At 50.0% G+C, this 139,083-nt stretch overlaps 4 protein-coding genes across 8 annotated transcripts in view; 3 read left to right on the plus strand and 1 right to left on the minus strand.

Moving 5' to 3' along the window:
- LOC308232298 (purine nucleoside phosphorylase-like) overlaps nt 1–7,358 on the minus strand; it is a gene marked incomplete at both ends in the record, with an annotated part of 10,102 nt that extends 2,744 nt beyond the window's left edge. The window contains 5 exon segments of the mRNA XM_080638373.1: nt 2,484–2,659; nt 3,850–3,927; nt 3,929–3,954; nt 4,238–4,407; nt 7,336–7,358. Of these exon segments, the coding sequence (XP_080494499.1) occupies nt 2,484–2,659; nt 3,850–3,927; nt 3,929–3,954; nt 4,238–4,407; nt 7,336–7,358 (473 nt within the window).
- Nucleotides 7,359–14,890: 7,532 nt separating this feature from the next.
- On the plus strand, nt 14,891–20,252 carry CMTR2 (cap methyltransferase 2). The gene is made up of 2 exons (XM_080638415.1): nt 14,891–15,017; nt 17,484–20,252. The coding sequence occupies exon 2, from the start codon at nt 17,503–17,505 to the stop codon at nt 19,810–19,812; it is 2,310 nt and encodes a 769-aa protein (XP_080494541.1). The 5' UTR covers nt 14,891–15,017; nt 17,484–17,502; the 3' UTR covers nt 19,813–20,252.
- A 2,823-nt stretch (nt 20,253–23,075) lies between these two features.
- Nucleotides 23,076–78,377, plus strand: LOC308231346 (hydrocephalus-inducing protein homolog). 5 transcript variants are annotated; one of them, XM_080636633.1, is made up of 29 exons: nt 23,076–24,769; nt 25,249–25,827; nt 34,155–34,214; nt 34,301–34,737; nt 34,841–34,980; nt 37,367–37,531; nt 38,147–38,208; nt 38,693–38,771; nt 41,948–42,008; nt 42,140–42,200; nt 44,354–44,488; nt 45,039–45,238; nt 47,035–47,159; nt 48,646–48,847; nt 51,237–51,408; nt 55,752–55,851; nt 56,959–57,077; nt 57,443–57,666; nt 59,097–59,164; nt 60,563–60,798; nt 61,381–61,481; nt 62,756–62,891; nt 63,354–63,518; nt 66,285–66,437; nt 69,206–69,444; nt 70,982–71,222; nt 73,325–73,468; nt 77,319–77,461; nt 78,252–78,377. In XM_080636633.1, exons 11-28 carry the CDS (start codon nt 44,444–44,446, stop codon nt 77,403–77,405), a joined length of 2,757 nt encoding a protein of 918 aa, XP_080492759.1. In that variant the 5' UTR covers nt 23,076–24,769; nt 25,249–25,827; nt 34,155–34,214; nt 34,301–34,737; nt 34,841–34,980; nt 37,367–37,531; nt 38,147–38,208; nt 38,693–38,771; nt 41,948–42,008; nt 42,140–42,200; nt 44,354–44,443; the 3' UTR covers nt 77,406–77,461; nt 78,252–78,377. The 5 variants fall into 5 exon arrangements, with proteins under 5 accessions (XP_080492759.1, XP_080492762.1, XP_080492760.1 ...); XM_080636635.1 differs by lacking the exons at nt 23,076–24,769; nt 25,249–25,827 and adding exons at nt 32,249–32,352; nt 33,887–33,943 and having other exon boundaries at nt 34,155–34,737; XM_080636636.1 differs by lacking the exon at nt 73,325–73,468 and having other exon boundaries at nt 34,155–34,737.
- Nucleotides 78,378–78,447: 70 nt separating this feature from the next.
- LOC308231348 (hydrocephalus-inducing protein-like) lies at nt 78,448–86,798 on the plus strand. The gene is made up of 7 exons (XM_080636638.1): nt 78,448–78,565; nt 81,198–81,237; nt 81,884–82,093; nt 82,973–83,110; nt 83,959–84,136; nt 84,620–84,750; nt 85,292–86,798. The coding sequence occupies exons 1-7, from the start codon at nt 78,486–78,488 to the stop codon at nt 85,469–85,471; spliced, it is 957 nt and encodes a 318-aa protein (XP_080492764.1). The 5' UTR covers nt 78,448–78,485; the 3' UTR covers nt 85,472–86,798.
- The last annotated feature ends 52,285 nt before the right edge of the window (nt 86,799–139,083 follow it).

Here is a 139,083-nt window from a genome sequence, read left to right on the forward strand (position 1 = left end):
AGAGAATGGGTATGAGATACTCAGCAGAATGTCAGATGGTTTTAGATGTCTGTGTTTAGACTACAGCATCCCATTTGGAGTGTCATCCCTTGTAAGGAAATGGAAAGAGAAGCACATGTTGGAGCTCCAAGGCCACATTTTAGGTAGCCTCCATCCTGTGCTTCAAGGCTGGGTCTTTTGCTTCCTTTGGGTCTTAAGATGACAGCTCAGTCCTGCTCCTGACTGAGTGAATCCTATAGTTGACGCAAGGAGAGCAGAAGTAGATGGCAAAGACTGACATGCTGCTGCTGAGGAAATATAGAAAATAAGCTGCTAGCCATGTTCACCACCCCAGTTCCATAGGAGTGGACCAGTCACTCATTTCGGCTATTAAATCTCCTGCTTGTTTCCATATTTTTCCAGCTGAATGTTTAGGGCAGTAGGTGGCTTGTTTTATATGAATTAAGTATTGCATAAACAAAATAAAACTTTCCCGTTTGGTCTGAAGTAGTAACTACTTATAACCATGAAAATAGCTTCTCTTTCCTGAAGGGAGGCCAGCAATGCAGAAGCCAATCTCCAATTCATTAAAGTCAGTCCTCAGATTCTTGCAGGACATTCCCTTTCCACTTCATATTGTGTCTGGTTTTACCTTGTTGTGCTTGAGCCCTTCCTGGTAGCTGAGCTGGACTGGATTTTAGGAGAAGTTTGCTCTGCTAAAGCTCTGCAGTACTTTGAAAGCTGATTCACAAAGACCTTTAGCCTATTTTGGTCAGCAGGACAAAAGTCACCTTACAGAGCACTGCAGTCTTCACCAGGAAGCTGCTTTGGAGGGGCAACACCACAGCTATGCTTCCTTTGAATGCTGTCCAGGTGCAATTGATTAGTATTTCTCCCCCTGTTCCACAGCAATTACGCAAGTCCAGATAGCTTTAAAAACTCCTCCATGTGGCCTCTGTGCTTTTCATCATTCTTTCCTTCAAACCACACCGATACCTATGAAGATGTAAAGATGATCCTCTTCAGATGGTTACTGGTCTCCTGACATCTGAACATTAGATAGAACAATAGAACATTATCTCTGAGGCAGTTGCTAGCACCTTTCCTATTTCTTCAGAAATAGGAACCAGCTCTGGCATTACATCCAGAAGGAACTGATTGTAAAAGGAAGCCAGGCAGACCACCTTGTCCTTGGACAGAACTTTTTGGAAAGATCCCAGGAAGGTCCAGATGCCTGTCCTGTAAATATGTTCTTTTTACAAAGGCAGCAACCCAATAACAGATTTAACCATCTTGTTATTTAAGCTCACTATTTTCTCATAAACTACCACCTCCTTCACCCATTCTCTGACTTCACACACCTGGCTTTCATCTGGCTTCTCTCCTGCCAGCTTGTTAGGAAATAATTCTTGCTATTCTTACCACCTTTTCACAGTCCAGCCTCTTTCCTTCCATAAAGCTCTTGACAGCCTTGGATCATTACTGCTTACATTTTGAGTCCCATGACATTTGATGTGCTCTCCTTTCCTCAGCCTGAGTCTCCAGCGGATGTATCCTCATGCTCTTTTTAGCCCCATAAGAGTGCCAAGGGGCTTCTTGTAAACACTGGTCCATCTGTTCCTCCTCACTGCTATGACCTTGAGGGTACTGGTTGCCTTCCACCCTACCAGTCTGAAAGGTACCTTTGAAAGTGATTTTAGGATAATGGATTAATTCTGGCAAAGACCTCAAGGTCATCTAGTCCAACCTTCTGCTCTAAGCAACTTATGTCTGGTGGCAACAGCAGTCCAGGGGTGAGGATGTGTCACAAGACCCTCTGTGCCCCATCCATAGGGTAAAGATCCTACTACACAGCTACTATAGGAAACCTGATTTCCCAGCTGAACCAGCAGCAGGTCAATCTCAGATCTAGAGGTCTCTTACGAAGCTGACAATACAACGGCCTCTCAGACTGCTGCCTTCAGTGAATACATGTTAACAAAGGCACCCCAGTTTAATGACCTGGCTACGAAGGTGGTTATCAGAAGTTTAGAATTTTTATTTTTGCTCTGAGATCAGCTTACTGCCTGGCCTTTCTTGTATCAGTTCCATCACACCAGAAATGGCTGTTGATAAATGCAGGCTGGAGACTGCAGTTCAGACTGCTCAATTATGAGGAATTAGCACAGAGAGGGACTGACAAGAAGAGACAGAAGCAGGTCTCTACAGCAGATGGTACGGCTGGCCATGTCAGGAGAGGGATCAAAAGCCTTCTTTCATAAAACAAAACCTTCTGGAAGCTTGCTTATAAATTCCTTAGAGGCTTGCAAGAGTAAGAAACAGCAAGGAAGGGTGCTTGGGGCAGGCAGGGCAGGTGACACAGCACACAAACCTACTGCTTTTGCTTTAACTTTTCTCTTGTGTGTACCTGGAGCCGCACTCTACCTCTCAGTAAACACTTGCCAGCAGGCAGAGCTGGCAGTCCTAGCCTGCAGCCAGAGGTAGCAGAGCTGATGTCTTCTTACCTGTCATCATTTGGCCCACGCAGTGGATTCTGCCCTCCCAAGCCAAACATGCTGATGTGATCTCTAATGAACATGATGTCCCCCACTTGGAAGTCGGGATTCAGTCCCCCAGCAGCATTTGTGACAATCAAGATCTCCACCCCGAAGAGAAACAAGACCCTGATGGGAAAAGTAACCTGCAAGAGCCAGAGGCATATATGCCATGAGTATCAAAATTAGTAGATAGCTACTGCTACATCAGAATTATCACAACTTGTGGATAGCATTCATAATGCAAAGAAGGCTCTACATAAGGCTACAAGAAGACAAAACTTTCTCCAATTTTAAATATTCCTCTAATTTTAATAGAAAGAATTTTAGTGTTTTTTTAAACATAGTAAAACCTGTTTTTTAAATTAAAACCATTAAAATTAAAGCCTATATTTCCTACAGTTTCATTAAGGTCAAATAAACATCACACAAAAAACCAAACCAAACCAAAACCCTAACATGCAGATAGTTTTTCCTTGCTGCCAAGGTCTTGCAGAAATCAATCCACTGTGCTGACTGAAGTACCTAGTTATGCACATGGACTTGTGCATAAGTAGTTAGACTCAACACTACAGCTCAATATTTGAGTGTAATTGATAAACCAGCTTTTTACAGCACTGATGCCATTTTACAGGACCATAAAGTTTTTATTAATTTCATTTTATTCACATGAGTTCACTTTACTGACCTGCTTATCCAAAATTAAGAAACAATTGGGAACTGGAAGAAAAAAGAGAAGTTTGATTTCAAGGAATCAAGAAGGAATCAAGGTATCTGCTACCTCTGAAATGCTAAAGGAGCTGTGAGCAGAAATATTTCCTAACTATGGATATCCCTTCTTTAAGAAATGAGTTAATTTTAATAGACAAACCTAGTTTTGTGTCAAGTGCATTTAAAACAGTTTCTCCCCCCCCACCAAGAAGCTGAGTGGTGCCAAGTATTACAGTTTATATCTGAATGCAAACTGACCTCAGCCACAGGTAAAATCTCAAAGCTACCAAAATAAAACAACAAACAAAACTATCAGCCAGTAAAACAAGATTATTGTGTATATTAATCTGCCTTGTCTGATATACCATTTTCCCCTAAAGTATAGCAGGGCTAGCCACTCTGCATGGCTGCACATCAGCTTCACCTAGCAGAAGCTGCCTACCTCTTGGTTTGAGCTCCCAGTTTTATTTTTTGGGGAGGAATCTCAAATCTAAGCACAATTACAAGACCAATGTAAGTTCATTGCAAGAGGTAACCTCCTGCAGCTAGATATCAAAGCAAGCTGTCACTTTGCATCTTTTACAGCACACCTCCCCCTGAGTGGATGATTTCAAGGAGAACTCACCATGCTGACAGAGTACCCTTCATAATAGTGGAAACGTCCCTGCATACACACACAGGGCTGTCCATTCAGCTCCCCAAAACACCAATCTGCCAAGATGCCCTGCAACTGGAAATTAATATTGCCATTTCAGTTACAGGTCTCAAGGTCTTTGACTTTAGAAGCATTTGTCAGTTGATGATTATGCATTACAGCAGGGCTAAGAGCTGAAAGTCAACTAAATATCATAGCACAGAAATACATATTTTAATTTATTTTTTTACTGTGAACACACATTTCACCAGAGACTGGTTTGCAGACCAATGCCAAGTGGTGCACGTTGACTAATCTTTCTGTAAGGCTGTTGCAGGCTGCCGATGCATGGGATTCTGATGCCCTGGAATGTACTAACCTGTGCTCCGTGGGAAGTGAGGGATGTCCTCATATAGAAAGACTGTCTTGTTATCCAACACATCAGCCAGGCCTCCCAGTCCAGATCCACAGATGATGGCAGTCTTTGGGCACTGGGCAGTGTGGGCACGCAACCAATCTGCTGTTTCCTTACACATCTCATAGCTATTTCTGCAGAAGGAGAACAGGTCAGTGAGGCTATCAACCCATCCAAAGAACAAGCTTCAAAGGATAAGAGTCCTAGAAAGGTGCAAAGAAAAAGAAGTTTCCCTACGACTAAAATAATAGGGGCTTCATTGCTATCACTGAAGAGGTTTTACTTTTAATCTCACATTTTACTCCTGGCCACAGGCAACCATTTGAATCCTCTTTATTAATTTCATTCTACAGTGCTTCCTTTTCGGGCTGGTACCACATATCAAACATTCACCTTCTCAAACCCTTGTGGTTTCAGTCCAGAAGGCTGAACAGATTTTATTCATCCTCTCCCACAGGGTGGGTGGTGGGCCACACCCACAGTCTGATCTTTGTCAAGAGGCTCAATGAGATCAGCTTATGTCAACACAAGTGAAAACCAGGAATTTGTGCTCCTGGGTTTATGTTGTCTGATTTAAGACGGGGACTGCTCAAACACCTTGGCAAAAAAATTGTCTTCCCCAGCACTGAAGCACATTGCTAGAAAGCAGGACAGAAGTTGGCATTGCACAGTCAAGGGAGACGACTTCAATATTTAGGCCTGTCTGTCCAGTATGCATCAGATGCATTAACCAGTTTTGAAACATGGTCAATAGCAGAATAATCCCATAATCCTGTTTCCAACAGAAAAACATAGATACTTTCCAAAAGGCAACACCAAGCCTGATTGCAAACTCTCCTCAAAAGCAAGGGCAGCGATAGCGTTTCTTGTTAGTCACTCAGTCATTACAACTGATGAGTAGAATTCATGACTCTGTAATGTCAGAGTGAACCAGCACAGGTAGGGGCAGCATTTTCTCTGTACAAAAACCTGATCTGCTTATTAAGGGGTGAAAGAATCGGATACTTCAAGGCTGAAGGTAATGTAAAATTGACTGGAAATGCTGACAAGCTGTCACTTCATGAATGTTTCTTATTTTTGGAATCAAGTTTGTTTCCAGAGATGCAAACCTTGGTCATGTTGCGATTCTGCTGTCTGCAGCCTTACAGCACCTACAGGAAAGCTGTCAAAGTGCAGCTCCACACCTTAGGAGGTCTCAGATCACTGATGGAGAGGATCTGACTGTCAATGTGCTGCTGGTTCCTCTGATGATGTATCAGCTATTCAAATAAAGGACCTCAATTCTACTCTTGTTTTAATTTCTTTATACTGACAAGGCAGGTAGTTATAGCACAGGCATCTGCCAGCTAAGTATTTTTTCATCTCCTAGCTGTCTATCTCCTGTTGTAAGGCCTTTCCAATGCCTGATACATCAAACTTGTGCTCTTTGTTACAAACTACAATATTAAAAATACCTGAGTATGTCATAAACCTGCAATCCAGTGAGAAGAAATAACTTCCATAGGCATCACAAAATGAAGAGTCACATTTAGCTGAAATACTTGTCAAAAGAAAAGCCTGGAAATGAGGAAGTTTATTTAGCATAACGTTGTTGAATTTGCCAAGTGTATGAGCACCTCTTGAAATAAGCAAAAGCTACGGAAGTGACATTAATACAGCCTGCACTTAACTGACTATATTATCCCTTCCTCCCAGATAAAAGCTCTAAAAGAGCTTTACATACATTAATGAATGATTCCCACCAATTTCACTGCTGAATCACTGTCAGCCTTACTTAGAAATTAGAGGGAACCAAGAGAATTTAAATGTAACATCTGAGCTTTTGATGTACCTGCAGCAGGCATGCGAACTGAACGAGGTCACAAGGATCTGCTGTTCCTCTTGATCAGTATTTTTTAAGGTGCATCACCTTTGGAAAATAACATGAAAGAAGAGATATTATTCCTGTATCCCCAGAAATTTTAGAAGTGTGAGATGAATCCCATTCAATGCCTGCTGAAGACATTGGGATTGACTGAGCTGTGCCAGGTTTCAGGGAAATATCTTTCCTTTCTGAACAGATGATGTTAAAATATTTCTTAACCAAAGCAGTAGAACTGCAGCTCTCTGTCACTCTCCCTGCCTGAAAGGAGCTTCAGCAGGCTGGCAGGGGCCTTGCAGAGCCCTCTCCATTCCAAAAACTTTGGATACATCAGTGCTGAGAGCACAGTGATGTAAAAATTCATCTGCAGTGCCCTGCTTGCACTGTTTAGTTTTCAGAAATCTTCCACATGCACAGCATCAAAGGGAACTGGCAGGCACAGACAATTCCTGAATGTGAAGGAGATACCTGCTGCTCTAGAGGAACAGAGTGGGAGTTCGACCTGTGGGTCATCAAATGCAATGTTTAGCCTGGAACTGCAAGAACTTTAAGTTTATGCAAGCTTTTTGGCAGCCTGAATTAATACATGTAGCACAAAGTCCCCTATAGCTCCTCCATCTCCAACAATGCACACCTAATAAACAGTGCTCAGTTTGGATTAAATCACAGGATGAGCTGAAAACACAATCCCCTTTATTGTGATTGCCGTCATCCACTGCAGAAACACATCTGCTGCAAAACACAGGACTGTCACCAATGACAGATCTTTTATGGCATATAAAACCCCACCCTCATTATACTTCCAAGATGGCTGAAAGCAAATCCACGTAAAAAGCAGACATATCCAAACAAAGCAAGCAAGCATTATGTTTCAGAGAGGCACATCACCATACATATGTGCAGTGTATGTCTTTCCACACCACCACATTTACCTCTTCTGGGCCATAACTTCTCCCAGGCCATAACCTCTCCCAAGATCACCTGCTCTGCCTTGTACTGCATAATACCAGCACCTGACACAGGCAGACAGCCAGGCTCCTCCTCAATAATAAGATGTTTACCTCTGAGCAGCCTTGTCTGACATTTATTGAGAGCCCAGTAGGAAGAAGACGAAAATAAGGCGAGAAAAAGCGATGCAATTTCACCAGCCCCTTCCAGCTCGGATGTCTGTGCATCCATCCTCTGTTTCACAGCACCTTACCTGTCTTCCTCAGCATAGGCCATCCTACTCCTCCCTAGTTAACCAAAAGAAGGGGATGGTTGCTGGAACTAGAGCTGCGGGGGTTTATTTGACCAAAGAGTAGAAGCCCATTGAACCTGCAGGAACTGCTGCTGTCTCTGGTGGTGAGGCGGGCAGGTGTATCCCAGCTTCTCTCTGCTTTACCCTGAGAATCTCTAATCCCCAGGTAGGAGGGGCATGTTCAGGACCATCTGCTTTTCTGGTTTCACCGCTCATGACACATATGTTCCAGAGCTCTGCAGAAAGCTTACACGCACACACATGCTTTATAATGCAGATTAAGACTGGAAAGTTCACATGTGCGCACACACAACTTTCCAGCAGCCACCCAGAGAGGAGCAGCTGACAGTGGGTCTGCATAGATTTGAACATGCTTGCATCAACTAGGAACCAGACTGCAACAGGAGTCACCTGCTCCTTTGCAAGTCAAACCTCTGGAAGCTCAGCGAGAGCTCTGCCTGATAACCTGTACCTGCTACTACTGCACTGAGACACTTCCATAGCTCACATCTTCCCATTCTTTCATGGTAATGAGAAGTAATGTTCTATTAGCTCCCCCCATTTGGTTCCCCCTCCCTCACATATAATTGCCTCACCCATCGCAAAAGAAAATACTGTAATGAGATATGCTAAACCTTTGTTCAGCTGATTGCATTATGGAAGACAGGAAAAAAAATATCAGGGGCCCCACTATCTGCCTCTCTAGTTCTCACATTATTTCCTATGGAAACAAAGCTTAAACCACCCTTGTCATATAGGTCTGTCTGTGCAACAGCAACTGATCCTGTCAGCTGATGTGAAGCACATTTTACACAGCCACAGATGTTTCCAAAACAATCAATGCCAAAATAATTTCAAGAAAATCAGTGACGAGTAAAGAGACCTTACATGCCCCAGGTAAAAGGCTACAGCTGCAATATGCACTCACTGCTTACTAGATGCAGAAGGGACACACGTGGCCAGAATTTATAGATATCCCAAGCAGCAAGAAAACCTCAATTAGAACTTGACAATTCTTAGGGCAAATCAGCCAGATATTGGAAAAAAAAAAAAATAATTACAAAATCACGCAGCACTAGTTTCACATCTCAATATTTCTTATTACTTTCATTCATGCTTGCTTGTTAGTCTTTAAGACCACATCAAACATCCCCTTGGCTGCCCCAGAAAACTCTCAGAGAACTTAAAATATAAACAAGGCAATAAATGCAGTAAGAAAAACCTGGGTATTTTGAGAGATATACTTCATATTGGAAAGCAAAAATCCACACATCAGGGAACCTCTCAATGCCAGCACTGGTGGTAACCAGCAGGATTTAAACATCAAATTCTGCTCACCACAGGTATTTGCTGAAAGATACAACCAGCAAAAATTGGATTTAAATAGAAACCTTAAGTGCACTTTCCCATCAAGTTCTTGAGCTTCTCCCTTTCCCTCTCATGTTTGCATTTCCACTTCTTATTTACTTTCTCTTGGAAAACTTACAATGCCTTTTCCACAAAGATCAGCAGGTAGGAGTGCTGCCACTGCAGGAATCAGTGGTACATCGCTGCTCTGGCACGGTGCATTTTGCTTTCAGTTTGCTCGGGGCAGTGAAAATCAGAGGGTCTACTATTGCTCTATGAATCATTTTCCCTTCTATGCTCTCTCTCTCATTCTGTTTCTACCATGTTTCCTCTTCTTTTTCAGATATACCCCTTTTTTATCATCTCTCATTCCTGTCTTTCTGAACCTTACTCATCTCCATCTCTGCCTGCTGCTACATGAACACTCTCCTTTCCCTTCAGCATCGTTTCTCTATACAAAACACAGCAGGCTGAGAGATGTTTAGGGCAGATTTAACTGCATCAAACCCTGTGTCCAAAGATGTCCCACACTTCTTACCTTTCTACATGAGCCAATGTGCCAAAGTTGCTTTCACCCCAAGCAACACCTGCTTAAAGCCAGGGCCTCAGAATCACTTTCCAGTTCCCTCAAGGCTTTCTGCCCTCTGGAAAAGCATGTCCCTCTTGCCAGCACTCAGGACTTCTTTGAAAGCCATTAAATTAAATGATAGAGCAATGTTAGGCCCTTAACACTGATTTTTGCATACAGTTCTTCGGTATCAGCAGAATTCTGATGCCCCCCAGATATGTTCTCTTGTTTAGCCTTAATCTGATTACATTTAATCTGATTCTTTTTTTGCAAAGCAGACAGGAAAGATCAGACAGCCTGAAAGCTCTTCCCAATTTGTTCTCATCTCAGACAATTTCCTTCCTAGTTTGGATTTACACGGAAAACAGGATTACCAAAAAGGGACCATTTTATCTATCTTTCTGCAGTGTCTGTTATTTATCAGCAACAAAAGTTACTTGAGTTTTAAACTGCAATGCTGCACTGGCTGGACAAGTACTAGATGAAGGTTCCTACTAGAAAGATTCATTTGAGCACTGAGGGCATTTTTGCCAATAATACTGTGGAGAGTACTCCATAAAGCAGATCTAGCGAAACAGGTAAGTTACCAAATAGATTGCGTAATCCTTAAGAAACAGTACTGACAGTCTTCCATCTTGAAACAAACTCAGTCACCTCTTACAGTCTGTACATCTGCAGCAAACTTACCTATAAACCTGATCTTATTGACTTGGGTGTCATTCAAATCCTGATTCTGCAGCTAGAATTTCAACTGCTACAGGATGCAGATACAGTCACTTGAAAGACTTTTATAACAACACTTTACATTCTTACAGCTATTTCTGTCTCAAGTGTTATGAAGTATTTTGCAAGCACTTCATCAACACAATTAATTATTTAGGGTAAGCCTTCCACTTCCCTGTGTGCTCACATTATCACAGTGTCAAATTATCTTGTAGTCTTTTCACATGTACTGCACTCTGTTGGGAAAGGGAGCAGCTGCAGAGAGATTTACAGGATGTCTACACAGCTTAATTCAGCCTAGTACAGGAGAAAGCATGCCCCCAAACTCCTACAGGCATCACCATGCCCTCATGGGTGCAGTGCTCACCACCTCTGTCTGGGGGGCATCCCCCCGAATTCTTTCATACTTAGACAAGCCAGGATTCTGCCTCTGTTTTGGAGGAAGGTTCTGCTTTTCTGCTGATTGCCTGAAGTGAAGGTTCAAGGTTTGATTTAATTACTGAACACACTCTAAGGACACATCAGGATTTTCACAGTGATTTGGAAACTTATCTTTAATAGCCACAGGAGTGTTACTAGGTAAATAAAATCAAATTATACACCAGAAGTTATTTCCCAGAGACTACTTTAATAGGTATCTTTAGGAATATCTGCCTGAAGTGATGTGAGTGCTGCTCGGAACACAGCTGCAGGAAAGAGACCTCTGACCATAGTGAATGCAGAGAAAAGATGACCAAGAAACAGAAAACAAGACATTCAAAGAACTTGTCATGGTTAGATGAGGAAAATGAAAACTAAGCAATGCTCCAAAGACAGCCTGAAAATGTTGCCATGGAGGCAGGAGAAATACAGAAACTTAAGACGGGCACCAGAGAGTTGGGTAGATGGGTTCTCATGTAAGCTAGACACCATAAAAAAGCTTCTAATTACCCAAAATGTGCAATCCTGAAAAGCACTCCCATAAATGCAGTGGGGAGAAAGGCTTTTAGGGTGGAGATCAGTTCAAGTAAAGGGAAGCCTCATGTTCACTGGCAGGGAAGTAGACTTAGCATTCACAAATTGTATGCCAGCTCTGTAACAACTCCCCACCTTTGTAAGACTTGGGCAGAAAGACAAAGCAACCTGACTACATCTGTGAACAAATGATACCACAGCGATTAGGAAAAGAGCAGAGACATTCTAAGATATCTTTCACGCAGTGGAGCTTGAGGCCAGACCTTTCACCTGTCTCCAGGACCATGTCCCATATCCCCAGATCCCCTCTTTGCAAAGCACTGCCTTCTGAAGGTGAACAAACTATCACTTGTAGCCATGGTCCATCATGGTGTATTTATGCTGTTCCAATAGGATCAATACTGCCTCATTATCCCATTTCTGGTGCAATAATGCTCCAGTACTGAATAGCCTATAGGGTTTCCTTTTCATTTCCATTTCAGTGATTTTGCTTTGAGAAGCAACAATTAGACACCTGCAGATCATTGTACTAGTTGCCTACATTAGAAATTGTTTACTGAAGTCCCACAACTCACTTTCACTGTAACAGACTAGCTTCAGTTCCTCCAGTGAGGAAAGAGAAAGGCAAGCGTGCCTAACTTTGGACAGTAAGCCAGAAGCAGAATAACAGCCCTTATGGACTTGTCCCTAGAGTCACACAAAGCCACTGCATTAAGGACAGCCGGCCCTCCCAGTGTCATGCACCACATACACATTTCTTGATACAGCTGAGATACATATAAAATGTGAGACAAAGCCCCTGACGGGGGTCAAAGGATGTGAGATACCAATGGCTCCAAAATAGTACTCCCTCTCCACTGCAGGAGAGGACTCAGCTATCTGTGCAACTTGTTCCAGGCAAACCAGCAGCATCAACTTCACTGTCCCATTAGAATGGCTGCATCCTCCTGGCACAGGCTCAGGTTACCCAGATCATAACTCCAACATAGAAGCTCCTTGGTGGCCTTTCAGTTTTAATACAGAGTATTCTTCTACAGCTGTCTCTAATGAGCTTTAAAAACATGCTGGCATAGCCAGTCTGATAGGTAAGTGTGCAGCAAAACCCTCTAGACATCTCAAGAAGGCTGAAGCAAGGTGGGACTTGTGATGGGCCTTTGCAAATTCCTGTAGAGAAGCTATAAGCTAAGAGAACTTCTGTAAATCTCTAAATGTCTCCTTTACACTTAGCACTCTAGCTGCACTTTCACAAAAAATAAAAAAGGCTGTTACCTGCCTGTCTTTAGGAGACCAATGTTACTTCTTGCAACCTGCACAATGATAACAAAAATTATGGTGAGATCTGATGCAAAATTACACATTTCTGGGGCTTATCTTTAGAAGCAGGGTAAGAAGCACAGATTCTATCCTTGTAGAATCTACTAATTCTACACAGAATTCTTCCAGGGCTCAGCATAGTCCTCCCAGCAGATTTCCTGCATAGCCAGTATGATGAAAAGAGCTCCTGAATACATCAGCAACTCCACAGCTCCATCACACAGCATGCTTATACTACATACGCATTTTGCTATTTTCACTACAAAAAAAGTCAGAGGCCTGAATGAGATTACTTTGCTCTTAATTAGGTGTTTAGCTTCCAATGTTTACTTGCACAATATTCCTTTAAAGACAGATGCTTCTGTTTGAGGCTTATAATGCCACAGCTGTGCACACATCCCATGATCTGCAAGAGAAAAGATCAGCTATCTATCAACTGAAAGGTTAGTTCCACAAAAGCAGGACTAATCCAGGAAGCAAGTGCTGTGTTCCCATTTTGAGTGTCTCACACTGACAGAAAAGACAGTAACTAGCATTTTGATATATCTACTTGGACTTCTGCTTTAACTTGAAGATTTAGGAAAATCAAGGAGGAAACTGAAGCTCACAAGCTGAGTTAAAGGTTTAATTTCACAAAAAATATTATGTTTTTCTGAAGCCTGCTATTAGATTACATTTCTTTTAGCTAGGAATCTTGTAGTGTTGCGTGCCCAGTGATAGGTTGTTCTCCCCTGTATTTTGGGAAAGCCTTATCTTCAGTAACACAGAAGATTGTGACACTGAGAAGCTATAAGCTATAGTAAAAGCCTAGCAGAGTAATGCTAAAAGGTAAGAGTATTCCTTACATATAGCTTTCCCCTACATGCTTAATTGTCGCTGCTCCCTTACTGATAATAACCAAACACTTAAGAACCCAACAGCACATAAAAAGGTGAGTTATGTGTTTAAGAGGAGATTACAAAAATCCAGCTCTTAAACTCAATGATTTAAATAACCTGTTTCCCACTGGACTCAGTACAAGTTTTGCGATCGCTGTGTAGCAGGAATAACAAAAGAAAAGTAATTGAAACACCAGGGCATGACTGGAGATATCAGAGAGCCAGAAGTAAAGGAAAGCTGTGGCCACGCTTTTACTACAAAGACGAAAAGGAAGCATTACAGAATAAAATACATATTAACTTCAAATCCTCTTAAGCTAAACATTTTAGCAATACCACTACTGTACACCCAGTACAATCAAAGAGACCATATCATGCACTGGAAAACCCTCAGCTAGCCACAGGCTGCTCTGCTGCTTTAACTATTTGTCCCTACTCTGCCTCCCACCTTTAAGTAGCAAAAGATGTTGATTGATTGGGAGGTGATTTTCAAACAGGCCAATCCAAGGCTGAAGAGGCATTGCAGACCTACATGTAAAACTTCCCTTTGCAGGTAAATCTTGCCATGAGATAGCCAGTATCTTTTTGTAATGTTGTTGAAAGGGGTGAGTATGGCAATTTTAACTTTAAAAATATCACCCCCTAAAGGATTTAAAAAGTTTTAGTCCTGTATTCATTCATAGGTTCTTTCTGTTTAAGGCTCTTTCTATTTTGTAGCAGTTATTGCTTCATTTTAGAAAACAAGCAAGTAGCTTAAAAGTGTGTGTGTGGGACCTTGTCCGTTTCCAGTTTTATACTCTCAGTTAAGACTTTAAATTATGAAGTTTCTACCTACAGCAGGAGAAAAGATCAGTTATCTACCTGTTATTGTTATTATGTCCTTAAGATGGAAAAGATTTCTTTACCAATTACTGAGCTTCTAGAAAAAAATTCCCTTGTTATGTCAGTTTGCGGCTCCCTTGTACTCACGGCAATGAATCTTTGTGCTAAGGCTACTCTGGACTTAGGGCTGGATTGAGCTTCATCAAGAAGAAATATGTGAGAGTACAGAAGTCAATAGCAGCAAGCCTGGCATTGAACTTAAAGGATTTATGCTAACTCATGCTATATTGCTGGCCATCTCTTTCCAAAGGTGCTGTCAAGTACCTCATTCCCTAACCTATGCAAAGGAAAATCCCTGCAATTTTCAAAATCTCAATAGCAGCTCACACTCTCTGTTTGCTGTAATAACTAATCTGCTTTGACGTTCCTGCCCCTGCTTGCAGATTAGATACTGTTTTGCTGTCTAGAAAGTGTGTTTCTAGTGATGCTGCAATGCCCACTCAATTCCACTCATTACTGCTCTGTTAGTATTTCAAGGCTCTTGTCTCCCTCCAAGCCAAGCTGGGTGTAATGAGTCTCCCGGGGATTTAGAAAGGGTTATCACGTGCAAGAGACTTCTGAAGTGTCTGCTTGTGGGTTAGAGAGACCAAAGCAAACTCTGGAGGAGCATCACTGATGCCTTCAGAGATGAAGGCTGGCCTGGGGAGTATGTATGAGATGTGGCATCTGCAGTGCTGGGCGAAGATGGCGCTTTGCCCTGGCCCTGCTCTAGGTCAGCTGTGTCTGGCTTTGCAGGGCTCATGTCCCACGTCTGCAGGCAAAAGGATGCAAGTCCTGAGGCCCAGCCCTTCCTCTCCAAGGGGCTGCAGCACGACACTGCTCCTCCTGTTTTTTCTCTGAGCAACCTAATCACGTATGTACATATGATCATGTGGTAAGCGCTAGCTGAATAACTTCTATGAATGTTTATTGTCCCTACTGGGCTACACTACTGCTGGAGTCAGCTCCTCTGCTCCCTTCTCGCATAACCAGCTCAGGTGAGTGGGGTTTCCTGGCGAAAACCACCCTCCTTGCTCCTGCGAATAAAACGGCTGCCGTGCCTCCTGCCCGGCCTTCGCGGCCTTCGCTTGGTGCGTTAAGGCTCCAGGCCTTCTCTGCGGAACCCTCTCCCTACCTACTGGACAAACTCGGCAGCACACCTCCCACCACGCGGTACCTCCCCCGGCGCCCCGCTAAGGCGGGGGTCCGGACGTGGGGCAGGGCGAGGGGGCCGGGCCTGCCTCGCTTTCCGCCGTGCCGCAGCAGCGCGCCTGGTAAGGGTCGGGGATTATCTGGGCCACGCGGGAGCCGCGGTCTCGCGTAGAGAGCGGGCGGTGAGGGGAGGCGCCTCGGTCGGCCGCGGCTGTGCGACAGGCCGGGGCGGAGGGAGGCGGCTGGGCCGCGGCAGCTGGCTAGGAGGGCGTGTTTCTCCGGGGCCCTGCGAGCCCAGCGTGTGCTGGGTCTGGCTGCGGGGCAGCTCCGAGCGGGAGCTGGTGTGTGCTGCCCGGGGATGCGTGAGGAGCTGCGGGGCGGGAGGAGCCCGGAGGCGTCCTTCAGCGGCCCGAGTCAGGCGGTGGGGACTGAAATAACTGTAAACCAGAAAAATCAGGCGATTGTTTTTCCCTTGTCGTGCTTTGGGTGATGGCTTGTTCAGGGGTTTGCTGGTGTGAGCTCTTGGATCGTGTTTAAAAACGAAGTAAAACTGGTTTAGGGCACAGCAGTCTTACGTGTTTCCCTCAGCTTTCCTCTTCTCCCCAGCACAGTTTGTGAGAAAGGACGAGATTAAAGCTGCAGAATATCTCTGTAAAGGAAAGTGAAACTAAGTATGCTCATTGAAAGGCAGTGGAATTGTGGAAATTGGAGGTGAAATCTCAGCCCTCAGAGAGCTGATGCTTATGAGAAGAGCTGTTGTGGCCCTGTGACTGCTGCCTGAGATGCTACATAGGTTGAAGGGGAAAAGTGTTTCGGTTGACTATTGTTTGTTCTGTTTGCTTCCAAAGTTTCTCCACTGTTTCAATTTTAATCCAGTATTTTATCACACTGAACTGTAACACTGAAGATTGTTATTTGCTTCTGAGGGAGAGGGGTGGTTAAAATGATATGCTGAGGAATTTCCCAGTGTCAGCCCCACTAAGGAGGAGGTTGTTGTATTTTCTGTTGTGGGAGGCTTACACCTTTGTAACTTGTAAAATGATGTAGAAGTAAACACAATCAGCTCTGTTAAGTCCTGACAAGCAGTTCTCTGTCATTGTGTCTCTGGTGATGAGGATGATTCGTGAGTTTCAGTGGTGTCTGAGCACCCTGTAATGACATGTGAGAGAAGTTGGTGTCTGTAGAAAGTTGCTCAGTTATTGTGTGGCTTCTCTTGAGTGTTTGCTTTCTGTTAAGACCATTTGAAGCGGCTTGAAAAGTCCATAATAAAAATCTCAGAAAGCAAAGAATTCCAGTGTAATTGTTGGACTCTGTGGTCTCAAAGGTCTTAATCCTAAACAATTCCATGATCCCCGTCTCTTGTGGTAATTTTGATTAAATTGTTTTGCTTAAATGAGTGTCTTTGTTTTGGATGGATTGCGGGCAGATTTCTGGTTAGTGAACCTGACTTCTGCTTGTGTGCTGGAGCAGATGGCTACAGAGCTCCTTAGCTTTGCGCAGAGTATGCGTCTGATACCTGCGTGTATCCACTCAAAGCACAACACTTCACACTACTTCCTCCTTTAACATAAAGCATGATTTAAGATTGACTTTGGATGCAACAAAGTCTCTTCTTGCTTTGGATTTATTGCTGGTTTTCCAGTAGGGAAAGTAAGGCATAAGGATTTGCTGTACTGCTGAGCACAGAAACAGGGGTTTGCATGCAGGCTGGGATTCAGCCTTTCACCATGGTCTCCTAAGCAAAGGGCCTGGGTGCTGGTGAGGGGCTCGCCCTGCATCATGTTGGGCTTCGTGGAAGAAGTATGAGGGATAGCTTTTGGTAAAGAGGAGGAGAAGCTGGGCTCCCTTTCCAAGCTCCCTTGTCTTGTGGCTCTCCGGTCTCCTTACTTTGAACTCCTGGATAAATACTGCCGTAATCAGATGAAAAGTTTTTTTTGGCACTTGTTTAATTTGTATGGCTTGTGGTACGGTCTCTTTTGTGACTGAGATACTTGGATTTAACTGTTCAGACCTACAGAGTGAGCAGAGCATTCAGAGGTCAGTGAAGAGCCAAAGCAGCAGCTAACTCTTCTTCACTTGCTATGTAAATAGCATGAAGGGTGATTGAACCCGGGAATCTCCTGATCTCTAGATAGCCTCATTCAGGAGAGTCCTCATTTATTTCCCTCACCGGTACATGATTCTTTGAAGAGTTTCTCATATTCTGCAATACAGAAATTAAGCAGGAGAGATCTGTTGTTTAAGAACAGCTTTGCCTCTTTACATACATGTGACTGGTGTGACATTGTTTATTCTTCTGTGCTGTTCTCCAGGTCGTGAGTCAATCCAAGAATGAACAAATGCAAGAAGTCTTATGTTAACCCGACTACAAACCTTGACAAGTTCAGTCCTGAAATTCTGTCTGAAATTGAGAAGCTCTTTGCAAAGAAGTTTACTTACACTAAGCCAGTGAATAATGAGTGGCAGCTTCCAGATCCCAGCAATGCTTTTACATGTGATCACAAGGAATTCGACTCACTCCTGGCTCTGAAGGACTCTATGAATGACGTGAAGAATCAACTCAGTGATAAGAACCTGGATGAATGGCATCAGCACACCTCATTTACCAATAAAGCAGGGAAAATAATTCCTCATGTGAAGAAATGGGTGAATGCTGAGCTGTGTACCCAGGCGTGGTGCAAGTTCCATGAGATCCTGTGCAGTTTTCCTCTTCTCCCTGAAGAAGCTCTTCAGGACAGAGAACTGAATACTGTCCACCTCTGTGAAGCACCTGGAGCTTTCATAGCCAGCCTCAACCACTACTTAAAATCCCACCATGTCCCATGCGACTGGAATTGGGTAGCGAACACTCTAAACCCGTATCATGAAGCCAATGACACCCTCATGATGATCATGGATGACCGTCTCATAGCAAATACCTTGCCTTGGTGGTACTTTGGCCCAGATAACACTGGTGATGTGATGACACTGAAGCACCTAACAGGACTTCAGAACTTTGTAAGTAACATGGCTGCAGTTCACTTGGTGACTGCTGATGGTAGCTTTGATTGCCAGGGGAATCCAGGAGAACAGGAGGCTCTTGTCTCACCCCTTCATTACTGTGAAACAGTCAGTGCTTTAATGATCCTGGGCACTGGAGGGTCCTTTGTTTTGAAGATGTTCACGCTGTTTGAACACTGTTCTACCAATCTGCTCTTTCTGCTAAACTGCTCTTTTGAGGAGGTTCATGTCTTTAAGCCAGCCACTAGCAAAGCTGGCAACTCAGAGGCCTATGTGATTTGTCTTCGTTACATGGGCAGAGAGAGCATCCATCCGCTGCTTTCTAAGATGATACAGAACTTTGGAACAGAAATGGTCAACAAAGCACTTTTTCCCCAGCACGTGCTACCACAATCTTTTCTTAAACTACACGAAGAGTGTTGCATGTTCTTCCATAAGTGCCAGGTAGAAACTATCTCTCAGAACATCCGTCTCTTTGAGTGCATAGGAGAAGCGGAGCAGACAAAACTGAACAAGTTAAGAGATTGTGCAGTGGAGTTCTTCATGCAGAGACTTCGTCTGAAACCCATTGCCAGAAAGAACTGGCTTGTCAAGAAATCTCGGACTGGTTGCAGCATGAATACAAAATGGTTTGGGCAAAGAAGAAAATATTTTAGTACATACAATGAAAGGAAGATGCTGGAAACTCTCACGTGGAATGATAAAGTGGCAAAGGGCTATTTTAATCAATGGGCTGAAGAGCATAGTTTAAATAATGCTTGGAAAATGTGTGTCTTGGAAGGATTGTCTTCTGACCTTGAGTGTAGCTTGTGGTATGTTTTGGAAGGAAAAAGATTACCAGTGGTAAAATGTTCCCCATTCTGTGATGGTCAAGTCTTGGAAAATCTGAATGAAGCACTGAATGCATTGATGGGGGGGAGTCTGAAGAGCAGACAGATACTGCAGACGTGTCGGTCGTGTGAAGTGCTTCCTGGGGAACTGATACTGGCAGAAGTGTCTGATCTCTCCAGATGTCACCAGGAAGTCCTAAATGGAAGATGTGGTGACCAGTTCACGTGCCTTGTGGTAGACTTCCCATTCCTCTGTGATATTGAAAGACAGCCCAGTATGGAAACAAAGCTCCTGGACTCATCCACACTGCTGACATCCACACTGCTGACATTCAGCCTCTCTTTGCTTTATGATGGAGAACCAAAGTACCAGCAGCAGCTTTTGGAGTGCATTCTGCATTCGTTGGATCAGCTGACAGTGGGAGATGCATTGATTTTGCCTATTCTCTCTTGTTTTACACGCTTCACAGCTGGCCTGGTGTTTATATTGCACTGCTGCTTCAGATGCATCACATTCACTTGTCCAGCCTGCCCTGAGCCCCTGAGGAGCAGCGCTGCTTTGCTGTGCATTGGTTACCGAGGCCTCCCAACTCCAGTTGTCCTATACCTGCAGCATCTGAAGGAACTAATGAGCTCTTTGCTTGACACAGACTCTCCCCAGCAAGTTTTGCAGTTTGTGCCCATGGAGGTTCTCCTCCAGGGCAAGCTGTTGGAGTTCTTATGGGATTTAAACACAGCCATTGCCAAGAGACAGCTCCACTTGATTGTGGAAGCTAAGCAGCAGCAAATGAATAGTGATGTTTCACTTTAAAATAGCTCTAGGATTGAGCAAGTTGCTGCTGCTAGACCTTCTTTCACAGGCAGGTAGAAGGTGGTAAAAACATTGTGAATGTGAAGGTGGTGTTACTGCAAAAACCTCTGGTGTGATGTTGTTAGTGCTGGGGGGATGTTTTGAGCCATCAGTCCCACTTGCACCACATTGGCCTGTTGTACAGAAGCCTGAGGCTTAATCTCAGATGTAGGGGACATGGGGGGGACAATGCGTGAAGTGGAGAAACTGTTTCTTTTCTGTCCCAGCTCTCCCTGAGCAAGTTTCTTTGTGTGCCACCTAATTCAGAACTGACTGTAGCGATAAGGAGTAATGAGTTCAAACTAAAAGAGAAATTCAGGTAAGATAGAAGGAAGCAGTTCTTCCCTGTGAGGGTGGTGATGCCCTGGAACAGGTTGCCCAGAGAAGTAGTAAATGCTCCATCCCTGACAGTGTTCAAGGCCAGGCTGGACAGAGCCTTGGGTGACATGGTCTAGTGTGAGGCATCCCTGTCCATGTCAGTGGCGTTGGAACTGGATGATCTTAAGGTCCTTTCCAACCATAACCATTCTATAATTCTATAATTCATGATTCTGTGATTCTATGATGGTAGGTGTGATGGTGCCTTATACCTGTTGCATCAGGCCAGATGATGGGGGACCCTGTTTTGTGACATTAGCCCTCTACTGTGGATCCAGCAAACCATGGGGGTTTTGACATATGTACTTTTCCAGGGTTTGCTGGATCTGAAACATGAGGTTTGGGCCAGAATGCTCAGTGGTGTGTTTCTGTGTGGCTTTTCAGAATAATCAAAGTTATTCTAATAATTTTAGACTCCTTAGAATAATTTGAGATGCCTGAGCAAAGAAGACTTCCATCTGTCTATTAACAAGGAGCTGCAAATGTTTTTCAGGCTGAAAACTTGATCATGCGTGTGTTTGTGTATCAAGAAATGGTTTGGGTACCACTGGAGGAGCAATAAGCTGAAGGAATTTGTCATAACTGTCTTTGGGAAAGTATGGTTAAGACTTCATGGAATTGTAGAATTGTAGAATCATAGAATAGTTAGGGTTGGAAAGGACCTTAAGATCATCCAGTTCCAACCCCCCTGCCATGGGCAGAGACGCCTCAGAGCAGACCGTGTCGCCAACGGCTCTGTCCAGCTTGGCCTTGAACAACGCCAGGGATGGAGCATTTACCACCCTTCAGGCAACCTGTTTCAGTGCCTCACCATCCTCACAGTAGAGAACTTCTTCTTTTTATCTAACCTAAAGTTTCCCTGTTTCTGTTTAAACTCATTACCCCTTGTCCTATCACTGCAGTTCCTGATGAAGAGTCCCTCTCCAGCATCCTGGTAAGCCCCCTTCAGATACTGGAAGGCTGCTATGAGGTGTCCACGCAGCCTTCTCTTTTCCAGGCTGAGCAGCCCCAGCTTTCTCAGCCTGTCTTCATACAGGAGGTGCTCCATCCCCCTTAGCATCCTCGTGGCCCTCCTCTGGACTTGCTCCAACAGCTCTATGTCCTTCTGTTGAGGACACCAGAACTGTACACAGTATGCGAAGTGGGGTCTCATGAGAGCAGAGTAGAGGGGCAGGATCACCTCCTTAAGCTGCTGGTTACGCTTCTGTTGCTGCAGCCAGGATGCGGTTGGGTTTCTGGGCTGTGAGTGCACAGTGAAGCCACCTCATGTTGCGTTTATTGTTGACCAGCACCCGCAGGACCTTCTCAGTCTGCTCCGAATTACTTCTCTGCCGAACCTATAGCTGTGCCTGGGATTGCCATGCCCCAAGTGTAGGACCTTGCACTTGGCTTTGTTGAACTTTGTGAGGCTGGCACTGGCCCAGCTCTCAAGTGTGTCAAGGTCCCTCTGGATGCCATCCCTTCCGTCCAGTCTGTCAACCAAACCACACAGCTTGGTGTTGTCAGCAAACTTGCAAAAGGCACACTTGATCCCACTGTCCATATTGCTGGCAGTTGGTTCCCCTTAAAGATAAAAATGATGAAATTGGTAACTGACTGTTGCTTTAAGGGGATCCAATTTTATTTTCCACATTGCTCCTTTGAGAGCTAAATTTTGAGGCGTAAGTCATGTGTCTGAACCATTTTGAGTTTGTAGCATACATGGAAAAAACCTGCTCAGAGGGAGAAGTGCTGTTTAAAGGAGACAGGGCTTTGCTGTCATTATGTGCATGATCCCGTAGAGAACCGTTAAAAGAAGGAAAATGTCATCTCCTGATGAATTACCAGCCACCTTCTGGAAGCACTTGTCATTATAGAATGTGGGAGCTTGAAGGATAGTTGATCACTGGTAAGGGATTAAAGGCAGTGCTGAAAACATGCTTTGTCTGGAGGTGCTGCCCGTTGAATTGCCTTTCTTGGCCCTTTGGTTGGGGCAGAGTTTAATGCCTTTAACAGTTCATTTTTGATTGAAGAACTCGAGAGGTGAATGAGTTGGTGGCTCAGGTCTGACTCATTCATAACTTTGTCTGAAAATCTTGCTTGTTACACTTGCCTGTAAGTAGAAGCTGCCCTAAGTAAAAGCTTCTGGGGTTGGTCATGGTCCATTTTAATTAATTGAAATGACCTTGCTTTTTTTGCTGTGAGCTGAGTCGTGCTTTCTCTGTCCGAGCAGGCAGGCAGGGAACAGAGGCTACGGACTGGGAGATGCATGCAGTAAGAGCTTCTCCTATGAATCAGTTTTCGAACCTGTACAGGGAAGAGTGCAAGCAGTGCCGCAGGTGCATTTCACTGAAGAACAAAAAAGAGAGGCTGACAAACAAACTAAGGGGGAAGAAACTGCAGAAGAATGGATGATGAGACAGTGTCAAAGATGGCCTGTAAAAGCCTGCTTTATCTGAAACAGAAAGCACAGTAAGGGGATTGTTCACCACAGACACCCCTATGTCTCTGCCATTGTTCAGAGCTGATGAACGCTTCTTAAAGTCCCACTGAGCGTGAACCTTTGAAAAGCCATCTCTTAAAGCTGGGGAGATGAGGTGTTTTGGGTGCATTGGCATCGTTTTCTGTAGACACCATCTGCTCTTAGAGCAACTTGTACACTTATTTTCCCTCCCTGAAGACAGATGAGGTTTTAAGGACTCTGCTTCTGTGGCTTTTCACCACAGAGATTAAACTGAAGATGGGATTAAGATACAGGAACTGAGACAACCTTTGTGGCAGGTGTATCGTGCAGAGACTGGGAGGGCAAGGTTTGGGCACAGTAGGCAGCAAGGTCTCAGAGAGGTGTTGGGATACGGGAGGAACTGGGGAAAACAGGGACAGAACCTCCTCTGTAGTTTGCAGAGGGTTTTTGTCTTGTTTCCAGAGGGAGTACAGATTGAGGCTGTTCTCTCTGTATTCTCTTCCCTCCCCTTCCCACCCCAAGCCCTTCTGGGCTGTGTCTGGAAGGTGCCAAGTTCTTACCAATACTGGGATAATGGAAGGCAAGGATTGCTGAGTAATTCTCTGAGCTGAAGGTACCAGTGGGTTACCAGCAGTAGGCAAACCCCAGAGCCAGAGGCCAGTAACTCTCTGCTGGAAGAGGATGCCTGTGGTGGTGGTGGTGGTGGTGGTAGTGCACGGCGGCGAAGCTGCTTTGTCCCCAGACCTGTTGTGGTGCTTCGCTTTACCGGTCACGTGCTGGTTGATGCCTTGCTGAGCGCTGGAAGGGCAGCTGAGGTCAGAAGCCGAACTCCATCAGCACTCCTTGCTCTCGTGAAGAAGAGCCTGAGAGATGGTCAGGTCATGAAAACAAACGGCCAAAGAGCATCTGCCTTCCCCTCAGCCCCACCGTGTTCCTCATGGATGGCAGGAGCCGGGAGCGAGTCGGGAGAGTCAGGTTGGGCCGAATTCTGTCTTGTTTTCAGCTATAGAAATGCCCTGTGGATTTGAACAGAGCAAAACACTTTTCAAGCAGCAAAGGTAAGAAAATGGGACATGAGAATTTCGGGAGGTGTCAGTGCAATTTTAGGCGTCACTGGTTTCCACTGAAGGGTTGTATTAAGGATTCTTTTTTGTCTTGTGTAAATCAGTTTTCATTAATAGATGTACCAAAATGCATCTGGCGATGAAATGGGGGAGAAAAGAGGCAGCAGGTGCTAGTGGACATAAATACTGTCTTTTGGGGAAGTGAAGCTCTGCAGAAACTTCAGAGGCTCCCTTTTGACTTCAGGAGCCTGTTTCTTTTGCCTGAGGAGATACAGGGAGCAGAAAAAATGAACTGAACCATAGTGCTTTGTTGGATTCCGCTGCATGTGAGGTAGGAAGCACAAGGTTCTGGAGTGGGGCCAACACGTGAAGTCTTGGCTCTACTGAAATGTTAAGGCCTAGCCTGTGTTGATGCAAGATGGATTAATTCCAGAGGAGCTCTGTCTGTACCAGGAAACCTTCCCAGGTCCCTGCAGTATAGAATGGGCTTATAAACATGGACAGATGAGTTGGGTAACGTCTGACCCAGTGTAGCAGAGTAGCGTGGAGTGACGCTGCTTACCCAGGGCCTTGCTGGCAAACCAAGTGGACGAGGTGCACGTGTCTGAAAGCTGCTGGTGAGGAGGTGTGGTGGGTGTGGAGATGGACTCTGATCTTCCTGTGAAGCTGGGGGTTAAAAAGAAGCAAGGCATGAATTAGGGTTTTGCATGTTCCCTTGGGACCCTCCACAGTTGTGCTGTGTTATTTCTGAGGAACCTGCCTGCATTGCAGAAGAGCAGTCTTTGAAATCTTCCTTCACTTGTTTTCAGCATTGCACTTTTCCTGGCTGTTTGTGTTACCATTAAAGGACCCGTTTGGTTTTTTGGTTTTTTTTTCCTTCACTTAGTGCCTGTAAGTGCTGGGAAGAATTTGAAAACACCAGCCTAAAAGCAGGGAGTACCACAGCAAGTAGAGAATGTAAAAAGTAAAACAACAAGTGCTGGCTGGAGAGAAAAGATGTCCAACCTGGACCTGGCAGTGCTGGAGAAGGAAGGTAATAAGGAGGGGTTGTTGCAGGGCAGGTGTTTTCTTAGTGAGCCAGACAGTGGGGATGGGAAGGATTCCTCTGAGCAGGGAAAGTGGCAGCACAGCTGTTCTTAATGCTTATTGGAAGCTCTCTGAGGGTAAGACAGACTTTCTTGCTCTGCAGCTTTGATGGAATAGTAGGTCTGGACGCCCTGCACCCAAGCTTGCGTGCGTAGGTGTGGTCTCGGTTTTTGTGCCTCGATACTGAGACTGCTCCGTAGCAGAGAGAACAGCTGAACACGGCAGTGCAGCTCCTGGGTGGGCTGGGGCTGGATCAGGGTGGAGCTCCTCTGCCCTTAAAACTTAGGGAAGGAAGCTTGGAGTGTGAGCAGCGCTGCTCCTGCAGAGGGGATTGGGCTTCCCAGACCTGGAAGCAGATTATTGCCCTGTGTGCAGTGCATTTGCAGTGTGAAAGCTTGTGCCCAGTAATGCCTCTCTGTCTGTCAGTTCTGTTCCAGAGCTCTGCTGTCAGCTGTTTAATACCCTGCTCTGGTTGCTGTTGTCCTGTTTTCCTTCATCCTTAATTGAGCTTGGTGAGCAGCAGGCATCTGAAGGTGATGATGACAATGTAATGGATTGGAGGAGGCAGCAGGAGCACTGGCAGTGAAGGATTTATCAGGTGTTGAGTCTCGCAGGTAAGGCAGCTGAGGTCTCTCAGAATCATGGTGATCTGTTTGCAGGTGGGTCAGACAGGGCCACCGTGGCGTCAGGAAGCTGAATTTTGCTTTATAAAGGGATTTTCCACTCTAAACTTCAGGCAAGTGAGCGGGTATTTCTTGGTATTTTAAAAGTAGTTAGAATTCCCTTTACTACTTTTGTCATTCCCAGGTGTTGAATTGGCAGCTGACAAGCCCAGAGACAGCTTCTGTCTCTCCATCTGCCATGTGTCCGCGCTGTGCTATCCTTGTGCATTTGGGTTGTGTGCATTTCTGGAGGGCCTGCACACATTCCTCTCCATCCTGTTGTTTCTTAGCGGGCAAAGCTGAAGTGTGAACAGTCGAACTGTTAGGATCGCACCCTCAGCAGGTAATGGGATATGCCTGACACTGCAGTTTGACACTGTGGGCGGTTATTGCAGGAGCAGAGTTTAGGGCTGGGGAGTCAAAATGTTTGAGCAGCAATGAAGAGAGAGGGATGCAAGGCTTTCAGCTACGAGCGTGGCCACGCTGAGTGTGCAGATACTCCAGTGTGCAGCTGCATTGCCCCAAGCGGCAGAAGTAATTGTGTAGAAAAGCCTTTGGTTAGTGAAATAATTACCGGCTGTTGAGGATTTCTGGAAACTGAATGGAAGAGGTGTTATGCTGTTGACTATATTTTCCTTCCCTCACTACAGCCAGGGCCACTCCTTAGGGTGCTCCTTTCTAGTCTCGGCCTTTTGTCTGCAGTTGGTCTGCTCAACTTTTGTGCTCCTTACTGGTAACGTAGTTGATGATGTCTTCACCTGAGTTCCTGCTGGGGCATGGAATGGTCTCTTTTATGGTATTATGATGCTTGTTGTCTGGTACCTGCTCAGGGCAACCGCAGCTCTGGAAATGGGGCATAGCCTCTGCTGCTCACCTGCCTGTGTGCCCAGGTGGGACATCCCGTGCCGTAAACCCGGTTTTAACTGTGCAGTCCTTGCACAAGGAGTTACTGAGGCAGGACATGAAAAGCAAGTGGATCTTACCCGGCTCTGGTGTTTCTGACCCAGGAAATCTGTTCCCGGCATGATTTGGCAGCAAGTGCTGGGAAGCGAGTGAAGTGTAGGCCCCTGGTCTGCTGCAGTGAGCTGTCTGGAAAACGTTGTGTAAAACACACTGCTCCTTGCTAAGAAGAAATGGGAAATGTGCTTATGGGAGAGTTGTCTGTTATTACCGTGTGCTGGGGGTACTGACTGGGGCCTAGACACCCGGTGGGTTAGTGTGGTACAGACACCTAGTTCTGGACTGTCACAGCACAGCTGGTCTTGGGTAAAGGAGTGGGGTCATGCCTGCATCTGAGGTGCAGCTTCCTTCCAGAAGAAAATGGTCAAAGCTGTGTGCTTTTGCCTGAGCTCTGTTCTGTAGGGGAGCTAGAAGAGTGGCTGTAGCGAGCTGGGGGAAAGGAGAAGGCTCTAAACCAGATGTGGGCCCAGTGCCCAACAGTTCCTTAATTTGAGTGGATAATGACAGTTTCAGGTGCTGGGAGCTGCCAAGTGCCTGGGCACGCGGATGTCTGGAGAAAGGGGAGAATGGAACTTCTGGAGCTTGGGGCTTGGAGGGCAGTGAAAAGTGTGCCTTCAGGCTCAGTGGGCTGTGTGTGGGGAGCTGTGGCAGGTGGGAGGAGGCTGTGCTGGAGAAGGGATTTGTCTAAAGGCACACCTACCTGAATTGGAGCCACCAGCTTCCAGCAGCACCAGAAACTGTGCAGGGCTTGATCTGTACCTTAGCCTCAGGGAAACGCAGAATCGTGGAGTGCCAGACTGGTTTGGGCTGGAAGGGACCTCAAAGCTCATCCAGTTCCAACCCCCTGCCACGGGCAGGGACACCTTCCACTAGAGCAGGTTGCTCCAAGCCCCTGTGTCCCACCTGGCCTTGAACGCTGCCAGGGATGGGGCATCCACAGCTTCTCTGGGCTACCTGTGCCGGGGCCTCGCCGCCCTCCCAGGGAAGAACTTCTTCCTAATGTCTAATGATGTTGCCTGATGCTTAAAGGCTGGGCTGGCCTTGCTGTGTCGGGGAACTGGGCAGCTTTGGAGGCAATACTGGGACAACAGGAGCGCTGCAAAGCAAGGAGAGGGAGCAGTTTGTTGACTGACACCATCGGATATCTCAGACCTTTGTGGTGAAGGGAATTGCTGAGCACAGGGCAGAGGGCCTGGAAATCTGTGTCCTGGGTGGCTTGTCAGGGAAGAGGGACGTTTCGTCAAGGCTTTGATGTGCCCGCTGCCTGCTGAGCTTTGGGCTGCAGATCTCAAAGCTGGCTCTGTTGAGATGGAGCTCTGCCTCCGAGCTCACTGCAGACCTTGTGGAGAATGTACCCGCAGCGGGGGCTGTAACTGTCGTGTCCCTGGACCATAATGATACGGGGGAAAGAAGAGTGGCAGCTGTAAGGAGTACATGAGATGTTACGGCTGGTGGCTCCCAGATCTTCTTTCTCCTAGGTGTTAGGTCTGCTGTGGTTAGGTCTGCAGGAAGAGGGACTGGGAGCCTTGGTCTCCCCAGCTGGCGGGTGCCCCTTGTTGGACTCCTGGCTCAGCGATGGGGTGCTTGTTAGAAAGCAGGAATCAAGAGGGAGCCCTGGGCCAAGCTGTCTGCTGGCAGAACCGTGCTGAGCTCTGTGCCTTTGCACCAGAGGATAATTTGCCTTCCAGTGCTGGAGGGCTGAGCAAATGCTCCCCACGGAAGGGAAACGGTTTGCTCAGTCTCCCCCCTGCCCTTTCCTTGTTTCTTAAGGAAAGAGCAAACCCCACTGAGGATGGGATCAGTGGCGCAGAGGTGGAGTCGTGTGGAGTTATTTGCAGAGCTCGGAATACTTCTGTGACACCAGAGCAGGAGAGGAAGGTGGGCACGACTGAGTTTTGGATTTCCCTTCTGCTGTGACTCTGACAAGCCCATGAGCAACTGCCATCCCAGCATACACAAGTGTGAGCTGGAAAAGAGATGATGGTGTCCCACCCTCAGCCTGCCTCAGGGTCGAGACAGTCTCCTTGGGGAAGGAGTGCTCTTGGTCTGGCTCTGGGCAGCAGGATGGGATACTTGCCTGTGACGCAGAGGTACCTCTGGGGCAGAGCGAAACGCCACGTTTTTCTTCTGACAAAGGTTAATTTTCAGCCTGTTTTCCAGCTGTCTGAACTGTTTTGTCGAATCCTGACTGTTCTCCCCAGCTGGCCATCACCGACTGTCGTGTTTTGATGGCTCTTGTCACAAATAGCGTGCTATAAAGGTCTTGGTTATCTTCTCTTTCCTTTTCTCCCCTTTGAGACATCTCACTGGCTTTTTGCAGCTGTCCTGACTCTCTCCCCCTGTCATTCCTGGGAAGCAATGTGGCAATTAGAGCTGTCCAGCCCCGGGAGGAGGTGTGCTCTGCTGGCCCTGAAGAGTTTGCTCCAAAGCTTCTCTGTTCTCCGTGTGCCATGGATTTGCCTGTTCTGCCATTCCAAGTACAGTCACATCTGTATAAATGTCTACAACATGGACGGGGCTTCGTGAAGCCTTTATTCTTTTACTCTTCTTCGGAAGATATATTGTCCCACATTTTCTCTCTTTCTCCTTGTTTCCCCTCAAAGGAGAGGTGTCATCTTAACTGCCTGTCTTAGAGGTGATGGGAAGGCATCTGTCGCTTCAGTATTGATGTGCCAAGCAAGGGTAGAGGAAATAGGCTGTCTGTTTCTCGCAGCATTAGTGCATAGGGACTGCTAGTTGTAGTGCCAGCGGAGGCCACCTCTTCTGAAGGGATGGTGGGGGTTCAGATCCCAGTGCTGCCAAGCCTTGATCATGTCCTAGCTCTGTCACTCTGTGTCAGAGCTGCCCTTCTCCCCAGGCTTTGCCTCCTGCCCTGGTGGGACTCTGGAGCTGTTGAGTTGTAGCACCCGCGTGGCTCTGGTGGGAATGGAGCTGGTCAGACAGAGCCGAGCTCCACCTGGTAAGGAAGGAAGCTTTTGTGGTCCAACTGATGTTGCTGAAGCTGCTTTCGTTACCACTTCAGAAGACCAGCCTCATGTGAGGGTCGAACGGGACTTGGAGGTTTGCTGTAGGTACCAAGGAAATGAGTTTCAGAAGGCAGTGCCTCCTCCTATGGTCAGCCTCGATGCTGTTTCTTGGTTCCCTTGTAGGAGGCATTTTATTTGAGGTCTGTGTAAGGTGGCACAAAGCAAACCCATGCAGCTGGCAGCTAGAGGCAAGGCTGTTTGTTCCAGGGCTTTGAAGACCTCTACTCCAGTGAGAGCTGTCTCGCTGCTGCAGCGGCTGGTTTTATTTTGCTTCAGAACAACTAAACCAAACGTCCCTTTCATTTCCTTCTCCCTATGGTGGGAAGCCTCCCGATGGAGTTAAGGGATGTCTTTATCTTTTTTTCCTGGAAGGGACTGAGTGCTGCTTCCAGAGAGACGGGGTTTGGAAGCCTGGAGAGCTGGGCTGGCCGTGCTGAGAGGACTCCTGGCAGCAGGGCTGGGCTGCAGATGCTGCAGGTACTGGAGGGAGATGCTGGATGTCTTAGTGGGATGAGCTTTCTCTTTTGAGGGTTCTGTATTTTGTGTATCACGTGCTCACAAGCTGGTTTCTGTTGGCAGGGTGATGGCCCATCAGTCTGTGTTCTCAGAAATGAGCCCACAGGAGCCCCTTGCCGGGGCTTCGCTGCAGAGCTTTGTCATACCTTGACAGGGTAGACACTTCCCAGGGAATGCTTAAATCTGCCAGCTGATGCCATGAACACTCTGTGAGAGCCTTCCCGTGGTTGTACGTGGGAGCTTTACATTTTCCTTCAAAGAATCGTTACCAAAAGCTTCTGTGTGTTTGTCACTTGCTGAATGCCACCAATGAATCTTGACCTGTGTTGCTTTGAGCTTTTACGTCTTTTGCCTTTAATTAGGATTTGTGCTTTTATGACCAGGGCTGATGGGCAGCTCTCTGGTGACCAAATCCAGAAGAAAAGCAGAGGCTTCACTATATTACTTGTTGCACTGGAAGGAACAATCATTTAGCCCAGGTGTCTTTGGATCTTTCTTTTGGGAGTGGGATTCCAGGCTTCAAAATCCAGTAGTTTATGCCAGTTTAGGAACTGTTCCGCTTTTGTCTTGCTTCTGGCCCTTGGTTTGCAGACAGATTAAGGCTGCCTGATGAACGGAGGCTCAGGGCAGGGTTCCCTGTTCCTTCAAGACAGGATCTGCTGATTCTGCACAGTGTTTTAAGCAGGCTTGTCATGCAAGATGAAGCTGAGTAGCTCTTCCTTCTAGCAAAAGCCGGTAGGAAGGATGGATGAAGAGTTCATTCCCAGCCACTTACACATGAAGGCAGTTAAATTGGTACATTTAAAATGGCTTTCTTAACCGGTGTTTAGCATCCTTTGGTCTCAAGTGTTAAAATACTTCTGGTGACGTGGATCAATATATGGGGATTTAGAAGTGCTTTAGATTAAGCAGGGAAAAGAGTTAAACTGCATTCACCTAATTCCCTGGCTGGAAATGATTCAGCCAGCCTTGTGGCAAAGGCATCTGAGTCTTGTTAGGGGTTCTTTTGGAGGTGTCAGACTCTTTCTCATTGGCAAAGTGCTTGCAAGTTAAGCTTTAGTGTCCAGGAGGTAGGAGGCTCTCTGAAAGGAGCCCCTTTTGATGGAGGCCAGAGACTTCTGTCCTCGACTGCAGACAGTGGCTTTCAGTGCCCCCTGGTGGTCCTTAGGATGCAGCTTTGTTTTGCCAAGGCTGAGTGAATTAAGACATCCTCTGCTGCAGGTCTGTAGGAGAATTAGCCCTCTAGAAAGAAGAAGGGCAAGGTTAAAACCCCTCTCACTAGTGACTTGATGGGATTGCAACACGTAGAGCATTTTGTGTAGATTGCATCCGTTCTGCTATTAGCTTCAGGAACCTAGGACTTCCAGCGTTGCATCTTCCTCCCTGTTCTTCCCCATGTCATTGGCAGATCTTTGTTTTGGGTTTGGGCCCTGCTGTTTCCTGAGTTGCACCCTCCTAGGCTTGGTTGTCAAGTGCTAGGATAGACTTTTGGTTTTGCACTAAGTTACTGCAGTGGTGTGTCACAAGTCCTAAATGCAGATGTGTGGAGGTGACAAGTCCTCATTTTTTGCCTTGACTCCAGAAAGAAATTAAAACCTTATATCTTTTAAATTTAGATGGAAACACATGATGAAAAGGTGTTGGATGCTTTTGATTTTAAGGGATCATTGAAAGAATGATCCTTTGCTTTGTTCCCTAAACTAAAATGCTCTGCAGCTGTATGAATAGACAAGCAACTGCTCTGTTTTTGCCTTGGTTTGTGCAGTGAATACCTGTATTGAATCTGCTGGGTGGTTATAAGCAATCTCCCCGTAAGTAAGGAACTTGTGATTGACTGAGCTGAGCTTCCAGGTTTCTCATCAGAGGAAGGGCTGTCCCGGTCAGATTGTAGCTGGGCTTCTGATACTGCATCCTGGTAGAGAAGAGTATTCATCCAGTGGGAACAAAATACTGGAGCTGCTGTTGTATTGAGTGTTTGGCTATATTAGCTGAACAGATGGTACTCAGTATGTGCTGCAGCTCTGCTTTGCAGAGCCCATGAGCTGGGTTTATGTAGTGGAAGGTTACCTGCTTTGTGACTTTGCTTCCCTTGTGGCGCTTGAGTGCTTTGGGGACCCTTTTCCTTCTTCACTTTTCATCAGCCCATTTATCACAGGCTCTATCAGGTTGTTTGGGCTTCTGGCCTCTTTCTGCTGTTTTCTGGCTCAAACACTTGGGTTTGTGTGTCTGGATGTCCATCTCTGACTGGCTGTGTGTGTATTCAGCTGAGAAACCAGGAGGTGGAACAGACATCAGTGCTTCACAACTACCACTGCAGGAAGCTCTGGGTGGCTCTGGGAGACCGGACTTCACCATTCCTGTAGCAGGTAACCAGGACTGAGTCTGGCATATGCCCTTTTGGTGTTAGTGCTCCAGCCTGTAGTTTTTCCAGGAAGGGGAAGAAGCACAAAGAGATGTAGCATAAGGTACCAAAAAAAAAAAAACAAACTTTTCCACCTGACTTTGTTACAAGAGCCGCTTCAGCAAGAGCCACTGAAATGCTGCATCTTTCTGTACTTCTTCCTGCAAAGGTCCCAGGACAGATGTGAGCACTTAAGAGTACCTTATTTACCTGGAGCAGATTGATCTGCACCAGTTAGTTGCAGTCACCATTACTTAGAGGCTTGCAGTGGCAACAGTGCTGAACCAAGTACCCTTTCAGAAATGATGTTGGTGTAAGGGTTTAGGGCATGGTATATACGTGCTCACTCCCCATATTGGCCACAGGGATGACCCTTAAACCACCGTCACCTGCTTCCCCACCCCAAGGAACACTGAGGTGCCAGGCTGGATGGTGGGAGAAGCACATCAACCCATGTGCTGGATACCAGCGTTTTCAGAGCAAGGTACAAAGGCTTGTCATGGGACTGTGCTGGATAATCCAGCCCATCCTATGTCTGCTGCTGCTGGTTGAAGATCTAGCAGCTCCTTGAAACAGTGGCACTTACTCTTCTTTTACTGAGTCGCTGTTGTTCTTCATTTTGAGAGCCTTGGTGGTTCTTCCGTCTTAACAGTCAGCTTCTCTGACAGGTATGTCACCAGGGGCTTTTCTGCCCACCATTCCCTGGCAGCACCCCATGTACAGAGACATACACAAGTGTTTCTAGCATGGCCTTGATGACTGGCCTTCTTGGTGTGGTTGGATTGCAAGAGACCATGAAGGAAGAAGTAGGTTTCTTACTACGTTTGCAGGAGCAAAGATAAAGGCTGCTAAAAAAGGTCACTTTTATTTCTGTGGGATTCTTGGTCCATCGCACATCCTCAGGCATTTGTTTGTGCAAGGCAAAGCGCCTCAGGGCCTTTCTGCTGTACCCTGGCTTTCCTCTTTGGCACAAAGCAGCTGGCATTTTGATCTCAGACAGTAGTTCAGCAGATGGCTCCTTAAAACTAAAACCACCCAAACCAGGAGACTTGTTCTTTTCAGGGAGCCAAGGACTTTGAAGGCGTGTGCTGAGGTTAACTCCCAGAAGAAGGCTGCAGGATCACAACACACAGTATCTCTTGGAGCCTGTGCTAAGGTTGAGGACAAACGTGACTGTCTGGTATCTCTAAAGGCAGATGAAAGGTCTATGTGATTCAGGGAAGTAGGGAATGTCCATGCTAGGAGAGATTTCACATTGCTGGACACATCCCTGCACAATCTGTTTGTGAGGAGGGGTTGGGCCAGAGACATCCGAAGTCTCTTTCACCTGATTTTTTCCATGGTTCTGTGCCTGATCCTGCTGATGACCCATGTGGTCTGCTTTGAGGAGTGAAAGGAAGAGGAAAGAAGCATTATAAAGCATGTAGAAATGTGGCAGTATTCCTCTCTGCTGCAAGCTCTGCTGGGAGAGAAGATGCTGACTGCCTTTTCTCTTCTAGATGAATGAATGTCACTGGAAAGACAACTGCTGTGCTGTGAAGCTGCCAGATGGACCTGTATGTAGACTTGGGGCAGCGGAGGTGTCACTGGGGGAATTTGGGAAGGCAGAGGGAGCCCATGCTGGCAGCAGGGACCAAGCAGGGCTTTGGAGGGATGTGCGGGGAGGTCCTTGTGTTGCTTCTCTCTTCAGGAGCAGCTGTTTCAGGCTTACCTGGATTATTTCCTAGTCATAGGAAAATGAAACCAAAGCTATCTTTCTGCATTCAGCTCAGCATGTTCCTGTGAACCTGTCTGGGAGAAATGAGCATCCGGTTCCTAGTTAAAAAGGTGGGAGAAGCAGCCAGGGAAAGACTGAAAGAAGGTGTCTGCCTTGAGGCTGTGCTAAAGAGAAACTGCAGATACTTGTTTCTCAGTTTGAAGCAGGGCTGATGGATGCCTCTAGAAGGTCCTGGTGCCTGGCCATGATTTTCCTTGCCCTGTTCTGGTTTTCTTCATCAATAGAGGACACTGAAGGCACCAGCTGGATGCTCAGTGCCCTTCCACATCCCTCTTCAAGGTGTTCAGGTGGGTGACCGAGGCAGGTGGCAGCAGCTGTGACCTGACTGCAGATGTGATGGGCATCGAAGCCCACGGCAAACGTGGACTGTGAGACCTTGTGTCCCCCATGGGACAAGACCTTGCTTGTAGGCAGTTGCTGGAGAAAAGCTGATGTGTCATAAACTTAGACCTTAGTTTTCCTGCACATTATCATCTGTTCTACCCACAGAGCTGAGATGCTTTTCTGTCTGCCTTCAGGACTGCTGCAGGCGCACGTTTTAAAGATACGTTGATCCAGGCAGTGTGCAGAAAGGTAAGTTAAGGTTTGTCAGCAATGCTTTTTTTGCTCCCAGTGAGTTAGTCTGGTAAAAGATACCATTTTCTACTAAGAAAGCTCATTCCGTATGTTGTTTCAGGTGTTAGAGAGGCTGATTACAGAGAGAGGGGTTAGCTCAGCCTCTCCGTAGTACCCACAGCACTGTGTTGGATGCGAGTTGTTGGCCAGCCCTTGTGACTCTGCTGTTCCCAAATAGGTATTGCTGGACTTGCCTGACAGGTAGGAAAGTTGGTTCCCTGTGAGATCAACCCCCTTGCCTGGTCCCTGGCAGAGCTGTAATTAGACAAGTGCAAATTTGTCACCTTCTGTGTCACCCTTGGTCCATCCTTGGTCCGTCCACCTCCCGTTGGTGCTGTCTCTGGCGTGGGGGAGGATTTTTTTTTCCTGTCTATAGTAAAGAGGAAAAAGGTTGGGGTTGGTTAAGGAAATAGGGGAGGTTTCTTCTCTGTGTCTTGGCTGCTCTTGGAGTCCCTGTGTTGCTTTGTAAGGGAGAGTTTTGCAGGGCTGCCCTGGGGACAGGCATGAAGCAAAGCCCTTGAAAGGGAGGGTGGTGGCTCTATGAACCTTCTCTGATGCTCTTGGGTTTAGGACATCACCTGGGTCTGCTGAGGCTTCCTGGAATGCTGGAATACCTGAGCTACAGGCTATGAGCTGGGAGCGTGAGGTTCCTGCAGGGCCTGCTGGGGATCTCAGCTCCCATACAGGGACTTTGCTCCAGGGTTTGCTGGTGCTGGGAAGCAGAGGCATGCTGGAAAGGCTTTGGGCATCGTGGCCGTTTGGGCCAGCACAACCACCCCTTGCTGTTTGCAGGGACGGGAGGGTTCCAGACAGTCCTCATGTGTTGTCTTTCCTGATGGCAGACAGGAAAGGGCTGCCCTTTCCTGACAAAAGGAGCTCTTCTTGACCAAGACTTCATCTGCTCCTGCTGTCTGTTGCCCACCTGAAATCCTCCTTGTCTCCTGATGGCCTTGCTGTCCTTCCAAGAGCAGCCAGGTGTGCTCCTGCTGCAGTGGGGAGAGGGATGGAGTCAGGATGGGCCAGTGGCTGGCAGCCTCCGGCTTCTTTTTATGTTTCCATCCGTCCCCTCTCTTCCCTTTTAGTGAGATCGTGTGCCAGAGTGCACTAGGAAGACTTTCCAGTGTGAGAGGAAGTCATCAGTGGGGTATTCGGGTCCTTGCTTTCATCCTTGGCAGGCAGAGGCTGCACAAATGAAACCTGCACCCCCTTGAGCTGCTCCCGTAACAGACCTTGTAATGGGAAACAAAACCCCTGCAGTGAGGCTGACGGCTCCAGGTCAAGTGGGTCTGTCCTGCAGCTCTGAGCCTTGAAACTCAGAGATGCTTGTGTTGATGGTCACAGGTGCAAACCTGGCTGCTCCTGACCCACGGGGTGCCTGTCTTTTCATCTTTTTATCCTCTTTTTTGGTTTGTTTCTTTCTTTGTTTGTGTGTTTTTTGATGTGGCTGCTGTCTTGTCTTCTAAAATCCCATCGGCTTTAAATGATACATGCGTGGCTGGAGAGGATCATTCTTTCAGGCCTTTGGTGCTTCCTGCACAGACGGCACAGCTTTTCTGATCAGCCACTGTTGATTTCATGAGCGGCTCCACTCCTGCTCTGTGTTTTGAATGGTTTGCCTCTGCTTTTGAGGCCATATGCCTATTAGAAAGGTAGTCTTTTGTGTGGGGGACGGTTTCTGTCAAGGAGAATCTGCAGGAGATGTTTTGGGATCACTGTGGTGGTTCTTTGATTCATGGTAGTTCTTGGGATGCGTGAAGGATGGGAAGAGGTTTGACGGAAGGACCTGAGGAGTTCCTTTAACAATTTAGCTTGGAGGATGTGTATGTGGAAAATGAAGATCTGCTCCCAGAGCCCAAAGGGGATGTGCTGGCAGTCAGCACGGAGGTCTCGATCACATCAGAGCTGTAGAGTCTGACAGTACCTCCATGGCAGAGAGCAGAGGCTCTCGTAAGGGATGCACCGGCTGCCCTGTTTAAAAATCAAAGCCCTGGCTGGGGTTCCAGCCCCGGACAGCCTCTGCATGGCTGTTCTTTAAAAAACCTCCCAGTCTTTTTGTCGAAAGACTTTCAGGTAGAAATGCAGTCGAAGAGTTGACTAAGCAAAAGGCAATCCAGTGGTCCCTTCTTCAGCAGAGCAGCGATTGGTTTGGGGTTTTGCTTGAGTTCAGACAGTTGTGGCTGTCGCATGGTTGTAATGGGCCTGTGAAGGCACCTGCCCGTAGCAAGTAAAGCCACATTCAGTTTTGCTTTTATTTCTTGGTGCCTGCTTCAGTTTGGAAGCTCCTCGCACGGCGGGGCTGGTGCCTGCAGCCTGCCCAGCACCTCTCAGCACAGCCTGTGTGCTGCAGGGAGCTGCCGCAGCTGCCTGGCAGCAGCAAGAGATGGGCCTGTCCCTCCAGTGCTTCACAAGTGATAAATAACCCAAGCTGCTCCTTTCACAGCTTCTGAAGAGCCTGTGGGGCTTCGTAGCTGCTGGGATTGTGGCCGGTGCCCCTGTGGGCTCAGGTTGAAAGGCACGTCACGGGCTGGCCTTGTCCCCTCCCTGTGTCTCCTGATCTGATCTTTCTCTCCCTTGCTTCAAATCACAGAACCACACGCTGGTGTTCGAAGGTGCCCCGCAGGAGAAGTAGTAGCCCTGCTGTGGATGACCAACTTGCTGCGAAGCCAGGAGCCAAGGAGACCAGTGCTGCTGCAAATGGAGCTGCCACGGGATGTCTGAAGCTGCAAATGCCAACCAAGCTGTGGTGGACCAGGTAAGGCACGTGAGGGCTGGTTTTTGTCTTGGTCAGGAGAAGGTGGAGGGAAGGAGCGCTTGTGGCAATTAGTGTGGTCCTTGGAGCCGACCATGGGAGGATCTTGGTGGGCTGTGGGTGCTGGGGTGTTACCATGGTTTCAAATGCGTGTGATGCCAGGAAGTAAAGAGCTGCCCTGTGCTCAGGCTCCGAAGGAAGCTCTGTATCTTGGGAGGAGGAGAGGAGGACCCTGTACTCCCTAGCCTGTGGTGTCCTGTGGTGCTGGCATGGAGGGGGAGAAGAGCTGGGTGTGAGGGAAGAGAGACTGACCCCTGCTCTGCCTGCGTGACTTTGACTAAGCCCTGGTCCTGCAGTGTGTGGGTACTGTAGGATGTTTCTGTCCTCAGTATTGTGCTGACTTAGATGGTTTTTAGCTGCCAGTGGAGACATGAGGCCAAGGCAGTTAGGATTAAGGCAGTGCCAGCCCCAGGAACGACTGTTGAACCATTCTGTAACTGCACAGCTGTCAGTGCCCCTGTCATCTGCCCCCTTTCTTGTTTAAATGACATGTGGTGGCAGTACCTTGGTGAATCGGGCCCGAAGCTCTATCCAGAATGCACCCATCTTTCTCTGCAGTGTCTCCTGGCAGTCACAGCCTCGGTTGCTGCCCTGCTCATGCCAGAGACTCCCCCTGAACTGTGAGTAACTTCTTGAATGTTCTGAAATTTACGCAAAGGCAGCTGCTGGCTTAAATGATTTCATAGTGTGAAGGGAAAAGAAAACCAAGGAGGCATTACACTTGTTGGGCCCAAGTTCTTTTTGTTTTGTTTTAAAAAGTGGTGGAGGGAAAACAATTCCTCAGTTCAAATTTGACTGCACAGCTAAAGTCAGGGTCTCCAAAATGTGGGGTATTTGAAATACTGTCTGGATTTAGGAAAGGAGTAGAGAAGCAGCTCAGGGTATGGAAGTGGGATGTAAACGGAGCAAGAAGCGAGGAAACCAAATTGACTCTAAGGATGGGAATGAAAAGGGAGAAAGCAAAGCCAGGGCTGTGCATGGAGGTCTGTGTCTCCAAAAAGCAAACAAGGTCAAGGTTCCCCTTGCAGCGTGGCATTGCGTTGCTCAGAGGCAGGCAGGGAAACAGGGCTAAAAGGAGCCAACTTGACTTTTCTTCTTCCTTAGAAGAAAACAAGCATGAACCCAGTTTGGACTGAAGAGGACTGTGGGCTGCGTACCTGGGACTTGATGAGGCTGCAGCTGGGTAAGTGATCTCTCTGGAGGTTTTGGTAGGAAATGTTTTGGTAGCATCGAAAGTGATGGAGTGTTGCCGTCGGGCCCTTTCTGGAACTGAGCACTGGAGTTCTTCCCTCATGGTTCAAATGCTCCTATCGCATCGCTGCGATCCTGTCAGGTGTGTGTGGGGGGCACTTCCCTCCTCTCTCTTGGATCGTCACTGTAGCTCTTGTCTTTGCCTTTGCTGCAGCTCTGTGTCCTCTGGAAGAGGCCAGACACGTCCAGTTATTCCGGTACGTGACTTGCTGAGTGCATGAGTGCCGACAGGAAGGTCTTTCTGACATGCCTGTTGGACAGCCACCGCTGCCTCCTGCCCTCTGGGCGTCCCTGCTGTTGCGCTGGTGGTACTGGGGCTGGCTGGAGGCCCTGTTGCTTTGGGCAGCACTTGCCATGTGAAGCACTGGGAGCTGGAGCCCCTTCTCCCCACCACCGGAGCTGGGCAGGGAGCAAGCTTTGCTCCCAGGAAGAGACACTTCCTCCATGTCTTCCTGTCCTCCCGTGGGATGCAGATGTGACTGCCTCCAGGCTGTGGGTTACATGTGGCTGGGACGGAGGCTGCCTGCCTCACCGCTGCTGGTCTTGCCCTCCTCATCTTGCATGTGGTTTGGCCTCAAACGGTACTCTATGTTGCCCAGTCTGTAAATGAGGGAGGACGTGGATTGTTCTTGCTCTGTCTATAAAACGCTGTGAATGGTGAACAATGCAGCAGATGGCCTAGGTAGAAGCGACTGCAGAGCTCTCCCACCCTCACTATCTTTCCGTTGCAGTTTACATCCATAGGTGATTTTTCTGAGAAGCAGCAATTCCTGTATACATCACGGGCAAACCCAAAGTCTGGACTGCTCCAGGAGGGTCCAGATGACTCAGAACAGGTTGTCCAAACTTGGCCCTTTCTGCACCACAAATACTGGGCTCAGTTTCGGGCCCCTCACTGCAGGAAAGACATTGAGGTGCTGGAGCGGGTCCAGAGAAGGGCAGCAGAGCTGGTGGAGGGTCTGAAGCACAAGTGTGATGAGGAACGGCTGAGGGAACAACTGGGGGGTTTAGTCTGGAGAAGAGAAGGCTCGGAGAGGGGGGGACCTTATCGCTTCCTACAGCTAGCTGGCAGGAGGATGGAGGCAGGAGGTGGCTGGTCTCTTCTGGCAAGGAACAAGGAATAGGACAAGAGGAAATGGCCTCAAGCTGTGCCAGAGGAAGCTTGGATTGGCTTTTAGGGAAAATTTCTTCACAGAAAGGGTTGTCAAGCCCTGAACAGGCTGCCCAAGGATGTGGTGGAGTCACCATCCCTGGGGGCATTCAAAAGACCCATAGATGTGGTGCTCCAGGGTTTAATGGTGGACTTGGCAGTGCTGGGTGCAAAGGAGCTGGGGCTCAGGAGAGCCTGAGCTGGGATGGGGGGCAGTGAGTGAGCGGCTGCATGGGTCTGAGTTACCATCTGGACTTAAACCACAGCGCTGGGTTAGACTTGATCTTAAGGGTCTTTTCCAAGCTAAATGAGTCTTTGAGTCTCTGAAATGGCATCCAGATGGCAGAAAAAAAGAGGTTAAAAGGGAGCTGCGAAGTCAGGATCCGGAGAGCAGATGCTTGGAGAGGCAAGTGGGAAAGGGACAGTAGTACTGTAAGGACTAAAGGCAGGAGGCACAGTTGTGAATGATGCCATGTGGAACTGGGGAGGCTCCAGCAGACCCTTGAAGGGAGCTTGGGCTGCCTCAGCGTCAGCTGGCTGTTGAAGGTTATCAAAGAAATAGCAGGCAGCTGTAATACTGGGCTCCTATTAATTGTCTCAGCTGTGGCAGAGCTTTTGTAACAGGTTGCAGGATGTCAGTACCAAAGTGATGCAGTGCAGAGGGACTGGAATATAAAGGTGACAGGTAAGGCTTCGTGGCTGGCAAGACTACTTGATTTAGAAAGCACTCAGGCACTTAGCAGCCGGCTGGAGGGGCAAGAGATCAGCCTTGGGAATTGTGGTTCTCCTTTCCTGGCTTCTTTGAGCTGCTGTTCATATGGTAATTGTAGCTAAGCAGGCAATCTCTAGGCGAGTAAGGTCATCTTGCTGCTTAAGCCTGAACAGGGGGAGGTGATTTAACTGAACAAAAATGTTCAATAGCATCCTGAGTCTCAGGATGCTATTTTTGCTCCTGGGCGAGCAAAACGGGAATTAAATGGTTGCTTTGTAGTCAGTGTGGAAGCTTCTTTTGATATGTAACAGGAAGTGTGCTGGAAGCAGAGAAAGGTCAGAAACAGGCGTAATTTAAGGTCCTGTTGCGTAACAAAGAGCAAGATGTGTGCGCGAGAGGAGAGCACGGAGGGGTTGGGGGGGAGGTGGAAGTGTGCAGGTAAATTAACCCCCTCCTCAAATCTCTCAAATCTGCCTGTTGGGAGAAACAAAGAAGGGGACAAAAGGAGTGACACTGTCAGGGCTTAATGTAGGGGGAAGAACAGCAAGAGAAGTCAAAGTATCTCCTGAGATCTGATTCGGAGGAAACTCCAGGAACAAACTTGCCAACAAAGTTTTCAAGCTGACAAGCATGTATTCTTTATTGCGGTGCCGGGAGACACGGGGGAAAGCTCCTCCTAACGTGTGTCTCCCCCTATTGGTCCATACACTGCCTTATATAGATGTTGGGCATACATACATATTCATGAGGTTACGTATGGATTACATAATTTTCCAGAAAGTTCCCCTCATGCGTACAAAATTGTGGTAGGGGTCTGTGAGGGTCGTTTACTTCTTCCAGCAATCTTCATCACTTCTGGCTGCCTTTGACGCATGCACAGTAGATGCTCATACCAGCTTAATTGGATCGTTAACACCGAAGACATAATAATTCTTCTAGCTTCCTACTTATCAGTTAGTTTAACTGTAGCCCATCCTGGACACCTGCCATTCCCGGATACTCCTTATCCCTATGTCTAGTTATTTTAGACTATTTTTCTTAAAACTGTGTCAACTATAACGACTTATCTTGCACAAGAATTCTCAGTGTTTTCTCTAGCTGTACTCTATTTTTCCCTCTACATATCATGCCCCTCAGTAATTTTCCACTGCTACTGTTACAAAGCCATTACACTTAGCATTACTTAAAACTAATTCTAAAAGTTTATATATTCTATTTTATGATTTTATGGCCCCCTTTGTTTCAGATCACAGGTTTTGCAAGGACATGGTAGAGCATGGGAGACCCGTTGGCAAGGAAGGATAAAGGTATGGTCCCTCAGTTACTCCCAGAGAGTTCTGTGTCATTCCTGTCATGTCATTACACTTAGCATTACTTAAAACTAATTCTAAAAGTTTATATATTCTATTTTATGATTTTATGGCCCCCTTTGTTTCAGATCACAGGTTTTGCAAGGACATGGTAGAGCATGGGAGACCCGTTGGCAAGGAAGGATAAAGGTATGGTCCCTCAGTTACTCCCAGAGAGTTCTGTGTCATTCCTGGTTTAGCTTGAGAATACTGGGAAGTTGTAACGTGGATACCTGTGCCCAAGGGACACCAGTGGTGTGGTTCACAGTGACTTTGGGCAATCTTTGCTGTAGGTGCGCCCTTTGCTTATTAAAATGGGCCTCAGTTTCTCTTTTCCCACTGCTCTGCTTCATTCCCACTGTGTCTTTTGGCTTCAGCTGCTCCCTCATCCGTGCAGCGCCTCAGAATGTTTGCCTTTGCCAAGTACCAGCAAAGAGGCAAACAGTGAATTTGCTTTATTCACGCTTCCCAAGTGGAAAGCAACGTCTGCATTGATGTTGGTGCCATTCCCAGCAAAACGTAATTGAGTGGTACAGCTGCAGCTTGGGATTTCTATGGCTTGTGAAGGGGAGGCAGTGCGTGAACTGTTAATTTTCCCCAAAATGAATTAGTTGTGAAGCTAGTACGACCTCAGGCGTTGGACAGCCCTGGTGTAAAAGGAAGATCAGCTCTAAGGAAAACCCTTGACATATTTAAATACACAAAGATAGAGATGATAATCCCAAGAGAGTTTATTATGTTCTCCTTTTGCTGGGTTTTGGTCATGTCCTGGAGAAAAGGAGCATTGTGCTGTGTCTCACGTGTTTCCCACATGCCTCTGAATCTTACTGATGTATCCTGCACGGTAGCTGAGGTTGTCTGCTCCCTAAAACTCCAGCTAGCAGCAAAGTGTAACAGAGGCAAAGTGTAATCGAGCCCAATAGGTGCTCTGTAATGACTCCAGTATGGAAGTGCTTCACTATATGCTTACTGCTCTTGCCTACTTGCTGTCGAATTGCTTTCCTGTCTTCAGGCTGCTCCTGACCATCCTCAGAGGTGTCCTGGGTGGCTCTTGCTGAAGATCTTTGCCAGCTGGGCTCCTGTCCCAAGGGACTTGGTGACCAGAACTTGTGGCTGCAGTGGGAAACGGGCTCCTGGAGCTTGCTGCCCCACGGCATTGCTGGGAGCAAAGGGTGTTTAGAGTGTTCAGGGCTGCCTTGGCCATGGGCTATCAGGCTTGGGTCGGGGGTGCAGAATGAGCCTCCATTTTTTCCAAGGCTCATGTGTTCATGAGTGGAGCTGGCTGTCGTTCAACCTCTGCTTGTTATGCTTTCTGAGATGAGGTTGAGTGCTGGGGGGGTTGCTGCCTGTGTGCTAGAGAATGCCTGTTTGCTGTCTCCGTGCCTGTGGTATCCCAGAGGACAGACACTTGCAGCAGGATGCCTGCAGGAAGGCCTGGCTATGAGGAGGGATGCCTGGAACTGTGGCTCTCCTGCACTGGCAGAGGGCTGGCTGCAGTCAGCAGGCAGCAAGAGCCTGCAGAGAGCTCAGGGTGGCTTTCAGTAATGAAACCACACTGTGAGGCAGTGCTGGTCGCGTATCTCAAAGCAGCATGTGCCTTTGAGGACCGTAACTGATAGGCACAGCCTGGGGGGTTGTCTGGCTTTCCATCGTACAGGCACGTTGGGCGCTCTCATCTCTGCACCAGCCTTTCCTTGTATTATGGCTCTCCCTTGCCGCTTTGCAGCCCCCTGGAAATTGTCTTAGCCATCCGCTTCTTCCTGGGGTTGTTCTTTTGTCTTCCTGTGCTCGTCCTTTTGCTCTTGAGGTAAGCTTTTATTGTCAGGAAGGCCAGAGTGTCTGTGGTCTCCTTCTCTTGCTGGTCCACCCCCATGACAAGCACCGCAGCTTGACCACCCCACTCCACCCTGGTGTGTCAGAAACGACTTCCTTCCCCCCATATAACTAACACACGCTGGTTTGCCTTCAGATAATACATTCCCTCTCCAGAGGCATGATTGCATGGATGTATGCAGGCAGAAGCAAACATGTTCTTTGAGCTTGTTGAATGTGCAGGTGACTGGAGGTACTGCATCTCCTTAGTGCTTCCTTCAGAGCAGGGCATGTTGTTCCTACTGCCTCTGTCCTGCAGCTATGTAGCTCAGCAGAAGGGTTTCAAGTCCACCCTTGTGTGTTACGTGCGTGTGCCTTCAGAGCTAAAAGTGCTTTGGAAAGGTGGTAAGGAAGGATGTCACGTGGCCTGTCCTGGTCCCCTCTCATGTTTGCACAAGCGACAAAATCATAGTTCCGTGCCTTTCCTGCAGGTTCCTCGTCTGCTGAACGTCATCCTGGGGAACTCTCCTTACTTCGAGTTGATCAGCCCGAGTAATGAGGACTATAAGGTAGCACCGGGCATGTCTTCAACCTACCGCATCCTTTTCAGACCTGATGAGAACAAGGTGAGCCTGGAGGTCCCGAGAGATGGCGCCTTGAGGGGAGGGTGAACCTGCAGGGCTGGATTCCAAACCAGGCATCTGGTGTGGGTTTTGAAGAACTGGCCTGGGTTGAGTGGGGTTGCGCTGGATCTCGGCCTGGGGGAGACTCTTTCCTGGTGGCGAAGGTTGTGCTCCCATAGGCTGGAGGCTCTTGCCTGTTTCAGGCTGTTTTCTCCTTCAGTGGTGGAATATTTAATGTAATGTCTGTTGGCTTCAGGGCTGAGAGTCTTCTGTCTGTGCGTGGCCTTTTCCTCATCTTCTGTTTGCTGCTTAAATGTAGTTGAATACTCTGTCCTATCCTCAAGCAGCATGCCTATAGAAAACTAAAGAGGATCTGCCCCATGGTCCCTGACTGCCCCTGTTTGTGAAATAGTCTGTAGTGGAAGGCCATGAAGGTAGAAAGTGCGAGTACGCTATCGAATGCTGCTGTGAGAGTCACAGAAACCAGCAGCTCTTCTTCTGCCATGGGCATGCTGCTAAACGCACTGTGCTGAGCTTGTTTCTTTCCCTGCAGGATTATTTTGATGAGCTTATCATCATCACAGAGAGGGAGAAGTTCTTTGTGCCTATCCGAGCAATAGGTGCCCGAGCCACCCTGGACTTCCCTGAGCAGCTGAACTTCTCCGACTGTCCAGTCAGGTTCAGCACCCAGAAAACTCTGCTGGTGCGCAACGTGGGGAAGCGGGAGGCTTGCTACAGCATCACCACTCTGAGGTAAAGGAGCTCCTCTCTTGTGCAAAACGCTGTTGCGTGGTCCTAGAGTTGTAAACAGTGACAACAAGGAGGCAGAGCAGCTGAGGTGCTGGGCGTGGGCAGGACCCGTGGGGTTTGCCATTGCTGACAGTGTTTTGAGAAAGCTCTGCAAGCAAGTTTTACACTGTGGTGGTGTCTCCAACGCAGCATCTTGCAGGTCTGATGCTGTTAGACTGGAAGAGCCAAGGTAGGAAGGCAGCTTGACTGCTGAGCAAGGTGCTGCGTGGCAGAGGACAGCTCGAGGGGCTCAGGTCACGGAGCCCAAAGGCAGCATCAAGAAGTGGGCAAGCAATGAGCTGGGGAGAGACACTGAAGAGTTTGTCAGCAGCTGTGTCTGTATGAGCAAGCAGAGATCATAGATCAAAGCAACTGCTACGGAGGCCCTGGCAATAACAGTGTGTGGTCCAGGGACTTTGTTGTCCCGTGGGCTTGGTCTGGTGCCTGGGACCAAATATGCCTAAGCAGAATGAGCTCTGAAGTGGAGGGGAGCCGGCAGTGTCTTCAGAACTGGACTACAGCCCAAACCAGAAAGCTAAGGAGGGCGCAGGGGAAAGATGCTGCAGATGTCTGGTGCATTTGCAAAGGGTTGGGGGCCTTTTGTTCTGGAGCTCTCTCTCTCCCACGTTTCCTGGAGAGGGCTCAAGTAGCTGAGTAGCTGGTTTGCACCCTTGTGATCACAAATAACCTTCTGAAAGGGTTACGTACCACTATCAGCCAAGTACACCCGTTCTCTGGGAGGCCACGAGTTCATGGTACTCTGGTGGTCCCCCCATCAAATGCCTGAGGTGAACTGTGTTGCAGACAGCCTGTCGTGTTCCTGTTGGTCTCAGAAGCCAGTCACTGGTTTTCCAGTTTGCTGAACTGGAGAGGGTAATGTGTTCTTGACACTGCATCTGCAAGGCAGATATTTCTGTTTCAGTTGGCTGGTAGTTGCGAGCTGCTTGATCCCAGAGGTCTCAGCGTAGGAGCTGAGGTTAAGAACGCAGCAAAGACCTGCTGTGTCTTCTGACTTGGTACGCCTGAGCTGCTTCAGTTTCTTCTGCAGGAAACGGGATTCAGAAGAAGACTTTAAACTTGTCTCCTGTGAAACACGAGGGTCTGAGAGGAGCTTCTGCCAAAGGCTGGCAAGGCTGTTTAAGCAGGCTTCTGGGATGCTATTTAAGCAGGCTGCTGCTTTTCCCTGTGGAGCTACATAGGCAGGAACTTGTAGATCACTGTACAGTTTGCTTCTGGGATTTCCAGGCCTAGTTGTCACCACCACAATAAACGCCCAGTGAAGTCTAGCATCTATTTGCGATGCACTTGCCAACTACTCTGTTAGGTGATAGAGTGTGTGTTGAGAGCTCCTGGATAAGGCTTTTAAGAGTTCCCGAACTTCAGCAATGAACTATGTCAGTCCCGCTTTGCAATAAAGAAATGGGAAGCATGACGGAAGTTTGAAGTGAACTACACAAAAAAGTAGAATTCTGAGTAACTGGATTGCACGTGTGCAGAGGTGAAGAGCTGAGAACTGAGAACAGGGTGCAGAGTATGGGGGGCTGAGGTGTTGTTATAGCACAGGATCTTCTGAGGTCTGGTTCCCTTCAGCAGGGAGAGTCACCCGCTCTGTTTCTGATCCTGGATGTTGTGGTTTTCTTCTACTGACTGTGGTTTGCTTGCTCCTTGCTTGCACAAGTGAGCTGAAGTGAGCTAGACTGCAAAATTAAGGGAGGGCCCAGATGTCCCGTACAGTCCTGATCTCTCTCTCTGTGTTGCAGCCCTTTCTCTGTGGATCCCTCCATTGGGACTCTTGGTGTTGGAGAAGCGATGGAAGTCACAGTGGAATTTCATCCACCAAAGACGGGTGTTTATTCCAGTCCCATGATTGTTCACTATGACACAGGTAAGTGCGTGGTGCACGCTCTGTGTGTCCTTCCAACCAGCGCGGTGTCTGTGCCGTCTGTCATCATCTGATGGCTTCATTGTCCTGTTGAATCCCTTCTGCAAGGCTCCTCCACGCTGGGTAGAACAAAGCTTCCATGCTGGCTGCCAGATATTGCTGTGCTGGAATATTTCAGCCTGTAACAAGGCAGGCAGATCTTCCTAAGCACGGTGCACAGGGGGTGACGGAGAATATTCTGGGTGCTCCATTGCAGAAGGACGCATAGCAAGGAGCCCGATTGAAAAGGAGATGGCTTTTAGCATGCAGGAGAGCTGTCTGAAGAGCCTGGAACCTGTCCCATAGAGCTCTCCTGACCGGTCATTGCTTTTCATCCCGATCTGTTGTGTTACAGTTCCCGGCAAGGCCTTTGAGGTAGAGACCCTCTTCTTGTGATGTGCTGCATGGGTACAGTGGGTGCTCTGCTGAGAGCCGGGCCAAGCTGCGGACTTGTGACCATGAGGAGCAGTAACCGTGGCAGCGGTAGCCGTTAGGGTGCTCTGAGCTTTGCTGTAGCCTGGGAATGACTGTGTAGAACCCCCCTTGTTGGCAGCAGTTATTTAGCGGTGAGGTTTATGAACAAGCTGCTGCTAGGGCTGGAGTCAATAATGTGAGGGTGTAATGGTGTCTGAAGATAGGTTGTGAACACCACCTTGGAGAAACACTTTGAGATAGCTGTGCTGCTGTGCGTGTTGCTCTGGTGCTGGAAGTCTCCAGCTTTCCAGAGGACGCTTACCCTAGTGAAGGGACTCACTTCTCCAGTGGTGAAGTGGTAACAGCAGCACGTTTGACAAGGAAGAATGTGCTGGCAGTGGTGGGGCACTTGGCTGTGATAGTAGCAGGAGCAAAAGAAGGAGTTGGCAGACAGATCCGAGGGTCCAGTAGCACCCTGCTGAGTGCAGAGCTTGGCACAGAAGCCGCTCTGCATTTTCCGTTGTTCTTTCTGCCCTTCTCCATTTCATTTTAAATGCTCCCGCTTGGGTTTTGAGATCAGAGCTATGCCCAATATTTCAGGACCAGGAGATGAGGACGACAGGACAGTGGGGGCGTCTCCTGCCTGCAGGAGACCCTGGGCAAGCCATGACTGAGGTGGGGCTCCTCAGTGTCACTGAGTGACTTGGATGTAGAATTCCCTGTGACGTGAGTGGAATGGCAGCCCAAAGGGCACCTGGGCACATCTGAAAAGTCTCACTGTAAATGCTGTCACCCTGGGGATAAATCTCCACCAACACCCCCCCAAATAAGGTGCCTAAGGTGGTGCCAGCACATCCTCATGCTGTACCGTGTGCAGCTGTCAGAATATGATAAATGCCCTGATCCAGGGAACTGCTGATGCAGCTCCAAACTGCAGCTGTTTCTTCTGTTACCTGCAGATCACTCTGTTCCTTTTACTTCCATCAGCAAGTGAGATGAGCAAGTGAGGTGAGAACTTGCCTTTGCTTTGTTCCAGGTGAAGATGTTCACAAAAGCCTTTGTGGAACAGCTGTAAATGTCAACATCAGGCTTGACAAGAGCTCCTTGACAGTTGAGAAGACTTCCCTCAAGCTGTCAAACCAAAGATCCCTGGTCATCCACAATCAGAGTGCCATCACGGCCCACTTCCAGTGGAAGCGTTTTGTTGATCAGGAAGAGGAGGAGCGGCAGAAGCTGAGGTTTGTTTGAGAGATTCATCTCAGAAAGATACATGCCCCAGGGGAAAAGTAACACATGGCCTCAGAGGGCTGTTGGGGCTTTTGAACAGATTAGGGCACATAAACCCGTGCACAGCGTGGAGCTTAACCCTTGCCATTCCAGTCCTACCCGTGCTACAGCTGAGGATGATGTTTTGAGGAGAGACGGTTGATTGCAGTCACTGGGTTGCCTCAGAGAGCAAATTCATGTTTGGGAGCCGCAAATCTGAACTATTGAGTTCAGAGATCCCTGCACTAGGGAGGGTCCATGAGGCTGAGAAAGGTGTCAGCACTCAGTACCTGGGACTGCAGTGAGCAGTAGCACTGAAGAGCTGCAGGTGGCACAACCATTGTGATACTCAAGCAGTTTCTTCTTTGTTAAGCTGGCAGGCTCCTTTTCCAGTCTCACGCAGGGTAGAGTGCTTGTTTGGCCCAGAAGGTGGAGGCCGTCCTGCTGTAGGCTGGGGAATTGCCTTTCAGTGTCCTGGTTTCTGGGCCAACGAGGTGTTTCTCCCCTTCCTCACAGGCTGGGCAGATGTGGAGGGGGAGGGCTCTGCAGGGAAGAGAGGGCAGCCAGGACCTGGGAGTGCTTTGGGCTTCAGCACCCTGTGTCATCCTGGTGGTGAGAGGTGGGGCCGGTTCTTCCAAGGGTGTCTCTGGTGAAGCTTTGAAATTCCCATTTCAGGCAGCAGAGAAACACTCACAGCGTGGGGGGATGAACTGGAAATGTCACTTAAAAGCTTATGTGACTTGGGGAATCCTTGTGTGACTTTTCAGGCTCGGCTGAGTGCAGGTATACAGGAGTTAGTCTGAACCCAGAGCTGATCAGGAAACGGCCTTGAACTGCAGCACTTTTCAAGGGCTTTGAGCACATCAAGTTGAGCGTAATTGGGTCAGAAATGCCTCGAAGGCCAGAACTAGTTTTCCATGTTGTCTGTTTTTAATGACAACAGTGTGTGAGTTCTGTGCAAAGGCACTGAGCTAGAAGAAAATCTCATGACCTTGCCGTGATACTTCCCTGGACCATTTCTTTAGCATCTCTCCCCACCTGCCTGTCTCGGGCTGGACCCTGGGTGGCCCTCTGTCCCCTCAGAAGACACCAGCTTTCCCCACAGTGAACTTCTATGGGATTTTTTACGTATGGGGTTTGCTCTCGTGCCAGTCTCTGTCCTAGACTCTGACCACGCCGCTTTGTTCTTCCTTACTCGCAGTTTTGGGGATGGTCATAGCTCCAAGGCGACTGTCCTGCTGTCAGAGAAGCTTTTGAGATCTCAGAGGAGAGAGGACCTTTTCCTGAGAGGAGGCAGTGGAGGAGCCTGTGTTGGGATGTGACCCCAAAAGACGTGGCTCATTAGAAGGTCTCCCTCCTGCAGCACTTTTGGGGATGTAATTATGGCCTGCTGATGGAGCTTGAGTTGAGGGCTGCTCATCCCAGTGTGTGGAAGCCCTCCTCATGCACAGCATGTGCGCGAGGCTCTGTGTGTGTGCAGCAAGTAACGTCCTTGCCTGTTGCCTTTCTCTTTGTGTTTGGATTTAGCTGGGTGATGGTCGTTCATACGGCGTTGCCTGGATTTGCTGCACGTGGAGCCTTCCCCTGGTCCCCCAGTGCTGTCACCCGCCGCTTCTTCATGGCCATGGAAGGGGGACAGCAGTGTGCAAGGGAGGAGCAACCGCTCTGCAGCAGTGCTCCCCTCTCATCTCCCGCTTGTGATCTTTAAACACTAGCATGATTTCTGCTGCAACCGCCAATTAAGGGAGAGGTTAACTGCATCACGGCTCTGCAGAGGAGGCCAAAATGAGGGAAAAGATGAGGTGGTTCAAGGCTCAGTGTAGGGTTTGCATTCGGTGATGCTGGTCCTGACTTCTTTACTGGGTGATGCTGGGCAAAGTCCCTTCCTCTCTTGGCACCTCTGTTTTCACGCACAGAAACCCATTCTTGTCACTGAAGCGATGGGGTGCCAAATCCATTGGTTTGCTTTGGAAGTGCGCTGGGATCCTCTGGTGGAAGGCAGTGCAGATACTGTCTCCTCATCCCTGTGGGTGCAAAAGGGAAGGGGAGAAGTGTGATGCTGGTAACGTGCAGCTGAAACCCAGTTGCTTCTCCCCTCCCAGTGCAGGAGGCTTTCTCTTGAGGGCTGCCAGCTTTAAGAAACCTCTTGTTAGCTTGTCAGTGAGGAGTAAAACTCCCTGCTGTGCTGGGAACGACAGCAGTCATGGGATCCGTGTGGGAGCCTGTGTCTCACGGTCAGCCCCTTGCTGAGCTGCTGCTGTTCCTCCCCAAGTGCTTTGCTGCTCGTGCACTGACACAACAGGCTCTGCAGATCTGCTGCTTATTCAATTACCTGCTTGGTTCGTCTCTCCCGTGGCACAGGCTGCAGAGGCAGGAAGAGGACAAGCTGGTTGATGTTCCTAAGGAGCACAGGGTGGTCCTGCCTCTTGGAGAACACCCTTCCCTTCCCATCTGCACCTTCCAGAACCAGGGGACAAAGGTGCAGGGAGACTCCATGCCTTTCTGCAATGGTATTTTCACGATCGTGCCCATGGTAAGTGATGGCTGAGAACCTCCCTTGCTGCTGCTCCTCCTCCTTCTCCTCTCTGAAGGAGGTCCCTTGGCAGATCCCACATCAGCTGCTTGATGTGCCAAGAGAGGAGACATCAGGTGTCTGGTGAGGGTGGGGGCGCTTGCTGCAAAAAGCATTTGTGAACAGCAGCAAGAGCCGACCCCAAGCTGGGCTCTGCTGCAAGGGCTGTGAATTAAGGGCACTTCATGAGTGTCCTCACAGTGTTCAGAGGTACCAGTTATTCTCTGTCAGGACACATTTCCACATAGCGCATGGGGGTGAAGAAAGGACAGTGGTGCACTGTTAGTCCACATACTGCCCTGCAGACTGAAATGGTCCCCTGTGGAAAGCAGGCCAAATTGAGCCCAAGTTTAATCACGGGAACAGCAATCCCTTCCTAAACCCTGGATTTATACCACATCTGAGTCTCCCTTCCAGTGTCGTCTGTGAGCCTGGACACGAGGCTGGCAGGTTTAAACCGGCTTTTTGAGTTCTACTGCAGATGGGTAGAGAAAACTGCTCACTTTCCTGGTGATGCAAGCAAAACCCCCATGTCCTTCAATCAGCCAGAGCCCGCGTTCTGAGTATTTGCATGGTCTGAGATGAAGAATGCCTGCTGTCTGAGCAGTGCAACATCCCTTCTCATCTTGGAGTAAACCCTGGAATAATCCCAACCTCTTCTTTCTTTTACACTGGGTGAATTTTTTTAACTTTGTTTTCCGAGGAAGGGGCTGCTGTTCTCTTCTTGGTTGCTCCTGCAGCCCACGTAAGGCTGAGAGCCAGCAGTGCCAGCACAAGTGCGGCTTCACACCACTGTAGCTGGCAGCAGCACGGTGTGACCAAGAGACTGTGTCAGAGCAGCAGGGATATTGGGGAGAGTGGGAGCTGCTCAGCTGAGCATTCAGAGCATCCTGTGGTGTGTCAGAGCTGGTTCTGGAGTGTGCTCCAGGGCTCCTGCTTCATTACAGTCACTGTGTCTCCACAATGAGCTTAACCTGTTCTTGAGCTCCTGAGGTGCATTAAGGGGAGGTCCGGAATTCTGGCTGAGTCCTGTCTGCATCAAGATGTGATGATGTACAGCCATGACGCGTAGCTTGTCCCCAAGCTGTGAGTGGAAACTTTTCCTAAATGGCCGTGTTCCTGTTACACAGTTTGCTGTAGGGCTGAATCAAAGCAGGCTCCTACTGGAGTGTCTCCCCTGCTGTCTTGTGCAGCATTATCAGTCTCTTGATTTCCATGAACTCCATTATGTATGGGACAGTCCTTTTCCCATTGAGATTCTTGCTCGTGTCTGCCTTCCCCCCTGGCATGGGGGTGTCTTTCCTCCAATTGACAGTATTTTCTCCTCTTTCACACACGTAGAATCTGAAAATCCCCTGCCACTGACTTCCACAAAGTGTTGTGTGTCGATGGCCCTGTAACTTTGAGCTTGGACCAAGAGCTGTGGGCTTGCACTGCCCTGTGAATCTGCTGGGGAGGCCCCCCCAGAGGTGGGACCTTGGTGCCTCGGACCCCCTGGCCAGAAGCAGCTGCTCTCTTCTTGGCCCCTATTGCCCGTGGTTTCTGGGAGCCCCCTCATAGAAACCATCAAACCCTGGTGACAAGCGACCGGAGGAAGTAATTGCTTGCAGAGGCTGGGAAGCTGGTGGAGGGATAGTGGTCTTGGAAGAGCTTTCTGAGCAGGATGGCTTTGCAGGGCTTGTGCAGAAGCTTTGCTAAGTGGAGCATCAGCTGCCTGTATTTCAGGTGTTGCTGTCTGCAGAAGCTGCAGCAGGTCACTTCAGTGTGTCTAGGGTTAAGTCTCAGCTGCAGATCAGAACAGGACAGAGGAGGCAGTGCTTTGGGAATTGCCGTGTGACCAGGAACATTTGGAACAGCTTCCAGGCCCGTGGGGAAGAAGCTGTTTCCTTGGAAATGGAAACCGGAGGAAAGGGAGGACAAGGATTTATTACCGTGGCAGTGACCTTGACAAGCCACCATGCCCTCTCATTGCCTGTCAGTGACTCCTCAGTGTCATGTGCTGACTTTGAGCTGGTGGAGGTGGTCTTCAAGACGTCCAGGTTATGAAAGTGCTGCTGTTGTTGATCCAGAGGCTGGGCCAGGAGGTAGCGGCGTTGTTTGTTCCTGCAGATCTCCACCTCAGCTAGGAGCCAAGCTGGTCCCGATCCAAACGGGAGGATCCTGCAGAGCCCTTCAGGTTTTGGCAGAAGCCCCATTTGTAGTGGGAGCTGAGAGTTCAGCCATTTAGGGAAAGAGGCAGATGTTGGCTTTGGCACTGCCTTTCTCTTGAGTGCCCTGAACTGACAGGATGTGCTCTGGATGTCATTTCGGTACTGCCTTCGCCAGCTCTGTCTTTGGAGTTTGTCTGCTGTGAGCACTGGCTTGGTTTCCATGGCTCACCTTCCACCTCTGCAAAGCAAAGCAAAGCAAAGCAAGTGACTTGGCCAACCGCAGCTGGTGGTGGGCAGCAGCTTTTCAAGGGCAGCTTCTTCTTGCCCAGCCTGGTGGGGGTCTCGCAGATTCTGAGCATTTAGGGGCCGAGGAGGGAGCAATGGGATCTGTGTGTATTTAGTGTTGGTTCTTGCGCAGGGATCACTTCTGTAGCTGTGAGTCGTGATTTCCTATCAGGAGCTCAGAAGACCCGAGCCTGTTAACTGCTGGGTCGGTTCTCTTGGGAGCGAGAATAGGAGTGCAAGGCTCCAGTAGGGGTGCTGTGTTAGGACTGTTCCTGAGAGCTGTGCTGATCCCTGGGAAAGGACAGGGTTTAGTGCTAGTCCATAAGCTTGTTCCTCAGGTGCCTGAGAGGAGTCTCACCTGGCTGTGCCTTGGGACCCAGCAGCACCTTGGATGTATGGAGATGTGTCCCTTGTGAGGATCGTGATGCATCACTGGGTGGCTTCCTGGTGCTTGGTGGATGGCAAGACGTCACCCCTGGCAAGGGGGTTTGTGTGCTGCACCCTCATCTGATTAGCTTGTAAAGAAAGGAATGGCACGTGCCCAAAGCTCTAAGCTCCCTCCTGCAGTAGTTAAAGAGCGTGTACAGAATGATCCCAGCAATCAGTGTGGTCTTGGTACGGAGCAAATCATCCCCGCAGGGACTTGGCCTCTCTGCCTAACCCTGCAGGGACTCCTTTGCACTCCTCGCTGTTTGAGATGCACTTTTGCAGTGTTCTCCAGGTTCTTGCTGAAGCTGTACTTTTTGGTGCAGTGGCGGCTCACCGTTGTGATGTTGAGTTTGGGTTATCTGGGGCCAGGTCAGAGTCAGACAGATGCCTTGAGGCACTGAGCCAGCTCCAGCTGCCCTGGCAAGAGGAATGGGGTTGCAGGAATGGGAGGAGGTCGGGAGAGCAAGGGCTTTGTGTCGTGGGCAGTGTCTCCTGTCCCACATGGAGACTTTCTCTAGGTTTTGAGAAGAATCCAAGTGACTTTATTCTTCCAGACTTTTCCAGTTACTGGTCGGTTGGTGTTTGAAAGGGTTCTTCTCTACATGTCCTTCCCTGTGTTCTCCTGACTCAGAGCAGGTTGTGCATTAGGGAATTACTTGCAGCTGCAGGCCAATAACTTCCCATGTTCTAGCTCTTTAATTTCTGTGGGGGCTGTCCTCTAAGCTGTAAGTGCTGTGTCAGTGGGAAGAACTGTAGTTAGCGAATATTTATGCTGCAGGAGTGCTGAGGGCTCCACTCAGTTCGAGGCTCTTCCGGACAAATTCCTGAGAATACCCAACAGCAGAGCGGAATCAAAGCCTGGCTGTGCTGATAGAAAAACGGCTCTGTTCTTTTTATCTGCTTCCATAAACTAAGTATTTAATTCCTGTAGAGCATTATTACAGTTGCCAGAGGTGTAGCTATTTATGTTGTCTGTACTCGTAATGCTAGGGGCTGAAGGGCTGTAAGCAGTGCCTTTGTTTAAACCGGCTGCAGGAGGTGAGAGCCTTTAGAAACCAGGGATGCCTCCTGAAATGTGTGACAAGGCTTCCGGGGACAGAGCACCAGTGGCAGGATCCTCTGGGAGAGCAGCAGAGAGAGAAGACCCTGAGGAAGCAGCAGACAGTTGCAGAAACTGATAGCATGGCCCAGACTTAACTCCCTGAGCAAGAGCTCAATCTCTTCTGAGGGTAACAAAATGCCCCTTCCGGATGCCAGTAGAGGCGAGGGACTTTGGAAGGTGTTTCTGCAGCTGCTTCCAAGCTCTCCTAGAAATTGTGTTGACAGGTGTTGCTTGCTCCTTGCTCTTTGCTGATGCTGTAAATAAAGGCTTCCAGGGCTGTAGTGGAAACAAGAATGTGATGTTTGAAGATAAATGGTTTGCTGTCCCTTCTGTTTCAGGAGGGAGATATCTTGCCAAATTCTTCCCTTGAAATCAATGTGATCTTTAAGCCCGAAGAAGCCAGAGTCTACCAAGAGACAGTCTACTGTGACATCTCAGGTACAGCTCCTTTCTCCTGCTCCTGTTCCCACAGAGGAGGCACAAACACTCTTGCAGCCCACTCGGATCTCATGTAGTTCTGGAGGGCTAGACAGGGCAGTGCTGGCACATGCCGCTGTCCTTGCGGTTGCCGGTGGTCTCCTGTTCGAGGCCAGGGCTCAGGATGCCTGGCTCTGGCTTCCTGATCCCAGAAGAGACAAAGCAGTGGAGGAATAAGCTTTCCTGCCATGGGTTTGCCAGCATTTGCGACACAGCTTTAGTGAAGGAGCACCAGGCCCCTGTAGAGCATTTACCTCCGAGATGAGTCTTTGTTGCGTGGCTCTCTCCTCCTCCTGCTGCTGCTCGCTTTGCGTGCAGAGTAGAATGGGATGGCAGCGAGACCCCAGCCAAAATCTGAGCTGGGATTCAGGCACCTTAGGCTGCTCCAGCGGCTGAGAGCAGCCTTCAGACTGAAGATCTTGTGCTCTGTCATCTCTAGCAAATTTAAGGGAAAGAACCCACCTTGGAGTTCAGCTGTAAGCCTTGAGGTCTCGGTTGCCTTTGCACCAAGGGGTGTGCCCATTAACAGTACATTATGGCTTATGTGATGTGCTCAATGAGAAAGGTGGTTTTCCATAACTGGAGAGAGACTCTTCATTGGGGACTGGAGAGAGAAGACAAGGGGTGATGGGTTCAAGCTTAAACAGGGGAATTTAGATATACAGAAGAAATTCTTTCCTGTGAGAGTGGTGAGGCACTGGAACAGGCTGCCCAAGGAAGTTGCTCCATCCCTGGCAGTGTTCAGGTTGAGGTTGGACGGGACTTGGAGCAAGCTGGTCTAGTGGAAGGTGTCCCTGTCCATGGCAAAGGGTTGGAACTGGATGATCTTGAGGTCCTTTCCAACACAAACCATACTGTGGTTCTCTGAGACACCAGCCCAGGGGGTTGGTTAGAGATGAGAAACCAGCCCCAAGGCATATCTCCTGAGGGACGAGCTGGGTCCCATATCTTCTGCTGGAGCATCTAGAGCTGGTTCCATCCAGCCCAGGGACCGGCAGCAGCACTGAGACAACCTGGAAAGTGCCAGGTAGCAGAGGGAGTTGCACTCACAGAGATTTCCCTCCACAGGCTGTGAGACCAGGCTGCCCCTGTGCATCAGCGGAGAGGGCGTCGGGCCCCAGGTGGAACTCAGCTGTGACCAGCTGAGCATCGGGAAGGTGTTTGTTGGATCAAGCCACAGCTACAGGGTGAGCAGGCCGGGTCGCAGGGCATGGGGTGGATCCAGATGGCTCCTGGGCAGCAGCGAGCCTCGTGGAGCTGTGGGATGGGTCTGAATCAACTTGGCGGTGCTGAGCAGGTCCTTGGCCCTGCAGGTCAAGTGGACTGCTCTGTGTTGGGGGAATAAGCCCAGGGTGGCTCTGTTTGTATGAAGTTATGACTGCTTTGCATGAAAAACCCCGAGGCAGAACTTGTCCTCTTGTATTTGGCAGCAGCACTCAGCATCTTCTGCCTTTTACAGACGTTAATGGCTCAATTAGAAAAGAAATGAGCCTTCTGTAAGCAAGGAGGATTCCTCATGTATTTCCGTATTGCTTTCTTGCTGCTGCTGCAGGTGCTCCTGCTCAACAGAGGAGTTATTGAGGCTCCCTTCAGCGTGATCTATCCGGAGAGAGCTCTGGGCTCCTGCTTCACCTTTGCCCCCCGGGAGGGCATGCTTTTGCCTTTTGAGCATCAGGTCGTCTGGATCTCCTTCAGTGCCACTGTCCTGGGGCAGTTCACAGAAGAATTCCAGTTCAGTGTGAAGGGATCCCCTGAGCCTCTGACGCTGACTGTGAGGTGAGGAGGGTTCTAAGAGCTTGGTGGTCACATTTGTAGCTCTCTCTGGGTAGTCATCTCCTACCTACCTCATTTGCTGATGGAGCAGAGAAAGAAAAGGCTTGCCTGAGGTCTTGATCTTGGCTCTCATCCTGGCATCCCCACACTAAGAGCCCACACTAACCTGGACTCCAGTTTGACCCTGACTCCTTGCGGCTGCAGCAGCAAATGAAGCATAATTGTCAGCAAGAGGGAGTCATGGAATAGTTTGGGTTGAACATACCATTCGCTGGGGGCCTTGATTTTGAACTGAGAGGCAGAGCTGGCATTGGCTGGCATCAAGCATGAAATAAATTAATGGGTGTTGTGCAGCCGCACGTAGTGATTCAAGTGGATGTTGGTGAGTCCTGGAGTTTGGAGCCTTAAAGTCTGCTGAATTTAAGGGCAGGTGAGGTGATGGGGTGGGTTCAGGTTTAATTTTCCCTGCAACTACTTGAAAGGAGGATGGAGCCAGGAGGTGGCTGGTCCTGGTCTCTTCTCCCAGGTAACAAGGGAAAGGACAAGAGGAAACTGCCTCAGTCTGCACAGGAGAGTTTTAGGCTGGATGTCAGGAACAGTTTCTCCCCAAAAGGGTGGTCAGGCATTGGAACAGGCTGCCCAGGGCAGTGGTGGAGTCACCATCCCTGGCAGTGTTCCCAAATCGTGTAGACGAGGCCCTTAGTGACGTGGTTCAGTGGTGGCCTTGGCAGCGCTGGGGTGACAGCTGGACTTGATGATCTTAAAGGTCTTTTCCAATGTAGATGATTTTACGATTGTGCGTTGGGTGGTTTAAGACGTGTTGCTCTCGGATGTGCCAGCTGGTGCAGTGGTGATAAGCTGATGCTTTCCTCCAAGAGTCAACTGTCCAGTGTGTTGAATTGTTGCTGCTGTTGTCAAGGGATGTTTGGGGCTCCCGTGGCTTCGTGTCTCAAAGTCCTGCCCCCATAATGATTGCGTGGATCAAGATCTTCTGAGAAAGGTGTTCCCGTACCCCATGGAAAGAGCAGCTCTAGCTCAGAAATGCCAAAGCAGGAAACCTGTGGCTGGGAAGGGTAGTCAGATTGAGTCTGCTTTACTGGGGACACCCCTGTGTCCAACACATTACAGATGCGGAAACTGAGGCACGGAGCCATCACTTGTTTGATGTCCTTCATCAGGCCATCAGCAACTTGGGGGCATACCCTGCATGACACTGTGCGCCAAGCCCCACCAGCAGCTATAGTCTGCTGAGCACTTTGCTTTGGCTGCCTCCTGTCCACCTGGATGCTGTGCTGAGCATGAGGGTGAGGGGTTGATTTGAAACCCCCTGAGGTTCTCAGGCTGGCTTTTACCCACCGGAAGGGTAAGGAAAGCTGAAGGCTTTGCCGTTCTCTTTAACCAAGGCAATGTCTCCTCTGCCTTTGTCCTCACAGTGGCTGTGTCATTGAACCGGCGTTTCATTTCGATGTATCGTCCCTCTGCTTCGGTGAAGTCTCCTTTGGTGAGTGTGCCCTGAGCTTGGGCTGCAGGGTGAGAGGTCTGAGCCTTCCCCAAATGGAGCACTTGGCCAGAACGGCATTGTCACTTGTGTTCCTCCATAGCCACCTTCAGCGTGTCGAAACCAGTAGTGCCAGCTGCTAGACAGTGTTTTACCATCATGAGATCGAAGAGAACCAGATAGAATGGCACAGAGCCAATTGAATGGTTCAAATAGAACCTAAGGAGTAGAAAGTCAGTGTTCTCTGGTGTCCCTCACAGTCCGTCCAGCCCCAATCTCCCAATCCTTGGCAACAGAATGACTGTGAAAGTCCTTGTTGTCCCAGGACAACTGGAGAAGGGAGTTGAAGGCAAGTTGTATCTGCCCTGGGTGAATTTTGCTGTTGTGAGGCAAGGGCACCATTTACCCACCTGGCCATTAGCATGAGAAATTAATTAGTGCTGTGAGGCCAACTCGTTGTCAGCTCGCAGGTAACATGCCCAAGCAGTAGCTCTGCATCGGGCACCCATGTCTTCAGACATGGACTCCTTCTCCATCCCCACCAAAAGCCCAGCTCTGCTGACAGAGTTGGTGGCTGCACACCCAGAGCATCTCCACTGAGATGCAGATTCTGGTTCTCCATCTCAGTCTCGCAAAGGACTTCTCACTGAGATGGTCTAAAGTTTAAATGTGAACTCAGCCCCCCAGATCAGCTGTGATTGTGTCAGTGGCTTCCATTATGGAAAGCAAGTACCAAAGCTGAAGCGATGTCAGCCCTTGTGGGGTAATGAAAGCCAGTGTGCAGCATGGCTGTGTCCCCCCACTCCTTCGGGAGGGTGAGACAGAGGTCCTGCTTGTTCTTGAGCAAGCATCAGGTTTGCCTCCAGTGGAGCGGGCTGTGAGTTGTCACGGGCTCAGTCTTGGCTGTCCCAGACCAGGAGATGCATCGAGGTTCCTATCTGGAGAAGGTGCTTTAGAGTGCTCCGCATCATGCTGTGGCTCCCAATTTCATCCTTCCTTTCTTTTCCTGGATCATCTCTTTGATGACAAGCTACTGCTTTTACCTCTTGAAAACTGTGGGAGTGTTTGTGGGGTTCACAGGGACTTTTCTGGGTTGACTTTCCAGAGTGAATGCTCTGGATGCAGCGTCATCATTGAGAAGGAGTTTGTGCTGGTCTGGGGGAGGTGAGAGCTCCTCACAGTTAGGGAGAGACACTTGTGGCGTTCAGCAGCACACGGAGTGGGCATTTCTGTGTTACAAGGGTAAAAGGGAACTTAATTGACGACGACTTCCCCACAGAGCTTCTCAATTAGCTGTAATTGCCACTGAAAGGAGGCAAACTCCAAGTGCAGTTTTATCACAGCAGGATGTCCACACCAGGAGTCAGGGGATAACAAACTCCTGTTGTGTCCTTTTCCCAGGCTTTCCTCGCACCCTGTGCTGCCGCCTCACTAACACTTCCTCGGTGCCCTTCACCTTCAACCTTTGCATTCCTGGGGACGGCTCGGGAGCACCCAGCGTGACCAGTTTTGCTCAGGTGTCAGACAGCACTGGTCCGTCGTGGAGAAAGCGAGCCCGAGGTGCCAACAAGCCAGCTGAATTTACCATCAGGCCCTTCACAGGGACCGTCTGCTCCAAGGGACACTTGGATATCCAGGTATGGGAAGAGTCCAGCCCTGCGTGCTTCAGAGGTGGAGCCGGAGCTTCAGTGATGCTGAGGGGGCTTTAGCACTGCTGGCTCTCAGCGTCATGCGAGTAAGAGGTGGGCGCTAGTGTTGGGCTCTACATCTGCCTTGGCAGCCACAAGGTGTATTCAGTAATTCAGATATTGTCCAAAGACTTCTGTTACTGCCAGAGACTGTGGTCTACACATGAACCAGCAGAAGAATTAAGGCAAACATCATAGAATCCTAGCCTGTTTTGGGTTGGAAGGGACCTTACAGCTCATCCAGTTCCAAGACCCTGCCATGGGCAGGGACACCGTCCAGCAGCCGAGGTTGTTCCAAGCCACATCCAAACCGGCCTTGAACACCGCCAGGGATGGGGCAGCCACAGCTTCTCTGGGCAGCCTGTGCCAGGGTCTCAGCACCCGCACAGGGAAAGAACTTCTTCCTGATATCTCATCTTCTAATATCTACTAAATCCTCCCTTTTCTTACTGTGGAACAAGATCTGGAGGGCACTGCATATGGACAATGGGTTTTGGGAGTGATGAAGTATTTGATGCTCTTGTCTTCCAGGTCACCCTGTGCTCCAACACCGTGAAGAGATACAAGCTGGCCCTGGTGGTAGGTGTGGATGGTGTTGGCAGAGAGGTGTCATCACTGCCCATCAGAGCCAGGTACCGGCGCTTCCCTTGCAGCCCATCTTCTTTCCCTGTGCATGTGCCACAAGCAAGTGTTGCTGCCTTGCATAGAGCTGGCTGGCTCCAGCTCCAAACGAGGAGCATTGCTCAGTGAGCTAGTTCTGCCCAGCTAGACAGGAGAACAGCAGTGCATGGAAAGCAGTCCATGATGAGCAGCACGTGTGCTCAGCCACAGGCACGGCCCAGAGCCTTTTCCTACAGGGAACTGTGATTATATTCCTTATTGGCCTGCTCTGGGGGCTTGAGATGTAATGTTTTCAAAGGGCCGCCTCTGCTCCTTCCTACAAGTGTTGGACTTGTGCTGGGTTGTGACCAGAATCCAACACTGGTTTGGGCCACAGCGAGCAGCTGCTGCAAGCTGTTGTCTGTCTCAGTTAAGGAGGGGGCATGCAGATGGGTAAGGGGCTTAGGGCAGGACCGGTGAGGGAAAAGTAAAGGCGAGATCTTATGAAAGACAAAGCAGTCCTTGGTGTGGAAGGTGAGCTCAGGTTTTTCTGCTTCCCTCTGGCTCTGTTGAGCACTGATGTTAAGCTCAGAGTTAAGCTAAAAGCTGTTCTTGCTTCAGCCAGATTCAGGCCTGTCGTGCTGCGGTGGGTGTCAGTTCAGTGAGAAGAGGGATGCAGTTCACGGGTGCTGTTCCCTCTCCCAGGCAGAGTTGTGCAGTCAGTGCCTGGGCTGCAGTTGTGTAGAACAAGTGCAAATGGAAGCAGCTGGTGTGTGGACCCGTGGGGGAAGGACCAAGGCAGCCACAGGGCCCAGGAGAGGGTTATGACTCACGGTGCAGGGCAGGTGGTGGCCTGTACCGTGCGTTGCTGGGGTAAAGGGCTGGATTTCAGGCTGGGACACAGCGGTGTTTTCCCTGAGACACTGGAGTCTGGTGTTCCTGGAGCCTTGGCGAGCGCTGCTCCTCGGTGGGAAAGCTCCCTCAGAGCTCATACCTTGCTGGGACCTTTGGGAGGGTCCTTGCAAGCCTCCTGGGGCAAAGGAGGGGCAAAGCTGATCTGGGACAGGGCACCGTGCTCTGCCTGGGCACTGAGCAGCTTTTGTGATGCTGAGTCTCAGGGTCTGCCCCTCTTTTGCAAGAGGTTGTTGAGTAAAAAGAAATTAAAGGCTATTTGTCACTGTAGGGGTATTAAATGTCTATTTGACAGTGACGGATGTGTCATGCTCCATTTGGTGCTCATTGAGAAGTAAACAAGTAAGCAACACCGTCTCAGAACCTAATTCCTCTTGCGCATCTCTCTGCCTAGATGTGTAATTCCCCCGCTGCGAGTGCTCCACCCTGCTGTGACGTTTGGACGATGCTCTCTCAAAGTCCCTTATCAGCAGATGCTGACGCTTGTGAACGACAGCAACCTTCCAGGCTGCTACTGGGCTCTTCCTCAGGTTTGGCCTCGCATCCGCCTCTTGCCTCCAGTGTCACCAAGGGGTTTGTTAGGGAAAAAACAGGTTTGGTTAAGATGTTGCTGGTTTGTATTCAACCCTAAAGGTTTGCTGGGAACAGGAACCTACCTGAATGTCAACTTCAGGAAGCAGCTTAAACTCTTCATTCAGGAAGCAGATTATATTCTAGTCTTCGGGATGCTTTCAATGCAGGAGAACTTGTAGGGCTGTTAAAAGCTGGTGCAGGGAGGCTGCCAGCATGGGATGGGGGGTTGTGGAGGCAGCAGCTTTTGGACCTCCTCAGGATGCTGAACCCGTACAAGTCTTGCATCTTGAGTTGTGCCTTTTGGCTTTCTCCTAGGGGTTTTTAGACGTGTGTGTGAGTTGCCGTTGTGATAGACGTTAAAGAGTTGAAAGTTTCCTCAAAGGTCACTCTGAAGTCGTGTTTGATTCTGTCGCTTACAGGAGAACAAGGATGCTGCTGCTGTGTGGTACTCCAGCCCTGAGCCCCGTGGGATTATCCAGCCTCACAGCTCGGTGGAGATCCCGTTCACACTGGAAGTCCAGGTGACGGGAAAGCAGGACACCGTTGCTCGTGTTGCGGTGTTTGGGAGTGAAGAATCCCCACTGGTGAGTGCTGGGGCAGACGCGTGCCTTTGTGCCTCTCGTCTTGGTGGGGTGTAAAGCGCACAGGAGTTCTTCCAGGGAAAATGATCTGTGGCTGTTGTCTACAAGGAAAGGGGATTCATGGCATAAGCAACACTAATGCCTGGAGAAGAGGGAGGCTGGTATCCGCTTAGGTGGTGTGCCTGGCACTTCTATGTGTCAGTATGGAAGTGTCTGACACAGCATTTATTTACGGGTATGTGAGACAGGATAACAAGCCTAATCTGAAACCCAGAGCAGTTCCTGGCTCTTGTACTCTGCTATGTTTGTTACAGCTGAACTGGAACTGCTGCTTCATTAGAACTTGTGTTGAGGAGCAGGCAGGGATACCCTGAACCCTGCTACAGCGAGCGCTGTCTTGGAAATGGTGCCGAAGGGATGTTCTGTCCAGAGCTGGAATGCAGCTTTGTCCATCATGTCAGGTCCATCATGTGTGAGCAGCATCCATCCGTCAGATCTCCTGGCCAAAAGCCCCACCGAGGACACCAGAGTCTCCACACCGCTTGCATCTGGAGCAGAGAGTCTCTGGTTGTCCACCAAGCTTGGAAGTGGATGAGGCAAAGCCTTCCTGGGCTGAAGCCTGCTAAAAGAAGTTGTTTGCAACAGCAGCAATGACAACAGAATGTAGACAAGGGGATGGTGTCTGTAGTCTCCTGGCTTCATGTGGCTGAAACTGAGAACAAATCCAGCTAATGAAACTTGAAAATGATACTGACTTTTGAAGCAGCGGTTTGAAAATGTCTTGTCAGATCTTGGAGCATGAAAGAGGATATCAGAGGATTGCTGGGAACCTTAAGCTTTCCGCAACGGAAAATAAGGCTGACGTTTTGAAAGTGCTTGTAGGGATTTAAACTTTTGTTAACGTGAAGGGAAATGCTGCTACTAAACCCCCTGGATGCCGCCAAGTATCTCCACTCCACCCTGTTGTGGATATGCGTGTAAACCAGTCAACAGGAAGGCCAGGCAGTGCTGGTGGTCTGAAGTTTGACCACAGTTGCTCTTATGAGCACCTTCTATTTATATAGAAGGAACATTCCCCTTGAAGAGGAAAGTTTCTCCCCACTAGAATAACCAGTTGTTTAACTGTGAGCTGCTTTTTAACTACTGGTTTCTTGCACAGCTTTTACCCTTGGGCAAACAGTTTGTAGTTTCAAAGTTCACCTTAACTTAATCCTTTTGATGTGGAGGTGAACATGTCAATCTTTTGCCCAAAGGGTGAGCATTTCAGCTGGAGGATCGTGGCTGTCCCTAAAGACGCGACACATGGGACTGAGTGACCCTGTGCCCCGTCAGTCCATCCTCAAGGCGCTGCTCTCGTGCTCGGCTGCTGCTCGCAGCCAGCAAATGCTGGTCAAAACCTGGCTGGGTGTTGCCTGCACAGATGGGAGTTTCTGGGTGTTAATTTTCTCTAGGTCTGCCTTATGGCTTGAGTGCAGCTTCAGGAGTTCCCCGGTAGCTGACTCCTCCAGAGCTTTCTGGGCTAGCAGAACAGCCGCTGTCCTGTTACGCATCCTGTGCTGGTGGCAAATCCTAATGTATGGATCATCTGGTGCAAACCCGAGCTCAGGGGAGTGGCTGCCGTATATTGCAGAAAGCAAGATATTACAGCATCTGAGGCTGGTTTGGGTTGGAAGGGACCTCAAAGCTCATCCAGTTCAAACTCCCTGCCACGGGCAGGGACACTTTCCACTAAACCTGGTAGCTCCAAGCCACATCCAAGCTGGCCTTGAACAGTGCCAGGGATGGGGCAGCCATAGTTCCTCTGGGCAGCCTGTGCCGGCCATAGCTCTTCTGGGTAACCTGTGCCAGAGCCTCACCACCCCTCACAGGGAAGAACTTCTTCCCAGGATCCCATCTTGATCTCCCCCCTGCCAAGTGAGAGCCATTCTTCCTTGTTCTGTCCCCACAGGCCCTTACCCAAAGCCCCTCTCCAGGTTTCTTGTTGGCCCCTTTAGGCACTAGAAGCTGCTTTAAGGTCTCCCCAGAGCCTTCTCTTCTTCAGGCTCTACGAGCCTGGTTAAGCTTTGGGGTGTTTGGAGCTGAGGAAATCCAGCCAGACTGGATAAATTCTCATTGGTTTTAGTGATGTGAGAAGGGGGTTTAGCAAAAGGATCCACATTCCTCCTCCACTAGTCTGTGCCACTTCTGCAGGAACAAACTTCTGGGTCTCAGGCTGTCAACAGAAAAAAATAGTGCGCAATGATGCCATTAATAATTAATGTCTCAATGCAATAACTAACTAATACCAGGAATGCAGACAAGCACAAATGAGAGGCAACTAACTCGCATGGTCTCTGCTCTGAAGAGCTTTGCTTCCAGCCTGTGCTGGTTTTCACAGGAGAAGCTTTGGGAAGGTTGAAGACGTTCCTGTGCAGTGTGGCTGTGCAGCCGCAGCTATCAGAGATGGTGGTTTATGGCATGATGGAGCAGTACAAGGAGCAGATGTAGGCACAGGGTAGAGGAGGGAGAGCTGACAGCATGGAGGAGGTGTGAAAAGCGTGCATGGGAGATGAGGGTTCTGTGTCCCCTCATAATGGGATCTTGTGGCTTTCAGATCCGCAGGGACCACTCCAGGTGCCACCTTTGCTCCAGCCTTCCTGTTTCAGCCTCACAACACCGACAGCTTCAAAGAGTCAGAATTGCCCCAGCCTACGAGCACCCTTAGAGCTGTCCAGTCATTCTAAACTCTCCGTGTTGTTTTTTCTCTCTCCTGCCTGGCTCCTGGAGCAGACAATCCATTTATTGAGCACTGGAGAAGGACCGGTTGTCCACGTGCACCCAAGTGAGATAAATTTTGGCAGCATCCAAGTTCTGCAAGATGCTTCCCGAAGCCTCCACCTGTCCAATCAGTCCGTCATCCCTGCATCCTTCTCGGCAAAGATGGTAAGTGTCGCTGGGGCTGTTTGCCAGTGCAAGTGACTGGCCCATAGCAGCCTGTGACTGGATTATTTATTTCTATGCGACATTTCCACATCACTGTCTGAGAGAGAAGGCAAGCTGTTCCATCCCAGTGCAGCAAGAGGAGCCTGGCTCTGGGGGCAGTTGTTGCTGGGGCACCCGTCAGTAAAACAGAGTTTGCAGAGCTGTTTGAGCAGAAAGGAGTTCATTTCTGCAAGTTCTCCCTTTTATTTTGTGGAGGGCGTTTAGCTGTGAGAGTCTGTTTTTTGGAACTGAGAGGTCTGTCCTCAAGGTGCTTACAGTGAAGTGGGTTTCGCAGCTCCTGGGGGTCAAACCAGCTGTGTTGTTGCCCAGAAGTAGACTTGTAAGGGCTGCGTACCTACAGAGCCTGTGGGCTCCGTAACATTGTAGAGCATGTGGCTGCAGACAGAGGCTGTTTAATTCCTGGAGGCCGCATGGTGGAAAAGGCTGCGGAGCAGAAGGAGGTTGTGGGATCCTCTGACAGGGGCTGATGCGGCCAGGAAGGGCTCATGTGCTGGGGCTGGGGGGTGCTCCCCACCAGAGGGGAGTCTGTGAGGGGCTTCAGAGGAGGTTTGTTCTTCTGCAGGCTGGGTTGTTGAAGTTCTGGAGCTGCTTCACGCAGGCGTGTCGCTGGGGACTTGGTTGTGTCTGCGCATGAAGCATCCAGCAGTGCGTGAGAGCACGGGCTCAGCCCCCTGGGCAAGGAGGAGGGGGCTGAATTTCTCTCCTGCTGCTTTTCCTGCTGTTTTGGGGGTTAAATAGAACCTCGAAGCAGGAGATTCCCAGGGCAGGTTTCTTTGTCTGCACCATACAAATCTGCTTTCCATCTCTGCAAAGAGCAAGCACCCCAGTGCCCTCAGCAGCTGCCTCCTTCAGTGCCCTTTCTAACTTGCTGGTAACCAAAGCAATTGTTAACTCTGCTCATCAGGGGAAACCAAAGATGTCCTATTGTGCTGTGCCTATTGGCAACTGAATTACAGAGGATTAGAAGTCTTCAAGGCAGCTGTGCTTCTAGAAGCAAGCTGAGAGCTTTTCCCAAAGGAATAGCAGGAGGAGTCTGGTTATTAAACGTTGTGGTTGGCAGCAGCTGGCCAAGCCATACCCATGTCCTGGAGAGCTGTGATGTGCAGAGTGGTGTCCCTGGTCTCCCCAGCGTGTCAGGGCTGGCAGATGCGATCATGGAGGGGTGAGCTGTGGACAGGGAACACAAATGGAGAAAAGCTCTGCCCCTTGATTCCGTAAAACATCCCCTTGATGGTGCTCGGGCAGAGGCTAAACCACAGTGGTCCTCATGCTTGTGCTGAGGAGCCAGGGGGAGGCCGGTTGGTGGTGGGAGCATGTAGCCAGCCTCAGGCTCTGATCTCCACTTCCTGCAGGGCTCATGGTGCTTTTGGGCTGTTTCCTGCCACTGGCTGTTTGTGTGGATAAGGAGCAGCTTTGAAATGAAGAAGAGAGGTTCCCCCCCACCGGGAATGATGAACCACCTGGGAGAAGGCTCTGCACCCAGCTGGTGCAGGAGGGGGTTTATTTCCCCTTCATGAGCAGCCCTACGAGGGCAATGGGTCAGCCTGACAAGGTGGGAATGGTGTTGTTAGAGCTACGGCTTTTGCTAGAGCTGTGGCTTGATCAAACGCAGCTGCATTTGTAATGTGGAGTTCTGCTTCCTCTGTCACTTGTGCAAGGCCAGAGTGACCAGATCACTTCAATGAATCATCTGTAAGAAGCTTCAAGAGAACTGATTGTGGTGTCTCCGCAGTCATCCCTCAGGGCAGCTATCTGCCCCTTCCTCCCTCTCTCCTTCCCTCCCTCCCTCCCTCCTGCCCTCCATCCATCAAATGCACACTGGTGTCCATTGTAACCAAATTGTGGAAGCTTTTATTCACGATGGACGTCTGTGCTGGGATAAGATTCTGATTGTCGTGGTGAACTTCTGAAGTGACGGATCTCAACCCTTAGTGGTTGCTCAGGAGCTCTGACGTCCAATAGTACAAGAAGCTCCTGCAGGGTCAGAAATAGCTACTGTCTTTGTGTATCCAGTGCATACAGCTATGGCATCGTTTTCCAGTGCACTCAAGGATAAGCAAGTAGCAGAGATGTTGCCCGAGGTTGGGTATTTGTCTTGAAAGTGGGGGGATTTTGTAGCGTGGCTCCAAGAGGTTTCTTGTCTCTGGGACACAGGCTGGATTGGGTGCAGGCAGAAGCTGACCTAGAAACCCGAGAGAATGTGTCTGGGCAGAGCCCTGTGGCCCTGGCAGGTGTCCTGTTCAGCACTGCACTGTGCTGCCCCTTGGAGCCAGAGCAGGTGCTGAGTGAAAGAATGAGGAGAGGATGCAAATCCTCCTCCCCTGGCATGGGCTGTTGGCCTGGCCGGGCCCAGCAGGGCTCTGCTGGGTCACCCCAAGGAGTTGAAGGTCCGGCTCCGTCGAGACCGCCATCCTCATTCCTCAGAAATAGTTTCTGGGGTACAATTTTCTGCCCGGCTTGTTGCCAAGCTTTGATAAATGAGCTTTGTCAGGGAGCAGCCTCGCAGATTCACCTTTGGAGCAGAGCGCTCAGGGCTCCTTTCCAAGCGAGCTGCCCTGTGTCAGCATGAATCAGAGAGGTTGTACATGAATGTCAGTGGAGTCTTCACACCCACTGGCTTGGTGTGAATGTGTTGGCTGGGCAGCCCTTGGCTGGTGGCAGCCAGGTCCGTGGTTTCCATCCTAAATGAGTGTTTGGATGTCTTCCAGGCTGGTGAAAACTCGTGCTGGAGTATTGGACCCAGTCAGGGAGTGATCCCTGCCATGGCCGAGGTGTCTGTGGCTGTGACTGCAAACTTGGATGCCATGGAGCAATTCAAGGACGAGGTGGTGCTGTTCATTGAGAACAGTCACTCCTACGTCATCCCTGTCCAGGCTGTTGGCGTTGGCACCACGATTGTCATTGAGAAACCCTTTGGCCTGGAGCTCAACCTGGGGCCCTGCTTCAGGTAGGGAATCTCTCGGCTCCTGCTTCCCCATGGGCTCAGCAAGGAGAAGGTCTGCTGCAGTCCCCCAAGCTTCTTGAGTGCTCAAGGTCCTGGCTCTGCTTCCCTGAAGCCACAGGGATTCCTTTAGAAACATTTTCTGGCCATTGGAAAGTCGTTAGGTGCTCTGAAAAGCCACCAAGCTGGAGACCAGTTGCTAAATTGTTGCTGAGTTGTCTTTAGTCATAATCCATTTATTTCCTCACTTTATCAAACAAAGATTTGGAGGAAAGGAGCAGGTCCTGGAAGCCTCCATCTGGGAAATGCTGCCTTACAAGTATAAACGTGTTTGTCTTTGCAGTGATGTTGCTCGCTTTCCCATTCCCTCTGGAGTATCATCTCCCAGCAGCAGCAAGCCTGGGCAGTAGCTTGTTAGCAGCTCCTCGACTGAATGAATGGTGCCGGTTTATTTCCCCGTGCCCGGGAGCCCTGGAGGAGCAGCAGAATTTCTTTGCCCTGTGTCACCCCCCAGTTGGCTCCTTTACCCCACTCCGTGCCCGGTTGCTCTTTATTAGACGTGGTGGCGCTTTCCTGGTTTCTCCTGCCTGCTTCCCAAGGCACGGGCAAGCGAGGCTGGATACAGGACCAGATCTGGAAGGGGGAGGAAGTGTGGAAGTCTGCTGAGGTGGAGTGGGATAAATGAAGAGTCTTAATTGAAATTGCTGAGCTGGAAGGAGAAGATTCACTGGTCCCAATGTGTGTGTCTGAAACCAGGCATGTTCTTAAAGACAGGAGGAAAAAGTGCTGTTTGCCTTGTGGTGGAGACCTCCTCAGACAAGAAGAACAGTCTTCTTGGGGTGCCTCTTCCTTTCTCTGGCTGCAAAGAGGGTCCGTGTTGCTGCGATACCCGAATTCTTGGGGTAGAGAGAGCAGGTTAATCCTACCTCAAGTACTTGGGATAGATTTGGAGAGGTAAAATATGCACCCACGAGCCACCCCCATAAGCAGGGACATTGCAGGGAGGTTGGTGCTTGTCCAGAATTTGCTGTGCTCAGTGCAGCCACAAGCTGGCTGCACAATGGAGGAGACAGTGTCCATGTGATTCATGTAGCTGTCTTCTGCCCCCCTTTATGTCTTTGCCTGCGGGCTCAGTTTGGAGCTGCTGCCATTGCTGTCTGCTGCAGTGCTGCCACCAAAGGGTGGCAGGCTGGGGGCGATGAGAGTTGGATGCTCCCTAAGGGATGCCTCAGGGGCATGAACGACAGCTCCCAGGGGGGAAGGTGGAATGGCAGCGAGGCTGTTCCTCCATCCACTTGCATCTAGGGCAGGCTGTTCATGAAGCTCGTCCTTGCTGGGTGCAAGCAGAGCAGCTGCTGGATGGTGACAACCCTAGGGGCAACCAAGGTCTGTCTTTTGGTGAAGCTTTGCGCTCGGTCAGCCTTCTTGGAGGTGGTTTTGTTGCCGAGTGTGCAGTCAGGTCGTGCCCTCAGGGTGCTGAAGCTGGGTGACCGCTGGCAAATAGCAGCTCCCCTGCCAATTTGTGTCTCTGCTTCTCCTCTAGCCTGGATCCCTGCTGTTACCGCTTCAAGATGACAAACAAAGGACGACGCACCCATCTGCTGTATTGGAGCACAGAAGGTGGCACCACACTTCAGCGGCGCAATCATCTCCCTCCCATCAGTAACACCAAGGGCAAGGTTTCCTCCTGCAGCCCCGTGTTTACGCTTCAGCCGCTGAAGGCAGAGCTGATGCCCGGCCAGGCAGCGGAGATAGTGCTGGAAGGCTCCTGCAGCACCCCCCAGGTGAGCTCCCCCCCATCGGGGCATTTCTGCAGCCCCTTGACATTTGCCTGAGGAAATGAGCAAGTGCTTTTGAGAACCTGGTTTCCTGACACAAGTTACCATGGCAGCACCAGTTGCTTTCCGTGCTCGCCACCATCAGTTGCTGAGGCTTTTTGAGTTCCATGGCTACCGTAAAGCCAACTTGGTGGTAGCAAAACATGGCCTGAAGGAACTGTCGCCCCAGGCTCTGTCCAGCCTGGCCTTGAACACTGCCAGGGATGGAGGATTCACCACTGCTTTGGCAACCTGTGCCAGTGCCTCACCATCCTGACATTAAAGAACCTCTTCCTTCTTTCTAACCTGAACTTCCCCTCTTTGAGTTTAAATCCATTAGCCCTTGTCCTGTTGCTGCAGTCCTTGAAGAAGAGTCCCTGTCCGACGTCCCTGTAGGCCCCCTTCAGATAGTGGAAGGCTGCTCTGAGGTCTCCACGCAGTTTCTCTTCTCCAGGCTGAACAGCCCCAGTTTTCTCAGCTGGCCTTAAAGTTACAGGGAGAGTGGGAGCCCAGGCAGAAAGTAACTAAAGAAATGGCAAGTTGTCTGTGTGGGGAAGCAGTGAGTGAAACAAAGCACCCAGGAAGGTAGGGAGCGTCTGGGAGCAGCACTGATTTTCCTCTGTAGACAAACACGGGCTGGGAGCTTGTCTGGCACTGAGAGCGGGACGAGAGAAATGAACCCGATGTGCCAGCTGTAATGATCCGAATGACGTTTGTCCACATGGGAAACTGTTCCAGGGATCATCAGACCTGACAGCTTGACTTGGCGTCAGTATTTCCATCACCACTCGCCCCAGTCCCTCAGCCAGCCCCAGTGTCCCGAGGGCAGGCAGGTCTTGCAGCACCCCTGGGTGCCAGCTCAGAGGGGCAGATTTCAGCAGGATCACTGAGTGTTCTCCTCCCTGGACCCTTCTTTCTGGGGGAAATCCAGCTCTGCAGAGGAGCTGCCATCTGAGCCCGGTGTGCATTCCGTGGCTCCAGGAGCACTGGGCACAAGTGTTTAAGTGAATGAGGAGTAAATCTGCATTAAGCTCCTGCTGCTACTAGAGTTTGAGAGGTGTTTTAAAGGATTGCCTCGGTGGTAGCTTGAGGAAGACTTGATTTCTCAGCTGGTTGGCTCCGATGGAACTGTCCCTATGCAGTCCTGAGCCCATAAGGCTTTGCTGAAGAGGGAAGAAGGTATCAGAAAGGAAACAAAGTGGTCAGACCACTGGTGAGGGTGTCTTGCCTGGAAAGCCAAATGGGCATCTGTGAGCTCGGCTGTGGCTACCTGGCTCCTGCAGTCCAAGCCAAGATGCTGGGATTGGGTTTTCCACCTTCCCTGGGTCTTGAGAACTTCATACTCTTAGGGTTGGTTAGAAGCCGAAGACCCTGCATTGCACGTGCAGCAGAGATGATTCTGGAGGCTCTGAGGAGGAGTTGGGTTGTGGTGTGCATCAGAGGGAAGAGAAAGGAATAAAGGGAGGAATGTGGGGAAGTGAAAGCTTGAGGAATCAGGAAAAGAGTCTTGGATGGAAGAGCATCCAGCTTAAGTAGAGGGTTTTCATGCCAAGTGGAAGACATCTCTTTCCTGGGGAGGTTTGGTTTAAAGCCAGCTCTAGGAGGACACAGTACATCCTAGGAAGGCAGGCTGGCTGTTTGGGGTTTTTCCACGGATCCTTTCCACTAAACTTCCAAGGGAGGATTTGCTGGCCTTGATCCTTCTCTCACCTGTTTCCCTTCATACAGTCTGGTTTGTTTTTTTTAATGAGTTCCTAGAGCTTTCGGTAAGCATTTTGCTTGTCAGTGGGACAAACGAAACCAATAATCATTTGGGGCAGGGATTGTTCTGACAGCTGTAGGCAGCACAAGACTCCTGAGGGCCTTTTGTGGCGGTTGGGTTGTAACATCAGGAACATGTGAGTACAGAAGGAAGAGGATGCAGCATATAAAGAAGAGAGGGCTCCTGAGGAGACCAGTGGCTGTAACTTCCTGCAGTAATGGGGTCTGTGGGTGGGTGGCTCACAAATGCAGTGTGTTTTCTGGACACCCTGATAACACCCCCTGGGTGCCGTGTGACTCGCATGCAGGTGGTGAAGGAGAAGCTGCTGTGTCATGCCATCATGGGCAAGGAGGGAGTGAAGAATCTGATCATGCAGGTGGACGTCACGTGCGAGTTCATTGCTCCTGCTCTGCAAATATCCACCAGAGAAATCACTTTCCGGGTGGAGAAGGTGAGCCTCTGGACTGCATCCTGGCACTGACTGGTGTGGCTGGTGTGTGCCTGTGTCCAAAGGAGGAAGTTCAACAGCTTCTCCAAGTCCACGGAGCTTTGGCTATCGATTTGAGCCAGGCCAAGCTTTTGTCATGAATGCCGAGCTCACTATTTCACCCCTCTGGGTCTGGGGAGAGTCTCTGCAGCTCTGTTCTGCCCTTCTTGATGTGGAGACAGAATTGAGCTGCTGAGCCAAGGGCACGGGCTGAGATGTGGGACTCGTGAGAGCAGCGTGGGCTTTGCAGAGCCACCTCGTGTGCTGGGGCTGCAGGTGGAGAGCAGATCCCTCCTCACCCTCCCTGAGGTGCTGGTGAAAGGAGTGAGGATGCTGCTAGAGATGAGGCTGTTCTCTAACTTCACCCAGGTAAAACTGAGATGACAGCTGCTCTGCCGAGGGGGAGCATGGCCCCTTCTAGAGAGAGACACCAGTGTCTGTACTCAGAGTTTTGAGGATCTTGCAAGGCATGGTGATGTCTGAGCAGCAATCGTGTAGGGAAGCCGAGAAAACCTGAGATTTGTGTCAACTGCTCAAGCTGATGAGGGCAAACTGGCATCTCTTGTGTCCCTTTGCCTTCCCTGCTGTCGGTATGGATGCTACCTCTTTGCCTTTCCCAAGCCTCACCTTCTTCAAATGACCCACGAGTGCCCTTCAGCTGAGCTCATCAAGCTCAGCTGGCCCTCAGTGATGAGAGCACCAGTGCAAAGTGTGTGCCCTTTAGTCTCCGGATCTGGACTCCTGCATCATCTTTCCCCCTCGCGCGAGGTGTCTGAAAAAGAGCAGATAGTTCATGATTTAGTTTCTGTGGTTTCAGGTCTCTCCTCCAGTTCCCAGGCTTCCAGAGAAGCACAAATCCTGTGAGCAGGCAGTTCACATCTCATCAGAAGCTTTTCAGCTCCCCCTGCTGTCTGCCTGTGGTCTGCTTGATGCCTTTTCAAGCAATTGCTAGGGGAAGTCCCATGGGCAAGGCTGCTTGAAGGTAAAGAGGCCCAAGATAGTTGGTTGACATTCAAGAATTGCTTATTCCAAGCTCAAGAGCAGAGCATCCCGACACGTAGCAAGTCAAGGAAGAGGGCCAGGAGACCTGCGTGGCTAAATAAGGAACTGCTGGGTATGCTCAAGTGGAAGAGGAGAGTTTATAGGTCATGGAAGGAGGGGCTGGCCACTCGGGAGGAATATAAGGCTGCTGCTAGAGGATGTAGGAAGGCAGCTAGGATGGCTAAGGCCTCCTTAGAATTAAATCTGGCGAGAGGGGTCAAGGACAACAGAAAGAGCTTTTTCAAATACATAGCTGATAAAACTAACACCAGAGGCAAGGTTGGCCCACTGGTGAACGGGATGGGTGCCCTGGTGACAGAAGATACTGAGATGGCAGAGTTATTGAATGCCGCCTTTGTCTCTGTCTACTCTGCCGGAGGCAGTCCTGAAGAGCCCTGTACTCCTGAGACCTCAGATGAAGTCAGGTCACTGGAGCAGTTTGCCTTAGTCCATGAGGAATGGGTTAGGGACCAGTTGAGCAATCTGGACATCCATAAATCCATGGGTCCAGATGGGATGCACCCGCGGGTGCTGAGGGAACTGGCGGAAGTCATTGCTAGACCACTCTCCATCATCTTTACCAAGTCTTGGGAAACGGGAGAGGTGCCTGAGGACTGGAGGAAAGCAAATGTCACTCCAGTCTTCAAAAAGGGCAAGAAGGAGGACCCGGGTAACTATAGACCGGTCAGCCTCACCTCCATCCCTGGGAAAGTGATGGAACACCTTATCCTTGATGCCATCTTAAGGCATGTCAAGGATAAGAGGGTTATGAGGGGCAGTCAACATGGCTTTACCAAGGGGAAGTCATGCTTGACCAACCTCATAGCCTTTTATGAGGAAATAACATTGTGGATGGATGATGGCAGAGCGGTGGATGTGGTCTACCTTGACTTCAGCAAAGCATTTGACACAGTCTCCCACAGCATCCTCATAGCTAAATTGAGGAAGTGTGGCCTGGATGATCAGGTAGTGAGATGGACTGCGAACTGGCTGAAGGACAGAAGCCAGAGAGTTGTAGTCTATGGGGCGGAGTCCAGTTGGAGGCCTGTATCTAGTGGAGTGCCTCAGGGGTCAGTACTGGGACCAGTATTATTTAATATATTCATCAATGATTTAGATGAGGGAATTGAGTGTACTGTCAGCAAGTTTGCTGATGACACTAAGCTGGGAGGAGTGGCTGACACGCCAGAAGGCTGTGCTGCCATCCAGCGAGACCTGGACAGGCTGGAGAGTTGGGCAGGGAGAAACTTGATGAAATATAACAAGGGAAAGTGTAGAGTCCTGCATCTGGGCAGGAACAACCCCAGGTTCCAGTATAGGTTGGGGAATGACCTGTTAGAGAGTAGTGTAGGGGAGAGGGACCTGGGGGTCCTAGTGGATGGCAGGATGACCATGAGCCAACACTGTGCCCTTGTGGCCAAGAAGGCCAATGGCATCCTGGGGTGTATTAGAAGGGGGGTGGTCAGTAAGTCGAGAGAGGTCCTCCTTCCCCTCTACTCTGCCCTGGTGAGACCGCATCTGGAATATTGTGTCCAGTTCTGGGCCCCTCAGTTCAAGAAGGACAGGGACCTGCTGGAGAGAGTCCAGCGCAGGGCGACAAAGATGATTAAGGGAGTGGAGCATCTCCCTTATGAGGAAAGGCTGAGGGAGCTGGGTCTCTATAGTTTGGAGAAGAGGAGACTGTGGGGGGACCTTATTAGTGTATATAAATATATAAAGGGGGAGTGTCATGAGGATGGAGCCAGGCTCTTCTCAATGGCTAACAATGATAAGACAAGGGGTAATGGGTATAAACTGGAACACAAGAGGTTCCACTTAAACTTGAGAAGAAACTTCTTCTCAGTGAGGGTGACGGAACACTGGAACAGGCTGCCCAGGGAGGTTGTGGAGTCTCCTTCTCTGGAGACATTCAAAACCCGCCTGGACACATTCCTATGTAACCTTATCTAGGTATTCCTGCTCTGGCAGGGGGATTGGACTAGATGATCTTTTGAGGTCCCTTCCAATCTCTAACATACTGTGATACTGTGATACATGCTCCCATGTATTTGAGTGCTGCGACACTGCAGGAGTTGGATGTCAGTACATCCAGAATTAGTTTCCCAAACACTGTCTAGTTTAGCTAAACCATGCAGGAAGCCCGGAGCAATGCATGGAGAGGAAGAAACAGCTTAGGCTGAGCTTAGCTTTGAGGCTGCAACATCTTGTCGCTGGAGCAGGGGCAGCGGGTTGCAGCCAGACTGTTGAGGTTTGGAGCCGTCTGCATGTGCCCGTGAATGTTCAAAGCTGAGCTCGGGCTGCTGCAGGCTGTCCGCTGCGGGCCCTATTGTGCTTGCTGGTCTCCTCTGAGCAGCACCACTGCTTTACGGGCTTGGCAGAGCTGATAAGGTGGTAAGAAACTACTGTATGTGAGTGGAAATGGCCTTGTGCCTTGTGCCTGTGTGTCTTGTCTGCCCAGGAGAGGACACACAACTGGAGCCAGACTGGGTTCACTTCCTGTTTTGGATGTTGTTGAAGAAGCTGCCTCCTCTGGGGGCCCGCTCCCTCATCTGTACACGAGACTGTTTCCCTGTCCTCTGGGGGATGCTGTGGGTTCTAAACGTGAAAGCGTCTGATACAGTTGGAGGAAAAACTTTCCAGAGGGGTAGAAACCGATCAAAAGAGTAAATAGAGATGGATGCGCTTTGGGGGCTGTAAAATTTGAAACGCATCTGAAGGGGAGGAGGTCCATGGCCACTTGAGGTTCACTTTTTCTTGTCTCCTGTTTCTGTAGCACCCAGGTGATGTCCTGACTCTTCAGTACAAGCCTCTCTCTTTAAAGAACATGTGCCCCTGCCCCTCAGCGTGGTCCTTGCCTTAGAGCAGCCCTTCTCCATCTGCACTGCGGACTATCAGCCTCTCTCTGCAGATGCTCAGGTGAGCAGCCCTGGACCTTCTTGCTGCTGGGCTTTGAAGAGGGGTGACCGTGGTGGTGTGTCTGTGTTGGGAGGTCCTCCAGCAGGGAAGTGTGTTCTGTAGAGTCTGCAGTAAACTGACCCGAGCTAAATCAGATGTAAAAGAAGCTGCTGAAGGAAACAGAATGTCACCTGAATTGGGAAGAGACGTCCTGGCTTGAAGAGAGGAGGAGGAGGGAGCAGGTAACTAGGTCTGGGCAAGCTGTAGGAAAGGTATCTCCTGGGAAGCATCCCAGCTCTCTAGCAGCCATCCTCAGATAAGCTGGGGAACAGCTTGCTCTCTTTGAGGGCAGCCCTGCCTTTGGGAAGGCTGAAGTAGGCTTCTCCAGCTGCTGCCTGGCTCCTGCCCTGCTGTTTGCGGAAGGTGTTGGCCGTGGCCTCTGCGGGGCACATGTTGTTGTAGGTCCAGCCGCCGTTTCTGTGCCCTGCCAGTGATCAGCGCCTGCATGGGTGAGGCTGCAAAGCCACTGCACTTGTGCTGCAGGCTAAAGGAGTTCCTCCAGAGTCAGGGCGAAGGCCTGGATGCCAGAGTGCTGCTTTGGTTGTGTTTAGCACTGGCTTCTGCGGGTCCAGAATGCAGGAGAACAGTGTGGATTTCCTCTTGTATTGGTGCAAAGCACAGAACCGTGAGCCTCAGCTAGCTTCAGACAAAAGTGTGGTGCTTGGTCAGACACCGTGAAGAAAATGAAGGATGAAGCGAGAAGCCTATGTTGGGGTCACGTGTTGAACTTTTCCTCTTCATCTCCTTGCAGCCCGTGAGGCTGAGGGCAGGGGAGGAACTTCAACTCCGCATTGGATTTAATGCTGCTTATGAGAGGGATTTGCTTATCCGGGCAGCAGAGAAGGCTCCGAAGATCAAGTTCCTGGAGCATCCTCATGAAGAGCAGGTCACCGTTTAGAGAGAAGTCTACTTCCCGAATCTCCAGATCCAGACCACGGCCCTGGACTTTGGCTGCATCCTGAATGACACCAGGGACGTGCGTTACATGGAGATGACCAACTGCAGCCCACTGGTTGTCCGGTACCACTGGTCATTCCTGAAGGAGAGCCAGGTGAACCCAGTGAGGTACGTGCACCTTTCCCTCTCCTGGAAGCTCTTCTTCCTGATGTCCTGTTTGTGGTTTGCAAAGCCCAGGGCCGTTTGCCTGATCTGCCAGATTGTTTTCAACCTGTCCTTGAGGAGAAGCTCAGCCAAGGTGCTCAGGGAATAGGTGATCTCCGCCAGTTTGATGCTGGGAAGGAGACAGCATTCTCCAGCCAAGCTGGGACTGTAGGACACTACTGACCCTTTTCACGTAGCCATAAGCTGGAGTCCTGCTTTATCTCTGCAGCTACAAAGCCACGCTTTGGCACTTGGACAAGCAGATGTAGAAGGTGCCCTCTTCTCCTTGCCTGCTAACTCCATCCATTGTCATTTTGTACTAAGATCCTACCCAGGCACTGTCAGCAGAGTGACACACTGCTGTCCCAGTCCCTTGCTCTGCTTTGCTGTAGCCGTGTATGGGTTCCTGGGGGAAGGAAGGCTGACGCAGAAAGCTGCTTTCTCAGACCTTCGTGGCCTGAAGCACACCCCCCCTTGAAGTGAGTGTTCATCTGTTGAACTGCACGTCACATTCACGGAAGAGCTATTTAGAGTTTTAGAGAGGAATGGCAGGTTCTGCTGTGGCTTTCGGTCCAGCTGTAGATGCTGGAGGGAGCCCTTGTACGGACATCCCTGGGAAGGAGGACCGTGCAGTGGTGGTCTGTGGTTTCCAAGCCCAAGAGCAATCTTGTAGTGGCGCTGAAGCACATCTAGAAGCACATTCCTAGTGTTCCTCCTGCTGTGGCTTCTCTGCATAGTACACAAGCCTGGTCTGGGCAGTCCGAAGGACAATAGCAAATGGTTTTCCGTAAAGCCCTTAGGAAACGCAGCAAAGTTCACCATGAGGCACTGAAGTGCTGCTATTACTAAGAAGAGAACTGATCAAGAAGCAGCTGTGTGAGGGGAATTGGGATCTGACTCAGAGGAGGTGACCTCTTGGGAACTGGAGATGAGCTGTGGCTGTTGGAAGGGCTTGGTGGAGATGACCAGGGCGCTGGGGTGGCCCATTCTCAGCTGAGTCTTACCAAGTAAGACCAAGTCTTTAGTGGGGCCCTTCTTGATGCACGACACCTTCAAGAGCAGACCCTAAAATGCAGAGGCAAGTCCGAAAAAGCAGCTGGAGGGAGGTGAGGAGGGCTGTGAGCTCTGCTGGCAGCCCCCTGCGCTCTCCTGTAACTTAGATGAGGCTTTAATTCCAAGCGAAAGGGAAAATCTAGTTTTGATTAGATAGATTTGATAGAAATCTTTCTAATCTAATAGCTAATCTAGAGGTGGATTTAGATGTGATAGAACAATGCATGTGTTTTCTAATAGCAGAGAAACAAGCACGTCAGAGCGAAGCCTGTGTGGACTTAATTTCCTCTGCCTGTTGATCTTTACTCTTAGTTTTGATTAGAACCAGTTTAGGTGTTTGGACGTGTGAATGTGAATCAGTTTTCAGCTGTTAATTGCCCTGTCTCTGCTTGAATTGGCTTTGCTGGGCCTGAGCCTGCAGGTGCTTGTTCTGAGGTGGGTGCTGAGTCGTTGCACTGTTGGCAGCGGAGGGTCCTGAGCACCTCGGCAGGACACAGCCTCTGTCCTGCCCCCTGCCGAGGGGTGTCCACCCCTCCAGAGGGTTTGCACAGCCCCTTGGCTGCTCCTTAGTGCTGTGGACATGAGGAGAGCTCCTCTGCTGCTCTGCATGGTCATTAAGCAGTGTTGTGCCCTCTCCGGGTCGCTCAGCAGACACTGTGTGATGCTCTGTGCCAGAGCTGAAATGAAGATGGTCTCCAAGGTGTTACCACCTCAAATTGCTCATTAGGAGCCTGCAGAAGGGCGGCGTGTCAGGTGTTAGTTCTGGTGCACACTAGGCACTGTTGGTATTCTAAATTATCAGCGCTAACTCAGTCTGACATGGAAGGAATCAAACATCAGGTCTCATGAAGGTGAGATCAATAGATTGGAACTTTCCCTACCTCTAACCTTGCTGGAGCTGGTCATCAGAGACTCCCAGGATCAGTCACACACTTTTATTTTGGTCAGGAGAGAAAAGTGCTGTTTCTCTGCCTCAACAAGACTTTGTGTGCTTACATTTTTTTCCTTCTAATTGTCCAACGCATTCTTTCCTCCTTGCTCTTTGGTCACTGCTGCTACTGGGGGCAGAGCGATCATAGGAGCAACACAATCCAACTGTTGCTGTGTGGCTGGACATAGCCAGTGCACACCAACCTGTGGCCTTTCTCTGACTCCTGAGCCATGAATGTCTCATGGTTACTCTTCTTGTAGACCCACGTGGTTAGAGACAGCCTAACCCTAACCCTCAGCCCTTGGACCTCCGAGAGCTCAAAGCTGAGCTAAGCCTTTGCACCAAGGTGTTTGCTCCAGTGACGGAATGGATCTTCAGAATCACTCAGCAGGAGATAGCAGATCTGGAGGCAAGCAGTTGCCAGCTGCCTGCACGGCTGCTATACCGGTGTCATCCCCATGCGTTGACCTGCTCCATCCCAGTTTTGGAGCTCATTACTGAGCTCGCACCACTGATGCCCACCCAGGGGCCCCATCCTGCCAAGGAGCTGCTGTGCTGACTTCCCTCCCTCCCACTGCAAAGTCCCTGAGCAAAGGTCTGTTCTTTTTCCAGGTTCATGGAGACAGAGCCCCTCGCCTTGGGTGTGGAGGAGGTAAGTGGGAATCTGTCTCACTTCTATGTTTCCAGTGTAGCAAGCAGTCACGTGCCCCCACTCCCACTGGTGTCCTGGGTACTGCTCCCAGAGTGGCCTCGTGTCCTAACAAGCACATGGCTGGTCATTGGAGAGGCCAGATGGGAGGTGTTACAGGGCTGGTCAGGAACACTCCTTGGGCGGCACCTATGGAGGACTTTATCCATCTTGGTCCTCATCAAGTGGTGGGTAGGAAGTTCCTACAGCATCGTTGGCTGCAGCATCTGGAGAGAGCAGGATGTGAATCAGAGACAAGGAGAAGCATCAGGAGTGTGAGGAGCTGGGCTGGATCCTGCCCCCAGCTCCACGGGCTCTCAGCTCCCAGTCTTGTGTTGTTCTGAGGGCAGCAGAGAGAATTTCTTGCTGCCAGGAGACACCACAAATGAATGTAGTGTGTTAGCTACTGCATTAATTAGGACTGTGGGAGAAGGTTTTCCCCATGGTCTCTCCGTTGGTAAGTGGAATGGCTGCAGGGTGAGACGACGATGATGTTGCCTGTGTTTGAGGAAGAGGCGCCTGCAGCCACGTCTGTCCTTTGGCCCAAGCCGAGGCTGCTCTTTGCATCAGTTCCTGTGCTCCACGTGTGGATTCTCCTCCCTGCCTGCAGGTTTTCGATATCCTGCCGCTGCACGGTGAGCTGCAGCCGGGCCAGAGCCAGCACGTCACCTTCAGCTTCTTCGGGCACACCAACACCGTCACGCAGGTCACGGCGCTGTGCAGGGTGGAGGGAGGCCCGAGCTACGAGGTGGCTCTGCGTGGGGAGGCCTCGCACATCAGCTACCTCCTGGACGCCACCGAGATCGGCTGCGGGCTGCAGGTACCGCACGCTGTTCTTGTCAGAGCTCCTTGTCTCCAACCCTGACCGGTGGGTTGCTGCCCACCCGAGTCGAGGGCTCTCCCCCCTTCCCAGCTGCTTTGCTGGCTCTGTGGCTTGGAAGTCCAACATTTGGGTGGTACCTCCAAGCTGGTGTTTAATGGCCACCTCCACCCCAGCCCAGGCCAAAGGTGGGAATCCCTCCTCTTGGAGGTAACTAACGCTGCCTCCTGGGGCAGGCAGGATCCCAGTGGTGATCTGCAGAGGGACGTGTCCCTCAGACATCTGTCCGCTCACCTGCTCCTAAAGCCAGAGGTCCAAGGAGGTGCTCTCCTTTAATGCTCCTGATTCATCAACCGAGGAGGAAGCTGACTTGGGCTTCCAGTCACTGTAGCTGGATAGAATGTCCCAGAACAACCCTCACTGTACTTCTTTCCAGTTACAGCCCCCACAGCTGTTTCCAGCTGTTGGCACTGTGTGCGTTGCCCTGTCTCCCTCCCTTTCGGCTTGTATTGTACCCACAAATTCTTGTGTGCGGGTGCCTTTTCTCCTGAAATGCCCCAATGCCTCCTCCTGTGTTTCAGCTCGCTGTTGGGTGACACCTTCAAGTGCAGAGGGCTTGTGTCCCCTACTTGGTTTATTACTGGTCTTTCCATGGTTGTTGTTGCAGCTCTGCCACAAATACCTCTTCCTGTGTAGGGCTCAGAGGTACCCTGTGGCCGCGGGTTGGCCAGGTTAACCCAGAGAGCCCGGTGCCTATCTCTCCTGTGCGCTCCCTGCTTCTGCGCTGTGTTCCTTTGCTTTCAACCCAGTGGAAGAGGAATGAAGTCCTCAGCAGCAGATGGGTGCCTGTAACATCCTGCTCTTCTGTCCTCTGCTCAGGTGTTTAACAAAGTCACGGAAGCAGCGGTGACCCTGCAGAACAGCGGGAAGCTGGGATTTGCCTTTGCGGTGCTGAGCCCCAGCACAGGCACTGCAGCCAGCCCTCTGCCTGGCGTGCCCCTGGTCGTGCCTAGCACGGTGAGTAGCACGAGGCCTTCACCCGGCCTGTGTCAGGCTGCCCAGGAGAGAGTTTTGGGGGGAAAAAGGGAAAATGAGCACACAAGCCCCGTCCAAATCAGCCAGGAGAGACAGGGCTGTGAGCGATTGCTGCAGAGGCAGAGGAGGTCCATGGAACACAATCCTAATGGAGCCTGTGACTGGCCTTGGCCGCCGGTGCCTCTGCTGTCATACAGCAACGACCAGTGGGAGGCAGGAGTGCTGCGGGAGCTCTTTGGAGCTGAGTGCTGAGCTCTCTGGTGGTGCCGTCACGGCAGCATCACGCCATCCCAGCTTGTCATCCTGCCTGGGTGTCTTAGAGCTGGAGCAGTGTTCCTATCTTGGTGCCTTTTTGCAATGGGAAGAGGAAGCCAAAGGGCCAAGTGTCTTCCACCTTCCTCAGTGGCTGTCCGTCTGAGGGATGACACGCTGATGTCCTCTCCTGCAAGCTGCTGCCAGGAGCTGCTGGCCCTGCTGGAAGCACAGGCCCTTCACTGCTCTTCCAGAGCAGCTGGTAAAAGAGCTTTGGTTTGTTGTGCCTGGCTCTGGCTAGCAGAGGGTAAACCCTGTGAGCAGAAGAGCTGTGCTCATGCTGAGCAGAGGGCAGCCTGTGCTGCAGAGTGCAGCCTTGCGAGGCCTCTGAAGGACATAGTGCATCTTGGTGTAGGAGACTTGGGCGTTTGGGTACAAGGAAGCTGGAGGTGGTGATGTCTGATGTTTCCTTATGTATGAGAACCTGCCTTGTCTTCTCAGCGTGTCTGTCATGTGAGCCATCCCTCCGCTGAATCCTCTTTGGTACACTACCTCCCTCCCTCTTCTGTGCCCTGCAGGGTTACATTGAACCTGGCAAGCAGCAAGTGCTGAAAGTCTATTACCTGCCAGGAGTGCCTGGAGTCTTCTGCAGGGCTTTCCAGATCCAAGTGGGTCACCTGGAGCCAGAAAAAGTCTCCCTGAGAGGAGAAGGGACCTTTCCCAGGATCCACTTGGACCTGCCCAAGAACATCAAAGGTGAGCACTGCCTGTCTTCTCGCCAGGAAGGTTCCCTGGCTTTCGCGCATGCCGTACGCCCATAGGGCAGCTCACAGCCACCTCCACCAGGCCTGGAGGTTTCAGGGCTGTCAGACAAACTCAGCCCTCTGGTTGCTTCCTTAGTGCCTGGTAGACGAGCCCATGTGGGCTTTGCCGCAGGAACCATCCTGCACAGCTTGCCAGCGTATGCCAGAGGTCTGGGAAGATGATGGCTGGGCAGAAAAGCTTGGGAAAGCTGTAATAGAGGCTGGGAGGGATTTTGGCAGGGTTGGGTTTGCATGAGGTTGTGGGGCTGAGATGCTCCTGTGTGGCGAGAAAGATGGGTGGGGGTGAGAAGCAGCAGGCTCTCCTTTCGCTGCACTGCTGGAGCAGTTTGCATCTGGGTGTCGGGGGAATGGGGCTTCCCGTCTTCCATGGGATTTGTGCTGCCCCACTGCTACTGGTGGTGTTCTGTGCTTTCAGGCAGTGCAAAATATGAGAAGATCCTCGAAAAGGCCAAGGAAAAGCTGGGCAGAGGCAGCCAGAGAGACGAGGCCACTGCTCTGGGGGAGGCTGTGGCAGCCGAGCCCCGCATGGAGGACTCGGGCACCGTGGTGAGTAGAGCTGCTGCCCTGTCCCACACGTGCCACCCTCCTGCGTGTCACTGGAGCCCCTGCGCCCCGCGGCAGCAGCTGCCCGGGGCCCTGCTGGCACTGGGGACCTCCCTGCAGAGCCCTGGCCACGGACTGTGTCAGCTCAGCGTGCCCCATGGGCTGCTCACCTCTGGGCGTTGTCCCTCCTGGAGGTGCACCAGCTCCTGACTACCCCAGGGAGATGCTAAAGGCTGTGCTCGAGCAGTTGGGTTTATGGTGCTCTGAAGGACACGCAGGTCGGTGCTGGGGGCTTTGTTGCTCACCGGCCAAGCCCTGCCAGGTTTACAGAGCATAAGGCAGCAGCCTGAATGCACCCTGAGGCTGTGCTGTGTTCTATATCTCCGAGAGGTCCCAGCTCTCTCATGTTTCCCTTTCCAGGAGAGCTTTTGTCCAAGCCTCTTTGGCCCCTCTCAACAAGAGCAGGGTGGGATCTTCCACCTGAGACAAGCTTGTGCCTTGGGAAGGACCTTTGCTAACCAGCCCCTGTGTTTTCTTTCCTCAGTGGGATGCTCAGCTGCAGATGCAGATGGAGGAGATGCTGATGGAGGAACATGCCCTGGAGCAGCAGAAAGCTCTCATCTCCCGTCCCCCAGAGGACACTGCCTTTCACCAGCGTGTACATCGGAGGCTTCTCAAGTTAGTAGGGACTCCTGTAGCGTATCTCCAGGGGCCCCGAGAGTAACAGCCGGCAGTGCAGCCCTGCTCCTGAGAGCTCCTTGTGTCTCAGAGCTGGGAATAGCTGAAGACTTCAGAAAGGGCCTGATGCTGAGAGCTATGATGTGCTCCCTGTGGCAGCTCGGTGTCCTCACTTGCACAGTGCTACCCTGAGCTCTGGAGGTGCTCCACTCCCCACAGTTGCCAGGTTCTGTTCTCCAAGCTGAGGGGGTGCAGACCATCAAACCCTTCCAGACAGCACGGACACCACCCCTGCTGACCAGCTCGGAAAGGGGCAACTCAAAGCTGACGTCCTTGTGCCAATGTTATAAATGAGTGAGCCACTCTCGTTTCAAAACATAAATTTTATTGAATTGAGCAAGTGATAGCAGATAAAACAAAAACAGCACTGGGTGCGCTGGGGAGTCTCCGCTCCGCCCAAGACACACACCGGGTCTTTGGGAGGTTGTCCTTTATACTTCTCGGTTCAGGGCTTCAGCCAGTCCTGCTGTGTCTTTCGCCCGGATGTTGACGTGGCCCTTCTCCATTGCTTCCCTTTGTTGCTGGGGTCTCATCATCGAGAAGTTCCCAGAAGTTTCGAGAAGCGTCCGTTACCAGCCTAATCATTATCGCAACCTCCATCCCTTATATGTTGCAACAAGATATAACTTCGAACTACCTAACCCCCTCTTTTCCTTCTCATAATCTTTTGTAATAATACAATTAACTCCCCCTTCATAATGCACGAAGCACAATAGTTACAAAAAGAAATATGGTTCCACACAAAGTGACAGTTACAGAGAGTTTCCTAGAGTGTAGCAAGTAATATTTCCCTTTAAATCTTTTGATGAACAAACCCCACACATTACAATTTCCCCCTTTTTCTTTTTCATCATTTTTGTTCATCAAATTGTCGTAACACATCTTGGCTTAACAGCAATGAACTTTCTTTTTCTATAGGTTCATATTTAGTTCCTATCAGCATTAGGTGAGCTGCTTCAAGTGTATTTTGTACAATTTCTAATATTTTATTAAAAATACATGGTCCAAGTGTTAATCCCAATATGATCAATAAGGGGGGACCTGCTATTGTTGACAGCAAGGTTGTAAGCCAGGGAGATTGAGTAAACCAAGATTCGTACCAGCTGCGTTGTGCCTCTCGTTCTTTTCGTGTTTTTTCCAAGCCTTTTCGTAATTTGGTCATAGTATCCCGTACAACCCCAGTGTGATTTGCATATATACAACACTCTTCCTTAAGCGCTGCACGTACCCCTCCTTGTTGTAAATACATTAAATCTAGTTCTCTTCAGTTTTGTAATACCACTTCCGACAGCGATCTAATGAATTTTTCTAAAGCAGTTATTGATTATTCAATTCTTACCAGGTCCTCGTCTACTGCTATCCGTAGTGCTTTAAATTCTTGGCTTTGTTGTATCAATGAGGTTACTTCTGTGCCTACTCCCACGCCCCCTAAGATTATTAAAGTGGCTATTGTTAATGCCGCTAATGGTTCTTGTTTAGTCAAGTGGTGTTTCTGAGTAATGTATGAAACGTAAATAAAGTTTTCAGGGTGATAAAAGATTTTAGGGACTATTGTTACTTGGACATAAAAGTCTTGAGGATTCATTAAAATGTTTTAACGACAGGCAAGGTGTAACTCCTATAGTGGAGCAAACCCACTTGGTATTACTAGCTGGTAATAACCGTTGTGCAGGTCTTTCGGGTTTTTTCGGCCCCTTCCTATCAGTATTGGCACATAACCGCCTTTTGTGTTCTGGAATTTTTCCTATACACAAGCTTTTTCCCGTCACTTGGATTCATGTAATTTCTGTTTTTTCTCTGTTCCACATACACTGTGCCGGGTTAGTACCATTTACGCGTCTAGGTTTCCTAGTTACTCCCACAGCCTCATAAAAGGGTGGTTTCACCCCATAACACAACCAACAGGGTTCCTTAAGATTTGGATCAGTTTTGTTCAACACCAGGTAACTAGCCTGCATCAGCTTCCAAAGGGGGTTATTTCCAGGGGTTTCATCAGGAGTTGTGTTATTCCCAATGGTTTCATCAGGAGTTTGGGTGATTTGAGTAATCTTCATTTCAGGAGTTATCATTATATTGTTTATCTTAGGAATTCTCGTTGTACTGTCCGTTGTTTCCCTGGCCAAATCATCAGTTAATACCTGGTTAGGGCCTACTGGCAGTGGATCATTTGGGACTACTTCCTTCTTTATGAGAATTAAACCGCCCTTATTTGTCCCTGGTTCCGTATACTTCACTCCCCACACTCTTCCGATTATCCATCCTACGTCTTTGGGGTTGGTGACATTTAAGAAGAGGTATTTACAGTTTCCACATCCTCCCCACCCTTGTGGTGGTCTGCATCCATATGGACCCCACTGAACTTTTAGGTATTTGTCTATACCACTACCCGGTATCCAACCAGGGGCTACGGTCTCACAACCCCAATAACTGCAGTAATAGTGATTAGGGTAGTTACAATATCCCTTCCCAGGATTCGAACTAGGGCACATATAAAATCCCAGGTACTCCCAGCATCAGGGTCTTGGGACAAGCTGACATAGAGTAGCATTAAAGCTTGGTCCTCCTGGTGTTATTTGGGTTGTGATAATTTGTTAATCTTCAAATCGGAGTAGGGTCCACTTAAAAGGTTGGTGGGGTTGGTGGTTCATTCCCTTAGCCCATGTTTGTGGTAGACATATAAGTAGAATAAGCAGTGTGTCTAGGATGTGCCAAAAAGGGTGGAATCCTTTCCATTTCCCTGTTGTTAATAGTTTTAGATTAATTGTACTAGTATTATTCCTCCATTTAGAACCTTGCATATACTTTCTGTAGGAGACTTTCAAGTCCCTTTGAGCATTGAGGGGGTTCTTCCAGTACTCCCATGTAGCTCTAATGATAGGAGTCAGTTCTCCACAGTATTTTACCTGTCTACCTCGCTCGTCGACTTGGTTGCTTCGAGCCACGAGGGATAACATCTTCTCGGTTAGCAGGGGTAGTCTTCAGGAGAGGGAGTGCTATTTTGGGTGTTTGCCTCCATTTATATAGCTCCCTTACCCAGTTCCTTTTTTGGAGTAACATTTTGATATATTTAATTTTTTTATATATATATATAACCCAATGTATTCTATTACCACTGTTCTTGGCACTCCTGGAGACAACTGATTTCACACCAATCTCAAAATGTTATTGTTGTTATTACATATCCTAGTCCCCTCTATGTCCATTTAAACCTTCTTGAGGGTGACCGTCAGGTCTCCAGGTAGGCTCACAACTTCCCAAGGCTGGTCCAAGTCTCTGATGGGTCCTTTTACACGGCTTGCATGAGTCCAACCCTTCTCTGCTGTCAGGATGGCGGTTTCTGTGGTGAATAAAACAAGATAGGGTCCTTCCCAGCGAGGGATTAATGGAGATTCCTTCCAAGTTTTAATTAATACCCTATCCCCTGGTTTTATAGAATGAATGTGCATATTTAAAGGGAGTCGTTGATATATCATACCTCGTTTATGTAACTCCTCGCTTCGTTTGGTTAGATGAATTAGATATGGTTTTAACATTACATCTTCAATTATTGGATGTTCAACTGGCATTTCCATATTATAAGGTATACCATATAACATCTTCAAGGGAGAAACTCCCAAGTCGGACCTGGGTTGTGTTCTGATATTTAACAAAGCTAATGGTAGACATTTAGTCCAAGAGAGTTTTGTTTCTATCATGATTTTAGTTAACTGTTTCTTAATTTCTCCATTCATGCTTTCCACCCGTCCTGAGCTTTGGGGATGCCAAGGGGTGTGGTACTCCCATTTTATGCCCAGCTGATTCATCGTTTCCTTAATTACTTTTGAAGTAAAATGTGGGCCTTTGTCTGAATTTATAACTTCAACAATTCCATATCTTGGAATTATAAGTTCTAAAAGAGTTTTTACCACAGTTCATGTTGTTGCCCGGGAGGTGGGAAATGCGTCTACAAAATGGGTTAGATGATCTACAATCACTAAGAGGTATTTGTAGTTACCAATCTTAGGCATTTCAGTGAAATCAATCTGTATTCGTGAAAAGGATCTTACAGCTAACTCGTGACCTCCTGGAATTGTTTTTTGTTGATGTTGTTTGTTTACCTTTTGACAAGTTAAACAAGATCTTACTATTTCCTTTGCTATATCATATATTCCTTTACACATATACTGCAGGGTAAATTGATTGACAAGGGCTTGGGCTCCCCAATGCGTTTTTTCATGTATTCTCATCATAATTTGGTGAGCTAAGGTTTTTGGGACAACTTGTCTCCCATCTTCTAGTTTCCATTTTCCTTGTTGTTCTTCCAGACCCATTTTAGCCAATTTTTCTTCTTCTACTTGAGTAAACTTATGGCATCGTTCATTTTCTCAGACTCCATAGGAGAGTTTTGCATTATTTTCATGACCCCTAGAGCTGCCCGTTTTGCCTCCATGTCTGCTAAATTGTTTCCTCTTATTTCGAATGTTGTTCCTTTCTGATGTCCTTTTATATGGACTACCGCAATGCTTTCAGGTTCTCTCAGGGCCTGGAGGATTTGAATTACTAGCTCTTCATGGATTAGGCCTTTTCCTTGAGAATTTATCAATCCTCTTTCCTCCCAAATTTTTCCAAAAGTATGTATTACACCATATGCATATTTGGAGTCTGTATATATCGTGCCCCATCTATTCTTTAATAGTTTCAAGGCCTGTAATACTGCATATAGCTCACATGCCTGCGCGGACCAACTGGGGTTCAGGGGTCCCGATTGCACAACGCTGAAGTTTTTCCCATCTATAATGGCATATCCTGACTTCCTTCTCCCTTCTATCACTCTTGAAGAACCATCTACAAAGAGTTTTTCGCCCCCTATTAATTCCTCTTCCTCCAAATCTGGGCGTATTTTTACTTGTTCCTCTATATTATGTATACAATCATGTGATAATTCTTGAGTCGGTTCCCCATATAAAAATTGGGCGGGGTTTTGAAGGCTCGTGCTTTCTAATTCCAATTTAGGAGAAGAGATTAGAATTCCTTCATATTTGAGGAGCCTAGTATCAGTAATCCGTTTGTCGGCCTTTTGCTGTAGTATTCCCCGAATGTTGTGGGGTGATAATACCTTTAATTCCCCCCCGAATGTAATTTTTCTTGCTTCCTCTACCAGAAGTGCAGTAGCCACCACGGCTTGTAAACAGGTCGGCCACCCTCTACTGACTGGATCTAACAATTTTGATAGATATCCTACAGGTTTTTTTTGTCCAGCCCAATCCTGTGCTAAAACCCCATATCTGGTACCCTCGTCTACGTTTACAAACAAATAAAAAGGTCTTTTCAGATCAGGTAAACTTAGGACAGCTGCATTGACTAAATCCTCTTTCAGCTCCTGTAACTGAGTCTCATCTGATTTGGTCCATGTTAATAGGCCATCTTTGGTTGGTTTTGCATATAGAAACTTAACCTTTTTGCTATAATCTTCTATCCATTGCCTACAATAGTCAAGTAAGCCAAGCAATTGCCGCACCTGCCTCTTAGTAGTCGGGGCTTTTAGAGATAATATACCAGTGACTCGTTCTGGATCTAATTTTTTTGTTCCTTTGCTGAGCCAATGTCCCAGATATTTTACTTCCTCCTCCACAAACTGTAACTTCGATTCAGATACTTTCAATCCTTGTAAACTTAAAAAAATTTAATAATCTAATACTTTTTTGCCAAACATCCTCCTCTTGTGCCCCCGCTAATAACAGATCATCAACATATTGTATTAATGTCACATTACTCCCCTTTTCGTATTTTTGTAGTATCTGCTCTAAGGCTTGTCCAAATAGGTTAGGGGATTCTGTGAAGCCCTGAGGGAGAACTGTCCACCTTAATTGCTGCTTCTGATGTGTCTCGGGGTCTTCCCATTCAAAAGCAAAGAAATCTCTACAATCTTCTTGTAAGGGACAAGCTCAAAACGCGTATTTTTGATCTATTACACTATACAAGCAATCTTTGGGATTTATTTTGCTCAGGATTGTATATGGATTTGCTGCTACAGGGAATCTAGAAACAGTTCTTTTATTTATTTCTCTCAAGTCGTGGACCAACGTGTATTTTCCATCTGCCTTTTTCACAGGTAAGATTGGAGTATTAAAAGGGGACATACAGGGCTCCAACAGTCCCTTTTTAAGTAAACTATCTATTTCAGGTTTTAATCCCCACCGTCCCTCTTCCGAGAGAGGATATTATTTGATCCTGACAGGTTTATCTGGGTCTCTAATTGTTATTGAAAAGGGTTCGATGTCCAATTTTCCTATTGTGTCAGGATTATACCATACTTCCGGATTTATCTTTTCCCGGTCTACTAATCGAAGGGGACATAATTTTACTTGCAGTTCCTCAGTTTGAACTTCTAAACTAATTCCTAATTCTATCATTAGATCTCTTCCCAAAAGATTGTAGTCTGCCTCAGGTACGAGCGGCAGCAACCCTACCCCTATTTTAGAACTTGTTTCAAACATTACGTCTTTAATTACAGGTACTCCAAAGGGTTCCCCTTTCGCCCCTATAACTTGTACAATTTCTGAAGATTTTTTACAGCCCCAAGGAAGTCTTTGAATGGTCGATCACTCCGCCCCTGAGTCCACAAGGAACTCGATTTCTTGTTGCCGGGGACCCACTTTAACTTTTATCCAAGGGCTCTTTGGTCTCTCGAGTCCCCAGCAAATAGAGCCCCTGACCTCTTCAGTCCTCCTTCCACATTTTCTCATCAGCTATACGCTTCCTACATTCACGTCTCACGTGGCCTTTGCCCCCACAATAGAAACACATCAGTTGTTCCCTCTCTCTTTCCCTGGAAGGGCCTTTAAATCCTCGATCCTGCTTATATTCAGGCTTTCTCCCGGATATTCCCCTTCCCAATTCCTTTTGTCCCTCTCTAACAGCTGACACTAACATTCGTGTTTGTCTCCTATGAGTTTCTTCTAACCCTCTGGCCTGTCTCTTATTTGCTGCTGCTTCTCGTCTTACATATACCTTCTGAGCTTCTCTCAATAATTCATCAAGCCCTCTAGCCTGCCAATCATCCAGCTTTTCCAGTTTCTGTCTAATACCTATCCATGAACTAGCTACAAATTGGGCCTTAATCAATGCTTGTCCAACAGGCGTGTTGGGGTCCACTCCTGAATACAGCTGGAAACTCTTTTGCAAACGCTCCAGCCATTCTGTGGGAGTTTCATCCTTTTTCCGATGTTTGCTAAAAGCCTTATTGATATTCTGGCCTCTGGGGACTGAGTCTCTTATACCTTGGATTATTATAGTCCTCAGATCTTGCATATGACCCCTGTGTATTTCGTCTTGGTTATTCCAATTAGGTCTCTGTAGAGGCCATTTTGTATCAGCTGCGGGACCCTGTTGGTGTTGTTGGTCCCATATTGTCATACCAGCTCTCCTAATCATATCCCTCTCTTCGGCCGTAAACAAAATTCCCAGTATAGCCTGCAACTCTTCCCAAGTATATATATTAGGTCCTAGGAATTGATCTACTCTCTCCGCGACCCCCAAGGCATCTTCCAACAAAGTCCCCATTTCCTTCTTGAATTCCCTAGCATCTGCTGAATTTAAGGGTACTGAAACATATCCCATTTCTGGATGTGCCCCTCCCATTGATATTTCCTGTGAAGGATATAGCAGGGCTTCAGTCCGTTTCTTACTTTTGCTTTGTGTGACCGGTCCCTTGATCTCAAAAGTATCAGGGCGTGCCTCCGGGTCGCTCGGGGCACTTGGAATGGTAGAGGGATTCTCGGGTGGAGGAGAAGGCTGAGGTGGAGGAGGAGGAGGTATATATGGTGGGGGCGACATAGGAACCTCCTCCTCTGTCCTAGTCTTTTTTCGTCCCCCTTTTTCTTTTAAGGGGTATAGATTGGCCCTAGTCTCTGATCCTATCCACAAGGCATATTCACTTTCTTCCAAATCAAAAGGCTCTTCCGAATTGACGTATATATTCAGGGCCTGACATATCCAATTTTCAAAAGACCCATATACTGGCCAATATAGGTGATCAGTCCTAATCTGTTTACCTCCCCATACTTCCATACAATAATGTATCATTTTTGCCCTATCTTACCCTTTCATGGAGCGATAATCATTCCAATACTTAATCATTAAACCTAAAGGACTTATCTGGAGGTATCTCAGGTAACTTTAACCTCTCCTTAGAACCTCCCATGGGATCAGAAACCTTGCTCTTTTTCTGTCCCATCTTCCGGTGTGCCTTGTCTCACTCAGTCTTTTGTATGCCCTCTCCTCGTGGCCCAGTCCCTCACGGGAGATGGGAACCGCACTACTAAGAGGTCCACACTCGCTTCGTTCATAGCTGGACGTCTCACTCATGCACACACTGGGATCCCAACCCCAACCGAACGGATCTCAATTTCACAATATACTCACATCCTCGTTTCTGTCCTCTTCGTTCGGGCTTTGTGCACAAAAATGAAAGGGTTGCCGGCTTCACCTTTTATCTGCTACCGAATTTTAGGTTAGTCGGTGGAGAAACTTGCGAACTGAATCACAAACAGGGGGCCACTCCTGTGAGTGGGGCGCCCCCCCTTGGATGTGAGTCCCATCAGAATTTCTCCATCCGAGTCACGGCACCAATTTGTTATAAACGAGTGAGCCACTCTCGTTCCAAACATAAATTTTATTGAATTGAGCAAGTGATAGCAGATAAAAAAAACAGCACTGGGTGCACTGGGGAGTCTCCGCTCCGCCCAAGACACACACTGGGTCTTTGGGAGGTTGTCCTTTATACTTCTCGGTTCAGGGCTTCAGCCAGTCCTGCTGTGTCTTTCGCCCGGATGTTGACGTGGCCCTTCTCCATTGCTTCCCTTTGTTGCTGGGGTCTCATCATCGAGAAGTTCCCAGAAGTTTCGAGAAGCGTCCGTTACCAGCCTAATCATTATCGCAACCTCCATCCCTTATATGTTGCAACAAGATATAACTTCGAACTACCTAACCCCCTCTTTTCCTTCTCATAATCTTTTGTAATAATACAATTAACTCCCCCTTCATAATGCACGAAGCACAATAGTTACAAAAAGAAATATGGTTCCACACAAAGTGACAGTTACAGAGAGTTTCCTAGAGTGTAGCAAGTAATATTTCCCTTTAAATCTTTTGATGAACAAACCCCACACATTACTGTGCCATGGTTTAGTGTGGGGTGTCCCTGCCCATGGCAGGGGGGCTGGAACTAGTTGGTCTTAAGGTTCTTGCCAACTGTAACTATTCTATGATTCTACGAAAAATGATGAAATTGGTAACTGACGGTTGCTTTAAGGGGATCCAGTTTTATTTTCCACATTGCTCCTTTGAGAGCCAAATTTTGAGGCCTGAGTCATGTGTCTTAACCGTTTTGAGTTTGTAGCATACATGGAAAAACCTGCTCAGAGGGAGAAATGATGTTTAAAGGAGACAGGGCTTTGCTGTCGTTCTGTGCACGATCCCGTAGAGAACCGTCAAAAGAAGGAAAATGTCGTCTCCTGATGAATTACCAGCCACCTTCTGGAAGCACTTGTCATTGTAGAATGTGGGAGCTTGAGGGATAGTTGATCATTGGTAAGGGATTAAAGGCAGTGCTGAAAACATGCTTTGTCTGGAGGTGCTGCCCGTTGAATTGCCTTTCTTGGCCCTTTGGTTGGGGCAGAGTTTAATGCCTTTAACAGTTCATTTTTGATTGAAGAACTCGAGAGGTGAATGAGTTGGTGGCTCAGGTCTGACTCATTCATAACTTTGTCTGAAAATCTTGCTTGTTACACTTGCCTGTAAGTAGAAGCTGCCCTAAGTAAAAGCTTCTGGGGTTGGTCATGGTCCATTTTAATTAATTGAAATGACTGTTGTGGTTTAAGCCCAGGCCGTAAATCAGAACCACGAAGTCCACTTCCCCCCCCCCACCTTTCTTCCCTCCGCTCCTGGAGGGACGGGGAGGAGAATCAAAAGAATGCAACTCCCACGGGTTGAGATAAGAACAGTTTAATAACTAAGGTATAACACAAATCACTACTGCCGCCACCAACAATAACAACGACAAGAGAAATAACAAGGGAAGAGAATACGATACCGCCCGCCGGAAAAGACAGCCCGACCGAAAAAGAGACGTGCCCTTCCGGGTAGCTCCCAGTTACATCCCCTGGCATGACGTGCTGTGGTATGGAACACCTCCTTGGCCAGTCTGGGTCAGGTGTCCTGTCCCCGCTTCCTCGCAGCCCCTCCTCCTCCCTGGCAGAGCATGAGACTCACAAAGTCCTTGGTCAGTCTAAACATCAGTGTTATCAGTTTTTTTTGTTCCCAGGCCAAAAGTCAAAAACACAGTGCTGCAACAGCTACTAAGAAGGAGAAAAAAACCTGACTGCCACTGCTGAACCCAGGACAATGACCTTGCTTTTTTTGCTGTGAGCTGAGTCGTGCTTTCTCTGTCCGAGCAGGCAGGCAGGGAACAGAGGCTACGGACTGGGAGATGCATGCAGTAAGAGCTTCTCCTATGAATCAGTTTTCGAACCTGTACAGGGAAGAGTGCAAGCAGTGCCGCAGGTGCATTTCACTGAAGAACAAAAAAGAGAGGCTGACAAACAAACTAAGGGGGAAGAAACTGCAGAAGAATGGATGATGAGACAGTGTCAAAGATGGCCTGTAAAAGCCTGCTTTATCTGAAACAGAAAGCACAGTAAGGGGATTGTTCACCACAGACACCCCTATGTCTCTGCCATCATTCAGAGCTGATGAACGCTTCTTAAAGTCCCACTGAGCGTGAACCTTTGAAAAGCCATCTCTTGAAGCTGGGGAGATGAGGTGTTTTGGGTGCATTGGCTGTGCTTACAGTGTGATATTCCGCCACGGAGCCATGAGTGGGCAGAAGCATCTCCTCTAGCAGGTGCTTACCTTGGTTTTTTTCCTCAGCAAGGTTAATATTTTTAAAAAGTTATTTTATAGGTAAAGTAAAACCCTGAGGTGACTGATGGGCCGTGGGAGAAAATGCATTTCTTGTTTCAGCAACAAATTCTTGTTCCCTTGACCTGTTCTGTACATCTGACAAATTCTGCAGACTTCCTTGAGATTCCTTCTGTCCCGTTGTTCCCTTTGGTATCAGTCCCCCTGTTTGCATAATCTTTTTAGGAGAAAAGCTTTTAGATGGCCACAGAACTTTGGGGGGAGTTGGGACTTGTTGGAGCAAGTCCAGAGGAGGGCCACAAGGACGATAAGGGGGTTGGAGCAGCTCCCGTATGAAGACAGGCTGAGGAAGTTGGGGCTGTTCAGCCTGGAGAAGAGAAGGCTGTGTGGAGACCTCATAGCAGCCTTCCAGTATCTGAAGGGGGCCTACAAGGATGCTGGGGAGGGACTCTTGATCAGGAACTGTAGCAAGAGGACAAGGGGTGATGGGCTTAAAGTGAAGCAGAGGAAGTTCAGGTTAGCTAGAAGGAAGAAATTCTTCACTGTGCGGGTGGTGAGGCTCAGGCTTGGGTTGCCCATGGAAATTGTGAATGTTCCATCCCTGGCAGTGGTCAAGGCCGGGTTGGATGGGGCTTGAGCACCATGGTCTTGTGTGAGGTGTCCCTGCCTGTGGCAGGGGTTTGGAACTAGATGATCTTAAGGTCCTTTCCAACCCTAACTATTCTATGATTCTCTGATTCTCTGACTGTGCACTTCAAGATCCTGTGGACTGAGTTAGTGGGGAACTGTAATCCAGCTGTTTGGCAGTATCCCCCCAGAAATGTGTGTGAGCCCTTCTGTGCAAAGGCAGGTCTCTAAACTGAAGGAAATCCATGTTCTGTGGGTCCTGATGCCTGATTTACGCTGGAGCTTTTTTCTTGGCAGACACGGGGAGAAGATGGGAGAGATGCTTCGATAGCAGCTGCTCCATCTGTTAATAATAAAGGATGTGGTTTGGCGAATCTTTGTATTATTATCATTGCTGCCTTAATGGCAGGAGTTTCAAAGCTAGGACTGACACTTGTCCTTTTAATGGTGAGAATCTTGCATTGTCCTGTCTGTCTTTTGACCGCAGGTTTTGGAGAGAAGTGACACTTAATTTCTGTTGTGAATTTTGGGATATGTCAGATTGCCATCGAGCCCTCTCTTGTGATTCCTTGTGGCTCCGAAGTCTTCAGGAGGACATTTGCTCAAAGAATTAGCCACTGCCTGTAGACACTTAGAACAAGCAGAGCCTGTAGGAGACATTTAAATGCAGGCAGCTTTTCCAGCAGCCAGGAGAGGCTCACGTAACGTGCAGTCGATGGGATTTGCCAGCCTTTCCTGGCTAAAAATTCCTTAAAAAAAGGCTTTGAAGCATAAGCACCTGAACAGGGAGTTCACCAGTCGTGTGCTGCTTTTCCTGTGTAGATGGGTATGTTCATGTTCCCATGCATGGAATCCCGCTCGTTGTACAGCACTGAAGCTTTTGCTCTGTAACTCATCCATGTGTGCTTTTGTTTCGAAGGACGGAGCTGTTTTTCTAAGGAGATGAAGGATGCTGGCTTATGTGGCTATTGCTTCTTTTCATTTATTCTGCAAGTGAGTAATGGAAGATCCCTTTTTAAAAAGAAAGGAAAAGAAATCTTATTTGGAAGAAACAAAGTCTTATCTTTAAAGTTTTAAATGTTGCCATTTACACGTTTCTTTACCAAAGATGGAACAAGACAGTGAAGCGCAGCAGAGAGAAATCTGGGGAGGTTTAATTTTTGTTGTTGTTGTTGTTGTATTTTTGTGGCAGGGTTTCCTCATCTTCCCGTTTTGCTCCATCCTTACTGAGTGAAGGATAGAGGGGCACGGGAGCAGCCCGCTCAGTGGGGGTGTTGTTTGGTTCTCGCTTGCTTTTAGCTGTCTTTCCCTTTGCAGTTTACCAGCTCACAGAGAGACTGCTGTTGCAAACATGGTCACAGCAGTGTGTCGGAAGCCTGCACGCGGTGCCCTTGGCCTTGTCACCGAGCCCTGCAATCACCAGCCCTTGCATGGTTGCTGTGGCCTCCTTGAACGGCAAAGATTTTTGTCTTAAGGATCTTCAGTTTCTCCTGGCTGTGACAGGCACTCTGGTAGGACAGGGCTGTTATACGCTGTCCTTCTGTCACCAAGTCCGTTATTAATCCCTATCCAAATGTTTTTTTTATTCTAAGTGCTTGCCTTCACTGAATGGTGTGATTAGGAAAAAGCTGAGAATAAGCTTTAAGACAAGAATAAGTGAGCCTTATCCCTCAGGGTTGGCTCTGCTGTACTGACAAGGGTTCCAGCTGGTTGTCTTTGGCTTGGCTCGGCTCGGCGCTCCCATTTGTGTTGAGACTGCTAAATGATTTTGGTTGCAATTATTAATGCTAATGGTTGGGGCTTTCTTCATTGCCTTTGTTTTTGGAAGTGAACTCCAAACTACAGAGCTGGGGAAGATCATTCCGTGTCTGAGAGGTAAGCAATGACACAAGAAAGGTTCCTTACTGACCCTTATAGCAGTGGGTGTTTGGTGGGGACATGTTTAAACTCGAAGTGGTGTGGAGTGTGGGCTGAACTGTGGGACAGTGTTGTCTCACTTGCTTTTAGTGGAGCTCTAGACTAAGCTTTGGCTGTTAATGTCCAAATGTACCTTAGGGGACATGAGGGCTTTGGAAGCGAATGGTCTTTGGAATGGGGGGCTGGGATGGAAGAGCCCCGTTAGAAGAATAGTCGGGTTGATTTTGGTGGAAATATTGTTTGATGTGGTTTTACTGAATTACAGGGAAATGTAAATGCTTGGAATTGTATTCAGACTCATAAAAAGGTCTATGAAATATTTTCATTTCCGGTATAACAGTATTAAAAGAGTTTCTTTTATCTGAAAGCATGATACGGCAGCTGAAAAAGTAAAGAGGAAACGTGGGTGTCTTCATTTTGCTGCTACAGACCTTAAAAGCTGCGTACGTAGCTTCTTCAGGCCTTGAAGTCAATTTATACGCGCCATGATGTTGATTGTGTCTCATACCTGAATTTGGATAGAGCTTAATATGCTGGCGTGGCTGCCAGTTTCTGAGTTGAAGTAGCTGGTGTTGAAAGCTAAGCCAAGTCCCTGAGCGCAAAGCAAACCAGCTCTCCCCGCCTGAACAGGTATTTGGCAAATTCTTTAGTTCTGGGTTGTGTCAGGTCCTCAGTGTCCCCCAGCGAGACTGGGGGGGTGAAGTTTAAGCCGTAATGCAACTCTGCCTTGAACTAGCGCATCACAGCTAGTGGCCCCTTTTATTACTACGATCATATGGAACTGTTTATTGAAACACTGTTTTTCTGCCATATGGAGCTTGAACATGTTTATGAAAGTGCCTCTTCGTAGAGCTCTACTAAATGAGGGTGACTGTCGCTTGGTGAAGAACTGATTTGCCTCAACCGAGGGAGAGCAGGGAGAAGGGCTGTTACTTGTTGGTGAGTTGATTTGTCTAGACTGGGGGACAGCAGGGAGAAAGAGACTCGATAGTCAAGTCTTAGTTGTTGCTGCAGCCGGAGATCATGGTCTGTGTAGTGAAGAGCTGACTGCACAAGTGCTGCCTCATACCCATGAAAGCTCATGCGGAGGTAGCCCGAGGTCCTAAGCTGTCAGATAGCTGTGCCTCAAAGCGATGACCTAGTAGCCAGCTAGTAATGGAACCTCAGTTAAGTCTAAGGAACAAAGGGACTGTGGTGAAGTGCCTTAATGTAGGTCTCTAGAGAGTTAAGGTAATGAAATACTTGCTTTAGAATCAGTTGAGTGCCCCAGGTTGATGAGAGAGCACAACTCGATGCCCTTGAGTGGAAATGTAATGAAACCTGTCTTGGGGTCACAATTCAACTGAGCCCCAGGGTGGCTGCTGAGTAGCCGCAGGTTCCCTCAGATAATGATGCTGTCTGGGAGATGAGTGTTCAGTGGAGGAGTGCGGGTATGGGGCAGGACTGCTGAGGACATCTGAACCACAGGAGCCATCTGAGCAGCCAGGGCTCCCGGCCTTCATTACTGCCCCAGCACTGGTGGTACCCAGCTACGTAGCCTAAGGAAAGCAGGCTTCAAGCTGCGTAGGCAGCGTGGAGAGCCCCGTGTGGCGTCCGTCAGTGGCACGGGAAGTGTCAGTGGCACGGGAAGTGTTTGGGACTGGCGCAGCTAGGACTGGCAGGGCTGTAGGATTCTGGCTGGTGGAAATGGTGATGTTCAGCAGCAGGGGCTTGCTGTCACACCTGGAAGGAGCCCTGGCTTTGAGTGTTAGCCCAAACTGGATGGGACTGGAGGCAGCTAACACATCGGGAGCCAGAGGGGAGCTGGTTCAAAAACTTCACCTCTGCTCTGTGGGAGCACTGGGGAGGCTGGTCCTCCACTAGGCTGAGCTTGCACTTTGCACTGAAATACCAAAGTAGGCTGCGTGTTAGCAACTGTCAGTGCTGTGGCCTTAACTATAAAGCAAAGGAATGGATTTTGGGCAATTAATGAAATTTAGATTTATTGAGAGGTCCAGTTATGCCTAAGAGGCACAGTTAATAGCACTGGCACGGAATAAACCCCAAATAGGCTCTGTTTGCATTCCACAACAGGGGGTTAGAGGCCCATAAATTTATATTCATGTAAGTGGTTTGGCTGGTGATTATGTGACTAGTTTTGTGGAAGTTCTGTAGTAAAATACAGTCTCGGGAGCATGAGTGGAAGTAGTGATTTGGTAATTAGCAACTAATGAAAGGTGGTGGTGGTAGCGTCAAGATAAACACATAACCACCAGAATGGTTACATGAGGTGCTTTATTGAGGCGCCGGGAACCAGGGGTACGCACCCAAATCTGATTCCAACCTCGTCACATCGCGTTCGCAATTTATACTGTAAGAGTTTTGCAATTAATGCATATTCAACAAAGGTTGCTACACTGACTAATACATATGCATCAGGGATTGCTTCATCAGTCCATTAGGACATCAGCCTCTTCTGCACTTGCGCAGCCCCCTCTGGTGGTCGTCTGGTGGTCGTCCTGATGAAGTAAGGAGTCTTCCTCACCCTGTCCTTTTCACCTTTCCGTTCTTTGGATGGGCCCCAAACATTATGTGGACGCACCATCCTTTTATCCTCACTTGGTTGCCCTTGGTATGTGGTTTAATCTTTGGTTCTGCTAAGTTGGAGTTTCACAATACATTCCTCCCTAAACTCTCTTTACTATATAAGGTATTTGTTTCTATTCCTAAGGCTACCATTATAACATTTAGTTATCAAGTAACTAAGATACAAACCAACACAATTGTAATACTCAATGTATGAAGCTTTGATCTATGATTCTAAACACGATCGCCTATTGGAACAATTATAAAATAACTAAGATGCAGAACAGCAAAGTTACAAATTTTAACATATGCTTAAAGGCTTTCTATTGGTTTTACAAACTTTTCAACTATAATGACTGCTAGAATGGTTATATGATTATATTTAACATAAAATTCTACTTTTTTCCTAACAGTGGAACTTAGAATTTTACTAACCGGTGCGTTGGCCTAGAGGTGCGCTGCTGGGGTGAAGCAGTCCCTTGGGAAGCTGCAACTCTGAAGCTTACTTATTGTTGTTTTCTTTAGACGCCATCTGCTCTTAGAGCAACTTGTACACTTACTTTCCCTCCCTGAAGACAGATGAGGTTTTAAGGACTCTGCTTCTGTGGCTTTTCATCACAGAGATTAAACTGAAGCGGGGATGAAGATACGGGGACTGAGACAACCTTTGTGGCAGGTGTATCGTGCGGAGACTGGGAGGGCAAGGTTTGGGCACAGTAGGCAGCAAGGTCTCAGAGAGGTGTTGGGATACAGGAGGAACTGGGGAAAACAGGGACAGAACCTCCTCTGTAGTTTGCAGAGGGTTTTTGTCTTGTTTCCAGAGGGAGTACAGATTGAGGCTGTTCTCTCTGTATTCTCTTCCCTCCCCTTCCCACCCCAAGCCCTTCTGGGCTGTGTCTGGAAGGTGCCAAGTTCTTACCAATACTGGGATAATGGAAGGCAAGGATTGCTGAGTAATTCTCTGAGCTGAAGGTACCAGTGGGTTACCAGCAGCAGGCAAACCCCAGAGCCAGAGGCCAGTAACTCTCTGCTGGAAGAGGATGCCTGTGGTGGTGGTGGTGGTGGTGGTAGTGCACGGCGGCGAAGCTGCTTTGTCCCCAGACCTGTTGTGGTGCTTCGCTTTACCGGTCACGTGCTGGTTGATGCCTTGCTGAGCGCTGGAAGGGCAGCTGAGGTCAGAAGCCAAACTCCATCAGCACTCCTTGCTCTCATGAAGAAGAGCCTGAGAGATGGTCAGGTCATGAAAACAAACGGCCAAAGAGCATCTGCCTTCCCCTCAGCCCCACCGTGTTCCTCATGGATGGCAGGAGCCGGGAGCGAGTCGGGAGAGTCAGGTTGGGCCGAATTCTGTCTTGTTTTCAGCTATAGAAATGCCCTGTGGATTTGAACAGAGCAAAACACTTTTCAAGCGGCAAAAGTAAGAAAATGGGACATGAGAATTTCGGGAGGTGTCAGTGCAATTTTAGGTGTCACTGGTTTCCACTGAAGGGTTGTATTAAGGATTCTTTTTTGTCTTGTGTAAATCAGTTTTCATTAATAGAAGAGATGTACCAAAATGCATCTGGCGATGAAATGGGGGAGAAAAGAGGCAGCAGGTGCTAGTGGACATAAATACTGTCTTTTGGGGAAGTGAAGCTCTGCAGAAACTTCAGAGGCTCCCTTTCGACTTCAGGAGCCTGTTTCTTTTGCCTGAGGAGATACAGGGAGCAGAAAAAATGAACTGAACCATAGTGCTTTGTTGGATTCCGCTGCATGTGAGGTAGGAAGCACAAGGTTCTGGAGTGGGGCCAACACGTGAAGTCTTGGCTCTACTGAAATGTTAAGGCCTAGCCTGTGTTGATGCAAGATGGATTAATTCCAGAGGAGCTCTGTCTGTACCAGGAAACCTTCCCAGGTCCCTGCAGTATAGAATGGGCTTATAAACATGGACAGATGAGTTGGGTAACGTCTGACCCAGTGTAGCAGAGTAGCGTGGAGTGACGCTGCTTACCCAGGGCCTTGCTGGCAAACCAAGTGGACGAGGTGCACGTGTCTGAAAGCTGCTGGTGAGGAGGTGTGGTGGGTGTGGAGATGGACTCTGATCTTCCTGTGAAGCTGGGGGTTAAAAAGAAGCAAGGCATGAATTAGGGTTTTGCATGTTCCCTTGGGACCCTCCACAGTTGTGCTGTGTTATTTCTGAGGAACCTGCCTGCATTGCAGAAGAGCAGTCTTTGAAATCTTCCTTCACTTGTTTTCAGCATTGCACTTTTCCTGGCTGTTTGTGTTACCATTAAAGGACCCGTTTGGTTTTTTGGTTTTTTTTTCCTTCACTTAGTGCCTGTAAGTGCTGGGAAGAATTTGAAAACACCAGCCTAAAAGCAGGGAGTACCACAGCAAGTAGAGAATGTAAAAAGTAAAACAAAACAACAAGTATCACAGTATCACAGTATGTTAGAGATTGGAAGGGACCTCAAAAGATCATCTAGTCCAATCCCCCTGCCAGAGCAGGAATACCTAGATAAGGTTACATAGGAATGTGTCCAGGCGGGTTTTGAATGTCTCCAGAGAAGGAGACTCCACAACCTCCCTGGGCAGCCTGTTCCAGTGTTCTGTCACCCTCACTGAGAAGAAGTTTCTTCTCAAGTTTAAGTGGAACCTCTTGTGTTCCAGTTTATACCCATTACCCCTTGTCCTATCATTGTTTGCCATTGAGAAGAGCCTGGCTCCATCCTCATGACACTCCCCCTTTATATATTTATATACACTAATAAGGTCCCCCCGCAGTCTCCTCTTCTCCAAACTATAGAGACCCAGCTCCCTCAGCCTTTCCTCATAAGGGAGATGCTCCACTCCCTTAATCATCTTTGTCGCCCTGCACTGGACTCTCTCCAGCAGGTCCCTGTCCTTCTTGAACTGAGGGGCCCAGAACTGGACACAATATTCCAGATGCGGTCTCACCAGGGCAGAGTAGAGGGGAAGGAGGACCTCTCTCGACTTACTGACCACCCCCCTTCTAATACACCCTAGGATGCCATTGGCCTTCTTGGCCACAAGGGCACAGTGTTGGCTCATGGTCATCCTGCCATCCACTAGGACCCCCAGGTCCCTCTCCCCTACACTACTCTCTAACAGGTGGTTCCCCAACCTATACTGGAACCTGGGGTTGTTCCTGCCCAGATGCAGGACTCTACACTTTCCCTTGTTATATTTCATCAAGTTTCTCCCTGCCCAACTCTCCAGCCTGTCCAGGTCCCGCTGGATGGCAGCACAGCCTTCTGGCGTGTCAGCCACTCCTCCCAGCTTAGTGTCATCAGCAAACTTGCTGACAGTACACTCAATTCCCTCATCTAAATCATTGATGAATATATTAAATAATACTGGTCCCAGTACTGACCCCTGAGGCACTCCACTAGATACAGGCCTCCAACTAGACTCCGCCCCATAGACTACAACTCTCTGGCTTCTGTCCTTCAGCCAGTTCGCAGTCCACCTCACTACCTGATCGTCCAGGCCACACTTCCTCAATTTAGCTATGAGGATGCTGTGGGAGACTGTGTCAAATGCTTTGCTGAAGTCAAGGTAGACCACATCCACCGCTCTGCCATCATCCATCCACAATGTTATTTCCTCATAAAAGGCTATGAGGTTGGTCAAGCATGACTTCCCCTTGGTAAAGCCATGTTGACTGCCCCTCATAACCCTCTTATCCTTGACATGCCTTAAGATGGCATCAAGGATAAGGTGTTCCATCACTTTCCCAGGGATGTAGGTGAGGCTGACTGGTCTATAGTTACCCGGGTCCTCCTTCTTGCCCTTTTTGAAGACTGGAGTGACATTTGCTTTCCTCCAGTCCTCAGGCACCTCACCTGTTTCCCAAGACTTGGTAAAGATGATGGAGAGTGGTCTAGCAATGACTTCCGCCAGTTCCCTCAGCACCCGCGGGTGCATCCCATCTGGACCCATGGATTTATGGATGTCCAGATTGCTCAACTGGTCTCTAACCCATTCCTCGTCGACTAAGGCAAACTGCTCCAGTGACCTGACTTCATCTGAGGTCTCAGGAGTACAGGGCTCTTCAGGACTGCCTCCGGCAGAGTAGACAGAGACAAAGAAGGCATTCAATAACTCTGCCATCTCTGTATCTTCTGTCACAAGGGCACCCATCCCGTTCACTAGTGGGCCAACCTTGCCTCTGGTGTTAGTTTTATCAGCTATGTATTTGAAAAAGCTCTTTCTGTTGTCCTTGACCCCTCTCGCCAGATTTAATTCTAAGGAGGCCTTAGCCATCCTAGCTGCCTTCCTACATCCTCTAGCAGCAGCCTTATATTCCTCCCGAGTGGCCAGCCCCTCCTTCCATGACCTATAAACTCTCCTCTTCCACTTGAGCATACCCAGCAGTTCCTTATTTAGCCACGCAGGTCTCTTGGCCCTCTTCCTTGACTTCCTACATGTCGGGATGCTCTGCTCTTGAGCTTGGAATAAGCAATTCTTGAATGTCAACCAACTATCTTGGGCCCCTTTACCTTCAAGCAGCCTTGCCCATGGGATTTCCCCTAGCAATTGCTTGAAAAGGCCAAAGTTTGCCCTGCTAAAGTCCAGGGTTGCAATTCTACTTGCTATTGTACTGGTCCTACCACACAAGATCCTGAATTCCACCATCTCGTGGTCGCTGCAACCAAGGCAGCCCTCAACCTTTACTGCTTCGACCAGACCCTCCTTGTTAGTGAGGATGAGATCCAGCAGCGCTCCTCTCCTGGTTGGCTCATCCACCATTTGGATGAGGAAGTTATCATCCATACACTGGAGGAACCTCCTGGACTGTGGCTGGGTTGCTGAGTAGTCCTTCCAGCAAACATCAGGGAAATTAAAATCCCCCACGACAACCACGGCCTGTGACTGTGAGGCCGCTCTCAGCTGCCTGTAGAAGGCCTCGTCAACTTCCTCACCCTGATCTGGTGGCCTGTAACAGACACCCACAACAGTATCACCCCTGCCAGCCTGCCCCTTAATTCTCACCCACAGACTCTCAACTTGCTCGTCCTCTGCCCCTGGACAGAAGTCAGTACATTGCAGCTGCTCTCGCACATAAAGAGCAACCCCACCACCACGCCTGGCTGGCCTGTCTTTCCTGAAAAGGACATAGCCCTCCATGAGTATATTCCAGTCATGTGAGCTGTCCCACCATGTCTCTGTAATTGCCACCAGATCATAATCTCCTGACTTAACACAGGTCTCCAACTCCTCCTGCTTATTTCCCATGCTGCACGCATTGGTGTACAGGCATTTCAAGGAGGGAGCTGAGCTCACCGATTCCACCCTAGGATTATAGGAGGCCTCCCAGTCTTCATCAATTCTAGAGTGCTGCCCCACTGGGGCAAGCCCAGTTACAACCCCATCCCCCTTCGAATCTAGTTTAAAGCTCTCCAAATGAGCCCTGTTAATTCATACCCCAGCATCCTTTTGCCTCTGTGAGTTAAACCTTTCCCACGTGCCATCATCCGGACTGGAGCCTTATAAAAACAGCTGTTATCAAAGAACCCAAAGCCCTGCCTAAAGCACCAGTCTCGTAGCCAATTGTTTACGGACTGAATTTTCCCATTCAATCCCACATCATCACCGGAAGATGGAAGAACTGAGGAGAAGATCACTTGAGCCCCAGACTCTTTCACCATCCGCCCCAAGGCCCTGTAGTCTTTCTTCATCCCCCTCAGACTGTGGGAAGCAGCTTCCCCCCCACCTATCTGGAAGACCAGCAGCGGGTAGTAGTCTGTCGGGTGCACCAGGCTGGGGAGCGCCTTGGTGATATCCCTGATCCGGGCTCCAGGCAGACTACACACTTCCCTATGATGAGGGTCAACTCTGCATAGCGGGCCCTCTGTTCCTCTCAGAAGGGAATTGCCTACAACAATTGACCTTTCTTTCTTTCTTGTCAGAGGCAGTCTTGAGGCGTGAAGTCGACCGCCTTTTCCTATGTGACCTTGTAGTCTGGCCTTGCACCACATCCTCAGTTACCTCTCCATCAAGATCCAGGGCCTCAAACCTATTACGGAGGGGCACCTGGGGAAGCAGGGCAGGAAGGGAGGAGGGTTGCCCACGGTTCCGAACTGGAACTTGCTTCCAGCCCGCATCGTCTTTTTGGTCCCTTACCTCTGGGCGACAGCTACAGGGCAGGGGCTGTCTCGGGCCATCCCCCTCTGTCTGAGAGGACAGGGGGTCCATCCCCTTTTGGGGGGTATCTCCCTGGAACCGTTCCTGCTGGCACGCCAGGGAGTTACTCCACCAGTCGATCTCCCTTTCACACTCCCTGATGGTCCTCAGCGTCTCGACCTCCTCTTTAAGTTCTGCCACCAATCTAAGCAGATCTTCTACCTGCTCACACCTCATACAGGTGGAATGCTGGCCTCCCTCCCTCAGCAGCAGCAGGCTCTGGCACTCCCTGCAGCCAGAGACCTGAACAGCCACGGTTTGGGACGGGATCTCTGTCTGAGTTGCTACAGTCTCCTTACTGCAAGCCCTCCTTCTGGAGGCGACCATATTGGTCAGCAGTCTGGGACACCAGCAACAGGGTTCGCAACACGACCTGCTTGTTCCTCCCTGCGCCTGGTGGGCAGCGACCGGTCGCTGCCCTCCCAAAGGCTCTTTCAAGGCAAGGGGCAGGGATGCGGTCACCGTGCTGGCTGGAGAGAAACGATGTCCAACCTGGACCTGGCAGTGCTGGAGAAGGAAGGTAATAAGGAGGGGTTGTTGCAGGGCAGGTGTTTTCTTAGCCAGACAGTGGGGATGGGAAGGATTCCTCTGAGCAGGGAAAGTAGCAGCACAGCTGTTCTTAATGCTTATTGGAAGCTCTCTGAGGATAAGACAGACTTTCTTGCTCTGCAGCTTTGATGGAATAGTAGGTCTGGACGCCCTGCACCCAAGCTTGCGTGCGTAGGTGTGGTCTCGGTTTTTGTGCCTCGATACTGAGACTGCTCCGTAGCAGAGAGAACAGCTGAACACGGCAGTGCAGCTCCTGGGTGGGCTGGGGCTGGGTCAGGGTGGAGCTCCTCTGCCCTTAAAACTTAGGGAAGGAAGCTCGGAGTGTGAGCAGCGCTGCTCCTGCAGAGGGGATTGGGCTTCCCAGACCTGGAAGCAGATTATTGCCCCGTGTGCAGTGCATTTGCAGTGTGAAAGCTTGTGCCCAGTAATGCCTCTCTGTCTGTCAGTTCTGTTCCAGAGCTCTGCTGTCAGCTGTTTAATACCCTGCTCTGGTTGCTGTTGTCCTGTTTTCCTTCATCCTTAATTGAGCTTGGTGAGCAGCAGGCATCTGAAGGTGATGATGACAATGTAATGGATTGGAGGAGGCAGCAGGAGCACTGGCAGTGAAGGATTTATCAGGTGTTGAGTCTCGCAGGTAAGGCAGCTGAGGTCTCTCAGAATCATGGTGATCTGTTTGCAGGTGGGTCAGACAGGGCCACCGTGGCGTCAGGAAGCTGAATTTTGCGTTATAAAGGGATTTTCCACTCTAAACTTCAGGCAAGTGAGCGGGTATTTCTTGGTATTTTAAAAGTAGTTAGAATTCCCTTTACTACTTTTGTCATTCCCAGGTGTTGAATTGGCAGCTGACAAGCCCAGAGACAGCTTCTGTCTCTCCATCTGCCATGTGTCCGCGCTGTGCTATCCTTGTGCATTTGGGTTGTGTGCATTTCTGGAGGGCCTGCACACATTCCTCTCCATCCTGTTGTTTCTTAGCGGGCAAAGCTGAAGTGTGAACAGTCGAACTGTTAGGATCGCACCCTCAGCAGGTAATGGGATATGCCTGACACTGCAGTTTGACACTGTGGGCGGTTATTGCAGGAGCAGAGTTTAGGGCTGGGGAGTCAAAATGTTTGAGCAGCAATGAAGAGAGAGGGATGCAAGGCTTTCAGCTACGAGCGTGGCCACGCTGAGTGTGCAGATACTCCAGTGTGCAGCTGCATTGCCCCAAGCGGCAGAAGTAATTGTGTAGAAAAGCCTTTGGTTAGTGAAATAATTACCGGCTGTTGAGGATTTCTGGAAACTGAATGGAAGAGGTGTTATGCTGTTGACTATATTTTCCTTCCCTCACTACAGCCAGGGCCACTCCTTAGGGTGCTCCTTTCTAGTCTCGGCCTTTTGTCTGCAGTTGGTCTGCTCAACTTTTGTGCTCCTTACTGGTAACGTAGTTGATGATGTCTTCACCTGAGTTCCTGCTGGGGCATGGAATGGTCTCTTTTATGGTATTATGATGCTTGTTGTCTGGTACCTGCTCAGGGCAACCGCAGCTCTGGAAATGGGGCATAGCCTCTGCTGCTCACCTGCCTGTGTGCCCAGGTGGGACATCCCGTGCCGTAAACCCGGTTTTAACTGTGCAGTCCTTGCACAAGGAGTTACTGAGGCAGGACATGAAAAGCAAGTGGATCTTACCCGGCTCTGGTGTTTCTGACCCAGGAAATCTGTTCCCGGCATGATTTGGCAGCAAGTGCTGGGAAGCGAGTGAAGTGTAGGCCCCTGGTCTGCTGCAGTGAGCTGTCTGGAAAACGTTGTGTAAAACACACTGCTCCTTGCTAAGAAGAAATGGGAAATGTGCTTATGGGAGAGTTGTCTGTTATTACCGTGTGCTGGGGGTACTGACTGGGGCCTAGACACCCGGTGGGTTAGTGTGGTACAGACACCTAGTTCTGGACTGTCACAGCACAGCTGGTCTTGGGTAAAGGAGTGGGGTCATGCCTGCATCTGAGGTGCAGCTACCTTCCAGAAGAAAATGGTCAAAGCTGTGTGCTTTTGCCTGAGCTCTGTTCTGTAGGGGAGCTAGAAGAGTGGCTGTAGCGAGCTGGGGGAAAGGAGAAGGCTCTAAACCAGATGTGGGCCCAGTGCCCAACAGTTCCTTAATTTGAGTGGATAATGACAGTTTCAGGTGCTGGGAGCTGCCAAGCGCCTGGGCACGCGGATGTCTGGAGAAAGGGGAGAATGGAACTTCTGGAGCTTGGGGCTTGGAGGGCAGTGAAAAGTGTGCCTTCAGGCTCAGTGGGCTGTGTGTGGGGAGCTGTGGCAGGTGGGAGGAGGCTGTGCTGGAGAAGGGATTTGTCTAAAGGCACACCTACCTGAATTGGAGCCACCAGCTTCCAGCAGCACCAGAAACTGTGCAGGGCTTGATCTGTACCTTAGCCTCAGGGAAACGCAGAATCGTGGAGTGCCAGACTGGTTTGGGCTGGAAGGGACCTCAAAGCTCATCCAGTTCCAACCCCCTGCCACGGGCAGGGACACCTTCCACTAGAGCAGGTTGCTCCAAGCCCCTGTGTCCCACCTGGCCTTGAACGCTGCCAGGGATGGGGCATCCACAGCTTCTCTGGGCTACCTGTGCCGGGGCCTCGCCGCCCTCCCAGGGAAGAACTTCTTCCTAATGTCTAATGATGTTGCCTGATGCTTAAAGGCTGGGCTGGCCTTGCTGTGTCGGGGAACTGGGCAGCTTTGGAGGCAATACTGGGACAACAGGAGCGCTGCAAAGCAAGGAGAGGGAGCAGTTTGTTGACTGACACCATCGGATATCTCAGACCTTTGTGGTGAAGGGAATTGCTGAGCACAGGGCAGAGGGCCTGGAAATCTGTGTCCTGGGTGGCTTGTCAGGGAAGAGGGACGTTTCGTCAAGGCTTTGATGTGCCCGCTGCCTGCTGAGCTTTGGGCTGCAGATCTCAAAGCTGGCTCTGTTGAGATGGAGCTCTGCCTCCGAGCTCACTGCAGACCTTGTGGAGAATGTACCCGCAGCGGGGGCTGTAACTGTCGTGTCCCTGGACCATAATGATACGGGGGAAAGAAGAGTGGCAGCTGTAAGGAGTACATGAGATGTTACGGCTGGTGGCTCCCAGATCTTCTTTCTCCTAGGTGTTAGGTCTGCTGTGGTTAGGTCTGCAGGAAGAGGGACTGGGAGCCTTGGTCTCCCCAGCTGGCGGGTGCCCCTTGTTGGACTCCTGGCTCAGCGATGGGGTGCTTGTTAGAAAGCAGGAATCAAGAGGGAGCCCTGGGCCAAGCTGTCTGCTGGCAGAACCGTGCTGAGCTCTGTGCCTTTGCACCAGAGGATAATTTGCCTTCCAGTGCTGGAGGGCTGAGCAAATGCTCCCCACGGAAGGGAAACGGTTTGCTCAGTCTCCCCCCTGCCCTTTCCTTGTTTCTTAAGGAAAGAGCAAACCCCACTGAGGATGGGATCAGTGGCGCAGAGGTGGAGTCGTGTGGAGTTATTTGCAGAGCTCGGAATACTTCTGTGACACCAGAGCAGGAGAGGAAGGTGGGCACGACTGAGTTTTGGATTTCCCTTCTGCTGTGACTCTGACAAGCCCATGAGCAACTGCCATCCCAGCATACACAAGTGTGAGCTGGAAAAGAGATGATGGTGTCCCACCCTCAGCCTGCCTCAGGGTCGAGACAGTCTCCTTGGGGAAGGAGTGCTCTTGGTCTGGCTCTGGGCAGCAGGATGGGATACTTGCCTGTGACGCAGAGGTACCTCTGGGGCAGAGCGAAACGCCACGTTTTTCTTCTGACAAAGGTTAATTTTCAGCCTGTTTTCCAGCTGTCTGAACTGTTTTGTCGAATCCTGACTGTTCTCCCCAGCTGGCCATCACCGACTGTCGTGTTTTGATGGCTCTTGTCACAAATAGCGTGCTATAAAGGTCTTGGTTATCTTCTCTTTCCTTTTCTCCCCTTTGAGACATCTCACTGGCTTTTTGCAGCTGTCCTGACTCTCTCCCCCTGTCATTCCTGGGAAGCAATGTGGCAATTAGAGCCGTCCAGCCCCGGGAGGAGGTGTGCTCTGCTGGCCCTGAAGAGTTTGCTCCAAAGCTTCTCTGTTCTCCGTGTGCCATGGATTTGCCTGTTCTGCCATTCCAAGTACAGTCACATCTGTATAAATGTCTACAACATGGACGGGGCTTCGTGAAGCCTTTATTCTTTTACTCTTCTTCGGAAGATATATTGTCCCACATTTTCTCTCTTTCTCCTTGTTTCCCCTCAAAGGAGAGGTGTCATCTTAACTGCCTGTCTTAGAGGTGATGGGAAGGCATCTGTCGCTTCAGTATTGATGTGCCAAGCAAGGGTAGAGGAAATAGGCTGTCTGTTTCTCGCAGCATTAGTGCATAGGGACTGCTAGTTGTAGTGCCAGCGGAGGCCACCTCTTCTGAAGGGATGGTGGGGGTTCAGATCCCAGTGCTGCCAAGCCTTGATCATGTCCTAGCTCTGTCACTCTGTGTCAGAGCTGCCCTTCTCCCCAGGCTTTGCCTCCTGCCCTGGTGGGACTCTGGAGCTGTTGAGTTGTAGCACCCGCGTGGCTCTGGTGGGAATGGAGCTGGTCAGACAGAGCCGAGCTCCACCTGGTAAGGAAGGAAGCTTTTGTGGTCCAACTGATGTTGCTGAAGCTGCTTTCGTTACCATTTCAGAAGACCAGCCTCATGTGAGGGTCGAACGGGACTTGGAGGTTTGCTGTAGGTACCAAGGAAATGAGTTTCAGAAGGCAGTGCCTCCTCCTATGGTCAGCCTCGATGCTGTTTCTTGGTTCCCTTGTAGGAGGCATTTTATTTGAGGTCTGTGTAAGGTGGCACAAAGCAAACCCATGCAGCTGGCAGCTAGAGGCAAGGCTGTTTGTTCCAGGGCTTTGAAGACCTCTACTCCAGTGAGAGCTGTCTCGCTGCTGCAGCGGCTGGTTTTATTTTGCTTCAGAACAACTAAACCAAACGTCCCTTTCATTTCCTTCTCCCTATGGTGGGAAGCCTCCCGATGGAGTTAAGGGATGTCTTTATCTTTTTTTCCTGGAAGGGACTGAGTGCTGCTTCCAGAGAGACGGGGTTTGGAAGCCTGGAGAGCTGGGCTGGCCGTGCTGAGAGGACTCCTGGCAGCAGGGCTGGGCTGCAGATGCTGCAGGTACTGGAGGGAGATGCTGGATGTCTTAGTGGGATGAGCTTTCTCTTTTGAGGGTTCTGTATTTTGTGTATCACGTGCTCACAAGCTGGTTTCTGTTGGCAGGGTGATGGCCCATCAGTCTGTGTTCTCAGAAATGAGCCCACAGGAGCCCCTTGCCGGGGCTTCGCTGCAGAGCTTTGTCATACCTTGACAGGGTAGACACTTCCCAGGGAATGCTTAAATCTGCCAGCTGATGCCATGAACACTCTGTGAGAGCCTTCCCGTGGTTGTACGTGGGAGCTTTACTTTTCCCTTCAAAGAATCGTTACCAAAAGCTTCTGTGTGTTTGTCGCTTGCTGAATGCCACCAACAAAGCTTGAGTTGGCATGGTATATACGTGCTCACTCCCCATACTGCCCACAGGGATGACCCTTGTACCACCATCACCTGCCTCCCCACCCCAGGGAGCACTGAGGTGCCGGGCTGGATGGTGGGAGAAGCACATGAACCCATGTGCTGGATACCAATGTTTCCAGAGCAAGGTGCAAAGGCTTGTCATGGGACTGTGCTAGATAATCCAGCCCATCCTATGTCTGCTGCTGCTGGTTGAAGATCTAGCAGTTCCTTGAAACAGCGGCACAGGGACCGAGCAGGGCTTTGGAGGGATGTGCTGGGAGGTCCTTGTGTGGCTTCTCTCTTCAGGAGCAGCTGTTTCAGGCTTACCTGGATTACGATGGTAACGAGAGAGGGTTTTTGTTGGGCCTGCGTCCCCAGGAGGGGTGCACTATATCTGCCCTTTCTTTTCACTTTGTGCCTGGTGTTCCTGGGCTTTGAAATTGTGCTGTGGGCTCAAATGGACAGTGAAGTCAAGGAGGACGAGCGCAGGACCAGTTCTCAGGGAGACGGGAGGTGGGTAAGTTTGTGCTGTCTCGTAGCTTCTGTGGGAGACAAAGAAGCCTGGTGGGCCAGGAATAGCAGGACTAAGGATGGGCATTTCTAGCGGATTCTGTGCCTTCAGAGCTCTCTCTAAGACGTCAGCCAGTTTGTCTGCTGCCCTGCAAGTGCTGCTCGCTGGGGAGGAGAAATCCTTCTCTCCCAAGTGGATGCTCTTCCCCAGCTGCATTTCAGCTCCCTTTGCCAGAGAGTCTGGAGAAAGGGCTGCCCTGATGTGCATGATTTTCCTTGCCCTGTTCTGGTTTTCTTCATGAATAGAGGACACTGAAGGTACCAGCTGGATGCTCAGTGCCCTTCCACATCCCTCTTCAAGGTGTTCAGGTGGGTGACCGAGGCAGGAGGCAGCAGCTGTGACCTGACTGCAGATGTGATGGGCATCGAAGCCCACGGCAAATGTGGACTGTGAGACCTTGTGTCCCCCATGGGACAAGACCTTGCCTGTAGGCAGTTGCTGGAGAAAAGCTGATGTGTCATAAACTTAGACCTTAGTTTTCCTGCACATTATCATCTGTTCTACCCACGGAGCTGAGATGCTTTTCTGTCTGCCTTCAGGACTGCTGCAGGTGCACGTTTTAAAGATACGTTGATCCAGGCAGTGTGCAGAAAGGTAAGTTAAGGTTTGTCAGCAATGCTTTTTTTGCTCCCAGTGAGTTAGTCTGGTAAAAGATACCATTTTCTACTAAGAAAGCTCATTCCGTATGTTGTTTCAGGTGTTAGAGAGGCTGATTACAGAGAGAGGGGTTAGCTCAGCCTCTCCGTAGTACCCACAGCACTGTGTTGGATGCGAGTTGTTGGCCAGCCCTTGTGACTCTGCTGTTCCCAAATAGGTATTGCTGGACTTGCCTGACAGGTAGGAAAGTTGGTTCCCTGTGAGATCAACCCCTTTGCCTGGTCCCTGGCAGAGCTGTAATTAGACAAGTGCAAATTTGTCACCTTCTGTGTCACCCTTGGTCCATCCTTGGTCCGTCCACCTCCCGTTGGTGCTGTCTCTGGCGTGGGGGAGGATTTTTTTTTCCTGTCTATAGTAAAGAGGAAAAAGATTGGGGTTGGTTAAGGAAATAGGGGAGGTTTCTTCTCTGTGTCTTGGCTGCTCTTGGAGTCCCTGTGTTACTTTGTAAGGGAGAGTTTTGCAGGGCTGCCCTGGGGACAGGCATGAAGCAAAGCCCTTGAAAGGGAGGGTGGTGGCTCTATGAACCTTCTCTGATGCTCTTGGGTTTAGGACATCACCTGGGTCTGCTGAGGCTTCCTGGAATGCTGGAATACCTGAGCTACAGGCTATGAGCTGGGAGCGTGAGGTTCCTGCAGGGCCTGCTGGGGATCTCAGCTCCCATACAGGGACTTTGCTCCAGGGTTTGCTGGTGCTGGGAAGCAGAGGCATGCTGGAAAGGCTTTGGGCATCATGGCCGTTTGGGCCAGCACAACCACCCCTTGCTGTTTGCAGGGACGGGAGGGTTCCAGACAGTCCTCATGTGTTGTCTTTCCTGATGGCAGACAGGAAAGGGCTGCCCTTTCCTGACAAAAGGAGCTCTTCTTGACCAAGATTTCATCTGCTCCTGCTGTCTGTTGCCCACCTGAAATCCTCCTTGTCTCCTGATGGCCTTGCTGTCCTTCCAAGAGCAGCCAGGTGTGCTCCTGCTGCAGTGGGGAGAGGGATGGAGTCAGGATGGGCCAGTAGCTGGCAGCCTCCGGCTTCTTTTTATGTTTCCATCCGTCCCCTCTCTTCCCTTTTAGTGAGATCGTGTGCCAGAGTGCACTAGGAAGACTTTCCAGTGTGAGAGGAAGTCATCAGTGGGGTATTCGGGTCCTTGCTTTCATCCTTGGCAGGGAGAGGCTGCTCAAATGAAACCTGCACCCCCTTGAGCTGCTCCCGTAACAGACCTTGTAATGGGAAACAAAACCCCTGCAGTGAGGCTGACGGCTCCAGGTCAAGTGGGTCTGTCCTGCAGCTCTGAGCCTTGAAACTCAGAGATGCTTGTGTTGATGGTCACAGGTGCAAACCTGGCTGCTCCTGACCCACGGGGTGCCTGTCTTTTCATCTTTTTATCCTCTTTTTTGGTTTGTTTCTTTCTTTGTTTGTGTGTTTTTTGATGTGGCTGCTGTCTTGTCTTCTAAAATCCCATCGGCTTTAAATGATACATGCGTGGCTTGAGAGGATCATTCTTTCAGGCCTTTGGTGCTTCCTGCACAGACGGCACAGCTTTTCTGATCAGCCACTGTTGATTTCATGAGCGGCTCCACTCCTGCTCTGTGTTTTGAATGGTTTGCCTCTGCTTTTGAGGCCATATGCCTATTAGAAAGGTAGTCTTTTGTGTGGGGGACGGTTTCTGTCAAGGAGAATCTGCAGGAGATGTTTTGGGATCACTGTGGTGGTTCTTTGATTCATGGTAGTTCTTGGGATGCGTGAAGGATGGGAAGAGGTTTGACGGAAGGACCTGAGGAGTTCCTTTAACAATTTAGCTTGGAGGATGTGTATGTGGAAAATGAAGATCTGCTCCTAGTGCCCAAAGGGGATGTGCTGGCAGTCAGCACGGAGGTCTCGATCACATCAGAGCTGTAGAGTCTGACAGTACCTCCATGGCAGAGAGCAGAGGCTCTCGTAAGGGATGCACCGGCTGCCCTGTTTAAAAATCAAAGCCCTGGCTGGGGTTCCAGCCCCGGACAGCCTCTGCATGGCTGTTCTTTAAAAAACCTCCCAGTCTTTTTGTCGAAAGACTTTCAGGTAGAAATGCAGTCGAAGAGTTGACTAAGCAAAAGGCAATCCAATGGTCCCTTCTTCAGCAGAGCAGCGATTGGTTTGGGGTTTTGCTTGAGTTCAGACAGTTGTGGCTGTCGCATGGTTGTAATGGGCCTGTGAAGGCACCTGCCCGTAGCAAGTAAAGCCACATTCAGTTTTGCTTTTATTTCTTGGTGCCTGCTTCAGTTTGGAAGCTCCTCGCACGGCGGGGCTGGTGCCTGCAGCCTGCCCAGCACCTCTCAGCACAGCCTGTGTGCTGCAGGGAGCTGCCGCAGCTGCCTGGCAGCAGCAAGAGATGGGCCTGTCCCTCCAGTGCTTCACAAGTGATAAATAACCCAAGCTGCTCCTTTCACAGCTTCTGAAGAGCCTGTGGGGCTTCGTAGCTGCTGGGATTGTGGCCGGTGCCCCTGTGGGCTCAGGTTGAAAGGCACGTCACGGGCTGGCCTTGTCCCCTCCCTGTGTCTCCTGATCTGATCTTTCTCTCCCTTGCTTCAAATCACAGAACCACACGCTGGTGTTCGAAGGTGCCCCGCAGGAGAAGTAGTAGCCCTGCTGTGGATGACCAACTTGCTGCGAAGCCAGGAGCCAAGGAGACCAGTGCTGCTGCAAATGGAGCTGCCACGGGATGTCTGAAGCTGCAAATGCCAACCAAGCTGTGGTGGACCAGGTAAGGCACGTGAGGGCTGGTTTTTGTCTTGGTCAGGAGAAAGTGGAGGGAAGGAGCGCTTGTGGCAATTAGTGTGGTCCTTGGAACTGACCATGGGAGGATCTTGGTGGGCTGTGGGTGCTGGGGTGTTACCATGGTTTCAAATGCGTGTGATGCCAGGAAGTAAAGAGCTGCCCTGTGCTCAGGCTCCGAAGGAAGCTCTGTATCTTGGGAGGAGGAGAGGAGGACCCTGTACTCCCTAGCCTGTGGTGTCCCGTGGTGCTGGGTGGCATGGAGGGGGAGAAGAGCTGGGTGTGAGGGAAGAGAGACTGACCCCTGCTCTGCCTGCGTGACTTTGACTAAGCCCTGGTCCTGCAGTGTGTGGGTACTGTAGGATGTTTCTGTCCTCAGTATCGTGCTGACTTAGATGGTTTTTAGCTGCCAGTGGAGACATGAGGCCAAGGCAGTTAGGATTAAGGCAGTGTCAGCCCCAGGAACGACTGTTGAACCATTCTGTAACTGCACAGCTGTCAGTGCCCCTGTCATCTGCCCCCTTTCTTGTTTAAATGACATGTGGTGGCAGTACCTTGGTGAATCGGGCCCGAAGCTCTATCCAGAATGCACCCATCTTTCTCTGCAGTGTCTCCTGGCAGTCACAGCCTCGGTTGCTGCCCTGCTCATGCCAGAGACTCCCCCTGAACTGTGAGTAATTTCTTGAGTGTTCTGAAATTTACGCAAAGGCAGCTGCTGGCTTAAATGATTTCATAGTGTGAAGGGAAAAGAAAACCAAGGAGGCATTACACTTGTTGGGCCCAAGTTCTTTTTGTTTTGTTTTAAAAAGTGGTGGAGGGAAAACAATTCCTCAGTTCAAATTTGACTGCACAGCTAAAGTCAGGGTCTCCAAAATGTGGGGTATTTGAAATACTGTCTGGATTTAGGAAAGGAGTAGAGAAGCAGCTCAGGGTATGGAAGTGGGATGTAAACGGAGCAAGAAGCGAGGAAACCAAATTGACTCTAAGGATGGGAATGAAAAGGGAGAAAGCAAAGCCAGGGCTGTGCATGGAGGTCTGTGTCTCCAAAAAGCAAACAAGGTCAAGGTTCCCCTTGCAGCGTGGCATTGCGTTGCTCAGAGGCAGGCAGGGAAACAGGGCTAAAAGGAGCCAACTTGACTTTTCTTCTTCCTTAGAAGAAAACAAGTATGAACCCAGTTTGGACTGAAGAGGACTGTGGGCTGCGTACCTGGGACTTGATGAGGCTGCAGCTGGGTAAGTGATCTCTCTGGAGGTTTTGGTAGGAAATGTTTTGGTAGCATCGAAAGTGATGGAGTGTTGCCGTCGGGCCCTTTCTGGAACTGAGCACTGGAGTTCTTCCCTCATGGTTCAAATGCTCCTATCGCATCGCTGCGATCCTGTCAGGTGTGTGTGGGGGGCACTTCCCTCCTCTCTCTTGGATCGTCACTGTAGCTCTTGTCTTTGCCTTTGCTGCAGCTCTGTGTCCTCTGGAAGAGGCCAGACACGTCCAGTTATTCCGGTACGTGACTTGCTAAGTGCATGAGTGCCGACAGGAAGGTCTTTCTGACGTGCCTGTTGGACAGCCACCGCTGCCTCCTGCCCTCTGGGCGTCCCTGCTGTTGCGCTGGTGGTACTGGGGCTGGCTGGAGGCCCTGTTGCTTTGGGCAGCACTTGCCACGTGAAGCACTGGGAGCTGGAGCCCCTTCTCCCCACCACCGGAGCTGGGCAGGGAGCAAGCTTTGCTCCCAGGAAGAGACACTTCCTCCATGTCTTCCTGTCCTCCCGTGGGATGCAGATGTGACTGCCTCCAGGCTGTGGGTTACATGTGGCTGGGACGGAGGCTGCCTGCCTCACCGCTGCTGGTCTTGCCCTCCTCATCTTGCATGTGGTTTGGCCTCAAACGGTACTCTATGTTGCCCAGTCTGTAAATGAGGGAGGACGTGGATTGTTCTTGCTCTGTCTATAAAACGCTGTGAATGGTGAACAATGCAGCAGATGGCCTAGGTAGAAGCGACTGCAGAGCTCTCCCACCCTCACTATCTTTCCGTTGCAGTTTACATCCATAGGTGATTTTTCTGAGAAGCAGCAATTCCTGTATACATCACAGGCAAACCCAAAGTCTGGACTGCTCCAGGAGGGTCCAGATGACTCAGAACAGGTTGTCCAAACTTGGCCCTTTCTGCACCACAAATACTGGGCTCAGTTTCGGGCCCCTCACTGCAGGAAAGACATTGAGGTGCTGGAGCGGGTCCAGAGAAGGGCAGCAGAGCTGGTGGAGGGTCTGAAGCACAAGTGTGATGAGGAACGGCTGAGGGAACAACTGGGGGGTTTAGTCTGGAGAAGAGAAGGCTCGGAGAGGGGGGGACCTTATCGCTTCCTACAGCTAGCTGGCAGGAGGATGGAGGCAGGAGGTGGCTGGTCTCTTCTGGCAAGGAACAAGGAATAGGACAAGAGGAAATGGCCTCAAGCTGTGCCAGAGGAAGCTTGGATTGGCTTTTAGGGAAAATTTCTTCACAGAAAGGGTTGTCAAGCCCTGAACAGGCTGCCCAAGGATGTGGTGGAGTCACCATCCCTGGGGGCATTCAAAAGACCCATAGATGTGGTGCTCCAGGGTTTAATGGTGGACTTGGCAGTGCTGGGTGCAAAGGAGCTGGGGCTCAGGAGAGCCTGAGCTGGGATGGGGGGCAGTGAGTGAGCGGCTGCATGGGTCTGAGTTACCATCTGGACTTAAACCACAGCGCTGGGTTAGACTTGATCTTAAGGGTCTTTTCCAAGCTAAATGAGTCTTTGAGTCTCTGAAATGGCATCCAGATGGCAGAAAAAAAGAGGTTAAAAGGGAGCTGCGAAGTCAGGATCCGGAGAGCAGATGCTTGGAGAGGCAAGTGGGAAAGGGACAGTAGTACTGTAAGGACTAAAGGCAGGAGGCACAGTTGTGAATGATGCCATGTGGAACTGGGGAGGCTCCAGCAGACCCTTGAAGGGAGCTTGGGCTGCCTCAGCGTCAGCTGGCTGTTGGAGGTCATCAAAGAAATAGCAGGCAGCTGTAATACTGGGCTCCTATTAATTGTCTCAGCTGTGGCAGAGCTTTTGTAACAGGTTGCAGGATGTCAGTACCAAAGTGATGCAGTGCAGAGGGACTGGAATATAAAGGTGACAGGTAAGGCTTCGTGGCTGGCAAGACTACTTGATTTAGAAAGCACTCAGGCACTTAGCAGCCGGCTGGAGGGGCAAGAGATCAGCCTTGGGAATTGTGGTTCTCCTTTCCTGGCTTCTTTGAGCTGCTGTTCATATGGTAATTGTAGCTAAGCAGGCAATCTCTAGGCGAGTAAGGTCATCTTGCTGCTTAAGCCTGAACAGGGGGAGGTGATTTAACTGAACAAAAATGTTCAATAGCATCCTGAGTCTCACTTTTCAGAGATCTCCTGCCTTGCTCTTCCAGCCAAGTGCAGTAGAGAGGCAAATCAACCAGTTACTGAAAGGCGGTTTATCTGCGTGGAAGGAAGAGGGAAGAGGATTTGTGTGTGCTGAAGCAAGATTCAGTCCCCAGACGTTGCTCCTACCCAAAATACTGGGTGTAGTGTTGTAGTGCGGTGTGCTGATAGACCCCGGCCTCTAAGCGTGGAGGATAACTCAAGGGCTGGTGCTGCTGCTTGTGCACAAGGGTCGCTTGAAGTAAGAGCCCTGAGCGCTGGCATGTGGCACAGTGACAGCCACAGGATCTGTACGGACATAAAGCTGTGCCTTTGCGTGGAAATTCCCTTGTTTTTTGTGCTGAGTTTCCATTAAGAACTCTTGCGGTTTGTTCTTAATTTCCTGCCTTTTTCAGCACAGCATCATCAGAGAGCTGTTGACTTTTATTTGGCAGAGGGAAGCTGCTGGACATGTGCACGAAGGGGTTTGGATGCTTTAGGGCCACATGGAAGTGCTCAGATCAGCTTCTTCCTCCGCACAGCTTTTGCCAAGCTCAGGGGCTCTGAAGGGCCCGTCTGTGCCCGTGCTTGCGCTGTGGAGCCTTCTGACTTTCCCAGGTCTCTCATGACTGAGCTGCCTGCAGATACTTGGGCTGTATGGCCGTAGCCCGTATCGTGGGCCAGGCAGTGTCAGAGGTTCATGGTACTGCCCTAAAGAGAAGAGGTGAAGGGGCTTTTATTTACCCCTAATGTAGCTCGTGGCCAAACCCAGTCCCCTGGAGCAGGGCGATCCTGCGCAGACCCTTCTTTTCTGCCTCGCCTGCAGCAAGGGGTCTCTGCAGTAGCTGTAGGGCACATGATGGAAACACATTTCTTGCCTTCACTTTGAAGACGCTCCTGGCCTTGATTCCCCCTCCAGAGACTGCTTGTGTTGCACATGAAATAGGCATTAGCTGAAAGACTTTGTTAGAGCAGAGTCTCCCAGCCAGGGCTCGCCTGCAGATCAGGCTGTTTCTCACTTGATTCCTCCACGCAGCAGTGCAGGAGATGTGGAAGTGAGCTTGTCTGGGCTGGCAAGCAGGACTAAGGAATTGCTTTGGCCCCCTCCTCCTGTCTGGGAGGGCAGAAGGGTTTGGGCTGGAAAAAGAGATGGTGAGTTCAGCAGGAGGAACAGAGCTGAGTGTGGAGCAGGGCTGTGGAGCTTGAGAGCCGGCTGAGGTCCAGCATCAGGTTGAGCGCTGGGTGCTGAGGTGCCTGCAAGCCTCGCGGGGGTTTCGTGCCGCTTCTACCATGCAGCTCCAGGAAGATGCTTTGCGGCCAGCGGTTTCTCTTGCCAAGCCCCTGAGGCTGCTCTGGCAAGTCCTGTGAGCAGGGGCAGGGAGCGGCCCCCAGCTGTCCTAGTTGCCTGCAGCGGTCAGGAGTCACTTGTGCACGGAGCAGGGAAGGCTCTAGCATTGCTTCCGAGGTGCTGGAGCTGCGGGAAGGAGCACGACGAGGTGGCAGCCCTGTGAGTGCACCTCAGCTTAAGGGTGAGACGCTCCATGGGTCACACCTTGACATCTCTGTCTCCAAGGTCTGCCTTTGAGACGGGAAGCATCACCCGCCATCCAGTTCCCTTTACTTACAGAGCTTCTGTCTCGGTGCCTTCAGCACACAAGGGTGTCACACCTGAGGTGTCTTTGCCTGAGCTCTCCAGTTTCCACCTGGATTTGTGGCTGGACAGTCGTGCGGGACATGTTTCGGAGTGTTTCCACAGGCTGGCTGCCTGGAGAGCCAGTTAGCACTCGGGGCTCATATTCTCCCTGAGTGGGTTGTAAACGCCCAGATGATGAGTGTTGGTTTCAAACGGAGGGCTCCACGCTCCCCACCAAGCAGATGTGAGGATTTGCTTTGCCTGTGGCCGAGAGTCTCACGGGAAGCTTTTGTTTCTGGCAAACGCTGCGCTGAAAACGTGTGAAGCTCCTGGCAGCTGAGATGCCGCGGGAAGTTGGGTGGCCTTGGCTGGTGCATGTGCCCGTGTGCGCAGGCTTAAGGGGTACAAACTCGTCGCTGGGTGCTCAGCAGGGGCAGCAAGAGGGGTCACCCCAAAGGCAGCCTGGCCATGGCCCTGGTGTGACTGGGCAACTCCTGGGCGAGCAAAACGGGAATGAAATGGTTGCTTTGTAGTCAGTGTGGAAGCTTTTTCCTTTAGTCCTGAAGCAGAGAAATTATTGGCTCATCCACAGTGTATAAACCAATGTATCTGAAGGTCACGGAGCGTGAATGAATGCTGCTGTAAGGTGCGCTTTAGTCCTGCTGCAGCCCTTCCCTGCGGGGGAGACATTGAAGGCGTAGGGGGGCTGCAGGGATCTGCAAGGCCGTGACTTCAGCAAGACCCTGCAGTGGCCGTGGAACGCAGCAGAGGAGAGACAAGGCGGCCAACAGTGGTACCGAGAGAGCTCAAGGCGGGAAGCACGGTCTCCACTCCAGCCTGGAGCTGGAGAAATCCCAGAGCCACAAGCGGTGGCGGCCTTGGTGTGGAAGTGGTGCGGGGGGGGTGAGCACTTTCTTACGGGGCGTGCGGACCTCGCCTATTGTGACGTAGAGGGGAGCTGCTGCTGTTAAATGCGAGCAGCAGCCGTGGCCCAGTCAGAGCAGGAGTTGCTCAGCCGCTGAGACAGGAGCAGGCTTGAGCTACTGTCAGGCTCTGAGCTCTGCTTCCTGGAGGCACTGGTGAAACCCTGCCCTACCTGGCAAAGCCAGAGCGTTGAGGAGAGGGGCTGGGCAGCCCAGGTCCCAGCCCTGTCCTTTGCTGCCCAGGTTGCACTGGCTGCTGGCAGCCCAGCAGCAGTTACCTGCTGTGCTGGTGGGCAAGAGCCACACCGAGGCGTCCCTGGGCGACTCCTGTCCCTCCAGCTGCCCACAGCTGCCGAGCAGCGCAAGGGCATTCAGGAGCCAAGACTGGGCCCTGCACGGAGGAATCCTCCAGGAGAAGCGTGAATCACCCGTGCTCAGGTAGCGTCTGGCCCTGGGCAGGGAGGAGGCAGCTCCGTTGGCAGCAGGGATGGGGCAGCTGTGTGCTACCCGGCAGGATTTAAACATCCCTGGGCTAAGAGCAGGGCTGGGCAGGTAGAAGGGCTTGACCGGGCTCTGAAAGTGCCGTGCAGCTTGCAGGGATGGGAGAGACTTGGAGCTCAGCTGTAGGTCCTGCAGCAAAGGGAGCCTTGGCTGCCTGAGGTGGGGAGCAGGGAGCCACGGGGTGGTGGGCTGGAGGGGTGCTGTGTCCTGGTTGCTGGTTTGTCCTGCCCCTGCAGGGAGATGTGCCCGCTTGCTCCGTTGTGCTCCTTTCCTGCTCCTCCGGGAGGCTGGTCCCTGCGGGCTCTGGGGCTGTGGAAGAGCCTTGCTCCAGGGCTCGGGGGGAAGCTGCTGGGCTGGCTGGGGTGTGGAGGTTGGAAGCCCTCTGGAAATAAGCGTTGTGGGGGTGACGACAGGATTCGTTTCAAGTGAAGTGAAATCACAGGTTGGAGAATTGGAACGGATAAGCCAGTTGTTCTTAAGGCCCGGTAATAAACCACTGAAATCCAGATTCATGTTGGATCATCCCCATGAGGTTTCTCCCCTGAAAAGGAGTTCTTTCCAGCTTTAAATCCCAGCTCTTGCTGCAGCAGGTCCTCCTGTCCCTAGGAAAGTGCAGAGCTCTGGTGTTTCTTGCAAAACCAAAAGGAAACAGGGAAACAGTAGCCTTGTTTCCTGAAGCTGGGAAGGGCCCGCGGCCACAGCCACAGCCACGTGCAGTGCTGTAGCTGTCTGAGGAGTAAAGGAATGAAGTGATTGCCTCTCTTGCGGGGTGTGGGGAGCAGTCGAGGGGCAGGGAACGGCCATCTTTGCCTAGATGCTGTCTTGCTGGGTACAGCAAGTGCGCACAACAGAGGTGCTGTGGAACACGGGGAAGCAGGAGGGAATATCATCCTGGATTGTACTTAGATTTGAGCTAATTGCGCATGCGCCTTTGATGGTGTCCTGCTTTTTTCCTGCTGTGGCAGCCTGGAATGCCTGTAGGGAGCCTCGAGTTTGGGTGTTAACAAGTGAAAATTAGGGCGTCCTTCTGCATGGAGGAATGCTCTTGGGCAGTGGGGTGATTTCAGGCCTGGACGGAGCCATTTTTGCCAGATAATCTTTGTAACTTAAACGAGGCAAAGTAGCCTTGAGAAACTATAGTTCTTAATCCGAGTCTTGAACTCTGTGCTGAGTTAGTGAGAAATATCAGCAGGCTCCTTGCAGAAAGGGTGAGAAGTGCCAGCAGCCCCTGGTGTGTCTCTGTGGCTCGTGGGACTGCCCCCACAGCAAAAGGGTGTTTTGGCTCAGGGGCTGTTTGTTGTGGGGTTTTAGTCTACAAATGGAGCCTAAATATGGTCTAACCACGAGTGAGGGTGGGGAGGCCCTGTGTTCTCCGCTTAGGAAGGATGCCAAAGGCTGGAGACACAGCTGTATCCTTTGGGTGTGCCAGGAATGGCGAGGCGCTGGCACAGGTTGCGCAGAGATGCTGTGGCTGCCCCATCCCTGGCAGGGTTCAAGGCCAGGTGGGACACAGGGGCTTGGAGCAACCTGCTCTAGTGGAAGGTGTCCCTGCCCGTGGCAGGGGGTTGGAACTGGGTGAGTTTTAAGGGCCCTTCCCTAAGGTTGCGGGGTTCCATGGGTCCAGGGTTTTAAGGTTCTGTGGTTGTGGGTTGTCCAACTGTTGCTTCTTCCAGGTGACCTCTGCGACATGGCCAGTGGCAAGACCCCCCGGCCCATGAGGTCCTCCAGAAGGGTGGATAGATTCCAGAGCAGAGTGGTAGCATCTCGTAATCCGAAGCTGCTCAGAGAGGCAGAAGAGTCTCTCCCCACCAAGCAGAGGCTGGCCGGCCCTCGGGAGATGTGGTGGCCGCGGACAACCCAGCTTCGGGACATGGGTGAAGTCTCCCATCAAAAGGTAGCCTTTCCCTGCCCTTTTCCTTGCTGTTTGATGTGACTGACATTTGAAGAAGGCGCGTGCCTGTGGCAGGCTTGCCTCCAGCTTACCCAAGCAGCTTGGTGATTACGTCCTGTTGTCATTTCCAACTGGTGGTGGTGGAGTTCTTTCTGCTGGGGGAAAGGCAAAACATGTTTCTCCAGTGAGCCATTGAAGTCTTGATCTGCACCAAGCCCATGGAACCTCTGCTGCAGGTGGTGGGTTTTGCTGGAGTTGAGCTACCGTCGCTAAAGCAGGCTACTGGGGAAGGGCTGGGGCAGGACACAAGGGCAGGAGCTGCTGTTTTTCATCCTCCTGCTCAAACAGCCACCTCTTGCTTTGGTGTAGTCAGCTGCCATGTGCTTGGGGTCACAGGACTCCCTCACTGGTGGCAGCACTGGCCTTTGAAGGCTGAGGGCCTGTGGCAATTACTTAAGCTGTAACAAAACCAATTGCATTAATGCTTTGGGTTGGAAGAAGGCGTGGGTACCCTTCCGGGGTGTTTGAGTTTTCAGGCTGCTGGATACCCAGGGGGATCGGCCTGGGCAGAGGGGAGTGGATGCGCTTTACCTGGATCAGTGTTCTCTTAGACGTACGTTTAAAGCTGCTTTTCTTGCAGGACTGCTCAGTCTAACACACAGTCCGGGTGGGTGGATGGCTGAGGTAGGCTGTTGAGCAGAAAGTTGCCAGCAAGAGACCTCTAGCACATCAGTTAAGGGTTGCCCCAGACAGCACACAAGGTGGGAACACGTAAGACGGGCGCCCAAGTGACTGGCAGTGCTACAGCTACTGGCCTCAGCCTGACCGTGGCTTCTGTGGAGAAGCAGGAGGCCTGCCTGTGTCTCTCGAGTGGGAGCAGTGCAGCTGGGAGAGGGGAGACCAAGCAGGGAGGATTTATCTCCAAGTAATGCCTCTGCTGGGTCAGCTTTTGGTCTTTGTGTGTATTTTTCAGAGCTGCTTGTGCAGTGGTATTAAATAAACCCTCAGTAAAAGAATACAGTGAAGCATCAACTTAAGGCTCATGGGGAAAGGAGATGCTAATTGCAGTCTAGCTCAAGTTGCCCAGTAATGCTGGGAGAAGAGCTGAACTTCATCCCCATTCAGCATTCACCTCATTTGCCTGTTTCCCAAGTGCCCTGTTACTTTCTTGTTGGCCTTTCCTCCCTGGTACTGGTGTCTTCCGCCTGGTTTCTAGGCTCTACATCAACAAAAAAGATATTTGGGATGTGTGGGACTCAGTCTCTGTGTCTCAGAGGGAAGTTCATCTGCAAATTGTTTCCTGTGGAGGCTCATGGAAACTCCTGGGTTTTGCTTGCTCCCTGAGTGCTCGTGGCTGTTGCAGCAAGTGTCTGGAGCTGAGTGAGCACCTTAGCAGAGGGCTGTGCTGGAGGTGAGCGCTGCTTTGCCTTTTGGAGAAGGCCACCTGGAGAAACAGCCTCCAAAAGAGCTTCTTAGCTTGAGGCTGCTCAAGATGGTCCAGAAACCTTGGCTCAGCTGAGAGCAGAGGTGGGTGAGCTCCCATCTCCTGGTGGGAGCTGGGCAGATGGACTCACCAAGAGACTGTATTTACTGGAGATCAGTGCGGGATTTTCATTCGTTAATCTTTCTCCCAGCAGCTGAAGCTCTCTCTGCTCTGTCTTGCATCTGCAGTTCTCAGCAGTTGACCTGGACCAGAGGCTGTTCCAGCCTTTCCCATCCGAGGTGGTGTTTGAGAACTACGTTCCCCACCAGTTCTACATAGCGCCGCTAGCTCTGAGGAACAAAGACAGGGTAAGTGCTGGGCTGTGGAGGTTGAACGCTGGGCTGGAGGAGGAGAGCGGTGGAATTCACGTGGTGTGCAGCAGAGCAAGTTACCTGCCGCAGCACAGCGCATCCAGAATAAAATGTCTCACCAGCGTTATTCTGCAAGATGGGGGAAATGTTCCCATGCTGGGGATTCTCCCGCTGGTTTTGGCCGTGCGCTGGTGGTACCTAACCCAAAGGAGCTTTCTGAGCCAGCATGCTTCCTCTTGAAAGCCCTGGACTGATGGGAATGTCAAGGGCTGTGCAGTTCTTGCCTGCTGTCGTGCTTTACCTCGAGTGTGCACGGTGTCCCGGTGGCTCCTTGGTTAATCCTTGTTTCTGGCAGGGCATGTTTTCCTCTCTCAGCCTGTTCAGCCACCTGTGTGCAACTCCCTGTCAAAGCACAGGGATTGAGTCTTCTCCGCATTGTGCTGGAGGAAGTTATAACTCCTGGCATTAGCGCTCCAGGCTGGGTGTTTTGGAAGAGCAGTGGAAACAGGCTGGCTTAAGCAGGAGTAGTTGAAGGGCAACATTTGAGGTGCCACTTGAGGCTCCTGCTAAGCTTAGTTCAGTTCCGCTCAGGTGTTTCTAAGCCAGCGTGGCTGTGCTTTCCCTTTGGAGAATCCCGGCACAGGCAGGGTAATGTGCTCCTGAAGGTCTCCAACTTGAACTGGAAAGATTGTGATCCTTTTGAGATTTCCTAAGAAAGTTGAGCTGGGAAAAGTTGAGAAATGTCAGCAATTTTGTTCTCTCTGCTGTAAAGGGGGAAATGGAGACCTTTTGAATTTCAGTTGGGGAAACATTTGCTCCAGTGAGGCGAATTCGAGATCCTCGGGACAGTGAGAAGAGCGTGCAGCAAGCTCACTGCCCTGGACTTCAAGAGAGCAGACTTTGGCCTCTTCAGGAGCCTGCTTAGTAAGGTTCCATGGGATACAGCCCTAGAGGGCAGGGGGGCCCAAGACTCTTGGTTGTTATTCAAGGATCACCTGCTCCAAGCTCAGGAGTGTTGCATCCCAACTAGAAGGAAGTGCAGCAGGAGGGCCAGGAGACCTCCTTGGATGGATAAGGAGCTGCTCAGGAAAATTCAAAGGAAAAAAGAGGCTTATAGAAGGTGGAAGGAGGGACAGGCAGCCTGGGAAGAATACAGGGCTGCTGTCCGGGAAGCTAGGGACCAGGTGAGGAAGGCTAAGGCCCAGTTAGAATTGAACTTGGCTAGGGATGTTAAGGATAATAGGAAGGGATTCTATAGGTACGTAGCGAGTAAAAGACAGACTGGGGACAGCGTAGGCCCCCTTCGGAAGATATTGGGAGAACTGGCTACCCAGGATTTGGAGAAGGCTGAGGTTCTTAATGACTTCTTTGCCTCGGTCTTCACTGGCAAAGTCTCTGACCGCACCACCCAAGTCTTGGAAGGCGAACGCAGGGACTGTGAGAATGAAGACCCTAGGCCCACTGTAGGAGAGGATCTGGTTCGAGACCATCTTAAAAACCTAAACGTACACGAGTCCATGGGACCTGACGAAATCCATCCGCGGGTCCTGAAGGAGCTGGCAAATGAAGTTGCTAAGCCACTGTCCATCATAATTTGAAAAATCATGGCAGTCAGGTGAAGTTCCCGACGACCGGAAGAAGGGAAACATAAGCCCCATTTTCAAGAGGGGGAAAATGGATGACCCGGGGAATTACAGACCAGTCAGTCTCACCTCTGTGCCTGGCAAACTCTTGGAGCAGATTCTCCTGGAAGGCATGCTAAGGCACGGTAAAAACAAGGAGGTGGTTGGTGACAGCCGGTATGGCTTCACTAAGGGCAGATCCTGCCTGACCAATTTGGTGGCCTTCTGTGATGGGGCTACGAAACTGATGGACAGGGGCAGAGCAGTTGACGTCATCTACCTGGATTTGTGCAAAGCGTTTGACACTGTCCCACATGACATCCTTGTCTGTAAATTGGAGAGACATCAATTTGATGGGTGGACCACTCGGTGGATAAAGAACTGGCTGGATGGCCGCACACAAAGAGTTGTGGTCAATGGCTCGATGTCTGGCTGGAGACCGGTAAGGAGTGGTATCCCTCAGGGATCGGTGTTGGGACCAGTCTTGTTCAACATCTTTGTCGGTGACATGGACAGGGGGATTGAGTGCGCCCTCAGCAAGGTTGCCCATGGCACCAAGCTTTGTGGTTCGGTTGATACGCCGGAGGGAAGGGATGCCATGCAGAGGGACCTCGACACGCTTGTGAGGTGGGCTGATGCCAGCCTTATGAAGTTTAACCATGCCAAGTGCAAGGTCCTACACCTGGGTCGGAGCAATCCCAGGCACGGCTACAGGTTGGGCAGAGAAGAGATTCAGAGCAGCCCTGCAGAGAAGGACTTGGGGGTGTTGGTCGATGAGAAACATAACATGAGCCGGCAGTGTGCGCTCGCAGCCCAGAAAGCCAGCCGTGTCCTGGGCTGCATCAAAAGGAGCGTGACCAGCAGGTCGAAGGAAGTGATCCTGCCCCTCTACTCTGCTCTCGTGAGACCTCACTTGGAGTATTGTGCGCAGTTCTGGTGTCCTCAACAGAAAAAGGACATGGAACTGTTGGAACAAGTCCAGAGGAGGGCCACGAGGATGATCAGGGGACTGGAGCACCTCCCGTATGAAGACAGGCTGAGAAAGTTGGGGCTGTTCATCCTGGAGAAGAGAAGGCTGCGTGGAGACCTCATAGCAGTCTTCCAGTATCTGAAGGGGGCCTACAAGGATGCTGGGGAGGGACTCTTCATCAGGGCCTGTAGTGACAGGACAAGGGGTAACGGGTTCAAACTTAAACAGGGGAAGTTTAGATTGGATCTAAGGAAGAAATTCTTTACTGGGAGGGTGGTGAGGCACTGGAATGGGTTGCCCAGGGAGGTTGTGAATGCTCCATCCTTGGCAGTGTTCAAGGCCAGGTTGAATGAGGCCTTGGGTGCCATGGTTTAGTGTGGGGTGTCCCTGCCCATGGCAGGGGTGTTGGAACTAGATGATCTTAAAGTCCTTTCCAACCCTAACTATTCTATGATTTTGTGTGCCAAGAGCAAGCTGGTGGGAAAAGACAGGAGGGAGGAAAGGGGCTGAGTTCAGTGTCCTGTCCCGGAGCACTTTCTTCCGCACAGGGATTCTTTTGGTACGTAACAGGAAGTGTGCTGGAAGCAGAGAAAGGTCAGAAACAGGCGTAATTCAAGATCCTGTTGCGTAACAAAGAGCAAGATGTGTGCGCGAGAGGAGGGCACGGGGAGGTGGAAGTGTGCAGGTGAATTAACCCCTTCCTCAAATCTCTCAAATCTGCCTGTTGGGAGAAACAAAGAAGGGGACAAGAGGAGTGACACTGTCAGGGCTTAATGTAGGGGGAGGAACAGCAAGAGAAGTCAAAGTATCTCCTGAGATCACAGGTTTTGCAGGGACATGGTAGAGCATGGAAGACCCTTTGGCAAGGAAAGATGAAGGTATGGTCCCTCAGTTACTCCCAGAGAGTTCTGTGTCATTCCTGATTTAGCTTGAGAATACTGGGAAGTTGTAACATGGATACCTGTGCCCAAGGGACACCAGTGGTGTGGTTCACGGTGACTTTGGGCAATCTTTGCTGTAGGTGTGCCCTTTGCTTATTAAAATGGGCCTCAGTTTCTCTTTTCCCACTGCTCTGCTTCATTCCCACTGTGTCTTTTGGCTTCAGCTGCTCCCTCATCCGTGCAGCGCCTCAGAATGTTTGCCTTTGCCAAGTACCAGCAAAGAGGCAAACAGTGAATTTGCTTTATTCACGCTTCCCAATGGAAAACAACGTCTGCATTGATGTTGGTGCCATTCCCAGCAAAACGTAATTGAGTGGTACAGCTGCAGCTTGGGATTTCTATGGCTTGTGAAGGGGAGGCAGTGCGTGAACTGTTAATTTTCCCCAAAATGAATTAGTTGTGAAGCTAGTACGACCTCAGGCGTTGGACAGCCCTGGTGTAAAAGGAAGATCAGCTCTAAGGAAAACCCTTGACATATTTAAATACACAAAGATAGAGATGATAATCCCAAGAGAGTTTATTATGTTCTCCTTTTGCTGGGTTTTGGTCATGTCCTGGAGAAAAGGAGCATTGTGCTGTGTCTCACGTGTTTCCCACATGCCTCTGAATCCTACTGATGTATCCTGCACAGTAGCTGAGGCTGTCTGCTCCCTAAAACTCCAGGTAGCAGCAAAGTATAACAGAGGCAAAGTGTAATCGAGCCCAATAGGTGCTCTGTAATGACTCCAGTATGGAAGTGCTTCACTATATGCTTACTGCTCTTGCCTACTTGCTGTCGAATTGCTTTCCTGTCTTCAGGCTGCTCCTGACCATCCTCAGAGGTGTCCTGGGTGGCTCTTGCTGAAGATCTTTGCCAGCTGGGCTCCTGTCCCAAGGGACTTGGTGACCAGAATTTGTGGCTGCAGTGGGAAACGGGCTCCTGGAGCTTGCTGCCCCACGGCATTGCTGGGAGCAAAGGGTGTTTAGAGTGTTCAGGGCTGCCTTGGCCATGGGCTATCAGGCTTGGGTCGGGGGTGCAGAATGAGCCTCCATTTTTTCCAAGGCTCATGTGTTCATGAGTGGAGCTGGCTGTCGTTCAACCTCTGCTTGTTATGCTTTCTGAGATGAGGTTGAGTGCTGGGGGGGTTGCTGCCTGTGTGCTAGAGAATGCCTGTTTGCTGTCTCCGTGCCTGTGGTATCCCAGAGGACAGACACTTGCAGCAGGATGCCTGCAGGAAGGCCTGGCTATGAGGAGGGATGCCTGGAACTGTGGCTCTCCTGCACTGGCAGAGGGCTGGCTGCAGTCAGCAGGCAGCAAGAGCCTGCAGAGAGCTCAGGGTGGCTTTCAGTAATGAAACCACACTGTGAGGCAGTGCTGGTCGCGTATCTCAAAGCAGCATGTGCCTTTGAGGACCGTAACTGATAGACACAGCCTGGGGGGTTGTCTGGCTTTCCATCGTACAGGCACGTTGGGCGCTCTCATCTCTGCACCAGCCTTTCCTTGTATTATGGCTCTCCCTTGCCGCTTTGCAGCCCCCTGGAAATTGTCTTAGCCATCCGCTTCTTCCTGGGGTTGTTCTTTTGTCTTCCTGTGCTCGTCCTTTTGCTCTTGAGGTAAGCTTTTATTGTCAGGAAGGCCAGAGTGTCTGTGGTCTCCTTCTCTTGCTGATCCACCCCCATGACAAGCACCGCAGCTTGACCACCCCACTCCACCCTGGTGTGTCAGAAACGACTTCCTTCCCCCCATATAACTAACACACGCCGGTTTGCCTTCAGATAATACATTCCCTCTCCAGAGGCATGATTGCATGGATGCATGCAGGCAGAAGCAAACATGTTCTTTGAGCTTGTTGAATGTGCAGGTGACTGGAGGTACTGCATCTCCTTAGTGCTTCCTTCAGAGCAGGGCATGTTGTTCCTACTGCCTCTGTCCTGCAGCTATGTAGCTCAGCAGAAGGGTTTCAAGTCCACCCTTGTGTGTTACGTGCGTGTGCCTTCAGAGCTAAAAGTGCTTTGGAAAGGTGGTAAGGAAGGGTGTCACGTGGCCTGTCCTGGTCCCCTCTCATGTTTGCACAAGCGACAAAATCATAGTTCCATGCCTTTCCTGCAGGTTCCTCGTCTGCTGAACGTCATCCTGGGGAACTCTCCTTACTTCGAGTTGATCAGCCCGAGTAATGAGGACTATAAGGTAGCACCGGGCATGTCTTCAACCTACCGCATCCTTTTCAGACCTGATGAGAACAAGGTGAGCCTGGAGGTCCCGAGAGATGGCGCCTTGAGGGGAGGGTGAACCTGCAGGGCTGGATTCCAAACCAGGCATCTGGTGTGGGTTTTGAAGAACTGGCCTGGGTTGAGTGGGGTTGCGCTGGATCTCGGCCTGGGGGAGACTCTTTCCTGGTGGCGAAGGTTGTGCTCCCATAGGCTAGAGGCTCTTGCCTGTTTCAGGCTGTTTTCTCCTTCAGTGGTGGAATATTTAATGTAATGTCTGTTGGCTTCAGGGCTGAGAGTCTGCTGTCTGTGCGTGGCCTTTTCCTCATCTTCTGTTTGCTGCTTAAATGTAGTTGAATACTCTGTCCTATCCTCAAGCAGCATGCCTATAGAAAACTAAAGAGGATCTGCCCCATGGTCCCTGACTGCCCCTGTTTGTGAAATAGTCTGTAGTGGAAGGCCATGAAGGTAGAAAGTGCGAGTACGCTATCGAATGCTACTGTGAGAGTCACAGAAACCAGCAGCTCTTCTTCTGCCATGGGCATGCTGCTAAACGCACTGTGCTGAGCTTGTTTCTTTCCCTGCAGGATTATTTCGATGAGCTTATCATCATCACAGAGAGGGAGAAGTTCTTTGTGCCTATCCGAGCAATAGGTGCCCGAGCCACCCTGGACTTCCCTGAGCAGCTGAACTTCTCCGACTGTCCAGTCAGGTTCAGCACCCAGAAAACTCTGCTGGTGCGCAACGTGGGGAAGCGGGAGGCTTGCTACAGCATCACCACTCTGAGGTAAAGGAGCTCCTCTCTTGTGCAAAACGCTGTTGCGTGGTCCTAGAGTTGTAAACAGTGACAACAAGGAGGCAGAGCAGCTGAGGTGCTGGGCGTGGGCAGGACCCGTGGGGTTTGCCATTGCTGACAGTGTTTTGAGAAAGCTCTGCAAGCAAGTTTTACACTGCGGTGGTGTCTCCAACGCAGCATCTTGCAGGTCTGATGCTGTTAGACTGGAAGAGCCAAGGTAGGAAGGCAGCTTGACTGCTGAACAAGGTGCTGCGTGGCAGAGGACAGCTCGAGGGGCTCAGGTCACGGAGCCCAAAGGCAGCATCAAGAAGTGGGCAAGCAATGAGCTGGGGAGAGACACTGAAGAGTTTGTCAGCAGCTGTGTCTGTATGAGCAAGCAGAGATCATAGATCAAAGCAACTGCTACGGAGGCCCTGGCAATAACAGTGTGTGGTCCAGGGACTTTGTTGTCCCGTGGGCTTGGTCTGGTGCCTGGGACCAAATATGCCTAAGCAGAATGAGCTCTGAAGTGGAGAGGAGCCGGCAGTGTCTTCAGAACTGGACTACAGCCCAAACCAGAAAGCTAAGGAGGGCGCAGGGGAAAGATGCTGCAAATGTCTGGTGCATTTGCAAAGGGTTGGGGGCCTTTTGTTCTGGAGCTCTCTCTCTCCCACGTTTCCTGGAGAGGGCTCAAGTAGCTGAGTAGCTGGTTTGCACCCTTGTGATCACAAATAACCTTCTGAAAGGGTTATGTACCACTATCAGCCAAGTACACCCGTTCTCTGGGAGGCCACGAGTTCATGGTACTCTGGTGGTCCCCCCATCAAATGCCTGAGGTGAACTGTGTTGCAGACAGCCTGTCGTGTTCCTGTTGGTCTCAGAAGCCAGTCACTGGTTTTCCAGTTTGCTGAACTGGAGAGGGTAATGTGTTCTTGACACTGCATCTGCAAGGCAGCCGTTTCAGTTGGCTGGTAGTTGCGAGTTGCTTGATCCCAGAGGTCTCAGCGTAGGAGCTGAGGTTAAGAACGCAGCAAAGACCTGCTGTGTCTTCTGACTTGGTGCGCCTGAGCTGCTTCAGTTTCTTCTGCAGGAAACGGGATTCAGAAGAAGACTTTAAACTTGTCTCCTGTGAAACACGAGGGTCTGAGAGGAGCTTCTGCCAAAGGCTGGCAAGGCTGTTTAAGCAGGCTTCTGGGATGCTATTTAAGCAGGCTGCTGCTTTTCCCTGTGGAGCTACATAGGCAGGAACTTGTAGATCACTGTACAGTTTGCTTCTGGGATTTCCAGGCCTAGTTGTCACCACCACAATAAACGCCCAGTGAAGTCTAGCATCTATTTGCGATGCACTTGCCAACTACTCTGTTAGGTGATAGAGTGTGTGTTGAGAGCTCCTGGATAAGGCTTTTAAGAGTTCCCGAACTTCAGCAATGAACTATGTCAGTCCCGCTTTGCAATAAAGAAATGGGAAGCATGACGGAAGTTTGAAGTGAACTACACAAAAAAGTAGAATTCTGAGTAACTGGATTGCACGTGTGCAGAGGTGAAGAGCTGAGAACTGAGAACAGGGTGCAGAGTATGGGGGGCTGAGGTGTTGTTATAGCACAGGATCTTCTGAGGTCTGGTTCCCTTCAGCAGGGAGAGTCACCCGCTCTGTTTCTGATCCTGGATGTTGTGGTTTTCTTCTACTGACTGTGGTTTGCTTGCTCCTTGCTTGCACAAGTGAGCTGAAGTGAGCTAGACTGCAAAATTAAGGGAGGGCCCAGATGTCCCGTACAGTCCTGATCTCTCTCTCTGTGTTGCAGCCCTTTCTCTGTGGATCCCTCCATTGGGACTCTTGGTGTTGGAGAAGCGATGGAAGTCACAGTGGAATTTCATCCACCAAAGACGGGTGTTTATTCCAGTCCCATGATTGTTCACTATGACACAGGTAAGTGCGTGGTGCACGCTCTGTGTCCTTCCAACCAGCGCGGTGTCTGCGCCGTCTGTCATCATCTGATGGCTTCATTGTCCTGTTGAATCCCTTCTGCAAGGCTCCTCCACGCTGGGTAGAGCAAAGCTTCCATGCTGGCTGCCAGATATTGCTGTGCTGGAATATTTCAGCCTGTAACAAGGCAGGCAGATCTTCCTAAGCACGGTGCACAGGGGGCGACGGAGAATATTCTGGGTGCTCCATTGCAGAAGGACGCATAGCAAGGAGCCCGACTGAAAAGGAGATGGCTTTTAGCATGCAGGAGAGCTGTCTGAAGAGCCTGGAACCTGTCCCATAGAGCTCTCCTGACTGGTCATTGCTTTTCATCCCGATCTGTTGTGTTACAGTTCCCGGCAAGGCCTTTGAGGTAGAGACCCTCTTCTTGTGATGTGCTGCATGGGTACAGTGGGTGCTCTGCTGAGAGCCGGGCCAAGCTGCGGACTTGTGACCATGAGGAGCAGTAACCGTGGCAGCGGTAGCCGTTAGGGTGCTCTGAGCTTTGCTGTAGCCTGGGAATGACTGTGTAGAACCCCCCTTGTTGGCAGCAGTTATTTAGCGGTGAGGTTTATGAACAAGCTGCTGCTAGGGCTGGAGTCAATAATGTGAGGGTGTAATGGTGTCTGAAGATAGGTTGTGAACACCACCTTGGAGAAACACTTTGAGATAGCTGTGCTGCTGTGCGTGTTGCTCTGGTGCTGGGAGTCTCCAGCTTTCCAGAGGACACTTAACCTAGTGAAGGGACTCACTTCTCCAGTGGTGAAGTGGCAACAGCAGCACGTTTGACAAGGAAGAATGTGCTGGCAGTGGTGGGGCACTTGGCTGTGACAGTAGCAGGAGCAAAAGAAGGAGTTGGCAGACAGATCCGAGGGTCCAGTAGCACCTTGCTGAGTGCAGAGCTCGGCACAGAAGCCGCTCTGCATTTTCCGTTGTTCTTTCTGCCCTTCTCCATTTCATTTTAAATGCTCCCGCTTGGGTTTTGAGATCAGAGCTATGCCCAATATTTCAGGACCAGGAGATGAGGACGACAGGACAGTGGGGGCGTCTCCTGCCTGCAGGAGACCTTGGGCAAGCCATGACTGAGGTGGGGCTCCTCAGCGTCACTGAGTGACTTGGATGTAGAATTCCATGTGACGTGAGTGGAATGGCAGCCCAAAGGGCACCTGGGCACATCTGAAAAGTCTCACTGTAAATGCTGTCACCTTGGGGATAAATCTCCACCAACACCCCCCCAAATAAGGTGCCTAAGGTGGTGCCAGCACATCCTCATGCTGTACCGTGTGCAGCTGTCAGAATATGATAAATGCCCTGATCCAGGGAACTGCTGATGCAGCTCCAAACTGCAGCTGTTTCTTCTGTTACCTGCAGATCGCTCTGTTCCTTTTACTTCCATCAGCAAGTGAGATGAGCAAGTGAGGTGAGAACTTGCCTTTGCTTTGTTCCAGGTGAAGATGTTCACAAAAGCCTTTGTGGAACAGCTGTAAATGTCAACATCAGGCTTGACAAGAGCTCCTTGACAGTTGAGAAGACTTCCCTCACGCTGTCAAACCAAAGATCCCTGGTCATCCACAATCAGAGTGCCATCACGGCCCACTTCCAGTGGAAGCGTTTTGTTGATCAGGAAGAGGAGGAGCGGCAGAAGCTGAGGTTTGTTTGAGAGATTCATCTCAGAAAGATACATGCCCCAGGGGAAAAGTAACACATGGCCTCAGAGGGCTGTTGGGGCTTTTGAACGGATTAGGGCACATAAACCCGTGCACAGCGTGGAGCTTAACCCTTGCCATTCCAGTCCTACCCGTGCTACAGCTGAGGATGATGTTTTGAGGAGAGACGGTTGATTGCAATCACTGGATTGCCTCAGAGAGCAAATTCATGTTTGGGAGCCGCAAATCTGAACTATTGAGTTCAGAGATCCCTGCACTAGGGAGGGTCCATGAGGCTGAGAAAGGTGTCAGCACTCAGTACCTGGGACTGCAGTGAGCAGTAGCACTGAAGAGCTGCAGGTGGCACAACCATTGTGATACTCAAGCAGTTTCTTCTTTGTTAAGCTGGCAGGCTCCTTTTCCAGTCTCACGCAGGGTAGAGTGCTTGGTTGGCCCAGAAGGTGGAGGCTGTCCTGCTGTAGGCTGGGGAATTGCCTTTCAGTGTCCTGGTTTCTGGGCCAACGAGGTGTTTCTCCCCTTCCTCACAGGCTGGGCAGATGTGGAGGGGGAGGGCTCTGCAGGGAAGAGAGGGCAGCCAGGACCTGGAAGTGCTTTTGGGCTTCAGCACCCTGTGTCATCCTGGTGGTGAGAGATGGGGCCGGTTCTTCCAAGGGTGTCTCTGGTGAAGCTTTGAAATTCCCATTTCAGGCAGCAGAGAAACACTCACAGCGTGGGGGGATGAACTGGAAATGACACTTAAAAGCTTATGTGACTTGGGGATTCCTTGTGTGACTTTTCAGGCTCGGCTGAGTGCAGGTATACAGGAGTTAGTCTGAACCCAGAGCTGATCAGGAAACGGCCTTGAACTGCAGCACTTTTCAAGGGCTTTGAGCACATCAGGTTGAGCGTAATTGGGTCAGAAATGCCTCGAAGGCCAGAACTAGTTTTCCATGTTGTCTGTTTTTAATGACAACAGTGTGTGAGTTCTGTGCAAAGGCACTGAGCTAGAAGAAAATCTCATGACCTTGCCGTGATACTTCCCTGGACCATTTCTTTAGCATCTCTCCCCACCTGCCTGTCTCGGGCTGGACCCTGGGTGGCCCTCTGTCCCCTCAGAAGACACCAGCTTT

Source organism: Psittacula echo (genome assembly GCF_963264785.1).
Source record: "Psittacula echo genome assembly, chromosome: Z".
NCBI lineage: Eukaryota > Metazoa > Chordata > Aves > Psittaciformes > Psittacidae > Psittacula > Psittacula echo.

Coding starts and splice junctions, on each gene's coding strand:
- CMTR2 (XM_080638415.1), top strand. CDS start 17,503: ATGAACAAATGCAAGAAGTCTTATGTTAACCCGACTACAAACCTTGAC.
- LOC308231346 (XM_080636634.1), top strand. CDS start 44,444: ATGTCTTCAACCTACCGCATCCTTTTCAGACCTGATGAGAACAAG. Junction 55,852..56,958: donor AGTCTACTGTGACATCTCAG/GTACAGCTCCTT, acceptor TTCCCTCCACAG/GCTGTGAGACCAGGCTGCCC. Junction 62,892..63,353: donor GCTACTGGGCTCTTCCTCAG/GTTTGGCCTCGC, acceptor TGTCGCTTACAG/GAGAACAAGGATGCTGCTGC.
- LOC308231348 (XM_080636638.1), top strand. CDS start 78,486: ATGGAGATGACCAACTGCAGCCCACTGGTTGTCCGGTACCACTGGTCA. Junction 84,137..84,619: donor CCTGCCCAAGAACATCAAAG/GTGAGCACTGCC, acceptor CTGTGCTTTCAG/GCAGTGCAAAATATGAGAAG. Junction 84,751..85,291: donor TGGAGGACTCGGGCACCGTG/GTGAGTAGAGCT, acceptor TTCTTTCCTCAG/TGGGATGCTCAGCTGCAGAT.